The 127,762-nt window shown below is 35.5% G+C and overlaps 7 protein-coding genes and 7 pseudogenes across 12 annotated transcripts; 7 read left to right on the top strand and 7 right to left on the bottom strand.

The window, feature by feature from the left end:
* Positions 1 to 13,031: 13,031 nt before the first annotated feature.
* Positions 13,032 to 15,881, bottom strand: LOC120151323 (annotated as a pseudogene).
* Positions 15,882 to 17,756: 1,875 nt separating this feature from the next.
* Positions 17,757 to 19,460, bottom strand: LOC120151312 (protein trichome birefringence-like 36). Its single transcript, XM_039163823.1, has 5 exons — positions 19,106 to 19,460; positions 18,834 to 19,005; positions 18,572 to 18,753; positions 18,288 to 18,446; positions 17,757 to 18,209 (listed from the first exon to the last, which is right to left on the bottom strand). Exons 1-5 carry the CDS (start codon positions 19,420 to 19,422, stop codon positions 17,912 to 17,914), a joined length of 1,128 nt encoding a protein of 375 aa, XP_039019754.1. The 5' UTR covers positions 19,423 to 19,460; the 3' UTR covers positions 17,757 to 17,911.
* Positions 19,461 to 35,037: 15,577 nt separating this feature from the next.
* Positions 35,038 to 38,292, bottom strand: LOC120151390 (26S proteasome regulatory subunit 6B homolog). Its single transcript, XM_039163870.1, has 6 exons — positions 37,727 to 38,292; positions 36,431 to 36,661; positions 36,098 to 36,256; positions 35,778 to 35,930; positions 35,526 to 35,609; positions 35,038 to 35,406 (listed from the first exon to the last, which is right to left on the bottom strand). Exons 1-6 carry the CDS (start codon positions 38,222 to 38,224, stop codon positions 35,272 to 35,274), a joined length of 1,260 nt encoding a protein of 419 aa, XP_039019801.1. The 5' UTR covers positions 38,225 to 38,292; the 3' UTR covers positions 35,038 to 35,271.
* Positions 38,293 to 43,733: 5,441 nt separating this feature from the next.
* Positions 43,734 to 48,945, top strand: LOC120151322 (annotated as a pseudogene).
* A 2,415-nt stretch (positions 48,946 to 51,360) lies between these two features.
* LOC120151299 (peptide chain release factor PrfB3, chloroplastic-like) lies at positions 51,361 to 53,793 on the top strand. Of its 6 annotated transcripts, none has more exons than XM_039163806.1 (6): positions 51,361 to 51,539; positions 51,864 to 52,058; positions 52,239 to 52,439; positions 52,665 to 52,877; positions 52,995 to 53,172; positions 53,458 to 53,793. In XM_039163806.1, exons 4-6 carry the CDS (start codon positions 52,839 to 52,841, stop codon positions 53,745 to 53,747), a joined length of 507 nt encoding a protein of 168 aa, XP_039019737.1. In that variant the 5' UTR covers positions 51,361 to 51,539; positions 51,864 to 52,058; positions 52,239 to 52,439; positions 52,665 to 52,838; the 3' UTR covers positions 53,748 to 53,793. The 6 variants fall into 6 exon arrangements, with proteins under 6 accessions (XP_039019737.1, XP_039019738.1, XP_039019736.1 ...); XM_039163807.1 differs by having other exon boundaries at positions 51,861 to 52,058; XM_039163805.1 differs by having other exon boundaries at positions 51,841 to 52,058.
* A 4,560-nt stretch (positions 53,794 to 58,353) lies between these two features.
* Positions 58,354 to 64,415, bottom strand: LOC120151321 (E3 ubiquitin-protein ligase PUB23-like). The gene is made up of 3 exons (XM_039163828.1): positions 63,251 to 64,415; positions 58,561 to 58,649; positions 58,354 to 58,440 (listed from the first exon to the last, which is right to left on the bottom strand). The coding sequence occupies exons 1-3, from the start codon at positions 64,413 to 64,415 to the stop codon at positions 58,354 to 58,356; spliced, it is 1,341 nt and encodes a 446-aa protein (XP_039019759.1).
* Positions 64,416 to 67,065: 2,650 nt separating this feature from the next.
* LOC120151387 lies at positions 67,066 to 68,143 on the top strand (annotated as a pseudogene).
* A 282-nt stretch (positions 68,144 to 68,425) lies between these two features.
* Positions 68,426 to 71,555, top strand: LOC120151389 (annotated as a pseudogene).
* LOC120151320 lies at positions 71,500 to 75,442 on the top strand (annotated as a pseudogene).
* Positions 75,443 to 79,301: 3,859 nt separating this feature from the next.
* Positions 79,302 to 80,028, top strand: LOC120151319. Its single transcript, XM_039163827.1, has 2 exons — positions 79,302 to 79,667; positions 79,909 to 80,028. Exons 1-2 carry the CDS (start codon positions 79,302 to 79,304, stop codon positions 80,026 to 80,028), a joined length of 486 nt encoding a protein of 161 aa, XP_039019758.1.
* Positions 80,029 to 80,700: 672 nt separating this feature from the next.
* LOC120151318 lies at positions 80,701 to 85,277 on the bottom strand (annotated as a pseudogene).
* A 6,915-nt stretch (positions 85,278 to 92,192) lies between these two features.
* LOC120151384 (topless-related protein 3-like) lies at positions 92,193 to 99,761 on the top strand. The gene is made up of 25 exons (XM_039163867.1): positions 92,193 to 92,502; positions 92,905 to 93,084; positions 93,206 to 93,319; positions 93,406 to 93,564; positions 93,672 to 93,837; positions 93,951 to 94,083; positions 94,505 to 94,620; positions 94,747 to 94,879; positions 94,956 to 95,065; positions 95,227 to 95,296; positions 95,370 to 95,443; positions 95,520 to 95,615; positions 95,707 to 95,802; positions 96,289 to 96,416; positions 96,519 to 96,753; positions 96,833 to 96,994; positions 97,085 to 97,174; positions 97,485 to 97,637; positions 97,723 to 97,833; positions 97,939 to 98,115; positions 98,185 to 98,313; positions 98,430 to 98,525; positions 98,599 to 98,781; positions 98,875 to 99,050; positions 99,394 to 99,761. The coding sequence occupies exons 1-25, from the start codon at positions 92,423 to 92,425 to the stop codon at positions 99,611 to 99,613; spliced, it is 3,387 nt and encodes a 1,128-aa protein (XP_039019798.1). The 5' UTR covers positions 92,193 to 92,422; the 3' UTR covers positions 99,614 to 99,761.
* A 451-nt stretch (positions 99,762 to 100,212) lies between these two features.
* Positions 100,213 to 100,670, bottom strand: LOC120151317 (probable protein phosphatase 2C 33). Its single transcript, XM_039163826.1, has 2 exons — positions 100,436 to 100,670; positions 100,213 to 100,356 (listed from the first exon to the last, which is right to left on the bottom strand). Exons 1-2 carry the CDS (start codon positions 100,580 to 100,582, stop codon positions 100,213 to 100,215), a joined length of 291 nt encoding a protein of 96 aa, XP_039019757.1. The 5' UTR covers positions 100,583 to 100,670.
* A 4,933-nt stretch (positions 100,671 to 105,603) lies between these two features.
* On the bottom strand, positions 105,604 to 109,048 carry LOC120151316 (annotated as a pseudogene).
* Between the last annotated feature and the right edge of the window lie 18,714 nt (positions 109,049 to 127,762).

Genomic DNA, 127,762 nt, shown 5'->3' with positions numbered 1-127,762 from the left:
CTCACAACTGCCGCTGTCAATGATCATTTTGCAGACTTTATCTGCAACTATGCAGGTCGTGTGAAAAATATTGGTTCTCAACCAATCGTCCCCTGAATCGCCCTTGGGAGTAAGTAGACTCTTGAGAAGGACCAGAGTCTCATGACCATCTCCATACAACACATCATTAGTCTCATCATCGTCATACACGGGTTCACCAATCTCCTCAGTCTCGTCTTCCGCGTTTTCCTCGATCAACAAATATTTGCCCTTTTGACTAGTAGGCTTCCTGCAATCAGTCGCCCTATGCCCTTGTTCACCACAATGAAAACATCTAATAGTATAGTTAGAATTACCCTACGGTGGCTGTTGAGCAGGACGGGAATCCTGAGGACGAACTGGCCAACTGTTGTGATCGTTCCTGATCACTGGTCTCCTGTTTTGTTGTTTTTCAACAGCAAGTGCACGCTGGTAAGCTTCCGAAACACTCTACAGTGAATGAAGGCTGAGGACATCTTGTAAGGGCTGGCGTAAACCCCCCAAATATCGCGCCACCATTTGCTCATCCGTCTCAGATAAATCGTTCCGGGTGACCAATTGGTAAAACTCCCCCGTGTAATCATCGACTGATTGTACGCCTTGCCTCAACGCATGAAGTCGCTGAAATAAGGTTTGCGTGTAGCCGAAGGGAAGGAAGTGACCCTTCATCTTCTTCTTCATCTTCTCCTAATCAGTGATCTTGGCCTTGCCCTGTCTTTCTCGTGAACGTCGCAACTGTTCCCACCACGCAGATGCTCTGCCCTTGAGTTTGATGGTGATCAGTTTCACTTTCACACGATCAGAGACTTCCTTATATTCAAAAATACGATCCACTTCATTAATCCAATCCACGAATCCCTCGGCCTGTAACGTACCAGAAAACTTAGGGAGATCGACCCGAAAACTGAGGTCCCCATTACGCACCTCCCGACCACGGTGCTCCCGGAATAGAGCACGATTGTGATATGGGTTTTCGAAAGTGGAATTGGTATCGTGATCAGAGGCCTCACGATTCTCGAAGTCTTACGCCGCCAGGCGCTGGGTTAATTCTGCGACTTGCCTCTGCAAATCCGCAATCATCACATCTTGAACGCTGCGATCACGGCGTTGGGCTTCCTCATTCGAAACCTGTTCACGACGACCACGACCACGACCTCCAGCCATTGAAACTGGTGAAATTTCCCAGGAAGATGTTGAAGCTCTGATACCAACTGACGCCGGACAGAATAATGATTATACTGCAGGCGCTCCAACAGATGATTCACAAGAGAAAATTCGCCCAAAAAAACCAGAGAAAAAAGTCTCTAGTATTTAATAAAATATTATAAAATCAAACAATCTCCCAAAATCAGTCCACAAGCCGGAATGTTTAGCCAAAAATCGTCTTTATTCGAATTTTGCCAAAAATAGCAAAATCTCGAAAATCACTCTAAATTGAAATTCGAAATAAAATAAGCAATCTCCAAAAGATCCGGCCTAAATCGGATTTAAATTGACTTCCTAATTGACAATCGAAATATTACCATAAATAGTAAAAAAAAATATAAATCTAGTGATTCGCCCAAAAAAACCAGAGAAAAAAGTCTCTAGTGTTTAATAAAATATTATAAAATCAAACAATCCCCCAAAATCAGTCCACAAGCCGGACTGTTTAGCCAAAAATCGTCTTTATTCGAATTTTGCCAAAAATAACAAAATCCTAAAAATCACTCTAAATTGAAATTTGAAATAAAATTAGCAATCTCCAAAAAATTCGTCCTAAATCGGATTTAAATTGACTTCCTAATTGACAATCGAAATATTACTATAAATAGTAAAAAAATATATAAATCTAGTGATTCGGAGGGGAAAATGGCAGAATTTGAGGTTGAAAAAAAGGCCACATAGAGCATAGCTCATGTGGAGAGCGTGAGCGTCGAAAAGAGCTTTCCGGATTGGGGTCTTATGCGCGATTTTGACACCTGTAGCCAAAGTTATGGCCAAAAGACTGAAACATACTCAAAACGACCCCAATGAGAAACATGTCACAATAAATTCCCGCCTTTGCGCTGATATGCCAATTCATGGTATCTCAGCGCCATCAAGGTGCAATCTGACAGCTCAGCATCATCTGTTTCGGATCCCCCTGCATCAAGAGGTCAACATTCACTGGTGTAAAAGTTTATACAATTTCTCTATTATATTAGATCAAATTAAATTTACGACCGAAATTTAAACGTTTTTATTCTTCTTATTCAACTTTTATTTCTTGAGCAAACATATATTGAGCAATTTCTAATTATTCGTACAGCTTACCCCGCGGGAACCATCTTTGGAAATATTGAGCAACTCTTAATTGTTCCTTCACTTTGTCCTGAAGCCATGATACCAAACCTGGCCAACAGTGTAATAACAAGGATTACGTTGATTTAAATTCATTGAGAAAAGATTACAAATCTATATCATGAAAACGATGGGGATGTAACTCTAGCGCTCGCTTAGCATTCAAGAGGCACAGGGATCGGTACCCCGCTTTTCCATCTCATCTTTTATGCGGACTTTGTATAGCTCGAACTCTATGATCAACCCAACATTATTTTGTCTCCGTCTCTCTTATTTCCTCCCTGAACTTGACTGATCCTTTCTTCTACTTATTTTTTTTTTCATTTTCTGCAATTTTTTCTGTTGTTCTTGGCAATCTTTAGATTTGCTCTTCATCAGATATCACTTCAAAAAAAATAAAAAACTGATTTGCCAAAAAGTACTCAACTGCACTAGCGGTTTGGCGTCTGATAATCATGCCGATGTTTCTAAGATGGCAAAACTTGTTTAAGAATTTAACGTTATACGATGGACGAGAGAGGGTTAGCCAAAATCGAGCCTTTGGAGGTCCTGATCAAAATTCTTCGGTGTGTAGCAGTAATCAAGCTGGCAAAACAACCAAGAATGTCAGCAGAATATACAAATTGCTCAAATATACAACCCCAAACCAGAAATAGTAAACTAACAGAAATGTATTTAGATATCCTTGTTATTATTCTCTTTCTACCATATCTCCCTCTTTACGGAGCAGCTACGTTATTCAGATTTGGATGTGAATGTATATTTATTTTTCCCAACATTTTTTCTATGGATTTATTGAGTCTTTGAAGGACCGTACCTTGTACTCATGTATATCCGGATATGTGGCAGACACAAATATTGAACAGCTTCTAATTATTGGTCCACCTCGCCCTGCAGGAACCAAATTAGGAAATATTGAACAACTCTTATTTATTCATGATACCAAGCCAGGCCAAAAATGTTAAAACAAGGATCAAGTTGAAGTTGAAGTTGAAGTTGAAATTTATTTATAGGTAATATTAACACTCTTTAAATTGCCATCGATGGGGATGTAGCTCAGATGGTAGAGCGCTCGCTTAGCATGCGAGAGGTACGGGGATCGATACCCGCATCTCCATTTTATTTTTATGCAGACTTTATATTCTCACTATGTGATCAACCCAACAATATTTGTCTCTCTCTCTCTTATTTCTTCTCCCTGAACTTCACTAATCCTTCCTTCTACCTATTTTTTTTTTTCATTTTTCTGCAATTGTTTTTGTTGTTCTTGGCAAATCTTTAGATTTTCTCTTCATCAGATATCACAGTAAAAAGCTGATATGTCAAAAAATATTCAACTGCATGACTGGTTTGGCATCTGATAATCATGCCAATGTTTCTAAGATGGAAAAACTTGTCAAAGAATTTAGCATGATACGATGGAGGAGGGAGGGTCAGCCAGAATCCAGCCTTTGCATGGTCCTGATCAAACTTCTTCAGTATGCAGTAGCAGTAACCAAGATGGCAAAACAACCATGAATGTTAGCAGAATATACGACTTGAATCACAGAGATATCAGTAGAATATCAAGTTTTTTCTTGTTCAGAACTTTGTTAAACATATGTTTGCCACAATGCCATATTACTTTTTAGTAACTGAACAATCAATATCATTGAGAACCAATGGCTGATTTGTTACTGTAGAGTTTTGAAAAAAATTATTTGTTGAAATAAGGTCTAACTGAAATTATTTACTGAGATAAGGTGAAATCTACGGTTCGAATATATGTCGCCAGACGCTCCTGGCGACCAAGGAGGTCATCATGCCGTCCCTGCGAGCTGTGGTGAGCTGCTTCATTACCTATATCAGTAATTAGGTATCTCGCCAGTTTAGTCGTCGGGATCACATGGCGACCTATAAGGTCGCCCGGCATACATGGCGACCTCCATTTCAGTGTAGTTAAAAAGCTTAATTACCGATGTAGAAAATCGTTGTTACTTAGGGAAATTTAGGTAATCGCGTGAAAGCCTAATTACCAATGTAAGTAATATTTGTTACTTAGGAAAATTTAAGTAATCGTTGGTCGGAGCACATGGCGACCAACATAGGTCTTTTGGAAGACATGACGATATTCGCCCCAGATGGGCAAATAATCCTTCGAATGCATCACCTGAGCAAAAAAAAAATTTAACACGTTATTCCACATATTTTGCCGAGAACGGCTCCAAGTGTCGGTTGTTAGAAAATTTTAAGTTATTTTTCACACGATATAGTTTTAAAACTCAATCAAAATGAAAATCGCTGAATGCATAACGCATAAACTTGCTATACAATTAAATATTAAAATATGATAATAAACAAAATAAATAAATAATAAAGATAACATTTTGAATTGAGATTCAACGTAATATGTTTTACGCACGAATCAAATTACCTCAGTAGTTAAAAACGTATTGAATTGACCCATATTAAACCTCTTCATGGGCCGAATAACATGTCCATCCTACTGGCCCGAACTGATTCAATGATTTTTTTCACTTCCGGGTGGATTCGGCTCAAATTTAAATTTAATTACATAACTTCTTTAAGAAAATTAAAAAAAAAAGTGTTTTATATATTTTGAATTGTAAATTGGGTCATTTGAGTCAGTTTTGACTATGAAATCTTCCAAAATGAGATCACGGCCTGGCCTATGGACAAGTACAGCTCGTATGAACTAGGTGAGGTTTTCAAAATTTATCCAGTCTGATTCTATTTAGTCTTACCTAAAATTAGATATAAAAATTATTTTATATTTAATTATGAGAATAAAGAAATAATAATACCCATTAAAGTATTTTGGTATTATGGTTACGACTCTGGTTGTATTGACAAAAGCTGAGATTTTAGTACTTTTAAGTAGTTCTGTAAATAAGACGAGATAAATCGTGAGTTATTTGAGATCGATTAGATCAAGACTCGGTAAATACTCGAATCGAATGGACTCGACTCGAGTTCTTAACGAGCCGAAACGATCTGCTTGATATTTGACTCGAAAAGCTCGTGAGCAGCTCGAAATTATAATATATTAAGATTTTTAAAAAAATAAATAAATTATTAATAATATTAATATTTATGTATTGATTTTTTTTAAATACAGTAAGATTTTTATATATTTAAGGTTCAAGTTCGAGTTTGAGGCTTCAATCGAGTTAAGTTTAAGATTTTTTTTTTCATTTCGAGCCTTTTCGAGCTGCTCACGAGTTTCAGTTCAAGATTTCAAGTTCGAGTCAAATTTAAAAATTTTAAGCTCGTAAATTTTCGAGTCGAGTCGAGCTCAGTAATACTCAAACTCCACTCGACTCGTTTACACCCCTACTTTTAAGTGCTTGAGTTTGAATAGTCCTTTTTTTCAATCTTTTGGATAGTCTATTAACCAAATTTAAAAGCCCGGATTGTGACAGATTAATAGAAAAAAAATAATGTCTCTGTCAGAAAATTTGACTCAATCATTGAGAACAACTACCTGACAAAATCAAACTTCTAATCTCGTTTTAACAAGAAAGTAGGCACTTAAAAAAAAAGTTACAATCTCCACTCTCCATCTCCAAAAAGAAGAAAGAAAAAGCTTAAAGCGTAGATGAAAAACAATGAGTGAAAGGCAACATCATATCGAAAACGGTAGCACAAAATCTTTCATCGCCACTCATATTCTTTCGTTAACTTTGATGCCATTGTCCTCTTTTTGACTGGTCTTTTACCACATATAAAGCAGCAGCGTTTTGAAGGATCCGAGGCGGAGCAGCAGTGGTGCTGTTCAGGTTGGTCGGGTTCAATTATTCAGTGATTATTTGGTGGTGGGCTTTGACAGATCCCAGAACTAGTGCCCTCACTTCCATGCAAAACATTCAACAAAAGTAAACAAAACTGCTTTGTGTGTTCTTCTTATCTGTCCTGGAGACTGCAAAAGGGTTAAATGTGTGGAAATTTTGTCTCCATTTCCATTCCCAACCATCTCCCCTCTTTTATCTTTTCAATGTTTTGAGCTCTAGGGTGGAGCAACAAGACTAAAGCAGTGAGTTATCCCACCTTGATACAGTAAAAATTGCGTTTAACTTACGGATATAACAAATGTTATTGCGGTCATCACTTATCGGGGTCATAATTTTTATTTAAAGGAATTGATTCCCTGAAAAAAGAAGCTGATTTTTTTAATAAAATAGTGGAATAATAGCAGAATAGTGGTCCGCTATTGCCGCAATTATCTGCTACCAGTTGGTGTGATTCCGCTTCACACTTCTATTTTATGTGATAACGGTTTTAGATGCCGCTGCGACCGCCATATAAAAACAACTATTTTTGTGATGCGCCCACTATTTGAATCATTGTCTTGATGGTGTTGTTAAATATACACTGTTATTTTAACAAATTATTTTATATATGACTGTTAATGAATTGAGCCGAGTTCGAGAATTATTGAGTTCGTCTTAACTTGAAAAGTTCAAAACTGAGTCTGGTTCGACTCAAAAGTTTGTGAGCTTGAAATTGTCAAGTTCGACTTAAACTCAAAATCAAAAATTAAAGTTCGACTCGAACTCGAAAAAACTTAAATTCGAATTCGATTAATGCTCGAACTCAAACCTAAGCCTTAAATACATGAAAACGTTATATTATATTTAAAAAAATATAAATATAAACAACGTATACTACATGCGAAGAAAATAATTTTAAAAAACAATGATAAGTATTTATGTTTTCTTTTTATTTATTCTTTAAATAGACAGGATAGTCTTTAGTTCAAATGCAGATTCTTTTTATTTTTTTTATTCTTTCCCTTTTGCTTTTAGATTAGGATACTTTGCTTGTTATGTTTTACTTCATCAGGCTTCGTTGCTTTTTATTCCCTTTTATGTTTCACCATGAATATAACTAAGAGAATAATAATTATCATCAAATTATTTGCAAGATTTTAAAAGTAAATATTATTATATTTATCATCGTTTTAAAACATCTTAAAATGAGGATTAAATATATGTTATACATGTAAAGTCTGATGAAATTTTGGATATAAACTCCTGGATTGTTTTTGCATACAAATCTCATTAATTAAATGATTTTAAATATATTCATACAGCCTATTCTTTAAATCGTTAGGTCTCTTGTATGAAGCAAAAGTACAAGCAGTGGACTTTCGAGTTAAAAAGCAACAAATATTCCCCAAGTATGGTAATTGAAGTTGTAAAGTTGAAGTTCCTTTTGGTGATGCTAAAGTGGCAACATCCTTTTGGTCTGAAGATTTAGATGTTTCTTTTTTTATATATTTCTTCTGGATTTTGATCGTCCCGTCCATGCTGGGAGTGTTATGCTGTAAATACTTAACTGAAACCAAAGAAGAAAAAGAAAGAAAAGTTAAATCAACTATGCACTCATGAAAAGAAGTGATCTTTATTTATTTATCTATTAATTTATGGGAGAATATGCTGCTTTTATTTTAAAGTATGATCGCTGCTTTGCATAGCTCTCACGGCATCAATCTTTCACACCAGCGGGTTGGTTGAAGTGGATAAGTAGCTGCATCAAATAATGATCTTAACAACGAGGAAAATATGAGAGATCAGAATGCAACAATCTCTATCATTCATACATACGTATATTAACAACAGGATCAAAGATGCATATGTTGTGGAATTCGAGTTAATTTCCACCAATAATAATAAATTCACCTTGAAACTATTATCTAGGTGACTAGTGTGAAAACGATTGTACTAAAAATCACCCCAATGTAGATTCCCAAGAAACAGGAGGGGTCACAATGGTCCCTCTTAAAATCCATTTTCCTTAGACAGAACTACCAAGACAAGTAATTTTAATAGGACAATAATTAATAACAACTATACCCGACAATAGCTATTAAATAGACATAAAGAGAACACCAAAATTTAACGAGGTTAGACCAAAATTATGCATACCTCCTCGAACACTACTAAAATAATATTTCACTAATAGAGGAAATATTACAAAGAGAGAAAGAGTACAAATAACATTTAATAGTGAAGAATGCGTATATTTGTGGGATGTTAAACTAAGGAGGAGGAGGACTCTATTTATAACAAAAGAATTTTCCCTCCTCCTTATACACAACCAATGTGGGATTTTGCCAAAAAACCAACAAATCTCCACCTTGGCAAATTCTACACACATCTCTCAAAAATTCAATCTTCAGTATTGTTTGCAAATTCATCTTTCAATTTGTAACAATATTGACCAAGTCTAAACAATGTTTAAACTTGACCGCAGTTACCACTTTTGTCAACATATCAACAGGATTCTCAATGGTCCGAATCTTCTGGATTATGACTCCACCTTCTTCTAGAATCTCTCGTACAAAGTGACATCGAACATCGATGTGCTTCGTCCTTGCATGGTAAACCTGGTTCTTTGCTAAATGAATAGCACTCTGACTGTCACAATGCACTTTGATGTGCTTCTGTTCCATTCCCAATTCACCAAGAAACCCATGAAGCCAAATTGCCTCCTTCACAGCCTCTGTAACTGCCATATACTCAGCCTCTATAGTAGACAAAGCCACTGTTGACTGTAAGGTGGACTCCCAACTGACTGGTGCCTTTGTAAATGTAAACACATAACCAGTAGGTGATCGACGCTTGTCCAAATCACCTGCATAGTCTGAATCACAATACCCAACTACACACTGACCATCTTGTTTGTCCTGCTGAAAGACCAAACCAACATCTACGGTGTTCAGAATATACCGCAGAATCCATTTCACAGCTTGTCAATGCTCCTTTCCAGGATCATGCATATACCTGTTCACAACCCCAACTGCCTGCGAAATATCAGGTCTTGTAAACACCATTGCATACATCAAGCTACCAACAGCACTTGCATACGGAACCTTTGACATGTATTCCCGTTCTGCATCATCCTTAGGTGACATGGATGCACCAAGCTTGAAATGAGGAGCAAGAGGTGTACTAACTGGTTTTGACTTCTCATTCATGCCAAAATGTTTTAGTACCTTCCTTAGATATTCTTTCTGAGACAAACAAAGCCTCCCCAATTTCTTATCCCTTGATATCTTCATGCCTAGAATCTTCTTCGCTTCACCAAGATCCTTCATCTCAAACTCCCTGTTCAATTGAGTATTTAGTTTTGCAATTTCTGTCTAACTCCTGGAAGCTATCAGCATATCATCAACATAAAGAAGAAAATATATATAGGATCCGTCTTGTAGCTTGCGTAAATACACACAATGATCATATTTGCTTCTTGTGTACTTCTGCCCTATCATAAACTTGTCAAATCGCTTGTACCACTGCCTTGGAGATTGCTTCAATTCGTACAACGATTTTTCTAATTTGCACACCATCTCTTCTTTTTCAGCAACTTTGAATCCATCTGGCTGAGTCATGTAGATTTCCTCATCCAAGTCTCCATGTAAAAATGCAGTTTTTACATCCATCTGAACTAGTTCCAAATCCAACTGTGCTACCAAAGCCAACAAAATTCTGATGGAAGAATGTTTTACAACTGGAGAAAATACTTCATTATAATCAACCCCCTCCGTTTGAGCGTAGCCTTTAGCCACCAATCTTGCTTTGTAGCGGATGTTATTCTTGTTAGGAAATACATCTGTCTTTGCATATACCCACTTGCACCCAATTGCCTTTTTTCCCTTCGGAAGACTAGCTAGTTTCCACGTCTGATTCTTTTGAAGGGATTATATTTCTTCATTCATGGCGATCCTCCACTTTGTATGTTCTGAACTTTGGACTACTTCATTAAAATTGGCAGAAACGTCATCAATTGCAATTGGTGATGAAAAATATACCATATCAGCAAAACAAGCAGGTTGTCTAATGGTCCTCTTTCCCTTTTTGAGTGCAATTGATTCATGTTGCTGTGGAGGTTCTTGGGTCTGAACCTCTTCTTCATCTGACTCTTCTTCTACCATAGGAGAGTCAACATCAGTTTCTTTACTGGCTGGGTCAATTCTGCTTCCTTCAAACTCCACCTGTTTGGGAGTTCCATCTGTCTGCTCCAATTTTTCTGAAGTCACCTTTCTCAACATGGTAGATTCATCAAAGGTAACATCTCTGTTGAAGATTATTTTCTTTGTTTCTGGACACCAAAGACGATAGTCTTTCACACCAGAGGTGATCCCCATAAAGATCGCCTTCTTTGCTCTTGGATCCAGCTTTGACTCCTTAATATGGTAGTATGCAGTGGAACCAAACACATGTAAGGAATCATAATCTGTAGCAGATTCTCCAAACCATTTCTCTAATGGTGTTTTACCACCAATAGTAGTCGATGGTAAGCGGTTGACAAGGTGACAAGCATAGACCAAAGCCTCAGGCCAAAATTCTTTGCCTAACCTAGCATTAGACAACATACACCGAACCTTCTCCATTAATGTCCGATTCATACGCTCTGCCACCCCATTCTGTTGTGGTGTAGATCTGACAGTGAAATGCCTGACAATACCTTCTTCTTCACAGACTTTCAGAAATTGATCATTTTTGTACTCTCCATCATTGTCTGTACGAAGACGTTTGATTTTTCTGCCTGTTTGAGTCCCCACCATATTTTTCCATTTAAGGAAAAATCCTAGCACCTCATCCTTTGTCTTCATTGTATACACCCAAACTCTCCGGGAAAAATCATCAACAAATGTGACATAATAGTGTGTTCCTCCCAATGAAGTTGTCTTGGAAGGCCCCCATACATCTGAATGAACATAATCCAAAATACCTCTAGTATCATGGATTGATGTTCTAAATTTCACCCTCGTCTTCTTCCCTTTGATGCAATGCTCACAAAAAGCTAGTTTGCAAGCCCGAGCACCCTTCAATAATCCTTGATCTATCAGCAATTTCAAGGATTTTTCACCAACATGCCCCAAGCGCATATGCCATAACCTGGTTGCTTCTGACTCCTGTTCATCAGTAGAAGCTGCCACTGCTGATGTCCCAACAATTGTACTACCCAAAAAAGTATACACATGTTTCTTTTCCATATTCCCTTCATTATCACCAGTGCACCAGAGATAATCCTCATAATCCCATCTTTTGCCCTCACTTCTAAACCTTTTGACTCTAAGGTTCCCACAGAGATGAGATTTCTCATTAAATCTAGTACATAATGGACACATGTTAAGGTTCTGATTGATCCATCCTGATTTCTCAAGCGAATTGAACCAATCCCAAGTGTGTCAAGAGGGGAATTATTTGCTGTGTAGACAATTCCACCTTTTAGTTCTTTAAAATCAAAGAACCATTCTCTATTGGGGGTCATATGATGGCTACAAGCTGAATTTAATAGCCATAAACTGAAACAGCTGGTTGATGGCGTAGCAGCGAATGCGAAATCTGAATCTGTATCATCATACTCGACCACATTTGATTCTGAGACATTCTTTCCCTTTTCAGGTTTGCCTTTATTCTTTAGCTTGGGATATTCTTTCTTCCAGTGCCCTTTTTCTCGACAAAATGCACATTCATCAAAGAACCATTCTTTCTTGTATTTTCTTGTTTGTCTTTCTTTCTCAATTCATAACTATACAAGGCATCAGTTACTTCCCTGAGAGACACATCAACATTCCCATGAAGTAGAGTAGTTTCAAGATACTCAAACTCATCTGGAAGTGATCCCATTAACATCAGAGCCAGATCTTCGTCTTCAAAAGTCACGTCCATATTCATCAGATCAGTCACCAGCTGATTAAAGCTAGTAATGTGATCATTCATAGTGGTACCTGATACATAGTTGAAGCGAAACAATCTCTTTTTTATGTAGAGCTTGTTCTGACCGCTTTTCTTCAAAAATTTCTCCTCCAGTGCCTTCCACAATTTACTTGCAGAAGTTTCATCAGAAAATGCATACTTTTGCTCTCTAGAAAGCACGATCAAATAGTACCACATGTCAATCTATTGATCATATTTCATTCTTTCTCCTCAACATCATCTGGTTTCTCTCCTTCAATAGCAATGCCTAGACTCTGCTGAAATAGGGCACCTAGAACCTCATTTTTCCACATGCTGAAATGACCGGTGCCATAAAAAATCTTCACTGCAAATCTAACATTTGTTAAAGCATTTCTTACGGATTTTTTTTGTGTCGTCTGCCATTTTTGCTACAAATTCTATTTAATAGCTGTCAATGTGGAATGTCAATTACCCCAAGGATATTTTTTCTGATGTGGAAGATCAACCTAAGCCGCAACCACAGAGCATACTAAAATAAACCAAGAGCTCTGATACTAATTGTTGTGGAATTTAGGTTAATTTCCACCAATAATAACAAATTTACCTTGAAACTATTATCTAGGTGACTAGTGTGAAAACGATTGTACTAAAAATCACTCAAGGTAGATTCCCAAGAAAGAGGAGGAGTCACAATGGTTCCTCTTAAAATCCACTTCCCTTAGACAAAACTACCAACACAAGTAATTTTAATAGGACAATAATTAACAACTATAACCGATAATAGCTATTAATTAAACATAAAGAGAACAACAAAATTTAACGAGATTATGCCAAAATTATGCATACCTCCTCGAACACTACTAAAATAATATTTCACTAATAGAGAAAATATTACAAAGATAGAAAGAATACAAATAGCCTTTAATAGTGAAAAAACGCTTATATTTGTGGGATGCTAAATTAAGGAGGAGGAGGGTTCTATTTATAACAAAAGAATTTCCCCTCCTCCTTATACACAACTAATGTGGGATTTATACCGTGATAATATTATGAGTTGTACACTGCTAAATCTGTCATTCCTCAACCACAATTTCACTGTAAACCATGTTATTTTCGTTCTTTCTTTCTATCCCTCCAAACAGATATACCACACACAACGTTAGAGAAACAAAAATCAAAGTAAAAAAAAAGAAAGAAATAGTTGCCTCCTCCATCACCATCTTCTTCCACCGCTGTTACTCTTCTTTAAAAACGATTTGGTTATCAACACATTTCAGTATCCCAATTTCACTCTCACTTTCCTCACTGTTATCTCCAATGGCAATGTTTAAATCCAGAGAAACAGATTGGCTTTTGTCCTGCTCTGTTTCTGATTCTTTCATCACTTCTGTGTCGCTGCCTTTCGGCCTTCTCCTCGAAGAACAAGCCCTCGACATCGAACTGAAGCTTTCGCAGCTGAAAATGACAATGGCATCCATTGCAGGAACCGTAACACCATCAGGAACTGTCACATTTCCGGTTTCAATTGCATGCTTCATCCTTTTCAGACAACCGTAATTAACGGCTCCATGTCTTCACGAAGAAAACCTGTGAGGGTTCTCGTTCAACGCCTCGGCCAATCTACTAAGAACATGATCACCGTTGCCTGACTCATCTGATCTCTTCCTCTTGTTATGCTGGTTCGGATCGGCCCTTTTCGATCCGAAATCGCTCGGGCTTATGGAGACAAAGCTGGTTTGGGAACCGAACACGAGCCTTGCTAACTCCCTACTAATCCTCTGCTTGGCTTCGTTATCGGATCCTAAGAAGAACAGCCAAGTTTCTTCTTTGAGCTCTCTTTGGTTTAACCAGATTTTGCCTTCTCTCATCCCCGACCTGCATTCTAGGATGGTGTTAACGATTTCAGGAATCACATTCTTCTGCCATGGAACCTGTTTCTCCAAAGCATTTAATAAAATGTTCATGTTTTCAGCATTAAGAGCCTTGAACGCGTTATATCCGTCGATATCCCCCTCGATCGCCTCACTCGAAGAAGCCGAATTCGGGCTAGAGTTCGGATTCGAGAGGAGTTCCGGTTTGGGGTCATTTTTAGATATCCAAAACTGGAACTCTTTAGGCGACTTCTTGGATTCAAAAATGACTGGCCAGCTTAGATTAAGAGCTTCCTGTGAAATAAAAAAGTAAAAGAAAATGTGAATTTTAACTTGTTTCAACGCTTAATTCTGCAAACTTGAGTTCAAAGGAGAAGGATAAATACCTTATTATCATGGGAAGGATTTGTTCTGGTTTCTTCCTTGTAGCTTTGCAGCCATGAAGGCAAACTTGAACTGGAAGAGACAACATTGTCAAAGTTGAACAATCTATCAGTGAAGGAACTTTGATTCTTATTTACTTCAGCTTCATCCACTGACCAAGTAATCGAATCTATAGATTCCTTTGCTCTATACTGAGACCGAGAATCACAGCTGGAATAAAGCAAAAAATGGAAAAGAAAATGATTAGCATAATTAGCCATAAGTAAAACAAACAACCCTTTTTATTTCTCGAGAAAATAAATCAAATAATTTACCTTTCAAGATTAAGACTGAGGCTTAAGCTGTCAGCTGAAATTGTAAGAGGATAAAGCTCCCAAATTGATTCAAGAGAAGGATGGCCTAATTTGCACTTCATGTAAGTTTTAAAAGTTGCAATTCCCATGAGAAACAATTTCCCACTCACTAATCTTTGAGTTCCATGACTATATGCTCCACTGGGCAATAGTGGTTCCTTCCTTGATCACCATAGTTTGACCAAAACTCTGAAATCCATTTGAGATCACCTACGTACAAGACAACCCCTTTTCCCATATATCTTTTTACAAGGCAATTAAGCTCTAAAAGCTTCTGCTCCACTTCATCTTTACCAAGATTTTTGATTGAAAACAGTGGAAAACTGATTAACTGAAGGTATCTTAAATCCCCAGAGACTTGCATTTTCTCCAACTTATCCATCACTCCTCTAACGACACTCTCAGCAACGGCGACTGACTCCTATGATGGTGGTGTTTCCCTTCCTATTCATCATCGTGCTCAAAACATTGGTCACATCTCTGTCGTTCCTAACTCGGTCTAGCAGTTTGCTCGATGAAAATCCGAACTCGAAATGAGTCTGAGCGTTCGGGTTAGCACCGAGAGGTTGTGGGTTGGGGTTGTTTTCCTTTGGGGAGGGAGTTTGGGAAGAGATCTCCATGGAAACTGTTTGCTCTACTTTAACTTTAACTTGAGTGCTAGAGAAACCGGCTTCCCTCATAACCCTACTAACACTCGGATCATCCAAGATGGAGATTATGAGATGTTCTAACTCTATTTTGAGAGCTAAAATAGGTTGCTGTTGGTTCTCGATAGAGCCTCGGCGTTGGTGTGCCTGAGCGCGCTTAAACGCGGCCACCAAGGCATTGGAGAGGGAAGGATGATGGTGATGAGGGCCTAATAAAGGGCTAGAAGTCGATGCAGGCAGACGGTTGAGTGCGACATTGAAGCAAAGCTCTAAAGCTCTAAACTGAAGTGGATGGGAATGAGATTGAAGACAAGCTCTTCGAAGAAGACCGGTCGTCGTCGCGAGCATGGCGCTCGCGACATGAAGCGGAGTCACCTGCGCATGGCCTCGCCGTCGAGCGAGGCCGAGTGCTTGCTTCACCATGCTAGCAGCCTCAGCTGTTAAAGCTTGCTGCACGGTGCAAACTCCAGCTCTCATATTTTTTCTACTGTTTTAAACAACAAATCTAAACACAAACTACTCTGAAACACTGGGAATCAAGAAATGAAAATCAAACACTTAGAGCTTCAACCTCGGTGGGTTTCATCTACATAACAAGAAAAGCAAAGAATTTGATCGATTATCAGCTACCAAACGAAGGCAGCAGCCATCGAGCTTTATATATACAAGTGGAAGTTGGGGTTTATGCTTTTCTTGTTAGTGAGGCAAAATTTTGGTCTTTTGTATGGGAAAGTGGTTTGCATGTGATTTAACTTTGCCTTCTCTTTTATTTTTAGTATATAAAGTTTTGTCCATAAATTAAAAGTTGGTAGCTTTAATGGTAATTTTTATTTTTATTTTTGTATGATTTTAAAACACTTTATTTAGAACAAAGAACGGAATAAACACTCTATTTGTCTTCATAAAAAATAGTAAAATGGAATAATTAGAGAAGCTGGGAAAAAGGAAAAGAAGAGTGGACTGTCTGTCTGTTTGAAGTTTGGAGGGAATTGGGAAATGTGATGTTCTTTTTGCTTTCTTTTCCTCTATTATGTTATGATAATAATATTAATTTTCGCAGATGGATAAAGTTGAAATATTTGGTGAGATGACAGTGGCTGGCGTAACTTCAAATGAGCATACATACACAACCATCATGCATGGCTACGCTTTCATTGAGTGACACCGGAAAAGCCTTGCATTATTTTCCAAAATTGAGAAACGAGGGTCTTGAGCTAGGCGTTTATACATCTGAAGCTCGTCTGAAAGCATGCTGCAAATTGCTCTAGTTCTCTCAAAAGAGATGGCCTCTCAAAATATTCAGACAAACACCTTTGCCTATGTTGATGAACAAATTGATGTCGTGCTGTGAACAGATCACTCCTTTTAATATAAACAAAAAATCACGATCAGTGAGGAAACAGTCGTTGTCCGGTGATTTTGCTTAGGGTACAAATACCCGACTATAGGGTAGCTGATGCTTGACTTAAGATCATTATAACTGTCAATAGGTTGTCAATTTATTCTGTTTAAACTGTCAAATTGCTTTTTCTCAGTTGCCTAAGTATCAAATGTTCTTTACTTTTCGAATGAATCTATTCATTTTGAAAAATAAGGCCAATAAATAATGTTTCTTGTCAAACTTCTACTGGATTTGTGTGATTCCCTTGCTCTTAAATTTTAACTGCATATCTTGCAGGTGCTGGTGAATTGCCTGCGTTATTACCATAGAAGGCCGGAAACCGATATTGATAGCTATTAATACTTGAAAATGTACCCTATAAACCAAATTCGTTGGTTCTTGTACCAATTCCTATGGGAGCTCAGGATATCAAAACTATTTTTTTTTCCTCTCTAGATTTATAGGTTCATGTTGCACAACGCATTCTGGGATGTTTCTCGGGACTTCACACACACTTAGGCGACCTGCATCCCATATGAAACTAAAGGTTGGTTACACAAACTAAATGATGTGAAATGTTTCAAATTTTGGAGGTTTGGTCTGTGCTGTGATTATGTTGTATGTCCCTGCACGTTGAATCCACTTGACCTGCTGAAAATATGGTTGTTAACGAGTACGTCTGATGTATTAACATTAACTTTGGCTCTAACACTCAGCAAATGTTAACATTAACATTAACAATAGTACCATTTGTGAGATACTGTTGATGGTTGTTAACGACTACTCTACTTTTGACTAATAAAAATGTGTTACTTCTGACCGTTGCATATACATTTTGTCTGGTCAGTTAATTGTTTTATGTGAAATGGTTACAAGAAAGTAACCATTTGTCGCGCATGTCTAATACAAGTGTTGCACGAAAATTAAAAAAATCAAATCAAATAGATTACAACTATGGAACCTTCCTTGGCACTTCACATATAGTACTGGGCAGTTTTATGTTCCAGTAGAAACACGTACTACTGTAAGCAGGGTGAAAAAAAACGAAGTAAAAGACTGCAGAACATTTCCTCAAGTAACATGAACACTCGATCAACACACAAATAAACGGATGATTTACTGAATTGAGCGTGCCAAACATATACACAGACACTCTCTCTTAACATTTTCATACAAAAACCCTGAAGAGAGTGCAAAGACTACATTTTTGGAAGAAACAGTTAAAACAAATTCACCATTGGTGACTTTCTTAGAGCATTGCACTCAACATCTCATTCCAAATATCAGGCACCCCAGGGAGGCACCAATGGCTACAGTCGGACGAAAACTCCCTTGCGTGCTGCCTCTGTGCTTGGTTCAACGCCCTTCTATAAACAGAAGGATGCGCGTCTCTTCGAAAAGCTGACATCGTCGTAATGTCATGTAGATGTACTGGAAATCCCATTCTTCTTAATACCCCTTTAAGTACTACAACTTGATCAGGAACATGAGGGTGGCTGAAAATTTTAAGGGGGGTTTTCTGGTTATAGCATTTCCACCCATTTTCTCTGCAATGAACAAAAAATATAAGAAAAAAAATCAGCTTTGTTTAAGAAGGCATGGAGATATAAAGGAACATAAAGTACCTGTTATGCCTAGGCGACATTGTTCTGAAAATTACTCTGGATTTTCGAGGATCCAGATTCAATTCGACCCATTTTGCCCATGTTGTGAGTCCTTTCTGGTATGCAATATTTGGATTCATGGTTTTATAGAGAGATTTTCCCTCCATGTAATAGTCCCACCTGTATATGTGTTGTTGGAAGACAATTTTGTCATCAGTTACTGCTCCGAGTACTCGGTATTTATGTTACTCGAACTTAGATACGAGAGTTGAATACAGTTATGTGTTCGATATGAATATACTTACGAACTCCATTGATCAGAATGAGTCCACCAGTGTGCCGAGTCAAACACTAGAACATCAACACCTCTCCAATATCTTGCATTCTCCTCAATCAGATCCAAATGCAAGACCCTCTTGTTGTCAGCTCCTTTGCTCAGCTCCACAAGCAAAGGAGCCCAAGAAAACTCGATCGATGTCTCGAAATCCTGTAATAAATCAATCCATTTGCTTGAGTAGCATTCACAAAGAAAAGGGTTCTTTTTTTCCATTCATATATCCCTCTTACCAAGGCATGGAAGGCCATTGAAGGACCATTGTAGGTCACCTTCTTATGTCCTGTTGGTATAACTCCTTGCACCAGGCAGACCAGACTCTCCCATTGGTTCCTCATAATAGAATCACCCACCAGCATTATCCTTTTCCTTCTCATCTTCCCAAGAAATTTCAGTGCATCAAACCTGAAACCATAATATCAGCTCAAGAAATCAAAGATAGAATTTAGAGGATCGGGATTCGAATCCCGGCATCTGCAAACGATATTATATTGGAAGTAGGTACCTTGGAAGAGAACAACCATTCGGCTTCCATTTCCACTTCTCGTAGCCAGAATCTGGTCTTCCATTTCTTTGACAGGTGACTGCAGTACTAAGATATGGGCAGTTGGAGTCATACAAAGGGTACGATTGATCATAAATCCATTTACCAACTGAGAAATCACATCTCTTAGGCCAATCCTGACGCCTGCTTTGCACCATTACAACTTCATTGGCTTCGGTGTTGAGCCAAGACGATGACTTGCCCTGAAAGAAGCAATAAGCAAACAAGGTGAGGAAGAGGAAGGTGAAATGTGGGTTTGGCCTCCGATACTTAGCCATTGAAGGGCAAATGGAGGAGGGTTTCAGTCTTTTGGAAGTGTAGGATTTACAGCAGAAAACAAGCGCTCTTAAAGTTGTCAACCATTGCTTTCTTTTTTTCTTTCATTGAGGCATGAATGGCGGTAATTGTGTGTGGACCACGACATGTTCATGGAAAGTAGAAGTGTTGTCTTTTCACACATTGCCATTTCTTCTCCTTCCTACAGGCTATTTGGTAATTCAATTTAACATGGCTGTTAAATGAAACTGAGATATAATTGTAAAAGTCTGTGTTGAAACATTCCTTTTAACAATGTCATCTTCAAAGATCGAATGTAGATTTCCTCCTTAAATGCTAACCTACATATAACTTTCATGCTATTTGCTTATCTGTGATTTTTTCTTTGTTTTTTAGCCACTTACCCATAAGTTTTACTCCTTTATTTTCTTCCTATCATTTTCTTCCTATCATTTTCTAAAACAATAAAAAAAATCTTTTAGTTTTATCTGTCATAACCATTTTTTTTAAAACAATTAAATATTATTTTTAAAACGATTATGAATTTTATTTTGAAAAATTGAGTATTTTGGATTAATTTGGATTAAATTGAATAGAGTCGCCATCGACCTTTGGGTTAGGTAGGTCGAATACCTAAAAACGTCTTTTTAAAAGAAATTTAAGAAAAATCATTTTTTAGACAAAAATGGTCTACATTTACCAGAAATCAAATTTGACGGGTTCGGGAGTCGGTTACGTGTGGGGAAGGGTAAGCACCCCCACAGCGCCCAAAAATGGTACTGTGTCGCTTACACATTGTCGTAAATGATGGAAAGTATGAATCGAATATAAAATTAAATTATGATCCATTTATTGAATATTAATTTTCTTCAAATAATTATTAGGGAAAATTCTTTAACTTGAAAAGAAACATTGATATTAGCAATCCTCCGTCGGGAAAACTAACTCGAATATTTCTTATCAATTAAAGAATATTCCCTCCTCATTTATATTAAAAATGCAAATCGAATATAAATAAAAAAAATGACATTTACATAAATTGATTAACTAAAAATGAATCATATATAAATTAACAAAATTGGAATTTACATTAAAATAAAATAAAGTAAATTGTCACTTAAAATAACACGAATTGCATCATTTGAACAAATTAATTAGTAAAATATACTCGACTTATTTCAAGTTCCTATGTCGTTAAAATGTCGTACGGATCGCACCACTTCGTCCAAATGGTACTTTCCGCTCATTCTACGCATACATGTTCTTGAAATAAAATCAAATATTTCGTACATACATAAGAATATAATGAGAATAAATGTAATTGGAAATACAAATATTTACATTAAGTGGAATTAAACACATTATTACATAATACAAATAACCATGTAATATGTAAAATACATTAATATACAATGACTAAAATAAAATAATAAACATTACAAACCAAAATAAATACAAAGTAAGTAATTAAGGGACTAAACAAATTAAAACATAAATGCGTAAGGGCAAACAATAAATTTACCTAAAGTATTTATACTAAAACATTGACCATAATGTAAACAAAGTAAATTAAAAATACTAATTAAATAAAAAGGTAACATTCAGTGACGAAATGAAACACTTGTAAATATTAAAACCAGAATCGAACATAAACAAAAATATTATGATATAGCATGAGGGACCGAACATAATTAAACAAATACCCAACAGTGACTAAAATGTAAAATACATAAATATCCTGTCCAAATTCGAACATTCACAAAATACACAACGAAATTAGTGACTAAAATGAAACTATTACAAACATTGGGACCAAAGTCAAATATCCAAAAATGACATAACATACATTAAAGGACTAAAATAATATTTATAAATGTGATGGCCAGATTCGAATATCAAAGAAACATACATGAAATTAAATCAGTGGCTAAGATGTAACATTTATAAATACTGAAACCAGAACCAAATATAAACAAAATGTTATAATACCTAGGATAGTGACTAAATGTAAAAGTGAAAAGATAAAGGCTCAAATTGAAATAATGTAAACTTCATTCCATGGCTAAATCGTGCGGTTACAAAGTATCAGGGACCAAAAGCGTGGTTTACCCCTTTCATGCTAAAACACGCAACCCTGAACCTTTTACACGACGTCGTTTTGGGTCCATAACCGACCCCTAAAGACCCTCAATCCTCTTTCTTCCTCATTTCCTTTGAAAGCCCAACCCTTCACCCCAAAAAAAAAACCGAGACCCCTTTTAATCCAAACCTAGATTCAAGAAAAAAAAGAACGTTTACCTTCGATTCAGGGTTTTCAAGCTCTGGTGAGGTTGATAAGGGATAAATCTACAAGGGTAAGACTTTCTTTTTTTCTTTCTCTATATGTTATTTTTCTTTTTTCGAATGCTCTCTATCTTTTTTTTTGTTCTCACCGAATGCCCCATATCCCCCTCTTTGGTCTTTTATCTTTCCTTTTTGCTTGTTGGATTTTGTTGAGATGATGATGTCTAGAAAAGAATAGGATCGTCCAGACTTAGGAATGGGTTTCTGATTTAGGGTGATAGGATCCCGGTTTTCGGGATATAGGGATTTTTTTTTATTTGATTTGGGTTGATTTGGGACTGATGGGGTTGCTGTGGTTACTGTAGATGACTGTGGGGGCCTTCGGTCACTATGGATGCAGGCAGCCGGCGTCAGAGGCTGTCGGCGAGGGACGCTCGGCTTGAACGGCGGCTAGAGATGAGAAGTTGAAAGCGGCGGCTGAGCCTTTAGGGGATTAGGGTTGATGATGATTTAGGGTTTTGAAACCCTAATTTTGCATGATCTGGACCGTTGGATGGGTCCAGATCCAACGGCCAGAATGAGGCGGCTGGACCTTGAGATGAAACCCTAGCTGGGTTGTCAAGTGGGCCTGGGATTGGTATTGGGCCTGAACCGGGTCTGCTCCAGCTTGTTGGGTATGCTGTGGGCTTAAGGATTAGGCCTGCAAAATTTGTAAATGTAAATTAATAATAATAATAATAATATAATAATAATAATAATAAATAATAATATAACGATAATATATACAAAAAAAAGACCCGGACAAAAACGGGTGTCTACAGCTGCCCCTCTTTGCACATTCTTGTGTTAACAAGAATAGGGCAAAGACGACAATACAACACGTTTTTGTCTGGTTCCTTTCATTTTCCTATAAACGGATAATGTTGGTTGTTGGGGATGCCACTGCTCATACGTGATGAAGAGTTCGGGTCGTCTAAGGGTGACATGGTTCCTACGTGATGAGGAAATCTAGTCGAGGGTTGACACTGCTCATACGTGATGAAGAGATCTGGTCAGGGAATGACACGGCTCATACGTGATGAAGAGTTCTGGCCATCTAAAGGTGATAACACGGTTCCTACGTGATGAGGACGGCTGGTTATCTAGGGTGCACGGCTCATACGTGATGAAGAGATCTGGTCTGGGGATGACACGATTCCTACGTGATGAGGACGGTTGGCCATCTAAAGGTGATAACACGGTTCCTACGTGATGAGGACGGCTGGTTAATCTAGGGTGACACGGCTCATACGTGATGAAGAGATCTGGTCTGGGGATGACACGATTCCTACGTGATGAGGACGGTTGGCCATCTTAAGGAATTATGGTTTCAAGAGAAACCAAATTAAAGATTTGTTTCAAAAGAAACAAACCCAAAGATTCGTTTCAAGAAAAACAAACTCAAATATGTGTTTTCAAAAGCAACTGTCTCCAAAGAGACAAAATTTTGTTTCAAAGGAAACGACTCAAAGATTGTTTAAAGGAAAACTGTCTCAAATGAGACAAAATTCGTTTAAAGGGAAATGATCTCAAAGATGTTTGTTTTGTTTCAAAGGAAACAGACTCAAAGATGGTGAATTTTGTTCCCAAAGAAACAAACTCAAAGATTTTTCTCAAAAGAAACTGTTTTAAGGGATAAAACCTGGTTTCCAGAGAAACAAACTCAAAGATGATCTTGTTTTAAGAGAAAATGTTTCAAGAGACAAAATTCGTTTGAAGGGAAACGACACAAAGATGTCATTGAAAGGAAACTGTCTCATGCGAGACAAAATTTGTTTTAATAGAAACGATATCAAATGTGGGTATTTTCAAAAGAAGTTGTCTAAACGATCTCAAAGGTGGGTATTTTCAAAAGAAGTTGTCTCGAGAGACAAAATTTTGTTTCAAAGGAAACAAACTCAAAGATTTTTTTTTCAAAAGAAACATCTCAAGATTTTTTCACAAAAATTGTCTCAAGAGAGACAAAACTTTGTTTCAAAGTAAATAGACTCAAAGATTTTTTCAAAAGAAATTGTCTTTAAGAGATAAAATTTTGTTTCAAAAGAAACAGACTCAAATGATGGATCTCATCTTAAGTGAGACCAAATTGTTTCAAATGAAACACTCTCAAAAGTTAGTTTTTTCATTAGAAACCGTCTCAAGAGAGACAACATTTGTTTTTAAAGAAATTGACTCAAAGATGATTTTGTTAAGAGAAACAAACTCAAGATTTCAAAATGGACATATTCAAAGATTTACTTCAAAAGAAACGGTCTCAAGAGATACAAAATTCATTTTAAGAGAAACAGATTTAAAGATTTTTTTCAAAAGAAATTATCTTAAGAGAGACAAAATTTTGTTTCAAAGAAACAAACTCAAAGATTTTTGTTTCAAAAGAAACTATCTTAAGAGAGAAAAAATTTTGTTTCCAAAGAAACAAACTCAAAGATTTTTCAAAAGAAACGACTCAAAGATATTATTCAAAAGGAACAAACTCCAAGATTTTTATTCAAAAGGAACAAACTCAAAGATTTTTTTTTCAAGAGAAACTGTCTCAAGAGAGACAAAACTTTGTTTTAAAATAAATAGACTCAAAGATTTTTTCAAAAGAAACAACTCAAAGATATTTATTCAAAAGGAACAAACTCCAAGATTTTTATTCAAAAGGAACAAACTCAAAGATTTTTCAAGAGAAGCTGTCTCAAGAGACAAAAATCGTTTTAAAAAATATTGTCGATTTTGTTTATATGGAAATAATCTCAAGGGTGTTTTCAAAAGTGTTTATTTTGTTTCAAATGAAACAATTTCAGGATTTGTTAAAAGGGGAAACTGTCTCGTGCGAGACAAATCAGCTTTGAAAATCTCAAGTGATATTAATTTGCTTTAAGTACAACAACCTTGAAATTTGTATTATGAGAGAAAATGATGTCTCAAGCGAGATGAAATTTGCTTTAAGATATAGTCTCAAATGAGACAAAATTTGTTTTTAGAAAGCTGTTTCAAGCGAGACAAAATTTGCTTTGAAAGAAATTGTCTCAAACGAGACAAAAATTTGTTTTAAAATTCTCAAAATTTGTGGGAAAATATCTCAAGTGAGACAAAAATTTTGTTTCAAGAAAAACACCCTCAAAGGCGATAAAAAGTCTGTTTGTTCATGCATGTTGAGGGAATGTCTTGATTGTTGACTTCAGGAAGCCCAAATCATTGTTTCTGCAAGTTAGACATCTGGTCATTTCCGAGCTTTGATTTCCTGAGAGATCAAAATGAAGCATTTTTGACTGACTATATTGGATGTTATGATGGATGTCAAGATGAAATTTATTTGATTTTTTGTCCAATTTATCCCCACGTGAGGAGAAAAATGTCTTTAATATATATGATGATAAATGTTTGATGCAAATTTTATGTATTATGTATGTATGTGTACATATGTATGTATGTATGTATGTATGTATGTATGTATGTATGTATGTATGTATGTATGTATGTATGTATGTATGTATGTAGGTATGTATGTATGTATATGTATGTATGTATGTATGTATGTATGTATGTATGTATGTATGTATGTATGTATGTATGTATGTATGTATGTATGTATGTATGTATGTATGTATGTATGTATGTATGTATGTATGTATGTATGTATGTATGTATGTATGTATGTATGTATGTAGGTATGTATGTATGTATGTATGTATGTATGTATGTATGTCTGTATGTATATGTATGTATGTATGTATGTATGTATGTGTATGTATGTATGTATGTATGTATGTATGTATGTATGTATGTATGTATGTATGTATGTATGTATGGTATGTATGTATATGTATGTATGTATATGTATGTATGTATGTATGTATGTATGTATGTATGTATGTATGTATGTATGTATACTTTTCTCGATCTAGAAGGAGAATGATCGCGAGAGCAGTCTTCACTTTATCATTGATTCAGCTTGTCTGCATTTCCACTAGGGTGTACTCTTGCAAACTTAGACCTGAGACAATTTGTTTTCCTTGCCCCATCAAATTTTGCCCCAACAATTTGGCTTTCTCTTGCCCCAGTTTCGATCTTGAGCTTCAGATAGATATATATATATTTTTTTTTTTGAATTCCAAGATACGCCTCCAGAGAGATTATCTTGTTTGAAAATGTTTTTCTTCTTCTTTTATTTTCAAAAGTCTGAAAATATCAATAGTTTTGAAAAATGTTTAATCAAAAGTTTTGAAAATATTGCTCTTTTCAAGGTTTCACAATTGACAAATCATAAAACAAGAGTTCATTGGATATCAAAGAATTAATTACTCTTTTAATCCTTCAATAAATTATAGCTATTTGACAAGTGTCAAGATCAATGCTATCTTTGAGAGATGGTTAAGTAAGGGAGGATAAAAAAGTCTCAAGTGGTTATCTTTGGTCAAAAGTATAGTGTTCTCATTTATTTGATGTTCTCTGATCTGATGGAGTAGCTTCTGTACTCAGTTATTGGAAGTGTTCTCTGACTCCCAACTCTCATGTTCTCATTCATGTAGTGATGCCTTATCAAGGGATTTGAGCAATCGTCTCCTATGTAATAATCTTCATATTCGAGCCGCCCTTTCAGGTTTTCAACTCGAATCCTCCTTTGGTTTCAAGACGTTACTCAGAATTTTAGTCTTTAACCCCCCTTTATTATTTTTCTCTATCATGCATTAAAGATTTTAGAAAATCTTTATAAGTAAATATTAATCCTGATAGGCGGGATGAAATAAGGATAGTCTCTTCCGCTTAGAAATCCATGTATGATTAGAAGGGACTTGTAAGCACGTAATGTAGGTCATGGTTCAGGGTTATGAAAGAAAGGGATAAAAGGCCCAAACATGTGTTTTAAGGGTATTTGAACCAAGGATCAATTAACTCTGATGCCTTCGATCTGTTTTGCTCAATTTGAATCTACTCGCACGTCTTTCTCTTGATGTTTTATGATCTTCGAGTCAAATGATTCTAGAGTGATTCTGTTTGATTAATCTCACGATTTGAAGCGCAATGCGTCATTTGAGTCAAGGGACTCTTCGTCTGTGTTCTTTGTCCTCTTTTTGTTCTTTGTTTCTTCTTTGCTTTTTTCTTTTTTCATTGGATCTTCGCACTTGGCATTTGGTTCACCTTTCGGTATCTCATTTGGATCAATTTTCTTCACTCAGATTTCCTTCACATTGCCCCCCAGTGTGGAGGGTGATCTTTGGTTAGGGTTGAATCAAAAGGAAATATCATTCAGGCTCAAAGGGGACACAAGGGATATATTTTCTCCTTTTGTGAAGGGATAAAGAAAGAAAGCCGTTCATCTCATACACAGCAGTCCTTGCAGAAGAGGTATCCCCAAGGGATAGATTTTCAGGATTAATTTTTATTTAAATGAAAACAAATTAATGCATGATAGAATTATTTTGAATGAATTCTATTTTTTTCTTCGCTTCTTGCTCTCAACATGTCTCAATTGCTCATGCTCGTCTTCAGAAAATTGATGCGAGATGCCCCACACTGTGTTTTCTTTGTAGGAAGATTTATGTTCAAGTAAACATCTTGTACTCAATGTCTGTAGGTTTTATTGGTAGAAATGTTGGTTTTACGTCTAAGAAGACGATGGTGACTTTATTGGCTCAAAGAAAGGTATGGGTATGACTTTTGTGTCTCAAAAAATAAATACAGTGTTTCAAGGTGGAAAGAATGTTTCAAGGTCTCAAAGAGAGGGAATGTTTCAAGGTCGAAAAGAATATTTCAAGGTCTCAAAGAGATAGAATGTCAAAAATTGGTTATTTGGTAGTGACCAAGAATTATTTCGGGTAAAAATCGAGAGATTTTATTTTAGGGTTTTAGACAGGATAAAATAGGTCTAATCTTGCCATATGTCAAAAATATAATTCTTGAAGAATTAAAAGAATATGTAATTCATTCGATTCAAAGAACTAAAGATTAAAATTGTTCAATTATTTAACCTTAGAAGGTAGCATCATTTCAGTCATCAAAGATTAAAAATATTTAAGCAAATATTGAAGAAAGAACAAAAACGAGTTCAAACAAAACAATCTCTACGGATGCAAGTGGTTGATGCAATGACTTCTCTGGCTTAGTATTAGGATACCCCTGAATAAAACATATTATGGATTTTGTGCTTTAGTGTCTTGCAGTTGTCCGTGGTATGCCCCGAGCTCCCAACATGATAGCTGCATATGGCATTAATATCATGGCCTTCAGGATATGGGGTCTCTCTTGGTTTGGATTGAACTCGAGTCACAAGGTTCCTCTCAACTAGCATTGGGAGCAATTCCTCATATGTCATTGGGATTGGATTGATGCGAAGGAAGGTCTTGTGAGGTTTGGTCCCAGATTAGCTAGATAAGATCCTTCAATGTTAATCTCATCTCTTTCCTCTTTGTCGGAAAGACTAGTGCCTCCTATCTGGCCATTCTTGACTGCTCTTTCGATCATTTCTCCACACATGACAATGTCAAAGAAACTCTTAGTGGCAACCCCTATCATGTAGTCAATATATGGAGACTTCAATGTATCGATGAATAGAGTGATGAACTCTTTTTAGTCATTGGTGGATGCACTTGAGATGCAATATCCCTCCATCGTTGTGCGTACTGTCGAAAGCTCTCATAATTCTTCATCCCCATATTCTGAAGCATTGTTCGATCGGGGCCATATCAATCATGTGCTTGTATTGGCCCAAAGAAGAACTAGCCAAATCCCTCCAGGAGCGGACTTGAGAACGACTCAGTTGGTGGTACCACCTTGAAGCGGGTCCAATCAAACTGTCTTGAAAGCAGTGGATCAACATCTGATCATTGTTAGTGTATCCAGTCATCTTTCGAATAAACATCGTGAGGTGGGCATTGGGGCAACTAGTTCCCCTGTACTTTTCAAACTCGGGCATCTTGAATTTGGGCGGGAGCACCAAGTCGGGAACTAGTACTAGTTCTGTTGCATCCATCCCGTTGTGAGAGGTTTGTCCTCTCATTCCCTGAAATGTCTCTCTGCACCACTGTTTCAAATTCTCTGGGATCTCGTTCTTGGCTCTTCTCGTCGCTTGGTGACTAGGAATCCTTTTCTTGGTTGCTCAGCCATCTTTGCTACCATTTGGTCAACTAGGTCTTTTTGGTTTTGCAAGATACGATCCCCGGCGGTCTTTTGCATCCTCCTACTCAACTTGCATCTTTTGCGAACTCTCGTTCAGCTCTTTCTTAATTCCTCATATTTTTGCATCCATTTCTCAGTACTGTGTGAATGCAATTGCACAGTTAGAAGTGCTTCCTCAAAGTTTCCAGCAGGTATGATTAATGCATGTAAACATGCTTAAATGAATGTTATGCAAAATGCAACGATGCAAATGCAAATGCAGAAATGTTGATCCCAACAATGAATATTTTAGAACAATTTTCACCAGAAATAAAGTTTTCACATACAAGACAGTCCACTTTACAGACTTGACTTCTCTTAGATGTTGAATCTGAAATGGGTCGCTGCTTCATCTTGGATCTTCATCCTTGAAAATGATGCCCCTCAAGCGTTTTGTAAACAGACTCTTTTAATGCCCCGGCGATGCTGAAGTCAATGCATCACTCTTCGATGAATATCGGAACGATCGAAATAATACTGCTGGATTAATCCCAGATCTTCGAGATCACTGCTTTGTCTCGGATCTTTGTATTTGGAACTAATGCCCCTAAAACATTCTGTAACCTAACTCTGTTAATGCCCCAGTGGTGCGAAAGTCAGTGTGCCGCTCCTTGATAAATAGCGATGAAATGATCGTAGATAAAATCGCCTGCTGGATCACTCATCGGATCAGTGGCTCATCATTTTATTCTCGAACGTTGCACGATCATCTTGAGCAAGTCTCCTTCTCGTACTCTGTGCATTTCTTTTTAGCCTTCGGTGCATGTCGGTGTACGCGACTGCTTGGTTGAAAACTTTTATCTCTTCTTGTGAAAATTTTCTCTCGAATTCCCTTGCTGATCAACATTTTCGCATTATGTTATGATGATGCAATGTAAGAAGAAAAAAAACAAAAACAACAGAAAATAAATAAGTTAGTGCACACAAAAAATAGTTAGTACAGGTAAGACAATCGATGTAGATAAAGTGTTATTAAAGATGAATATAACACCTACCCATCATGATATCTACCCGAGCATGCTTTAAATAGATAATAGTCCTGCCCGTACATGTTATCTACCCAAAATGAATAATTTCAAAAAAATTGGTCCTAACCATGGTATCTAGTTCGCATGCTTTTATTCAAAAAGAAAACAAATTCTACGAAATTAAAACAAAAGATAAGGGTTTAGAAACACTCCTCCTTTGTGTACACCTAGTTTGGGTACCTACTGACGGACAGGTTCGATATAACTATACCTAGGGTGATCGTTCGACGGTTCACTATATGCTTGGTTTCGGTTCTAACGAAAAAAAGGGACTCGAATTGTCCTTGATGTCGGTGCCCCCTTGGGCTGCCAGACCCTCAATCCTTACCCATTACAGGTTTCAAACGGACCGAGTTCAATTCGAGGGGATTCACTGCCTTATACCCATACGAGGAATAAATTCCTACGAAGGTATAAGGTATGTATCCCATGGGTTATTTGCTAAAACTCATACGAAGAATAAATTCTTACGAGAGTAAAGCATTCACCCCAACTAATTTGGATCGAAGCTCGTGTCTAGAGCTTATGTTATGCTAATGCAAGTGATGTGTGTGAGGAGGAACATACCTACCTTCGACCCAAAAGGAAAACAAAACAAGGAAAAATGATAAAATCCTGACAAAGCTGAAAGCCAAAAATAAAATGTTAGTACGACAAAAAACGAAGCAATTAAAAATTTCAATAAACGGATCATAAATTAACTAAAACTAGAAATCATAATTTCCACCAAGATGACAATATGTAAACGACATACAGCCTGACTCTCTAAAAAGTCCCCAGCAGAGTCGCCAAGCTGTCATAACCATTTTTTTGTAAAACAATTAAATTATTTTTAAAACGATTATGAATTTTATTTTGAAAAATTGAGTATTTTGGATTAATTTGGATTAATTGAATAGAGTCGCCATCGACCTTTGGGTTAGTAGTCGAATACCTAAAAACTCTTTTTAAAAAATTTAAGAAAAATCATTTTTTAGACAAAATGGTCTACATTTACCAGAAATCAAATTTGACGGTTTCGGGAGTCGGTTACGTGTGGGGAAGGGTAGCACCCCCCACAGCGCCCAAAAATGGTACTGTGTCGCTTACACATTGTCGTAAATGATGGAAAGTAATCGAATATAAAATTAAATTATGATCCATTTATTGAATATTAATTTTCTTCAAATAATTATTAGGGAAATTCTTTAACTTGAAAAGAACATTGATATTAGCAATCCTCCGTCGGGAAAACTAACTCGAATATTTCTTATCAATTAAAGAATATTCCCTCCTCATTTATATTAAAAATGCAAATCGAATATAAATAAAAAATGACATTTCATAAATTGATTAACTAAAAATGAATCATATAAATTAACAAATTGGAATTTACATTAAAATAAATAAAGTAATTGTCACTTAAAATAACACGAATTGCATCATTTGAACAATTAATTAGTAAAATATACTCGACTTATTTCAAGTTCCTATGTCGTTAAATGTCGTACCGGGTCTCACCACTTCGTCCAAATGGTACTTTCCACGCTCATTCTACGCATACATGTTCTTGAAAATAAAATCAAATATTTCGTACATACATAAGAATATAATGAAATAATTAATTGGAAATACAAATATTTACATTAAGTGGAATTAACACATTATTTACATAATACAAATAACCATGTAATATGTAAAATACATTCATATACAAATGACTAAAATAAAAATAAATAAACATTACAAACCAAAATAAATACAAAAGTAAGTAATTAAGGACTAAAACAAATTAAAACATAAATGCGTAAGGGCAAACAATAATTTACCTAAGTATTTATACTAAAACATTGACCATAATGTAAACAAGTAAATTAAAATACTAATTAAAATAAAGAAAGGTAACATTCAGTGACTGAAATGAAACACTTGTAAATATTAAAACCAGAATCGAACATAACAAAATATTATGATATATAGCATGGGACCGAACAATAATTAAACCAAATACCCAACAGTGACTAAAATGTAAAATACATAAATATCCTGTCCAAATTCGAACATTCACAAAAATACACACACACAAAATTATGACTAAAATGAAACTATTACAAACATTGGGACCAAAGTCAAATATCCACAAAAATGACATAACATACATTAATAGGACTAAAATAAAATATTTATAAATGTGATGGCCAGATTCGAATATCAAAGAACATACATGAAATATTAAATCAGTGGCTAAGATGTAACATTTATAAATACTGAAACCAGAACCAAATATAACAAAATGTTATAATACCTAGGATAGTGACTAAAATGTAAAAGTGAAAAGATAAAGGCTCAATTGAAATAATGTAAACTTCATTCCATGGCTAAATCGTTGCGGTTACAAGTATCAGGGACCAAAAGCGTGGTTTACCCCTTTTCATGCTAAAACACGCAACCCTGAACCCTTTTACACGACGTCGTTTTGGGTCCATCATAACCCCAAAATAAGGGTTTCGAAACCCTTGTTTTTCTCATTCTCAGCCGCTCTCATCTCTCAAAACAGAGAGAAAACAAAGCTCTCAAGGTTCCCTCCCTCTCCCTCGCCGCAACCACAAAACAGAGGCTCCCCGGCCACCGATCGGTGGCCATGGGGAGCAAACCGACCCCTAAAGACCCTCAATCCTCTTTCTTCCTCATTTCCTTTGAAAGCCCAACCCTTCACCCCAAAAAAAAAACCGAGAACCCCTTTTAATCCAAACCTAGATTCAAGAAAAAAAAGAACGTTTTACCTTCGATTCAGGGTTTTCAAGCTCTGGTGAGGTTGATAAGGGATAAATCTACAAGGGTAAGACTTTCTTTTTTTCTTTCTCTATATGTTATTTTCTTTTTTCGAATGCTCTCTATCTTTTTTTTTGTTCTCACCGAATGCCCCATATATCCCCCTCTTTGGTCTTTTATCTTTCCTTTTTGCTTGTTGGATTTTTGTTGAGATGATGATGTCTAGAAAAGAATAGGATCCGTCCAGACTTAGAATGGGTTTTCTGATTTAGGGTGATAGGATCCCGGTTTTCGGGATTATAGGGATTTTTTATTTGATTTGGGTTGATTGGGACTGATGGGGTTGCTGTGGTTTACTGTAGATGACTGTGGGGGCCTTCGGTCACTGTGGATGCAGGCAGCCGGCGTCAGAGGCTGTCGGCGAGGGGACGCTCGGCTTGAACGGCGGCTAGAGATGAGAAGTTGAAGGCGGCGGCTGAGCCTTTAGGGGATTAGGGTTGATGATGATTTAGGGTTTTGAAACCCTAATTTTGCATGATCTGGACCGTTGGATGGGTCCAGATCCAACGGCCAGAAATGAGGCGGCTGGACCATTGAGATGAAACCCTAGCTGGGTTGTCAAGTGGGCCTGGGATTGGTATGGGCCTGAACCGGGTCTGCTCCAGCTTGTTGGGTATGCTGTTGGGCTTAAGGATTAGGCCTGCAAAATTTGTAAATGTAAATTAAATAATAATAATAATAATAATAATAATAATAATAATAACGATAATAATATACAAAAAAAAGACCCGGACAAAAACGGGTGTCTACATTATCTATTTGTTTTTTTTTTTATATTAACACATAATGTTTTTTCACAAAACCCCGACTCTGAGGCATGATTCTTTCAAATCCTTTGTTCTGATTAATGCCCGTGATGACCGGGATTAAAAAGACATACACATAATGTGATTTGAAGTGCTTTTTAACTCATCTCTTTGCTTTGCAATGTCAAAAGGAGAGAGACACAACATTCATCACGGTCAGACCTACCGCTATTATGGCCATTAACTTTTTCCCCGTCAAAAGTTAAACAAATATGCATCATTTAGGGGTCAGTATTTGATCGAGTCAAATCTATAAATTTCGAGTTATTCAAGCTGACGAGTCATATTTTACAACTCAAACTAAACTTAAATTTTTTTTAAGTCTAGTTGAATTATTCGAGTTTTTATACTAATTTTGTTATAATTATCTATAGTGTTATGGCAATGAGTCAAGGAATTGATAAAAGAAATAATTTGGAAACAATTGTAGCTAAAAGACCAAATTGAGTAAAATGCAAAGTTAAGGGACTAAATAAAAAGAGAATACATTTTTAGTAAAAAAAATTAAGAATTGAAGTTACATAAATATTCTATTATGGTACATGAGCATGCGGTTCAAATTTGATGAAAATGAACTTGAAATAAATGATGAATTGAAGAAATAAGGAAATAATGAAAAGTTGAGGGATTAAATTGAAAATTAGAAAATTTATTATCAAAAAAGGAATTGAAAGTACATATGTATTCTACAATGGTTTAAGAACATGTAGTTCAAATTTGGTAAAAATATACTTGAAATGAAGGATGAATTGATGAAATAAAAAAAATTATGAAAAATTAAGGAACTAAATTGAAAAATAGAAAATTTGTTATCGAAAAGGAATTAAAAATACATATGTATTTTACGATGGTTTAAGAGCATATGATTCAAATTAGGTAAAAATTGGACTTAAAATGAATAAGGAATTAAAGAAACAATGATATCATAGACTAAATTGTAAAATACTTATTCAAATTTTTTATTTTTCTAGTAACACAAAAATCAAATTTTTTATTTTTCTAATAACTCAAAATTTCAACTCTACTCGAACTTAAAAATCGAATTAATAATTCAAGTTAATTCGAATAACCCGACACGAATAATTCAAAATTAAAAAAAATCGATTTCTCGAGTTCAATTTTACTTCCCTTGTACCAATAGTTATGGGCTGGCGCAAGTTTCAATAGACGCCGTCACCGTTGAGTTTTCCGTCCAAGTTATTTTCATACTAATTCCTGCCTTGGAAGTAATTAATAAGGTTAAAAATCAAGTTCCATCGTTCACATCACTACTTATTTCAAGTCGGACCATTTAATACACGGCCTTACCTAGAATCATTGCTTTTTACCATTATTTTGATTTTTTATATACAATTTTCGTGTTTTTCTAAATAAAAATAACATATCGACCAACTGCATATTAGTGCTGCTATTTCCAGAAAAAGGAAAAGTCAAAACGACCCCTACTCCAAAAAAACACATATATTAAAGAAACTTTGGGATTTTATTCTACATCAAGTGCATTAAAGTAATCTAGAAAAAATTCCCACTGCAAATATCCAAGGGCAAGTAGTTTTGCTTAAAAGTTGTAATACCTCAACTAATAGAGCATTCTCTTTTTGCAATTGAAAAACGTCATCAGAATATAGCATAGCTCGATGTCTAACACACTCTTGATAGTACAGCATGCCAATACCCCGCATCGCAACAAATGTTTGCAAGTAGTAGTCCCACACATATCAGCATTCATAAACTTATCTCTTCATTTGTAGAACTCAAAGTCGGTGTCAGGCTTCTTCACATTTGTTCTGTAACCCTTCTCAAAGTCTTTGGGAAGTATGACGTATCGGTTCTTGCGCACTGCATGCATTCCAGCTTCTTGGCAGATGGCGGCAATCTGATTCAATCAAACCGGCATGCCAATTATTAAGTACAATTATTAAGTAAAAGTATATTTTTGACCAAAACTAGAGAGGAGAGATGTATAGGGAGCTTTGATAGCATGCCACAACTAACCTCTGCAGCACTAATTTTATCTGGCCGAGAAACATAATCCTCCAAGTCTACCTCATCACTTAGGTTCATTTTAGCAGTGCAAACCTGTGAGGGGAAACATTACCTTCAGAAAATAAATTGCCACATTTGCTATTCACAATATAAACCAGAAATGGAAAGAAACAAAAGAAAAATACACGACTGCAAAGAACCATGAATCACACAGATAAGAACTTGAAATACAATAATGACATAGGCGTTGATTTTGCTTGCCTGGAAAACAAGCCTCTTCTGCCTTCTATCGGGCAAAGGGAACTCAATCTTTCGGTCAAGCCTTCCAGGACGAAGAAGAGCAGGGTCTAAAGTGTCTGATCGATTGGTTGCCATAATGACCTTAACATTCACAGTCTGGTCAAATCCATCCATCTAGAAAAGTTGGGTGCAAAAGCATTAGTTCAGGAAAAAAAAGGTTAAGTCATTAGTTCAGGAAAAAAAGGTTAAGTAATTAGAACACCAAATTCCTTGTATATGTTGAAGGATATAACATTCTAAGCAGCATCTTTATTGATATAACGACAATTCCTCATATATACCTGATTCAAGAGCTCCATGAGGATACGCTGAACTTCTCTATCAGCTCCAGTCTGAGCATCAAACCTAGCAGTAGCAATGGCATCTACCTCATCAATAAAGATAATAGCTGGAGCATTCTCTTTAGCAAGACGGAAGACATCGCGAACCATCCTTGGACCCTGAGACAATGCAATGCTCAAGATACTATTATCCACCAACAAAAGATGATAGCATACAGTATTTGATAAAGTCGGTATTAAGGGAAGTCAATTCAATGCAGAGAACTAAGTATTGCATTAATTAAGGGGTGATGAATTTAGTAATAACAGTTAAAAGAAACTTGATCTCCTTACCTCACCCAAATACTTTTGAACAAATTCAGATCCAACTACTCTAATGAAGGCAGCTGTTGTATGGTTAGCCACAGCCTTTGCAAGCATGGTTTTTCCAGTGCCAGGGGGGCCATAGAGTAAAACGCCACGAGGAGGGTCTATCCCAATCTGCTTATAGAGCTCGTGATGAGTCAATGGTAACTCCACTGCCTCACGAATTTCTTGCTTTTGGATGTCACATCCTCCAATATCCTAAGATAAGAAAACAACGTCTAATAAGCCAGAAAGAATACCAAAAGCATAATTATTGTCATTTGGATTCGAAGCAAAAAGATATGTAAGCAAAGAGTCATTCAATGTACTACAGCAGAACTTATGTACATAAAAGAACTACAATAATAGAACATTCAAACACATCCATGATTCAACAGAAACAAGGCAACTAAACTACTAGCAAATAAATTGATTTTAATGTCAATCATAAATTAGGCAAAGATACTCTCCCAATAAGTTGGAGGACATTCTAGATTTTCAATATAATAGTAAATTTATAAGAATACAAAACACATGGACAACTATGAATTCTAAAAGACACTCAGATAATCATATTGTCCGTTATAATTCAATAACCACTAACACAACAAGCATGTTTAAAATGAAATAAACCACTATCATTCGAATTCATGCTATATGTGAATTATCATGTTAGATACAACAAATAAAAAATTGGAACGATTGGGTGCTGAACACATCAGTCCTACATAATGATTTCACATCTTCATGAATCCTAACCAATTAATCATTCAGGAACATTTAGCACAACTGAATTTGATGGCCAACTTAGGAAATATTGAAGATATTGGTTACAGGGGATAAGGCATATGTTGCAGACCGATAATTAAAAGCCATATATATACAAAGCTAAGAAGCCAATTTCCCCAAGTAACATTTGAAATTCACTCCATGTTATATTCCAGCTTAAGGCCTAGCCTATGTCTACTTGGCTAAAGAGCTTATAAATTTTTTTAAAAAAATCCATAGCCTCAAACTCAAACATCAAAATTCTGAATGTTCAACATAACTTCAAGCTGTGTATCACACAGTTCGTAAATTAACCAAAAAATACCTTATTTAGTAATCTCAATTTAAAATACCCTTTTCCGAACAATTAACCAAAAACCTCCTTAATTTAAATAGAAAGGAAGCAAAGCCCTAATTCCAAGCAACTCACCGTAAATTAAGAAACCCTAAATCCAAATGAATCAAAAGAATACCAAACTTCAAAACAGATTTAAAAGAAAAATGAAAGAAAATAACGTTGTATGTAACGTCGGGCTTCTCGGATTGGCTAAGCAAAGAGATACTGGAATCTGCCTCGGGAGGCAAAACGTCGACCAAAGCATTAGAGTGGCGGTGAAGAGCCACCGAAGCCGACGGCTTTAGCATCTCTCTGTTAATGGTACTCAATATCCTTACATAATAATTGGATCCCGTGGTGGAGCCCACGATTCCATTGTTTTGATCGACCATCTCCATGAACTGGCCAATGACCAGGGGCACCGACTGGATCCGCTTGACTTCCTCCTGTGCCCTCAAAAGCTCTCGCTTAAGATTCTTCTGTTCGTCTTTCACGTACTCTTCTTGTATGTCTATGAACTCCAACTGCCTTTGAAGGGATTTCAGGCGGCAGTACAGATCGTCCTCTTCGGCACCCGTTGGGTCCACTGACGGGTACAGACCAAGATCGGGTCTTGTGTTGGGAATCTGCAGCTCCGCCGCTGGTTTGGGTTCCGCCACAATCGCAGAGGCTGCCATATGTTTTCACCGGCTCAGAGCTTGGATTGAAGAGCAAAAAAAAGGAAATGGCTAAAGAGGAGAAAAGAAAGATATGAAAACCACCGGGTATTCCTTGATTATTATTTATATAGTTTTAAATGTAATAGGCGTTAAAACGGCATCGTTGCTCTTCATTATAATTTATTTAGGGTAAACTAGGTATTTAGTCACTCAAACTATCATTTTAGTTTTATTTGATCACTTAACTAATTTTTTTTGGTTTTTTTTAATTTAAACCATAATTCATTCATTAGAAAAAGCATCTGACAACACAATAGCAATCAAACAAGCAGGGTAGATGCAGTTAAAATACAAAGATTATCCAGTTAGACAAACAAAGTTTGCCAAAGAGTGTACAGCCCCATTGGCCTCACTATGAATGAAAACTACAAAAACATGAGGATTAGCGTCAAGGAGCTAGCGAGCTTCAGCGAAATAGAAACACAACCCTAAACGATCAAAAGAATGATTCAAAAGTCGATGCACCATGTTGAAAGCATCACTCTCAACTACTACAGAGGTAAACTCCAACTCTACCGCAATTCGAACTCTATGACATAAAGTGTAACGCCCCAAATTTCATGCTAGTAGTTTCGGGTTTACCCGAGAGGTAAGTGGACCTCGTATAATTTTTAATTATATTCGTTGGGCTTAATTGGGTTGGTCTTAGGCCCAATTAGCCATTAAGAGAGGATTTTGCGTAGTGGGAAAATGAGGAGGGACCAACAATGTAATTCTCCCATTTTAAAGATGAGAGCTTTTATAAATATCTCTTATTTCATTTTTTTCCTCCCATTTTTCGTTTCTTCCTTCCTTCTCCTCAAGCCCTTCAAGCCAAAGGTGAGTTATTTGAACCATTCTCTAGCTCTTCAAGTTTAAATTTCCTTCTTAACCCCTCAAGCATCATGGATTTAATCATTCAAACATGTTTGCAAGAGAAAGTTGGGGGTTTTGTCATCCAAGTCAAAGTGGGAGATGATTTCTAGCTAAAAGAGCTCAAATTCCGGGTTTAAATCAGCAAGGTAGTGTATTTCTAATCCTTTGGAGTAATTAGATTCCATAAATTACAAGTATTTTCTATGATTTAGTAGATTGAGCATTTAGGGTCCATCTTAGATTTCTCATTTAAATCACATTTTAGGTGTTAAAAATATGTTTTTAAGATACCTTAAGACCCTAAATAAAATACTAAAGCTTTCGAACAAGTTTAGTAGCCAACCCAAGATGTTTAGGGTGATTTTTAGGTGATTCCCGAGACTAAAATACCCATTTCAGAGTTTGAGTATTGATATTGGGATAAACAATATCGATACTGGTAAAAATGGGGGAAATTAGGGTTTTCAAGCAAAGAGTATCGATACTGCCAGGGGAGTATCGATACTGCCCCTTCAGTCTCGAGATTGAAAGTGTTGGTCTCGATACTGGGGCCCAATTTCAGCAACAAAATATATTTTTGGTATTGATACTCATAGGGGTATCGATACTTGACCCTAGGGAATCGATACTACAGCTAGAGTATCGATACAACCTACCTCAAATGATCAATTTTAACCCGATTAAGGTTTGTAAGAGCTTGGAATGGTCTGTAAGGATAAAGCTTAGTCCGTAAGGAACATAAATAGCCAAAGGGGCCCATAAACACTCGTGGGAATGGGTTACATTCAGAATAACCGTAGCAGACGTAACACGTCCAAGTATCTTCAGTGAGCACGTATGAATGGATAATCGGTGAATAGGGGGTAAAGACGATAGGTAGGACTAAGTAATCAGATTATGAAACAACAGTGTCGTATACCGTAAGAACGACCGAGAATGTTAGACGCACAATTATTCCTATAATTCGAGGGTAAATTGGGGGAATATTAGAATTAGCGAATAGAGTTTACATAGGAATGAACCCGAGTCAGATATCAAACTAACCAGAACTACAACCAGTAACCAACAAACTCAGTAATCGTTGTGAAGTCTCGAAACGCGTAGAGACTTCCCCAGAGTCAGAAAATGACTAAAAAACCCTTAAGTAGCGAATAGCCATATCAGTACAGGCTAACTGTAATAACAAACTAATAAACCCTCGCATAACGTTCTAGATGAGAGCATAGTAAACAATAAACGAGATCAGTAATAACAGATTATCAGTAATAAATCAATAACATCCAGAAACAGTAAAAGTAACAGTTGGAAACAATAATGGTTAGGATATCATGAAATTAGCCTTTGTGTGATACTCGGGAAATAACCAAGACACCCGAATTACTTTAGCAGTAGGGTGATTGTCTCGTTTGTCAGTCAGTGGATACCCTAGTCAATGCTACGAAACTTCTTTTGCTAGATGGGCGACAGATGCCCCGAGACTCAACAGAGTAAGTTGGCAGGTGTATGTTTCCGATATAGAATTTCGGATCTCACCCAGGTGTACGATGATGCCAACAAAAAATTATTGTTTGTTATTGTGTATCATATATTAGTATCTAGTATGATATAGGGGTGTGTGACCTATGAGATGCAGAATCCCTCAGCCACACCATGATGTCTACCCGAGCTAATGTATGAGTCACAACATATTCAATATTACAAGTAAGTAATGCACAACAGAGTTGGCATAACTTTCATATAATGTATAGAAGATTCAGACATTAGGGTTAGAAACCTCTACTTTAGAGATAGGACATCTAAGCCTTAACTAGATAGCACTTGATCTAGATTATGCATGTAACTACTGCTTAATATCATATCTTTAATATGCTTGGGTTTATGAATTCTTATGTTGCTCTAGATTAGCAATTATATTGCTAGGCTTTGCAAGCTCAGCATTCGGATGTTTTCCGTTGACAAGTTGTAGCATGAGTAGTTCGTGGAGCATCGTCGCAGCAGAACTTCCAGCATCTCTTTCAGAGTGTTGTATAGTAGCTTAGAGGGCATATGTATTCAAAAACCTTACTTATGTATTTCAGTTTATTAAACTCATAGTTTGTATTGTTGATTTTAACTTGTGTTACGGAGCTCCAGTTTTGTAAAATGATTTTTATAACAATATTTACGTTTTAATTATGATACCATTTGGCATGTTTAAAGAAAAACAAACAGTTTATTCTCCCTCAAAAAGTTATTAATCGGCTTGAACAACTTTGCTCTCGTTTCCTTTGGAAAGGAAATGATACAGCTGCTAAAGGTGCTAGGATTAGCTGGGATAGACTTTGTTGTCCCAAATCTGAAGGAGGTCTCGGGTTGAAGAATATACATTCCTAGAATAAAGCCTGCATGATTCAACTCACTAGGAAAATCTTGGCAGGAGAAGGTTCTTTATGGGTCGCTTGGATTCATTGTTATATCATTAATAATAACGATCTAAGTGATATTAATGTTAACTCTACCTACAGCTGGACCATCAGGAAACTCATGAAAATTAGCAAGGAAATCTTTCCTAATTTAACTGTTGGTGTCACTAAAACGAAAGATATTTGGGAAGATATTAGAGTTCATAGAGACAAGGTTTCTTGGCATAAAGTGATTTGGTTTCCTCTTCACATACCCAAGCTCAGCATTATCACTTGGATGGCCATTCTAGATCGTCTTCCTACTTGTGATAGACTTATTAGAATGAGAATTGCTTCCAATAGTCTTTGTATTTTGTGTAATGAGGATCATGAATCCAGAAATCACTTGTTTGTTGAATGTAATTATGCTACTTATCTCTGGAATTCTATTATGAATCTTTCTAGCATGCGAGATACTCACAGGTCTTGGGATTCAAGGATTGAATAGGCTGCTAAAACATGGAAAGGTAGATCTATCCTTTCCACTATATTGAGGATCGCCTGGACTGCTTTTATATACTTCATTTGGGAGGAAAGAAATAGAAGAATTTTCAACAGAGGATCACGAACAGCTGATCAACTCCTCACGTCTATAAAGGAGCTAGTTCGATTAAAAATCAGAGACAAGGAGTTCAATAGACTTGATTATGTAAACTCCAAACTTTGTAATTATTGGAATATTGACTAATCTTTTTGTTTGTACTTATGTTTTTCTCCCAATTGGGAGGATTGTTGTACATTAAACCTTTTTACTTGGGTAATAAAATCTACTTATCCAAAAAAAAATGTACATATTTTGAAAAATAGGGGTTATCTCGGTAGCTTAATGTGGCATTTTAGGCCTAATCGGGTCTAGGGTGTTACATAAAGCTTGAGCTTCCACAAAACTGGCGTTCCCCAATCCTTCACAAATGACAGCACGACCAGCAATGACCAAACCTTCAGAATCACGTTCCAGAACCCCCACCGCCGAGGATCCGAGATGTCTCGAACAAACACCATCAACATTGATTTTAATGGTTCCATTTGGTGGCTTTGACCCGCGATCAACTCGAGTCACCGAGGAAGATGCAAATGATTTAACCGTAACCAACGATGCTGCTGAATGAAAAGATGATTGAAGTGCAGCACCGGATGAAATGATGTGGCAACCAGGTAAGAGTCGGGATTCACGGTAAAACAGATTCCTACGATACCATATATTCCAAAGGAGAACAAGAAGCCTCGTGAATCGATGAACCGTTAAAGAGGCCATAAGATATTCCAACCAAGATCCACAGGAGTTGAATTGCATTGATTCATCATTTACAAGAAAACCATCTGATTCCAGAATCAGACGTACCTCGGAACAGTCTCTCCGGGGTGCCACACAAACAACAAAGTCCATCCGAAACGTCGGCTAAAGCTAATCGTCGTCCCGCTGGAAGCGCTTCGTGCGATATTCACCACCCAAACAAACGAATCTGTGGAAGCGTGGGAAGCCTTGACATGAATAGCCATAATTTCGAAGTATGTAAAACATCATATTGTATCCGCAACAACCACAAGTATCCCGAACGCACCGAGTAATTTCCGAAGAATGCACAGACCAAACAACCATAACGACTTCCACAGGAGAAATAAGGTATTGCAAAATTTGTCAAGCATCATCTGTAGAAAAACATCGTTGAACTGCCTCTTTATAATGAGAGATGAAAATAAAAATAAAATATAACATCAGTGATGATTATGAAAAAATAATAATTAAGTAACTAAAATAAAATCAAAGTTATAATTAAGTGGTTAAATATAAATTTACCCTTTATTTTATGAGTAAATCTTATAACACATTCGCATTATAAGGTTTTTATAAAATTGATTTTTAAATGCTTGAAACGCTTCATTTGAATTTTTAAATATTAAAATTATATGTTATGATCTAATAGTAGTTGTGTCAACTAAGCACACCATCAACCATTGTTAGATCAACATCAGACGACAAGGAAAAATACACGTGAGAGAAGGCATCCCCAAAGCCTTGTTAGTTACGATAGCTAACTGTTAAATACATCATAGAATACAAAGAATAATATGAATATTATTATAATCTGTAAACCCCTCTCCCCTTTCTAATTCTTTTCTTGTATCTCTCCTATGTAATTCTTTTGTTCTTCAATAAGAATACAGCTTGAACACTTTCAATTCATATCAATAAGTTATTGAGCTCATAACCTTATATTAATATATTTTTATTTAATCACATATAATACTTCTAGAATCTTATTATTTCAATTTTTGTAAATATCAGTTAATTTTAAAATAAAGAATAATAACTAATCAACTAAACATACAATCATTAAACTATTAATTGAGTTATGTTTCGTTTATTAGATTAAAGTTATTTTTTATTATTTCATATCTTTAGTTTCTAACGAAAATATATTATAATAATTAAATAACTAATATAATAACATATTTTATTTTTAAATTTATATATTTTGTTAATTTAACCATAATTATAAAAAATAACTCTTAATATTGAAGTCTTTTAAGTTACCATCGAATGAATTCTGTTGCTATGCTCATTCATGACCTTGTATTGTTTTTCATCTCTTTGTGAGTGTGAGCGTGTGTGCATGCTTGGTTTTGAGAAGATGGAATTTATTCATCTTCTTTAACTAAAACCTGGTGATGCTTATTTGTTATTTCTGATTATCCCATAATGTTGTCCGAACACTTAGAATTTCAGTTTCCCATTTTATTTCCTTTATTGAAAGTAATCACTTGTGTCAAAACTGCCAGCAAGATCATTCATGTGCCAGCTTCTGTACAAATTTAAAATTCCATATGCTAAGTGGTAAAATTTCAAGATATACAGTTGTAAAACGTATTGATACTTCATATATGTAGCAGTTAGTGAGTATTCGTATGATCACTTATTTCCAACATTGTATTTCCTTTTCCATCTTAAAAAGTGTAGTTAGGTTATTAATAGAAGATTTTTCAAACTTATTATAATCAAATTCTTCTCTTTCATGTCCAGAGATATTTGTTTTTGTTGGATCGATTGTCAATGCATCCTTCTCATTCACTGTCTACATTGTCTTTTTCCTTTCTTTCTTTTTTTTATTAAAATTATTTAGCACAGTGAACGCTGACGGATTCAAACCAAATCTAGAGACTCACCTTGTTCCACTACTTGCAACAAAACCAGAAGCAGCACCTGCAGAATTAAAAGTGCAAGGTACTTCGTCTTCCAAGCAAGGGTTCTCATCATCCACTGCTTATGCAGGTATATGCTTTTGAATTATTATTGTTTGGAGCAGTTCAAGCAATTTAAAATTGATTAAATGACATTGCACTTTCTATGGTTAAGATTCCACCCCTCCCCCCGGGGAATCCGTTAGAAAAAAGCTCTAACAAGAAATGCCCTTAGATTGTAATAATATTGTACTTGCTATGATTCCTATTAACTAAATGTGGTTAAGCTATCTAGTAAAGGTGGCTGAATTTGCTTGAATCAGATTTTCCAACATTAAATTTAAATAAATATAAACAGGAAAACAACAGTATAAGAAATATACATGGAATTTATGGCTCTAACAAATTTGAAATTAGATAAAGTACAAGGAGTCAAGAAACCAAACAGAATGATTTGTAGAAGTTCTTTCCCTCTACCCTTGCTAAAAGGGTCTAGTTTCTTCAAGCTTTAAAACCATCTGTTGAAGGCTAAGGCATAACCTTTACACCATTACCTCTCATTTCTAAGGTATGACTTCTACTACCTGCCTTCCAAAGCTAAGGTAGAAACAAAGAGGGTTTTCCAATTAAAATACACAATAATATCAAGGAAATTTAGTTTGGAAAATCACTTGACAGTAATGATAACAATGGCAATCCTTAAGAAATTTCCTTCTAGAATAAAGGAAGACAGAAGACTTCATGTGAAGTATCTGGAGACTGGAAAAGCCTTATATGTTTGTTCTATGGTAACCAAATTTGGATAATTGCTGTTTTTATGTATGGATGAACCTTTTTAAAGATGTCTTTTTCTTTTCTTTTCTTTTTGTCTTTTGTTATCTTTAAAAGGAAAAGAAAAGAGAATATTGCATGATTAGACTTCACAAATGGTTAGTCTGTCCTTTAGCAGTTTCTGCTTTGCAACATCCATTGCTACCCATTTTTAAATTTGTTTCATGACTTTTTATTCCCAACCTCTTATTGTTTTATTTTTTAATAATAGTTTTTTTTTATTTGTGCAAGATGTAATAATTGATTATGTTGTTTAAGAGAAGTATCCATCGACCATGCCTATGTAATTCATGGTGTTGATAGAACAATTTTGTTAAATATTTTTCGTACACTTGCTTGCAGATTTTGTCAGATTAGCTTGGCTGTGATGTTGATGATATTGTCAATATTGAGTTGAATATTTGTGATACCCAACCTAGCTGTATTGGAGGCACAAACAATGAACTTATATTCTCTGGGAGGTTATATAACCTTGCTTCGAGTTCTTGTGCTTTGAGAGCTCCGGTTGATTCTTGTGGATATCCTGATTTATCAAGTGAGCATGCCATTCGGATGGTTGCATTATTTGATAACGAGGAGGTAAACTTTTGCCAGAGATATATATCTCTGTATGCTTATCAAAGGAGCTTGAGCCTATTTGAATGACTAGATGTCTTTGTAGTAGTAAGTTTGAGCATGATGCAATAACATGGCTTGAGAACGTAGATTGTTGACATAAGCCTAATTTCATTGTATGAACCCATTATCATTACAAACATGGCTTGCAACCTGCTATCGGTTTTCTATTTGCATGTGCTTTCCTCAGGCAAAGTGTGCTACTTAACCTGAGATCATTTCTTGAGAAGCTTTAATTCAGCAAAAGAATTGGAACCTGATACATAATTTTAACAATTACTAAGACAGACAGGACTTCTGAACTGGGACGAGGATTCTGATTCGAATATAATGATCTGCCGGTAAAATAAAATAGGACTGCCAGCGACAAGGGTGCACCTGTAGTAGTCCCCATCGGTCGAGGATACCACCGTCGGCACTACCATGACCTTAAACGGCCGGCTGTGACATCGACGGAAGAGGGCAGCAACGGGCAGAAGCTTTCCACGGCCAAACAACGCCGTTCAGCCACGACCTAGGCCATTCCAGGGGTTGCCCTCAACCAAAAGAATTGAGCAACTGAGTCTAATGAATAAGAAAGGATTGACGCATAGGCATCTGAATACATAACACATGAATTCGAGCTCCAACCATATGAGATGTTCAAAAAGCAAGAAGCATAGGAAAAAAATTAGGCATAACAACTGAGCTCAAGTGAAACTAGAGCTTATCAAGTGGGATCAATCCCGTTAGCATGGCAATTATTGTTTTGTTCCAAAGACACCTGGCCAGTCTTATATATTAACAATGTTTTGGAAACTGGAACAGGCAGCTGATCAAAATGGTTGAGATGGGAATCAATGGAACTTGCATTCAACCAGTTAGACCAAAATGATGTAGTTTCAGGTCATTCAGTCTTGTTTTTGTCTTCCAACATTTCTTTTGCAAGAGGAGATCAGAACTTTTTTAGTTATTAATTAGTGGTCAAATCATTTATTCTTTTTGAACTTTCACCTATGTTCAATTTATAGCAACAAATTATATCAAAATGTGATATTTCTGCATCCAGTTTAAACCCCATTAATCCGGTTGAATAAAGTGGGATGTTTGCCTTACGATTTTGATTCTTACGGCTTTCTAATCCCACCCAGTATCCTAAGAAGAATACCAAAAGCCATGCTTGCGTTAAAAAACTTAGAAGACACGTGTAATCTGAGATTAAATAACATATGAAAATATGGAAAATATGTAATCTTAATACACATTCTTGGATTAATGTAAAACTTTTGATTGGCAGAACATGAACTGTCAAATTTCTGGTTGTGTTTGCATCTGGTGGTATGTTTCACATATTTGCATTTACCATCTGCTGTCTCAATGTACCCTTTAATACTTTTCTCTTATCTTGTCCCTCAAATAGTATCTGCTGATATGGCCCATGGAATTCATCCAAATTTCACGGATAAGCATGAAGAACACCATCGACCAGAAATGCATGAAGATCTTGTGATCAAGCACAATGCAAACCAGCGGTATGCTACCAGCGGCTTGACATCTTTTCTCTTCAAAGAAGTTGCAAAACTTCATAATCTTCCTACTCAGGTGACCCAATTTCCATATTATAGTCAAGAACTTACAATTGAATCAGTTCACTTGCTGCTTTATGTATGAGAATTTTTGTGTTATATATATATTCTTGAGGTGCCTTTTTCAATGCCATGGGGGTCAATTGCATTGGTTTTTCCTCATATATTCATTTTTAAATTCAAAATAGTATAATCACACTCAAAGTATTTCATGCATGCATAATTCATCAGTGTTGCTTGAATACATTTTTTTGTCCAATTTTGAAAATTATTCTTTTGTGTGTGTGTGTGTGTGAGAGAGAGAGAGAGAGAGAGAGAGATCAACATTTCTGAGTAATACCCTCGTTCACTTTATAAACAAATAACACCTCAGATTCATAATACTTCTTGGCATCTTATCAGAATATTGGTTTAGAAACACAGTATCGCGTGGCTCATAAACAAGCATGCATTAAGATGCCTCTCCTGCTTTTGCATTTCGGTTGCTTTTCGGAAGAAAAAAGGGGAGATTATTCAAGTAGAGGTCATATTTGGTGAAATGTTATGTCACCGATAAGTAAATGGATTTTAGAAGTTGGTCGTCACATGTTTTACGTGTAGACCTAAATTGTTTAGGTCATTAGAGATATGATAATTATAGTATAGCATCACTATTTGGGTGTCCCATTGCAGAAGGACTCCCTGGTCATTCTCTAACCATATGATTCATCCATTCAGTATTATTTTCGTGGTGGAAGTACTGACTGAACACAAACACACACAAACACACGTACGTACATTGAGACAGTTGTGAATACATTTTATGTTTTCCTTGTAGGAATTTGTTGTCAGAAATGATATGGGATGTGGATCTACCATTGGTCCCATACTAGCTTCTTGATTGCGGTACTGCTCAGCTTCTTATGCACAGGTAATATCGATTGCACTATGTTACCGAACCTATGTCAATGGAGCTAGTTCAGGGTAGTTCTAAAATGAATAACCTATTTTGTCAATGCTCCGTAACTCTTTTTACCTCCTTTCCCCGCAGATCTTGGCGATTCTTTTCTCCTCTTGATTTGGAGCTTTTGCAGTGTGAGAGAAGTATGCGGGAAGGAAGACATAGACATTGCTTACAAACATTTCAAGGCATTTTACCAAACTTTCTTCAGCATAGATAGGAAGCTTATTGTTGACTAACTGGTAAAGTTTCTATCATTTAAGTAATTTGCTACCTCTCTTCCATTTTTTTTAAAACCAAAAATTGCAATGTTCGACTGAAAATAAAGTACAATAGAAGTTCTTGTATTCAATTTGCTATTTTTACATATCATCTATGTGTAAAAGTTTAAACTTTAAACTAATTATTAAAAGTGTATTATGAAAATTCCCTTATATTAAATTAAAATATTTAATTTTAAAGTACTTTTTGTTCTTAATATATATTTAAAAGTTTACCGATTGACATTTTGAATCATATAAACTTTTGAAGTATTATTATTTTTGGCTTAATATAAAAATAAGTGTTTAAACTATACTTAAAATTAATTTTTTTGTGCCTAAAGAAATTTTTACTTAAAATAAGTGCCTAAAGTTTTTTTCGTTACATTTTTAAGTGTCCACCGTTAAAAAAATCATTTAAGTGACATGTGTCACATCCAAATTTTTAAAAAATATTTTTAAATAATATTTATTTTAAAAATATATAAACATGAAACGTGTCACTTAACGATTTTTTTAATGCTAAAAACCTAAAAATATAACGGAAAAAACTTTATACACCTATTTTTAATGAATTTTTTTTAAATATTAAAATGTTTTTCGAAACATTATTTAGGAGTTTATTTTATAATAAGCTTTATTTTTTAGTTACACATTCAAAAGGTTGCCTATCTAGTATCCACACGTACCTTTCCTCCAGGAATGAAAAACTAGAGGACGAAACTTTGTTCTTTTTAAATTATTGAATATAATTTCGTATCCACGTGCTATGCTCTCGTTATATATTAAAAATATTACCTTTATTTTTATTATATATTTCTTATAGTCGTATAAAACTTTTAATATAGTTTTATTGATAAATGACATGATAATAAATTATTGATAAATAGATAAAAAAAAAACGATTGTGAATATTACATACCATAATTCTTATAATACCAAAATGTAATTATAATTTATATTTTTATCATATGTTACGTTTTAGTTGTTGTTAAAAATTTAAAATTAAATCCTTTTATTATATTCGATTTATATGTTTTTTAATTTAATTTTTTTCAGTATAATAATTTTTTTTTGACACTAATAATATTTAATACACTCATATAATTTTACCAACTTTAGAAATAAATTATTATGAATTTAATAAGCAGGTGTTGGTTGTCAATACTGACAATGACACTGGCTAGGCCTGTAAACGAACCGAACGCACACGAACGGAGGTATGTTCATGTTCGTTCATTTAATAAATAGACGAACATAAACGGACACGAACATAAACGAACAAATTTTTTTTTGTTCATGTTCGTTTATTAAGGAATATAATATGTTCATGTTCGTTCATTTAATAAATAAACGAACATAAACGAACACGAACATAAACGAACACGAACATAAATGAACACGAACATAAACGAACATAAACGTTGGAGACCCTACCTTCCATTGTTCTTTCATGAAAAATAGTCGACAATGCAAATAACCAAATCTACAGTGATAAATAGCGTAAGAGTTTATTAGCAGTGATGAAATGTTTGAAGATATTAAATATTTTGATCGATCTTTTAAAGATATTAAATGATTCACACAACTTTAATTTAACGCTATAACATTTATCTTAGTGGTCCATGATTACATATGAACAATCATTTTTCGCTATTACACTCTTTTCAGAAATTGCATAGAAACCTTTGTTTTGTTTTTCTGGCAAATTCTATATATTTTTCTCTTTATTGATGTTCATATACTTCCGATTGTTACCTTTATCTTCCCATCTATTTCTAGAAAGAAGTATGATGTTTTATTGAGTTTTAGATGTGAAGATACCTGCAATAACTTTACATATCAACTATTAAGCCAAATAAAACAGAGAAAGAGATGAAAACATACTTGTAAAACTTCATATTGCACTATAATATAACTTGTTTTGAAGCTTTCAACGATCGTCTCCACTCTCTAGTGAACACTAGGGTTTGGGGAAAAAGGGAGAAATGAATATAGGTGCGATGTGCCTCACAGGTTAACATATTGGATTTAATCTCCAAATAAAATTGGGTTAATTATGGAGTTGGTCATCAGAATATCAGATTAATTAATATTTTTAAGATACTTACAAATTGGTCACCAAAATTGATTTAAGAAGATTGAGTTAAACATAAATGAATGAACATAAACGAACATAATCGAACGAACATAAACAAACATAACCGAACGAACATAATCGAACGTTCACGAACGTAAATGAACGAACGAGACCTATGTTCATGTTCGTTCATTTAATTAAACGAACAAAAAATATTGTTCATGTTCGTTCATTTAATAAATAAACGCACATAAACGAACTTCCCGCCGCACGGTTCACGAACGGTTCGCTGAACGTTCAGTTCATTTACAGGCCTAACACTGGCTGAAACTCTGTCTGCTTATCGAAAATGGCGGCACAAGCAGTGTTTCGAAGAAGCCCTGCGTCTACTCCTTGGAAATCTCCTTCCTCAACAAATAAAAGGTCGAAAACTATTCAGTTTTTACACTTCACCATTCGGGCTTCTCAGTCCATCGATGACAAGAACAAGGCCTACAAGCAACTCGGTCTGTCTCATTCTTTTGGCTTTTTTCTTTTATCGTTCTTTCACCTCTGGGGGAACATACCTTCTTAGTGACTAAATTGACGCCTTACCGTGCTTGCAACTTCCCAGAATGATTGCGTGTTGCTTTTTTTTTCTAATGTTTATGCAATGGCCTCTATGCTTTTTAACACTGAAAGGGATTTGTTTTTCCAACAATCATTTATGGGGTCTCCTTCAATTATAAGGAAATTGCAAGTCATTGGAAGAGATTTTGATAATGTTTTTTTTTTGTGTGTTCTGGGTTAACATCCTTTCACTATTAGGTCTATTTTCATTGAAAAAGAAGATTGAAGATGTCGTTCTCCTAGCTGAGATGTTGGCACCGACTGCTCTGGAACTTGAATAGGCAAGGAGAATAAAGCAAGAAGAGATGGTACGCGATTACGATCTATGGAATGACCCGGCTAAATCCAATGAAATCCTCGTCAAGTTGGCTGATAGTGTCAAAGTGGTTGATGCTCTCAAAGATCTAAAATACAAGGTGTTGTGCACCAGAGACTCGGAGTTCTACTCTGAAAACTCCACTTTACATAAACACCAGATAAGACTTCGTCTGATTCTGTTGGCGTCTAAAAAAATACTCTTCCGGTCATAGTTTGTTTCCGCTCGATAACAGAAGGTTTTCAGAAAGTTACACAACAGTCTCTACTTTTTTCTGCAGGCTGAAGAAGCCAAGCTGATTGCACAACTGGCAGAGATAGATGCAGTCAATTACAGTCTCTTTGAGCAGGCATATGATGCATCTTTGGCTATTAATGATTTGTTAGATAAATATGATGTATCTAAGCTCCTTAGGGGTCCATATGAGATGGAAGGGGCATGTGTCATTATTAAAGCTGGTTCCGAAGGCAACAAATCCGAGGTTCAACTCCGACACTTCCGTTTCTTCTCTCTTTGAGTTCAACTTTGAATGATTCACCTTTCTTCATGGAAATGTCATATGATTTCCAGATTTTGCTCCTGGTTATGTGCAAATGCTTTTAGTTGTCAAGTTGGGTAGATGAAGAGAAAATTTTGTGCATAAAAATATACTTGTTTGTTATTTCTTGGACTGCAATCTGTCTTAAAATATAGTATTCATATTCAGGAGTGGGCTGAACAACTTCTTAGCATTTATATCTAGTGGGCGAAAAAGCAAGGGTATAAGGGTAGAGTGGTTGAGAAGAACCTTTCTACGAATGGTGGTATCAAGTCAGCAACTATCGAGTTTGAATTCGAGTATGCTTATGGTTTTCTTTCTGGAGAGAGAGGCGTCCATTGCATGATAAGAAGTTCGCAAAACGGTTCCGTTCACAACGAGGTAAGTCTATTTGTGCCTCCCTGACCTGTGTGACATACGGTTCAGGTTACCTCCTCATCCTGCGGAAACAATTTACTCGGTCGTTTTTCTCTCCTCTTTTCTTGGGATATCTTACAGGTTAGTTCAGTAGGTGTTGATGTCGTCCCTCTATTCCTTGGAACATCTCCTGACCTCCCAATCAGTGATGATGATTTGATTCTTTTGTCCAATTTATCGGCTGGAGAAAAACATGGCCGAAGGGGACATACAGTCAGTGTTCAGCATGTCCCTACTGCTTTAACCTTTCAATCTTCAGGTGCTTACTTTCCTCTCAGAATTCTGAAGTGATTATCCATGCTTTGTTTCGGTTCAACTCGTGTCTCATTTGGAGCTCTGTCATTGATAGTTGCTTCTGACCATGAATTGAAAATATACATAAAACAGTGATCATTGAAAGAGGAATGGCGTTTTGCTCGATTTCAGTACAAAGTGTTTTGATTCTTACAATTCGAATGCTTCCGGATTTACTTAACTCTTTTTCAAGCTTTTGATAGTCCTTTTCGCTCCGGCATTGTTCCTCAAAATCCTCTTTTATGTGCAGGTGAGAGGAGCTACTTTGCTAATCAAATCAAAGCCCTCAATAGGTTAAAGGCAAAACTTCTTGTGGTAGCAAACGAGCAAGGAGTCCCCAGTGTAAGTAGCATCAAGGGGGACGCCATCATCGACGTCTGGCAAAAGGAGACCCGAAGGTACATGTTTCACCCCAGCAAGTTAGTGCGAGATGTAAAAACCGGCCTTGAATTGCCTGACCTAAATTCTGTTCTGGATGAAAATATTGAACCCTTTATTGCAGCTCACATCAACACTAGACAATCAAATATTACATTCTAAACTCACATCGCATGTTTGTACTCCCTACAACTCCAAACATTCTTCATACACACCAGTCGACGGCGGATAGCATAGCTGTCTTTTTGTATCAAATTCTGATGTCCGTTTGCCTGTTTAGACCAGATTTCACAATATTACTTTAAGATGACAGCCTCTCAGGTTCCCAGATAAGAATCCTTGCCTTGGTTGTTGGGTTTGGTTAGAAATCTAAAATAAAATCACTATAGAAGTCTACAACTTAGCAGCTTCCTAGGTTATACTTGCCCTAAGAAAGTGAATGGAGAAAGCACTGCATTGACAATAAAAACATTAGAAAATAAAATGCCTAAACCATGATTCAGGTGGAACAAACTTTCTTTTTAAATCTCAAACAGCCCCGTGTAACTAAGAAGCTCATTCAGTTTTGAATACATTTAAAGCCCTTTCAGAACCCGAAAACAGACCCCATTCTGGTCAGGATGAAAGCTAGAGAATGTCAATCAATAAGTTTGCATTAGCGAGCATGTCAGGCAAAATCACTCTCAAGAGACTAGAAATAATATTCAAAACCTCAAACAGACCTAAAGAAGCAAACTACAACTGCAACATAAACCGAACATAATAGGGGGCTCTGAGAAGCTGTTGTGGTCCTATTTTTGTACCATCCACTCCGAAACATAACAAATAAAATAATATGAAGTGGAGATAGGAACATGGGATGTTACTAGAAGGAAGAGAGAAGGTGCCGATCACTCGATCAGTACATGTCAAGGATCGAAACCTTCTCTCTTTCTTCTAGTAACATACCATGTTCTCCAATCTCCGCTTCTTCTATAATCCACATAGCTGGGCTCGTTATTGTCCCAACCATTATAGTTGTTCTCCCTCCGGTTCCATTCCCAGTAGTTATTCCAACAATTCTCATATCCGGTATCTTTTGTGTTGCCGTTATTGAATTTTTCGTAGTCTTTGGACTTCGAATTCGAAGACATGTTATTTTCCTTGACTGTGCCCTCTTCGGCATCCCCCAACCACCAAAGTCGAAGGATTGGTTCAAAAGAAGAGAATTACCAAGAATCACAACGTTCTCGCTTTTATCCTTCTCGTCAGGGACCTTGGGCTCTCTCTCCAGGTCCATAAGCAACTCCGGATCAATTTCAGAGTCCCAATCGATTTTATCAATGTAGCTATCTGGATCGGGGAGTCTTATGTCACAAGGAAGGCCATTAATCTCAGCCCAAAACCGGTTCTTAGCATTACGGAATGAATCCTCACCAGCCGATTCATTCCACCGGACTATGTTATTGTCACAAAGATACATAAATCTATTGGTTTCAAGAACCTTCCGCCACGGAACAGAGCCTACCAGAGTTCAAAACTTCTTCTCCCATGTAGCTGGGGTACATGATTAAGGAATGTCGAATTACTCGACAACTATCTAAGCAAATGAGATGATAATGATGAGCATTTAATATTCAACCAAACACAAACACAATGCAATAATTTCCAGAAAAGAACACATAAAAGAAAATAGATAGCAATAAGCTACCTAGAAAACGACAACCGAAAAACGAATGCAGAAGAAAAAACTGAGCAAATTCGGATTCAATGCATGTGCACAATGTTAGGAAATAATATTGTTGAAAGACAAAATCGTTAGCATTGACTAACAAATAATAATGAAATAAAAAAAACAAATAAAACGATTTACTATGTCGTGGTAGGAAAGTCACTGTCTTAGAAACAATTTTGTTCAGATTGGTGTAATCTTTAAATGGACGTTGGCCCCCAAAGTTAACACAGTCTTTCAAACCTCGTACACCTGATGTGAGGAAGTGAAACCCACTTGTACTGCTCTCTTCGATAGGAAATTTTCTAGAAAGGAAATACTGAAACCATTAAATTGTGCATTCAATTAGAGAGAGGAACTATCCCTTTTACGGGAGTGGTAGAGGGGTAAAATTGTCAATTTGCATTTACCACTCCAACCAATGCCTAAATAAAGAGTAACCAGCACCCTAAAACATAATGGAATAAGTAATTCTTCTCTTAACAAGTGAAAGAATATGGAACTTGTTAAAATAAGGGTAAACTCACAACACACAACTAATTTCTTCACCAAGTGAGTTAAGTGATAGATCAACAGATTTAGCCAAATATACCTTCTAAAGGTCTCCCAAAATCTTTCATAAAAGCTGGCTAATCCTTCATACTTACGTAGGTGATTTCATCAAGTCTATCTCAATATAGACCACTCAAATTAGAGATATAAAATCATTAACAACATTTGGAAAGCTCAACCTCTCACTTTTATGATTCGATGAATTCATTAAGTCCGTCTCACAAGGACCATTAAAACCTGGGAAAAGAGCTTATTAAGAACATATAATAGTTCATTCTATCAATTTGATAAATCCATCAAGTCTGTCTCAACAAGGACCACCCAAATCTTGGGTTATGAACACATTGATAGCATAAAATTCAACATCTCAAATTGGCGAATCAAGTCTGTCTCACTAGGACCATCCAACATTTTGGCCTATGAATTCATTGAGAGCGTAAAGCTCATTCTTTTACACCAATGGATTCATCAAGTTCTTCTCACTAGAACCATCCAAAACATGGGCTACAGATCTAATAATTCTTCAATCAAATGGGCTTAAGACCAATTCCCCTCGACTCTTAAGTTAAGAGATTAATATAATCCTCTTTTAACATCTTGTACTTCAGTTTGAGTCGGGAAAATTGTGATCTGAAAGTCGGGAATTTGATTGGTTAACGGCCGAAATTAACAGACTGTCACGGCTTGATCCAACTGAGTTAGGGAATGAAACATTAGGTACCAAACTAGAACGAAAAAACGTTAGACAACAAACTAGAACAAAAAAACGTTAGACAACAAACTAGAACAAAAGGCATACATTGGTCACTTTTTTATGTTTAACCCAATAAAAAAACTCTTCTAGTTATGATCACTATCCCCATATAATTTCCCGACTTTTCAACCAATCAAAATTCCCGACTTTCAGATCACAATTTTAACGCAATTTCTGCATAACCCATAATTTTCTTTTGCCGCTGTGTATTTCTTGTTCTTGAAGATTATTTTTAAAATAATTTTTTGGTATTCTTTAACTATTTTCCTGGGAGATTCTGGTTGTGATTATGAATAATAATTGGAGAAGACAAAAAGGTGAAGTTCATCATCAAGGAATGCAGGGAACAAGATCATACAGTCGAAAGCCGTCACTCGGTATTTTTTGTATTCTTTGTTTTAAGATGTTCTTTCTTGTTTCTTTAATTGTTATATTTCTTTTAGAAAGAAAACCGTATGTCTTCATGTGGTCGCCTCTTGTTGAGCTCTATATTCTGGAATTTATATTTCATGTGCTTCTAATTCGATAAAAAACAAAAAAAAAAGAACTTTTGGTCCTGAAGACTTCATGCAAATTAATTAAGTTTAAGAGCAGAGCTGTTAAAGCTTTTAAGATATTTCTGTTTGTTTTTCATGTGTTATTAAGTTGGATCATTGGATCTCTTATTAAACTGGGACAATGTTCCTTTCCCTTGAGTATTTAGGGATTTGCTTAAGTTTTAACCTTTTGTTGCATTTGACAACGGTTGAGTGCAAAATGCATGAATTGATACGGGAACCCAATCTGGCAATGGGAACCCAATCTGGCATTGATATTGTTATTTTGAGATCAAGACATGAGAATTTTTCAATATGAGCAATAAATTTCCTGAAAAAAAATATTTTGAATATTTTTCAACACTTGCTTAGGGTTTTGCTTTGTGCAGTAAGAGTTTAACCATAGCTCTCATCACATGTGGATCGGTTATCGACTTGAACAACTTGCTTAGGACCTTAACTTCTTACCATGGTGCATTCACTTTTATTTTTTTTTTGGATAAATAAATTTTATTACCCAAATAAGCAATGTCTGCTACAAACAATTACCAATCACATAGAAGATTACATATAATATACAAAAGAGCGATCGTTAATAAATACCCCAAGAAGTACAGAGGTTGGAGTTTACATAGTCAAGTCTATTAATGGTTTTTCCCCTAAGCTTGATTCCAACAAATTATTTGATGCTGTTGAGGAGATCATCGACAGTTTTAGAGCATCATTTGAAGATTCTTCGATTGCGTTCCTCCCATAAATATAAATGTTAGCACCAAGCAAGTTTAAGAATAGTAGAGATGAGAGATTTACCTTTCCATGAGTTACAAGCCCAAGTTACCATGTCCTCCCAAGAAGATATGTTCTTGTTTAGACCGATAAGAAGCATAAATTTTTCTCTCAAACAAGAAGCGATGGAGCATTCAAAAAACAAGTGATTCCGATTTTCCAGCATTTCGTTACACAGAACACAAATCCCATTGGTGGTAATTCCCATTCGTAAAAGACGATCGCAAATAGGAAGTTTGTCTAATAACGCCATCCAGGCTATCAGATTATGCTTAGGAATGTGTTGAGGGAACCAAATCAAGGTGTGCCAAGGGACTTTAGTTTCCTTGTATCTAATCTCTAGCCAAATTTCCCTAATGGTGGAAGCTCCATTCGAGAGGACAGGGAGTGCAACATTACGAAGTTTAAGAATTCTATTAAAGCTCCAACTTAGGCTAGGACCTCCTTCCATGTTCCAGAAGTCCTTATCCTTGATGACATAGGCATTGATCCAAGCAACCCAAAGGGAACCTTCGCCTGCAAGAATGTTTTTTATGAGTTTGATTATACAGGCTCTATTCCAAGATTTTAGGTCTTTCAGCCCAAGGCCTCCCTCTGATTTCAGATGATAGATTTTATTCCAGCAGACTCGTGCACCTGAAGTAGCATTATCTGAGCCTTTCTAGAAGAAGCGAGAGCAGAGTTGTTCAATCCTGCTGATGACAGATTGAGGAAGCAGTAATTACCTGCACCAGTAGTTAGCAATGCTGAACAGAACAGCTCTTACGAGCTCAAGTCTGCCAGCGTAACTCAAGCATTCACTTTTATTCTCACTGCAAGAATCCGTGGATTTGACTTGGAATATGAAAATTGACAAGAACATTACTCGTGCTGATAAAGCTTCGGATGCTTCTCCTTTTGTCCCCTTTTGGAAGGATGATTTACTTGTGAACATAGGGAAATCTATTATTTAATGCAATCTTCCTTTCCATTAAGATGTTTTTAGTTGAAGGGGCATTTTAATGTGGTCCTTCCTCTTTTTCAGCTGCGACTACAACCATGGGTGTAGTTTGACTGTAAATAGAGACAGCTTCATGATCTGTCAATATATTTGCATCTGTGATCTCCTTCTCCAATAATGTTTTTCTTTGAAAATAAGATTTTCCGGAATTGTGTTTGCTTAGATGTGCTGGTTGACATTTTGCAGGTGGGTAGCGTTCTCCTAAGAAGATCAAGTTTAATGAAGATTAAGTACTGGTAAGGTGTGTTTTATCGTGTTGTGTCCATGGTTTTTTATTTTAGTGAGTTGATTAAGTTTCTAATTGCTAAATTTCATGGAAACAACTTCGACACCAATGCTGAATTATGAAGTTAATGGCTTCCAGCCTTCCACGACAGTTCTACTTAGAAGCTCAATTTTTCAGTTTAGTGTTGTACTTCAGCCGTCAACAACCGGTATAACCTATAGGCCCTGCAACAAGTCGGAAACTTCACATTTATATTGTTGGATCCTGCCAGACTGTCATATGTAATTTTAATCAATTTTGTTATTTTTATACATATTTATCAGTCATGATCGTAAAAGGGTTATTTATCACTGAGTTATTGGAGTTTAATAATTGGGATTAAAAAATTTAAATTAAAGATATATGTATTTTTATTTTTCTGCAATTTTTATTGTTAGTTTTAAACATACATTTTAACTGTAATGCTTTATATATAATTAAGAGACCCTAAAGAGACGGCTGATACTTGTGCTTTGGGTAATGCTAAATAGAAGAATGCTTTACCATCCAAAGGCAAAGATATCAAATACTGTTCATATACCCTGTAGTCTAGTTTAGGACACGTTCACATAGTTATTGATGATTCTATAGGGTCGGAACTAAAAATTTAATATTGTGGGGGTTAAAATAATTTTTAATCTCTATAAATACAATTTTTTAGTTTAGAGGACTGATAATTTTTTTCTTTATTTATTTTTTTAAAAATATATATTATTTTAATATTAATTAATACTTAAAAAATAATAATTAGCGGGCCAAGGCTCCCATTGACCCCTGATGTTCCGCCAATGATTCCATGGAAAAGATATTTTCATTCCAACTTGGATTAAATGACAGCCACCAGGTTCTTTGGGTTTGCCCGTTGATTGGTGCTGCAATCACGCATTGGCCATTTTAAGGCTGCTTCATGTACAAAAGGCATATGAGAAAATGGTGGGTCAAATGACACATTGCAAGCAGTGCGACGTGCATGTCCCATCCATCAACGTGCAATGCTTTAGTATTTTTCAACATTTGATTTGCTGTAAAACTACGTATACTCTCTATAATTCCATTACACATTTACACACGGGAGAGATAGAGAAAGAAGCTCAAGTGATGAAGGTGCAGTAGACTCGGATTCTGTCTTCCAAGAGAAAGTACAAAACCCCTTTCATCTCTGACGAATATTTGACTCCTTCCATTCAGAACAGTAGTAATCTTATTTTCTCACTCTAAGAAAACCTAATGCAAATGAGTGATCTCTACCAACGAGAACCCATTTTCTGGCAACACTACCTCAACCCTCTGAACCATACTTGGCTTATATATATATAAACATGGCTCCATTAGCTGATCCATACAATGAATCCTTCATTTTGATCAACAATGGGATGGCAATGCCAAGCGGTTTGCTATGACCGTAATCATTTACCGAGTGCCTCAACTTCTGGTCCCTTGTGCAACAGTGTTTGGAGTTGAAATGGTGGAAACAGTGGATTTCCTAGCCCCTAGGCAACACACTCTCACTCTGCTTGAGATCAGAATCAGACTTGATTCCAAGTTCAAGGAAGCCAAGGACCATTGTGGTGTCGATGTATATCATTGGTTTAATCATCTGTTACTATAATAATTAATACATTGCATTAAACTCACTTGAGTTTACATCTTTTTTCTATTCTTTTACTCGGATTTCCATTTCATTCTTGATACGGTCGTCTTTCTTTTTAAAGCCAACTTTCGAGGCTGAAACTAGGGTAAGTTTTTTGTTTTAAGATTTGTCAAGTTGTGTTAGTTTTAGGGTTTACTTTTTTGTTACATACCTTTCAAGGGCTATTATATAATGCTGTTTTGTTCTTCCACGTTTCCTTCTTTATCCAGTTGACCATAGAGGTTTGATCCTTTGACTGTGTTTTTTTTTTCTGGTTATTAATGAACCACACAATAGCAGGAGAGGGAGGATGATCTCTGCTACAATACAAACACTGAAGAAGGCAAGCCCTAATTCTTTTTTCTTAGATCAGCAAGTTGACAATTTATCCATTTTGGCTGAGCAAACCAATGATAATCTCTTGTGGTTTTTGCTGAAAATATGACGTTGACTGTTGAGTATAATAACAAGATACTCGTAGCTAAACTACTCCTGCCATCGGTAATATGTTGTTGTCTGGTATAGGAAAAATAAAACCCATTTTGCTTTATTTGAATCATTAAAAAGACCACACTTGTTTCATCTAATAAGCTATAATTCTTTTAGGAAAATTTATATATAGCATTAAGATCTATTTAAAAACATATCTATGATGGAGAGTTAAGAGTAATTTCAATATTATAATATATAAACAAATATTTAGTGACAACAAAATAAGTATGTTAATTTTGACACGTTAATTGTAATTACAAAAATTTTATAAATAATTTCCCTCCTTGTGAGGCTAAAAAGTCAGTGTCAACTTAAAGCACAACTGACAACACTCCTTACCCCTTTTATTAATTTAGGGTAAATTAATCATTTGATCATTCATCTATTACTTACTTTTTGTTCTGATCATTCAACTATTAATTCTTTTTTTAAAATCTTACATAACATTGTATTTTGGTTCAAATTTGATCGCATACTATTTAAAAAATTAATAGTAATATTGATGTGTCACCATAAAGTAGTGTCACGTCAATATGGAAAAATAAAAATACTACATTGATATTATCATTAAATTTTTAACGGTTGGTGATTAAAGCGTAATGCTATATGTGATTTTGAAAAAAATAATAGTTAAATGATGAAAATAGAAATTAAGTAATAGCCAAATAAATAGTTTACTCTTAAATTTCCCCCCATAAAATTAAGGCTTAATTTGCTGAGTGGCACTGTGCAACGCTACACATTGAACTTGACGAACTCAGAAGATGACCAAACTCGGTGATTGGTTTACCCAAAATAAACAAATAGCGGTTGACCTTAACCCTTCACTATCACATTGCAGCCAAGTATGCTGCTGACCCTATTATATTTCCCTTTTTTTTTAAATGTGGATTATTAATTGACAACCCTCATCCGCCGATGCATCAATTCGCGTCATCTTTCATGAGCAATGTCGGCGTTTGGGGCGGTGGAGGGTGGCGGTGGCGGATCCACCTAATCATCTTCTCTCTTTCTTCTTTTGGTAAACGATCATGTAGTGCCACTGCCAATGTTGCTCTCCCTCCGTTATAGGACCTCTTCGCAGGATTTACGTTACCCTATTTTAAAGTATAATATTTATATTTTAAAATTTTGTTAAGCAAACTCATATTTCTCATATTTCATATCTTAGTTTTTAGGATTCACGAATTCGAATAAATAAATAAATTAATTTCATATCTTAGTTTTCAAATAAATAAATTAAACATGAATTAGCTCACCTCAATAATTAAAGGGATTATTATTATTTTTAGGATTCAATAATTCGAGTATCAACACTACATTAATATTAGGGTGATTGAGTATAATGAATCAGTCATTAAAATACAAGGATAATTTGTCAAAAATCTCATATTTCTTGTCTTTTCTCTTGATGGAAAAACTATGATATTTTTAACGAAAATGTGGAACATTTAAGGATAATTATCATCATATTATCACCGTTGATTTTTTAACAACATGTGATTAAAATAAAACCAAAAACGAAATCAAAGTGATAATTGAATGACTAAATACGTAGTTTAGCCCATTAAAAACCAGTATGTAGAACTGATAGTAGTAAGATGCAGAGAAATCAGAGAAGGAATTAACCGTGAAACTCGCCTTAGTCGTTGTGCGGCCTGGTTTTAAAAATCAAACAATGTTCGGCCTGCATCTCAAGATTAAGCAGGACAACTTGTTGTTTACAATATTGAAAGATCCAAAACTACATGATCGCTACTTAATCATTTGAAATCCTTTGAAAAAAAGTATGCAAATAGATCAAGAACAAAAAATACAGATAGATTCAGACACTGTTAATAAAAGTGTTCCATGAACAAATCCCAGATCGGGCGATTCAGTTAGCCCAAATAATCTTTCATATCACAAGGGAAACACGGATGACGCCTCCAGGCATTACCGTGCAATTTCAACATGTCCAGCACCCTTTTCTTGGTGGAACACAGTCCCTCCAAATGCAACAATGTCACCAGCTTCTTCACTGCCCCGTACGTCAGCATTTCCTCCAAAAACCTTTCCGTCGGCTGAAAACTGGACACCAAACACAGAATCTTCACCCCAAGTTTAGTTGCTGTATACGAAACTTGCACCAGAATCTTCGAAACAACGGCGATCCCTAAACCGTGATCCACTAACGCCGTCCTTCCCTCCGGACATTCACATAGTAGCTTCATCAAGAGCAACATTTTCTCGCATTTGGACCGGTTCGAGTCCGGTAAGAGCTCGATGAGGACGCAGACGGCACCGGCTTCGATGGCCTTTGATCGGCTTTTCTTCGATGATGCTAATATTTCGAACAGGAGCTCAAGGGCATATGAACTTGCCTTGCTGCATATCTCATCGCAGACCAGTTCTAATAGTGACTTAAACAGGTCTGTGCCTCGATCTTCAACTAATTGGTTCCAATCGAAACCTGTTTTAGCTATCTTTCTAAATATGATTATGGCATGGAACCTGGCTTCGGAACTCCCGCGTTGAAGCACGGTAGCTACCGATTTCATCGGTTCCGATTTCGATAACACTTGAAACGCTTTGTCTTCTTTTGATAACGGTAGTAGATGTAAGAGACCTAGAGCTTCCTCGAAAGACTGAAAACTATCGAGATCGCAGTTGTCGACGGCTGTCTGATTAACAAGCATTCGAACAACAGCCTCGAGTCCACCGGAGTTAACGAACTCAGACCTCGTATCATCTCCCAGTTGGATTATCGCCCGAATTTTCTTCAAACAAGTTACTTTGAAAGGAGAAGAATCGAGGGCGTTGAAGAGGGAGACCATCTCACCGTGCTTGACAGAAGGCTGAGCCGGAGACGACGACGACGACGGAGCGGCTGCAAGTGTTTCCCGCCATGCAAGGATGAGACGCTTGAGCGTGTGATTTGGGGTCATATCGAAATCGTCGAGGGGTTGCATGGTGGCCGGACAGGTTTTCTTTTTGTAGACGTTGAACCATTTGTCAATGTGCTTGCGTTCGTAGGAAACTCCGGTGACGATGGTGACCGGCTCCTTCATGATTTCCCTTGATATGGGGCACCTGAAATCTGGGGGATAATCTATGTTCTCCATTGATTAAAAGCAAAGCAATAGATCAAGCAAGAGCCATAATATATAAATATGGATGGTCGATGATAGTGTATCATAGAAGTAAATGGAGAAGATGTGGTGTAATCATGTTGTCCAATTCTTCTACTCTAACTAGGGAATCAATCAAAGTCAAAGGTACTGAATACGCAAATTGCAAGCTACATGGACATTAACCCAATAAGTCAGCTAATTGCTAATTCCCAGCTGCTTTTCGAGTTTGATTTTTTTGCAATCTGACGTGAAATAAAATTCTTATTTTTTAAAATTTTGAATTCAATTACAGTTTTCTTTGTTCACTCCTCATGATGAATATATATGGTAAACCATTAAATCTCCAACTTTAGATCCAAAATTATCAACTTATATGGTAAATTCTGGATTACATTGCATAAACGTCATATAAATGCCAACAATTTTATATAAACGTAGTGATTGTATCACATTATATTCAAATTTATTAGATTTGACGTTAATTATACGTTGTTTTTTATCATATAAAATATTTACTGTATTTGTCTCTCTATTATATGTATCTATACTTAGTCGTCGCTAATACACATTCTGTAAATATAATTATCGAAATTTGAAATCTTTAGAAAAATAACATTCATTTTTGTCTCTGAGATTGTTCACTAAACTCGAAATCAATTTATATATATAAAGAATTCAGTAAAAAAAATCAAGAAATTGTTCATATTTTACATCCTAGATCTTATGATAATATTTTATTGAATCTGGGTAAAGGGTCAGACATTTATGTCAAATATACTCCACCTATACATTTCGTGACGGTTTTCTTTTAAAAAAGAAACAAATAATTTTCTAAAAAAAGGTTTGTTTATTTGAGGACAAATAATTCAACACTCTCAGCCTTTCAAAGCTAATTAACTAAGCAAACTGGATGATGAATGTGACCTGAGTTGACAAAGGGAACAAGAAGACTTACTCTTCAATTTATTCCACTCTTCAATTCATCATTGCATTACTTATTTTAATTTTCACTAAATAATTTTAATGTAAAACTTATCTCTATGTGATAATATTTGTTCTATGTGAAAGAAAAGTTCATGCAAGTTTTTATGAGGCCAGTGATCAAAGATCAACCGCAAAATTGACGGTTCGATCGATTCAACAAACATAGAGAACAGGAACAGTTCTAGTTAATACCAGACCACGATTTAGCAATGCAGTCCATGCATCCAACCGCAAGGTCGAGAAAAACCCTTCCTCAAATCCTCTGGATAAGCTGAACAAAGAGGAAGAGATGGCAATCTAATTCTTCAGTCCCTTCAACGGAGATGGTAACCCCTTATCGTCAGGTGACTGGGAGTAGGATATCGAGATCAATTCAGACCTGTATTTCTCGGCTTCATCGGAACCTATGCTTTCAATCTGCTTTTCACCATTCAAATTACCCGATGACAGTTTGGAAGCAACAACCTTATCCGATGACGAGTAAGAGATTTCGATGAGTGACTCCCGTGTCACGTCTTCGGTTACCTCGTTTCCGGGTGTCCTATTATCCATAAAATGAAGATCTGCTAGCTCAAGATGAAGCAGAAAATACTTTTCTATTTCGTAAAACTTCAACGGAAAACGATAGGAAAGAAAGATAAATTAGATGGGAAAGACACCAACAAGGAATGAACATAACGTGTTTAAGATCTTTTCTTTTCCTGAAAATGGAGACAAATAACATGAACTTGGGGAAGAACAAGGGTTCCACTACTTGATCTTCAACATTAAATCTCGCAGAAAATGAGTTCCACTAGTTGATTTTCAACATTCCTAAAAACTTTTCAATCGCATAATTAAACTTTGAAAGACACTAATAAAAAAGAGGAATCAAAATGCAAAACAAAAACTTACGAAACAGCAGCAAAACTAAAATAATCCCAAAATCATATTTCGTTTGCCCTGCATGCATCAGCTAGCTTAAGAGAAAAACAAAAGCTTCAAATCCAAAATCATAGATCTGTTAATCGAATTCCATAGATGCCTAAAAGCCAAGTTTGTATAGCAATCAAACGAAACAGAAAAAAAAAACCTAAACAAAAAAATCTGTTGGAAAAAGGGAATTGAGGAGCAAAGAAAGTGACAAACAAAGCGGCAAGTAACTTAACAGCAGAGGGAAGCAAGGATTAATAGAAAGTACCAAATGAAAGGGGAATATATCAGATGGTATGCCCTTTAAATTTTGACATACGCTTGTCAAGTATAGAACAGTGTGTGTTAAATACCGAGTAAGTTGATAACTAGTAACTACAAATTCAAGTGCGGATGAATATCCTTGCATTTTAGAATTTGTGTTGTGCATTGTTTAGAATCTTAGATGAGGGGCATTCAACTGAAGAAAGTGGGAAACAAAGAGGATGGAAATAATTTTGCTTTTGAACTTTTTTAAAATGGATAGGATTGCTAATGTAGTAGTTTGATTGTAGATACAGTCTTCGTTTTTTTTTTAAATTTGTACGCAAGGTAGAGCATATTGTTAGTGCTTTGATACTTCGTTTCCTTTTTCGTTCCTTGAACTTCTCAAGATGCATAGATTATTTAACATGTTTTAGGCCCGAGATACTCAAACGTGTGGCATCATGCCCATTTCATCATTTTGATTCAACTGTTGCAGGGCATGGACATGGGCACCATTTCAAAACTGAATACTGGTGGGTGGATTCACATCTTTCCTGAAGGTAGTCGTTCTCGAGATGGTGGGAAAACAGTTAGATCTTCTAAAAGAGGTGTTGGGAGGTTATCGTTTGGAGATAACTTCTATTTATACAAATATACATATTGCATCATTCATCGGTGTTAAAGAGATAATTGTTCCATAAATTGAACTTTTTTCCTATTTGTTGCCTTCCTTGTTAGTTAAAAATTTCTTTAAAATTATAATTACGATGATACAGGTTGGTTCTAGATGCTGACAGTATTCCAATTGTTCTGCCATTTGTGCATACTGGAATGCAAGATGTTATGCCTATAGGAGCCAATTTCCCGAGGATTGGCAAGACGGTATTGTACTTATTATCTTTTTGCCTTTCCTGTCAACTAGTGTTATGCGGAGTTCTTTTAATACATAAAACTTTGCAGGTAACAGTTCTAATTGGATACCCTATACTTTTTGATGATCTGCTCAATGTAGAAGATACCTCCGATGCATCACGAGGAAAATTATACGATGCTGTGGCATCTAGAATTGGGATTTAACTGCAGAGTTTAAAAGTGAAAGTCGACAAATTAGCGCTCGAGCAATCTATCCAATCAGAAAACCTTAACAAAGATGGGGCAGAACGTAAAGCCAGTATCTTGCACCAGGTTGATTGGGATCCATTTGGCTTAGGAAGCCATGGATATATGGCAGATGAATCCTCAGTAGAAAAAACCCGAGTTGAAACGAAGCTGAATGATATCAGTCCTGAAGAAGCCACTCCTGATAGACATTTGAGAATGGGATTTTCTCGTGGCGGGATCGGTTCAAGGTTTCGCGGTTATATGGATCCAACTGAATTAATGGGATTCGCGGCTAGAGGCTTGCTAATGAACCGGAGATCCAAGGAAAACTGTTCAGACGTTGGTGACATACGCCCATTGAAGACTTGGAAACGGTTTTTCGAATCTAATTTGTTACTACAATGGAATACTTAAAAGTTTTCTGTTCGAATATGTAAATAAGAAATTTGATCATTTAATAACTTTGTTAAACGGAAGCTTTGATCTATGCTAATACAAATTCCCAGCTTTTTCTTCTTCTCATTTTAGCAATATTTTGTATTTGATATTTACATCCGGATTCGAATATATTTGCCTGGAACGTGATGCTACCCAACTGCATATGAATCCAGATCCAAATAAGCGATAAATAAACCGAAATATTGGGCTATTTTGAGACTAAAAAAGCCCAATAATTACCAGTGAGGCCTAAAAGAACAATTCACCGGCTGCGGGTTCTTCCTTTTCTTCGGGAACAAGAGAATTAACTATAAACACCTTCATTTGTCTTTGTTCCTTTTGCCAAGTTGCTTTCTACGGTTGCTCCGACTCATCTCTCGGTTGAAATCAGTGTTGTTCTTTGAAAACCGTCACCGATGGCGACCGCTATGGTAGAAGATTCGAGCTTTGAAGAAGACCAGCTGGCTTCCATGACCACCGATGATATCGTCCGAGCTTCCCGTCTTCTCGATAATGAGATTCGAATTCTCAAGGTCCTTCTCGAACCTTGATCTCTCTCTCTCTCTCGGTTATTATTTGTTTCGTTTTTCTCTAGGGTTTTTGTTCTGGTTTTAGGGTTTTTTACTCCACCGCCATCAATGTTAATAAATTTCGTTTTTCAATTACTCGATGTTAGCTGGATTTGAGTTTTGGATATCGATTAAACCTAATCAATTTTTACAAATAAGGGAATGTTTTGTTTAATGATAAATTTTGTGGTTTTATTAGATTGGGGAATCTTGATGCTTGAAGCTGAACGGTTTTCTTTTGCACCGAAGTTCTTTTTGTTCTTTCGGAAGAATGATAGCATTTAGCGTGATTTTTCTTTTGTTTTAATTGGTTTCTGTTATTAAAGGATGAGATGCAAAGGACAAATCTCGAGTTGGATTCATACAAGGAAAAGATTAAGGAGAATCAAGAGAAGATTAAGCTCAACAAGCAGTTGCCTTACTTAGTCGGTAACATTGTTGAGGTAATTTTTGCTTCATTTTCTTTCTTTTTTCCCCTGTAACCTTGTTGGACTTCTGTGTTCTATTTGTGTTCCAGAAATCTTCTATTTATTCTCTACTGGTGTATATGATTCTGAATTTAAACTTCCTCAGAAGAGTATTCAAAGGGATAGCAGAAGAATAGTGGGCCGTTACTGATGTGATTATATCATAGATATGCAATCATGTTCGTGTTGGATACGAGAACGTGTCCGACGTGTGATTGTTTACTTTACTTTTCGTAGAAGTTTATGGAGGTTTATATTCCATACTTATATCTGAAAATGGAGAGTAGGGGTCGCCTGGTGTCTGCTTGGGTGGAGCAACATAGTCTGCTTGAGTGCTTTAATTTTAATTACTCTTTCTTTCAGATATTGGAGATGAATCCTGAGATGAGGCAGAGGAGGATGGTGCCAACATCGATCTAGACTCGCAAAGGAGGGTAAATGTGTTGTGCTGAAAACATCTACCGTCAGGTAATTGCAAAGCATAATTTCTTAACTGCTACTTGTAGGGTAATTCGATTTCTTTCATGTTTTTACGTAGGTAATTAGTTATCAAATATCAATTCAACATTTTTCAATATTGTTGAAACATAATTGTTTTCATCCCGATATTTTTAATTTACTACAGATCTTTCTACCTGTAGTGGACTTGTTGACCCTGATAAATGAAACTGGTGATTTGGTTGGGGTCAACAAAGACAGCTACTTGATATTGGATACTTTACCATCTGAGTACGACCAGAGTAAAGGCTATGGAGGTTGATGAGAAGCCAACCGAGGACTACAATGATATAGGTGGCTTGGAGAAGCAGGCAAGTTTCTTTTAATTCCGTCTGGCCTTTCTAAGAATATCATTTCATAACGTTAATCTAATGTTAATGTTGTTTTCTGATTCTTGTTCCTGATCAGATCCAAGAACTAGTGAGGCCATTGTGTTGCCCATGACTCATAAAGAACAGTTTCAAAGCTAGGCGTTCGTTCCCCCTAAGGGAGTGCTCTTATATGGACCGCCTGGAACTGGAAAAAACATTGATGGCTCGTGCTTGTGCAGCTCAGACAAATGCCACGTTTCTGAAGCTAGCAGGTCCCCAACTGGTTCAGGTATGATGGCTTGTATTCTTTTTTGAGCCTAACTTCTTTATATTTGGACCCTGTTTACTCCCTTCAATTCTCATTGCAAACGACTTTTGCCGTACTCTCACTTCTGGTAGTAAAACATAATAGAAAATTTGTAACAAAATAGTTAAAATATTTAACAGCATTATGTTCTGCTTTTATACCAGTTTGCTTCTGCTCTATATTAATCAAATTGTAATGCATGTAGATGTTCATTGGAGATGGAGCAAAACTTGTCCGAGATGCTTTTCAGCTTGCAAAAGAAAATCCCATGTATCATTTTTATAGATGAAATGATGCAATTGGCACAAAGCGTTTGATAGGTAATGCCATATCTTAATTTCTTCTGAAGCTAATTTGTTGAGGCTGGTAGTGGCATTTATTGTGGATAGAAACCACTGATTCTTGATCTGTCTGTAATCATTTGCAGTGAGGTGAGTGGAGATAGGGAGGTTCAGCGAACAATGTTGGAACTGCTCAACCAGCTGATGGCTTTAGCAGTGATGAACGCATTAAGGTTGTTTTTTGTGTGTGTTTGGGGGGGGGGGTTGGTGGTAATTTATTTGCTAAGACTTAAGTGGTATTTTAATTTAATGAATGTATTGTAGGTCATAGCAGCAACTAACCGAGCTGATATCCTTGATCCTGCTCTCATGCGTTCTGGTCGATTGGATCGTAAAATTGAGTTCCCACATCCCACTGAAGAAGCAAGAGACTGAATTTACTGAATACTTCATTGGTTTTTTTAGATCCACTCAAGGAAGATGAACGTTCATCCAGATGTCAATTTCGAAGAACTTGCTCGATCTACAGATGATTTCAATGGAGCACAACTGAAAGCTGTTTGTGTGGAGGCTGGCATGCTAGCTCTTCGCCGTGATGCAACTGAGGTGCAGTTCTAATCTTCCTAGGAGTTTATTTACTTAAATTTCATTTTGGGAAGGAGGCATATAGAAACCTATTAGGTATTTACTTGTTTATGCATGCATATTTGCATTTGCTTGTATTAGATTTACATGTGAACAAGTGAGGCATGGGAGCTGGGTGTGAATAAAATGGGTTTGGGTGTGTTCTATAGGTGAATCATGAAGATTTCAATGAAGGCATCATTCAGGTGCAAGCAAAGAAGAAGGCAAGCCTTAATTACTACGCTTAATCAGAGAGCATCACTGTGAAGGTCGAGGAGGTTTTGCCGCGAGAGAAGGGTATAGTGCCACTGCCAATGTTAAGGAAGGACATGTGATAATGCTGTTGGGAAATATGTTGGTATACGTACCTGACTGCCCAATTGTATCGTGTTTTACTATTTAGAGATGAACGTTCATCCAGATGTCAATTTCGAAGAACTTGCGCATCTACAGATGATTTCAATGGAGCACAACTGAAAGCTGTTTGTGGAGAGGCTGGCATGCTAGCTCTTCGCCGTGATGCACTGAGGTGCAGTTCTAATCTTCCTAGGAGTTTATTTACTTAAATTTCATTTTGGGAAGGAGGCATATAGAAACCTATTAGGTATTTACTTGTTTATGCATGCATATTTGCATTTGCTTGTATTAGATTACATGTGAACAAGTGAGGCATGGGAGCTGGGTGTGAATAAATGGGTTTGGGTGGTCTATAGGTGAATCATGAAGATTTCAATGAAGGCATCATTCAGGTGCAAGCAAAGAAGAAGGCAAGCCTTAATTACTACGCTTAATCAGAGAGCATCACTGTGAAGGTCGAGGAGTTTTGCCGCGAGAGAAGGGTATAGTGCCACTGCCAATGTTAAGGAAGGACAATGTGATAATGCTGTTGGGAAATATGTTGTATACGTACCTGACTGCCCAATTGTATCGTGTTTTTACTATTTAAAAACTGCTATCCTTTTGTTTGGATCTTTCATACTCGACTTTGTTTTAGCCAAAAAAAAAATGAAATTTAGTTGGGACATCCAGTTCTTTTACCCTTGGAAGGCATTTGGTTTGCGGAAAAGATCATTATCTAGGAGAATGATCTTTTACGGATTTGTATTCCTATGTTGGTTTACGAAAAGATCATTATCAGGTAATAACTTATTATCAATAGTAGTATTTTTGGGTTAAAATTGTGGGAATGTCATTACTTCTAATTTCTTAGGTAATGAATAATTTCACATTTTGGATAAAAATACCTTGAAATAATATTTTTTTTATATAGATTTTTCTCAATTTTTATTTTCGTGTTATACTCTAAATTATAAACTTAATAATAATAATACGTAAAGATTTTAATTTTAAAGTATTAATAATTGAGTAGTTAAAATTATTTTATATTTTTAATGTAATATAATTATTTTTAATTTTATGAGATGAAAATATTATTATCGTAAAAATATAAATATCTAAATAATATTTAATTTTATTTATTAAAAATAGATATATATATTAAAAATCAATATATTTGTATTCGGAGATCATAATATTATTTTTCCTGTTATATTATTTCTATAAGCAATATGATCTTTTGAAAATTATTTAAAATTATAAGTTGATATATTAATTATTTAGTTATGTTAAATGTATTTTAACTTATATAGTGCAAAATTAAAACACTTTCATAAATTTTTATTCAAATATTTATAATTAATATTAAAGTTTTATTTGTTAAAAATATATATCATAAAGATAATTTAGTAAAATATGTATCCAATAATCTTATATTCTAATAAAATATTATAATCTTACATTTTTTAAATCATACTTGATGTTTAGTTTTTGTTTCATTTAGTACCTACTGTTAAAAACTTAACGCGTTTAGTAACTAAATTATCAGTTTTGATCCGTTTTAGTACTAAAATTTCATTTTTTTCAAATCTTAACGTTAAATTTTGAACGTGTACTAAAATGAAATAAAAATAAGTTTTAGGTCTGATTTATAAAAATGATAATTTAATTATTAAAACAGATTAAAACTGATAGTTTATGTATTAAATGCGTAATTTACTTTTAATCAACTACGCAATACCAGCACCGCGATTTACCCACCCGAAGGTCTATTTTACTGGATTGCTTTGAGCAAAAAATTCCTACACTGCCGCTGCCGTTTCCTCCTCCAATCCTATTAACGATAACTGAGGTATGAGAGTCAACCGGGCGTGAAGAAACGGAGCGACCCGCCTTCCTCTTCGCGCTTCTCTCTACTTCTTAGTCGACCGCGTCACTGCTGCCGTCAACGCGTTTCCTGCGATCAAAAAATCTACGCTCAACGAACCTCTCTTCCAGTTTCGGACGAAAGCACGCCTAGATTTTCAAACTCTGGTTCTCCGTCGGGACTGGTTTCGGCCTAACGGCACTCATTGGAGTCACTTCGATCCTTATCTGGCAACTATTCATAGCTCCGACACCCGTCTTAGCAACCTTTCGGTTCCCTCTTGTTCGGGTTTCTCCTTCTTAAGAATCTCATTGTCCGATGCCGGGTATCTATTCATCTCCACTCTGGTCTCCGTTTCCGTCCATGAATTTGGCCACGCTATCGCCCTCGCAAGGTCAATTTCTATTTAATTGATTGCATTGAAACATAATTGATTATTAAAGTTGAAATTTTGAGTTTCAAGGTTAGGTTTTTCTCATGTTTGTTACTATAGATGAAAAAGCAGTGAGGGAATACAGTTGGAGTACATTGCAGTTTTTCTTGCGGTCTATTCCCTGGTGCACTTGTTGCTTTTGATTACGATTTGCTGCTGGCGTTGCCTCAATTAACTGCTCTTCGCATATATTGTGCTGGTATTTGGCATAATGCAGTGGTAATTTACGAATTTTTAACGAGTCTTTCGTGCTTAGATGATTTCTCGATTGTTAGGCTTAGTTTAGCATTGTAGTTGGATTGCAAACACTTTGGTTCGTGAAACCAGGCTGCAAAGCTGGAATTTTAAATTGTTTACCTATAGCATAATGCAGTGGTAATATCAGAAATCTATGATCAGTCTTTAATGTTATATGATTTCTTGATCTGCTTAGGCTTATTTTACAATTGTAGTTGGGCTGCAAAGCTGAAATTTTCAACCTGCGTAACATAATGCAGACTTATCATGTTTAGATGATTTCTTGATCGACTTAAACTTAGTTTAGCATTGTATTTGGGTTGCAAAACACTGGTTTTTTCCAACCATGATGCAAAACTGAAATTTTGAATCAATTTACATATACCTTTGTCATTGTGGTCGAATTTAGAGTTTGAAAACCTTACTGTAATGGTGAAACTGTGCTTAATCTAATGCATCTCTACTTTTACTTTTCTCCCTTGTGGTTCTGTGCCCTTTGTGGATGGTTGTTGTTCGTGCAGCCGGTGATCCTGTTTCCATTTTACATACATGCCGAGAGCCCTTTGGTATTGCACTGCAAGTATTTACTTGTTTCATTTCGTTTTACTCATTTTATTCTTAGATTTGAAGCACGTATGATGATGGGCTGCCTTGATTTATCTTTCTACTGTCTTGAATAGGTTTTGGACGTAGCATCACCATTATCTGAGTTTTTGTCTCCTGGGGATGCCATAGTATCATTGGATGGTGCAGGCATCCATGGTGTACAAGATTGGATTGATATGACTGCTCTACTAGATAAAAAGATACTTCAGAATTCAAGTGATTTCCATTATTTTAAAGGTTTTGGTGCTAGATAGCTGAAAAGGATATTGTGTTCCCAATGCCTTGTTGGAAGACTGGAAGAATGTTCAATTGGCCAAAAACCAATCCGTATGTCCTTATGATTTCATGGCATTTGTGAAAATTCACTGTTTGATCCGATTAATCCAGTCATGTGATTGATGAAGATGGTGATCTTGGAAGATGAGAAAATGAGCTCTGTTTGAATGCAAAGGATATTGTCAATCTCGAAAAATGTGATGGAAGGGGAAAAGTAATGAAAAACGGAAGCAGATGCATGTGTTCTGAGGTAGACTTTTATCTTCAGAAGCAAAAATTAGCCTTTTGCCTTATTCCTCAAACATGCTTCAAAATGATGCTAGTAATAATATACTATTGATGACTGCCTTGTTTCTCAATGTCTGTAGGATGAGTCTTGCTTAAGTTCGGTTCAGTTTCCAGGTTTGATGTGGGTCGAGATTACATATTCAAGGCCCTATTCAACAGAATGCTTACAATTTATAAGTTCCCTTTTAGATTCCAACACTTCCTCTGATGCTGTAGAACAAACCTGTGGTGGAACTTTTGTTTTGTTGGTGATGTGATATCAATGGTCCCATTCAGTTCAGTTGACTGAATATCAACCTCTGTGGGGATTTTTTCTCGGAAAATATATTCCAAATAAGCTAGAAAAGAGCTTAACATGCACACTCCATGTTTCTTTAGCATTAGTTCTTCTCAATAGCTTGCCAGTAAGTACCACATTTTACTTCATAGAAAATTTATCTTCCGTTGTAGCATATGCTTTCCACCTTCATTTCATTACCGTTCATCATTATTGAACAAAGAATAAATTGAACAAAGAAATAAATTGATAATGAAGGTTAATGTTAAATTGTCAGATTAAGAAACAAATTTATTTTTGTGGTCTATAAGTGATTAGGGATTTATCACTGAAGTAGAAGAGTTGCTTACAAATAATCATGTTTATTTTACTTCATGTCAACATCTATGTTACCCGAACTTGAGAGTTGAGAGTAAGTGTCCGATATAAATATGATCTTAAAGCAGGTATAATCAATCCTTTTTACAAGTTTTCTATTTATTTATAGGATCATATGGTTCACACTCCGTATCCATAACCGAGTATCGATCAGAGGACGTGTGTATGGATTTTTTGTACTAATCTAACTTTTTTTTTTATAGGAATTGAAGGTCTCGTTAAAAACCTCCTTCATGATTAAAGGAGCTTATAGAGAAGCTCCTTAATCAGCGGGAGGAGGAAAAGAGTTCCTTAAGATTTCATTAACCATAGAAAATACACGATACAACCAGGGAGCCACCCCCAATATAAAAAACACCAAAAACAACCTCAAACAATCCTACCAGAACCAGCTAATCCAACAAAGCAACAACAACAGCCTAAAAAACAGACTGGTCAAACTCAAAGCCTAAACGTGGCCTGCCAAACAAAACAAAACAACCATAATAAAAGCCAAGGGTAACAGCTGACTAAAACCATAATAAAAGCCAAGGTAACAGCTGACTAAAACCATAGAAGCCAACTTCTAACTCAAAAGCCACTTAGCTTTCTCAATATAAGAATACAAAAAAAAACACGCACATAGTCGCCTTTCCACCACATTAACTCGTCTTGTCGGCTAAAACCATCCGAACTTCCAGCTCCAAACAATAAGCATGATGCAGATCACCTAAAACTTCTACTCCTTCCCCCGCCATAGTCTTTTGAAATCAGATACACTATTGAGCCATTAGACTCACAACCCAATTCTTTCCCAAAATGCAAGGAATCGAACGCATCCTTCTGTTGAGATTGTCCCAATGCTGGAAAGTCAGAATCATATATAATCTGCCATAAAAAACATACACCTCGCCTCCCACTGCACCTACTTTGATGTCTCTTGCTTCGATAACCCCTTTACTTTCTTTTGGGAGCTGTAAAATTCTCTTGAAAAAATTGGTCAGATCTATTTGTTGCCAAAACCCTCCTTATGTCTACACCTCTCGGTCGACTGCTCCGAAGAGTGCACGGATCTTCCTGCTTCTTCAGCACCCCCTCCAGCTCGGAAACTAACTGGAGAGACATCAACGAGCTCCCCACCTTGGATAACGGATGCGACTTCCTCTTCCAACGAAGACGACTCTACCCACTTAATAAAAATTCTGCACCATTCTACCAAGCTGTTTTTGAGAGTTGAGAGCTTACTCTCGTCACAGAACCAACAAAGGGAGCCTCCGTATGACTACATCCTTCACTACACTCTTGCCCTCGATTGGATATGGACCAGAACTTCTTCCTCCAAAACATCACGGATTATCTCGCCATGAACACTCTAAACTTTGTTACCTGAATCCAGAACTATCAACACAGTTGATAGCCTTCCTCGTCCTCCAGTCTGGTGAAACAAAAAAACCAAACCTACTTCCTCCCTTGCTTCTTTTATTAGGGATGAAGAATCAACCACCTCGCCATATTTATAAAAAAAACCAAAGACCTTGGTAATGAAAACTTTCAGGAATGTTGAAAATGATCACTGTGACACAATTTTTCCTAACAGGAACTCTCACCTTACTCGCCATCAAGAGAAATGAAAAGGAAAATAGAAAAACTTATCTAAAACACCTGATTTTTAGAGAGAAGGAGGAGCTTCTCTCACTAACACCTATTGTGTTTGTACTCACTAATCTAACTCTTTGTTTCCTTGATTAGGTATATTTTCTAGGTGAATCGATTTTGGAAGTTGCTTTGTCCCACTTCACATCATTGACCCAAGAAAGAGAAGAAAAGTTCATCAAATATGTGTGTGGGAGGAACTTTCATTTCAGTTGGCCTTCTTGAAGATCTTGTTTATCAATGTCTTCTAATATTATTATGTTATACGAACTTAGAACTTAAATCAGTCAGCTCATTCAATTATTTGTAACTTCTGTTCGTATTTTGAGGTAGTAGCATCACTTTGTGCCAAAAGAAATTTAGTATACACTCGTTCTATATTCCTTCACAAACTTGAACATTTAAAAAGGAAATCAGAAGATTTTGCTCTCTTCCTTTTCAGATTTGATTTAAACTGCTGTGATTTAGGCCGCCAAGGAGTTCAAGATGAAATTGGGTCATTGAGACTACGTGATTTGTTCCCATGGATTGGTTGAGTTTATATGATGGTCAGTACTCTATGTCAATCTTTCATACCCCATCAATCCCATTTTTCAAATGTCACAATCTAGGTCAAGCCTGCATTTGATGCACCTGGATTTAAACTGCAGCGTGCATTCGAGTATTCGATCTCGTTCGTCACGGTTTGGTAATACTCGGATTAAATCTGATTGATTCATATATTTAAATTATGAGAATTAGATCTAAACAGGATCTGGTTTTGATCATAATGATGAGAAAGACTAGTATATACATGCATACTACATGATTCCAGGGAAAAGAAGGGCATACTTTAATACTAACTTTACACGATAAGTACATGGAAATGGATTACGAGAAAGAGGTTTCCATGAGAGAAAAGGACCTTTCTTTCTACCAGTGTCCCCCATGCAATGCAATTAAACTCCAGTTTTTACAGTGAGTAATAGACAAGACTTGTTTTTTTAAACATAGATTTGCAGACCCATGTTTAGGCTAACAAGTTAACTGATGATGAGATCAAGAATTTTTAAGTCCCAACACAGATTTGTGATGACATGATGAGCAAATTTTTGGGACCAAAAGAACTGGGGTTTCCTTGTATTTGGCTGCAGAAACAAATTAAAAAAACCAGTAAGAAGAAGATTCTGGGAGTTTGTCAAATTCAAGGCCATATCTGTTGAACAAAATGAAGGAAACAATCAACCTTCTTCACCATTTTCATCGCACTGTAAATTCCAACAAAGAAAGTGTAGGACCCCACAGCTTTGATGATGATAATGTCGAGTGCTAGCTGCTTATCTTTGTTCATTCTGAACAAGGTAGAACTCAGTCGTCATTTTATATGGCATTGTTAAAAATTTGTATATAAATGCATAACACTTTATTTGTTTTTTCCACTCAACTCATAAGCTCAAAATCTTTTCTTCCTATGGCTTTCAGGCAATTACGGATCCATAAATTTAATAATGAGATCTAAAATTTTAATTTTTTTCCCTTAAAATTAATGGGTGTGCAAACATTTTTATTTTCTTTTATTTTCCCTTAACACATTACATTAAATCTTTGAGTTTCTGGGAGGTTGAGTGCAAATCTCACTTTAGCTGGATCTTAACTAAACTGCTGAAGTTGAGGGGTGAGGCTAGGGGGTTGTTCTTCCCCTATGCTAATTGGAGTTTAATCAATGGTAAGTGGATTTAGGATAACATCCGTGGCAGTAGAGATAAAGTTAGCTAGCACAGGTTAATCTGGTTTCCTGGCTATATTCCCAAATTCTCTTTAATCTCTTGGATGGTCATTCTCGATAGGCTGCCTACCAAGGATAGGCTTGCTCGGTTCGGCTTGCTTGTTGATAATGTCTGTGGCTTGTGTGGTGCTGGAATGGAGTCCCGTGACCACCTTTTTGATGACTGTTCTTTTGCTAGGGGCGTTTGGGGAGCTGTGTTAAACGCTCATGGTCCCTCATTTATGGCTCGCGCCTGGGACGAGCGGCTTCACTGGTTACTGTCAAACCTCAGGGGAAAAACCCTTCGAGTTCGTGCCCTTAAGCTGTTGTGGACTGGCTTTCCCTATCTTATCTGGGAGGAGCGTAACCATCGATATCATAGGAATTTGATTCGTTCGATTGATGTCATTGTAAATAGGCTTTTGGAGGAGGTAAATATCAAGCTGTATAGGCATGGTTATATTGATTTGAGGTTGTAATTTGTTGCTTGTTCATAATTATTTGTAACGTTTTGTAGCAGCTTTGGCTGTTTCTTTTTGGATGGAAATATAACTTACTTATCTAAAAAAAAATTTAATTAATTATTTTTCTAAAATAACGCGATGCACTTGGTCCCTAGGAGGCTTAATGCATCAGCCTCTGCTTTCATTAAGCCTCCTCCTCTGCTTTCAGGTGAGTACGGAGAAGCAGGGCACCTGCAAATTTCCATGTTCAGCAATCTTCCCAGGTTCTTTATCAATGATTTATTCATTTTATGATTTGGCAATAAATGCTTGTTTAGATGGACAATAGAGCATCATCGTCTTCACCTTTAATAATGAAAATTTCACAATAATTCCTTAATCTTTCTTAACTACTTCGTCTTCATTGTGTAGCACACGATTGAGTTAACTCCATGGAAGAACACACACATTGAGTGGTGGAATCTGATAATTATACATAATTTAACAAGGACTAAGAAATATAATAATTATACAGAATTTAATAAGGATTAATAAATGATAATTATTAAAAGAAATAAAATTAAACATTTTAAATTAAAATCACACTTAGTCTTGACCGAAAATTTAATTTTAATTAAACATTTAAATTATTATTAATAATGATGTAAAATATTTATTAATTATTAAACTTTAATGGTGACTACTATTATTCTATATAAACATAATATTTAGTATTATTTTTAGTAAACTATTTAAAATATCATTTATTAATAAGAATTTAATATTTCAAATATTATATTTAGTATTTATATTAATTTTAATTCTTAAATAAAAATGATATTTTTCAAGAATAACTAAATAATCTAAAATATCTTACATTAATATCCAAATACCACAAAATCTACTTTCCTATTTTCTCAAAAAACAAAAAAAATTCAGAAACCATTTTCATACAAGGAATGAATGGGAAGGGAAGGGAAGGTTAAAGAAGTGGAAGAATACATTCAAATATAATATTAATTCTCTAGACTTGAATCTGTTCATCCATTTTGCTTGAAGATGAAACAAGGCGTTCTCTTATTTTCCATTCATCCGATGATGTTACCGATGACTTACTCTTCCTGCTATAAATGCGTACAACAGTAGCTGTGCTATTCCAAGAAGTGACCCTATCCCATTTGGTACCTGCAGTGAATAAAATTAGAAACAGATACGTATTCGAATACGATTATCGAATATGATTACCGGAGGTGATTGTATTTTTCGTATCGCATTTAAATATAGTTTCGAATTGGAACTTACCGAGGAAGATGTCTTTGACGAGCACAGCATACAGAGTCCAAATGGCCCCGTTTAAGAAACGAAAGAACGAGAGAAGGCAAGGCATATACTCCACGCTTTTAGTCGTCACCACCGTTTTCTGCAACATATTTCGTACTCGAACTATTTAATCTATGTTACTCCCACCCTTCGTTTATGTTCGGTTATTTATCGAACTTATAAAACAGATAGTTTAAGCTAATCTTACCATCGCTGCTAAAGGCGAGGCATACATGAATATTGAGGCCTGCACACAGAAACCCTATCACATCAATCCTCATCTGATCTCCATGCACAACCACTTGGGTGACCAAAACTGTTGCTGCCACAAATCCCACGTCGAGAAGTCCAAAGAGTATACCAGTTTTAGCCTAAAAGTACCCAACAAACATATCATCATAAATTTATATTCTTCGAAAATATGGAGCTGAGGTTCATAACGGATTTAAATAGCGGTTCGTCATATAAAGGTGTCGTCCGAAATTATTATACTATGATAGCCGCCGTCAAACGTAACCAAAACATCACCGCAACTACAATTTAAATCTATGTGTTGATGATAGTTGATACCCTGATTCTCGGAGGCGCAAAAACAAGGAACAAAGCTACGTAAATCAACTCCACCACTACTCCAAATCCATTTATAGTGACAACCAGGAAACTTCCAGGATTTGTAGCACCATAGTAAGTCCACAAGGTTGAGTTCAAGAGAGTCGAAATGTAGGGAAAGCTCTCGAATTCTTCCGTCGATCGGTTCCTCACTATTCTGCGGAATGTGCTCCTGCAATAACACAAAAACATTAGATCCCGGGTTTGATCTTGAGCGGCCTCGGTGGGACTCAAATTCGAACAGCTGCGTTTGCAGGATTTGTAAGACTAAGAAAAACAGGGACTTACAGGGGAGAAAGAAAGAAGAAGACTGAGATGATGTTGCCTGATGCATTAACAGGAGAAAATACAAGCAAATTAGAGGTTGAAAACACACAGAAATCCGCAGTAACATACTCTGAATGTTTTCTTCACCTATTATTCCGACAACAAAACTCGGGCTTATCATGATGGGATTTGAGGCGATTTTCTTTTGGTGAGGCTTTGGTTGTGAAAAACCTTCAGCTATAAACAAAATTATCCCACTATTACTTACAAAACAGATTGCTTGTTTTCCAAATCCTTCAAATTATTTTAACGCAAGACATGGATCATGTGTGATTATATTATTCTTAATTAATATTTCTAGCGTGGTCCATAATCAGAATGAATTGCAAGCAATCTTCGAGACTTTGTCCTTTACATAATCTTCATATATGAAGTTGACTATTGGTGGTTAACTTGTATTGAAATCATTACTTTTTAGGGTAAACTGTGCTTTTAGTCATCCAATTATTCATGCAATTCTATTTTAGTCACGTTTTTTTAATTGTATTTAAAGTTATGTTTTGGTTCCGTTTTGGTCATCCATCATTAATAAAAACATAATTGCTACTATGATAATTTTTTTCGATGATGACATGACATCACTTTATGTGATGCGTTTCCATCATCAACAATTTTAAACGACATATTACCAAATAGAATCAAATATAACTTTAAGTATGATTTTGAACAAAATAATTAGGTGACCAAATACATAATTACCCTTTTATTTTAATTTTGGTTTAAGTTGTTTTTCATAATTATTTTTTTGTCTTAATACCAAATAAGTGCCCAAACTATACTTCTTTTCTCGAATAGGTGCCTAAACTATTTTTTAATTCAGGTGCCTAGTATTACAAATATTGCCCTCAATTATTTTAACGCAAGATCATGTGTGATGTATTATATTATTCTTAATTAAATATTTCTAGCGTGGTCCATAATCAGAATGAATTGCAAGCAATCTTCGAGACTTTTGTCCTTTACATAATCTTCATATATGAAGTTGACTATTGGTGGTTAACTTGTATTGAAATCATTACTTTTTAGGGTAAACTGTGCTTTTGAGTCATCCAATTATTCATGCAATTCTATTTTAGTCACGTTTTTTTAATTGTATTTAAGTTATGTTTGGTTCCGTTTTGGTCATCCATCGTTAATAAAAACATAATTGCTACTATGATAATTTTTTTCGATGATGACATGACATCACTTTATGTGATGCGTTACCATCATCAACAATTTTTAAACGACATATTACCAAAATAGAATCAAAATATAACTTTAAGTATGATTTTGAACAAAATAATTAGGTGACCAAATACATAATTACCCCTTTTTATTTTAATTTTTGGTTTAAGTTGTTTTTCATAATTATTTTTTTGTCTTAATACCAAAATAAGTGCCCAAACTATACTTATTTTTTCGAATAGGTGCTTAAACTATTTTTTAAATCATTCAGGTGTCTAGTATTACAAATGTTGCCCATTTAAGTGTGCGGGCTGTCAATTATATTAATTTCTCTGTTAAGTGACATTGTCACAATTTGGTGCTTTAAAATTTTTTTAAAAAAAAATAATATTTTTTTCAAAGAAAAACATAAACATTTTTGAAATAACCTCAAAACTTTGAAAACCTTCATATCAACCCCTAAATCCACACCGATCGTCACCCTTTACCGTCGACAAAGCTCCACCTGATCTTATCTCCCCCCGACAACCAAAACCCCCATGAAATCGTGATCGATCGACAGCGAATCGATGTTTTATAACCCATGAACCCTAGGATGAAAATTGCATCCCACGCGATCTCGATGGGTTAAGGATAAGATTTTGAGATTTTAGGTATTTTGGAGCTTTTTTATAATTTAAAAGAAAATAAGGTTTTGTATAAATATAATAATATTTTTTTAAAAAAATAAATTTTAAAAGCACCAGATTTTGACACGTTTTACTTAACTAGAGATATTAATATTGTTGATGGCCCAGTCACTTAAATGGGTAACGTTTATAACGTTAAACACCTGGATGAGTAAAAAAATAGTTTAGACACCTATTTAGGAAAAATAATATAGTTTGAGCGATTATTTTAGTATTAAACCTTTTTTTTTGGTACAATAAAGGATTCAAAGCAGCTTTCATAAACAGATGGTTTTAAGGTGCGTTTGGTTCACGAATGTAAGATTACCATGTGAATAAAATTATCAGGAATAGGATTATGGGAATGTTGTATTTTTGTTTGGTTGGTTTAGCAAGAATGTAAAATTCCGTGTTTGGTTAAAGGAATAAAAGATTATAGAATGTATATTTGACCAAATTGTCCTTATTATATATTTGTATAATATACAAATTGTAAAATATTTATATATTTTCTTTAAAAAATTAATTCATAATATTTATATAATTTTTTTTACAAAATTAAAATATTAAAAAAAGTTTAATGAAAGGATAATTTTTTTAAACCCCTGAACTTTATATAAAATTTTAATTATAGATTTTTTTTTGTAAATCTAAAATAATTAAGGATAAATTGTAATTTAACCTTCGTAGAATTTTTATTATTCAATGACAGAGAAGGATATTTTTGAAAAAAAATTAAGGGCATTTTAGTCCAAAACGTCGGTAATGTTACAATACCTAAGGGAATGGATGTAATGACATTCCCGGTAATATACCCCAAAAAATCTACTATTGGTAATAAAACATTAAACCAAACACCCCCTGTGTTTGGTTGGGGAATGGAGATTCTCCATGGGAATGGAATCCACATTCCCCCGTTTGGTTGGCCGGGAATGTCATTCTCGGTAATCTTATATTACTAATAGTGGATTTTTTGGGATATTACTGGGAATGACATTACCTCCCTTTCCTTATTATTGGATTACCGGCGTTTTGGACTAAAATGCCCTTATTTTTTTTCTTTCAAAAATATCATTAATCTGTCATTGAATAATAAAAATTCTACGAAGGTTAAATTATAAATTTATCCTTAAATTATTTTAGATTTACAAAAAAAATCTATAATTAAAATTTTATATGAAGTTCAGAGGTTAAAATAAAATTTTACTCTTTTATTAAACCTTTTTACATTTTCAATTTTGTAAAAAAAAATTATATGAATTTTATTAATTTAAATTTTTTAAAGAAAATATATAAATATTTTTTAACTTGTTAAAAAAATAAATATATAATAAAGATAATTTAGTAAAATATACATTTTAATAATCTTTTATTCCTTTAACTAAATACGATAGTCTTACATTTACGTTCCTGCTAAACCAAACGCACCCTTAATATCTTCACGAAGTAGTGGAATTAAAGCTTCAGGGGGTTCCTTTAGGAAGCACGTGTCAGTTTCCAACTCCATTTCTTGCGCCCGTTATGCTAGGCAATCGGTGCATTTATTTCCTCCCATGTCTCACCTCTACCACCTAATCTTCTTTACTCAGTTTATCACATTCTTCCCACAGTGAGTTTTCTTTCATATACTTTTTTTTTCATAATTAGATCGTTATAAAGAGGGCACACAATGAAAAAGAAAACTAAAAAATAATTACTTATAGATTTCAGATAAGATCTTGTTTAAAAGTACGCAAGGGTTCAACTTTATATATACTCGAGATATTATAAATAAATGAACTATAAATAAGATATTATTTTTTGCGTGAAAAACATTGCTTAAAAGTGTTCATCATCGTGTTATTATTAAATTATATAAAAATCATTTTTTATAATAATGTTTGATATTACTGCTAATCAACTTGCACCGATACTGTTACTGTTAGGTACTGCTAGCTCTATATTTAACAATATGCGTTTGGTTCGCGGAAAAAAATATTATTAGGAGTAATATTTTTTTTTGAGATTATATTTTTACGTTTAGTTCACGAAAAAGATTATTATTAGGGATAATTTTTTCTCAATAGTAACATTTTTTTGTTAAAATAGTGGGAATGTCATTACCTCCAAATTCTTATGTATTAAACAATTCTCAATTCTCACCCCTTTAGACAATAATATCCCTAGACTAATGAATTCTTTTTCAATTATTTTTTGTACTTTACTTGAAATTATAAATATAATAATAACATAAAAAGAGTTTAATTTAGTAAAATATTAATAAATTTGAATGTTTAAAATTATTTTATATTTTTAATATTCAATATATCAATTATTTATAATTTTATGAGGTGAAAAATAATATGATTGTAACAATGTAACTATTTAAAACAATATTTAAATTTAAGTTATTAAAAAATAGATCTTATACGTTGAAAATAATATCTTTATCTACTAGAGATCATAATATTTTTTTTATATATTTTTTTATATAAATAATATGATTCTTATGAAATTATTTAAAATATAAATTTAATATTAATATATATTGAATGTATTTTTCTAAAAAATTAGATAATATAACGATTAACATATATATATATATGAATTTTCATTCAAATATTTATAATTTAATATTAAAGTTTAACTTTTTTAAAAAAAAATATACATCGGATAATTTGGTTGTATGAACCTAGATATTGAACTAAAGGGAAAATAACATGATTTTGATTATCATCTTCGAAGTAAAAAGAGATTTCGAGAGTGAAATCAATCAAAATATATGAATTTAATGATAAAAAAATATATAATATTTTAGATTTTTTTGGAAATAAAATCTGAAGAGATTATTTTAATCGATTTTTTTTTAAATAAAATTGAGAAATATTTTGTTGAAATTAGTAAAATTAAAATGACATCACTTTTAACTTCTTCGATGTTTATAAAGTCTAAGGATCAAGAAATGTGAGATAATACATTATGAACATCTTTCATATTGCTTCAAAACTTAAGTTATTTAAGATCGAGTTTTATGAAAAATTGTTTGTTCTAATGATTTTGGTATCTTTTCTTTAACAATTTAACCAATTCAAAATTAGTTACAACTATAGGAAAAAAATGACCCTAAATGAGCTTATTTTTCATTACGTGTAAGAGAAAAACATATTAGTGCATGATAAAATTGAAAGTGCTTATTTAACCAATGTCTCTAAAAACAAGGATAAGATAATAAAACATAAAAAATAAAGCTACTAAGAGTCTAGCTCAAAAGAAATAAGTTAATTAAAATTATTTCTCTTTTAATAAACTTGGAGATATGAAGAAATAATGTACCAAATATAATGTCATGAATAAAAAATTATTATTAGCTTTGGTCTATTTTTTCTTTCTGATTTGAAAATTAGAAAAAATATTTTTAACTAGTTTTATGTTATAAATATTTTGAGTTATTTTTGACAGATTTTAAGATTCTAAGGTTGATTTTAACTCTAGTAATTGTTTTTCTTTGTGTTTAGATAAACACTTTTTGAAAACCTTAAAAGTTTTTAGGGGTAATAATTGTAAAAATTACTTGTAAATCTGAGATCAATGTGATTTTCTAAATTTGACTGTAACATTTAGATCGAGTCTAGAGGGTTACAAATACTTGGAGGATAGAATTTGGTGCTATCATTCATATAAGTGTTTCTATGTATAATTATTTAAGCTATCAAAAGCCAAGTGATAGTGAAAGACGTAGCTTTATGAGTGCTGAAAAACCAAGATCTACATCTTGTAAATACACTTTGCAGATGTAACTACTCGAATACAGGACTTCTACAGAAAATAATACTTCAATTAACCATTGAGGCTACTTAATGCCATTTTAGTTTATCTTTAAATTCAAATGTTATTGGAACTCATTATTTAAATGTTTATAACAACCTTTATTTATTAGATATAATCATATCCTATAATGAAACCTTGTATGTAGAATCGTGTGTTAAAATGCAAATTAGATAAATAAAATTTATGTCATTACGACATAAACACTTAGATCATATCTTAAAAGGTAAAATTGAACGTCTGGTGTCTAATGATATTTTAGAGTCTCTTGATTTCATGAATTTTAATGTATATGCCGATTGCATCAAGGAAAAATATATTAAAATTTAGAGATTAAGTGTTAAGGGATCTACATAAATCTTAGAATTAATTAGCGTTGATATTTGAAAGTCATTCCCTTTGATGTCTTGAAATGATTAACAATGTTTAATAATATTTATAGGCAGCTACTCACATTATAGGTACTTATAGATCTTATTCACGAAGAATCTTAATCTCTAGATATATTTCTCACTCACGCCAGTATGCCGTACGAGAATTTTCTGACTTGTTCTTGAAATATTTGCCAGGGTTATGCCTGACCGCGAGGTCGAGTTTAGCATAGAGGTTCTACTAGGTTCAGCTTCGGTGTCCATCACACCCTATCGCATAACGTTGACAGAGTTAAAAGAGTTAAAGAACCAGATCTAAGAATTACTTGAAAGGGGTTTCATCCGATCGAGTGTTTCACCTTAGGGAACGTCGATCCTCTTTGTCAAGAAAAATGATGAGTCGATGAGGTTGTGCATTGACTATCGACAATTGAACAAGTTAACCATCAAGAACCGCTATTCTCTCCCTTGGATTGAAGATTTGTTTGACCAGCTTAAGAGTGCATTTGTATTCTCCAAGATTGACCTGAGGTCAGGGTATTACCAGTTAAAAGTTAAGGATGTCGACATTGCTAAGATTGTGTTATGGACAAGATACGATCATTATGAGTTCTTCGTGATGCCATTCGGACTTACCAATGCCCCAACGACATTTATGGATTTGATGAACTGGGTTTTCATCCCTACCTAGATCAGTTTGCGGTGGTCTTCATCGACGATATCCTTGTGTACTCTCAGTCCGAGGAAGAGCATGATCAACACCTCAGTATCATTCTTCAGACGCTTAGAGAGCGTTAACTGTGTGCCAAGTTTGGGAAGTTCGAATTTTGGTTGACCGAAGTGGCATTTTTAGGTCACGTTGTAACGACCAATGGCATCCGAGTAGATCCCTAGAAAATCAAGGCAATGTTAGAGTGGAAATCGCCTAAGAACATCACCGAGGTGCACAGGCTTCTTAGTCCTTGTAGGGTACTATCGTCATTTTGTAAAGGGTTTCTCCATGATTGTGACACCGATGACCAAGTTACTTCAAAAAGAAATTCCGTTTGTGTGGAACGAAAAACGTCAAGAGAGTTTTGATCGGTTAAAGGAAATCCTTACGCAAACCCCCATTTTGACCCAACCGAAATCGGATAAAAGCTTCACTGTTTTCAGTGATGCATCTCTAAATGGGTTGGGATGTGTTTTGATGCAAGAAGGCAAGGTTGTGTCCTATGAGTCTCATCAGCTCAAGCCTCATGAACAAAACTATCCTACCAAGGATTTGGAGCTTGTCGCAATGGTCTTTGCTTTGAAGATTTGGAGACACTGCTTGTTTAGAGAGAAGTGTCACATCTTCACGGATCATAAGAGCCTGAAGTATCTGCTCACTCAGAAGGAGTTGAACTTGAGGCAGAGAAGATGGGTAGAGCTTTTGAAAGATTACACAACTGCATGATAGATTACCATCTAGGTAAAGCGAACGTTGTAGTCGATGCTTTGAGTAGGAAGACCATAGTAGAGTTGAGAGCTTTACTAACGCGTTTAAGTTTGTCTGATTTAGGATGTTTCCTAGCCGAGTTAAGAGTGGAGCTCGTGTTAGTGGGCGAAGTTAAGAGGTTGCAAAGTTCAGACGACCGATTGAAGATCCGAGTAGAGTGAGTCTTCCGAGGTGAGGCCCCAGGTTTTGAGCTACGTGATGGACGCATACTGTACTTCCGAGGACGCTTATGTGTGTCGTCCGACAGACAATTTAGTGAAAATATCCTTCATGAGGCGCATTATAGTCCCCTCTCCGTTCACCAAAGTAACAACAAGATGTGCCAGGAGCTTTGAGTATTGTATTGGTGGTCGGGCATGAAGATAGAAGAATCTAAATTTGTTGCCAAGTGCTTAGTGTGCCAATAAGTCAAGGCAAAACACCAAGTTCCCTCAGGATTGTTGTAACCAATTCAGATTTCGTAGTGGAAATAGGAGAGAGTGACTATGAACTTTGTGACAGGTCTACTGACGACGAGATTTCAACACAATGCTATGTGGGTCATAGTGGATCGCTTGACCAAATATGTTCATTTTCTTCCCGTACATATGGACTGCACGTTAGATAGATTGGCTTAGCTATATATCTGCGAAATTGTGAGGCTGGATGGAATTCCCATTTCGATCATATCTAACAGAGATCTGTTTTTCACCTCCCGATTCTATAAAGCCTTTCATGGAGCTTTGGGTACTAAATTGCATTATAGCACTGCCTTTTATCCTCAGACAGACGGACAGTCTGAGCGGGTTATTTAAATTTTAGAATATATGCTTTGGTGTACCATTTTAGACCTCGAGAGTAGTTGGGAGGATCACTTTCCTTTGGTAGAGTTCGTTTACAACGACAGTTGTCAAACAAGTATTCAGATGGCTCCGTACGAATCCTTGTATGGGCGCAAGTGCAGAACCCCTTTTTGTTGGACTGAGCTCAATGAGGGTAAGATAGTAGGCCCCAACTTGATTCAAGAAACCGAAGAAAAAGTTAAGCTGATTTAGACTCACTTGAAAGAGGCTTCTAACAGACAGAGGTTGTATGCCGATCTAAAGCGCAAAGATATTGAGTTCGATGTAGGAGAATACTGATCAAAATCACAAGTTCACTAAACAAAACTCTAATATTGTTGTCATAAAATTAAGATACCGCACATAAAAAGAATTCAACACAATAGAATAACAATATATGCAAGAAAGAATGGACCATATCACACAAATTATTCAATATCATCCATGTGTTCATTTCATGTTTTAGCCTTTCCCCCCTCTACTAGTGTTTCCTAGGAAAATATTTACACTTCCTAAAGACGAGGAAAACCTTGGGATATAAAGATTCAGAACTCTAGTTTTTATCAGTTGGTCTGAGTTTCCTCTTTTGGGTGGACACTGGGCAGCAAAACACATCATGAATTTCAACATTATCCATCCTTCAGTTGCTAATACCATGCAACGGAGATCACCATTTTTGCTCACATCATACCGCTCATTCATGATCTCCATTCGACAAAATACCACACCATTATCACCACTTGCCAGAACACCAAGCCACCTTACTTTAAATATTCATGTCAACCTCCTATGGCTTCAACATCATACTTGACAACCTTCGCCCCCCCAACCCCAATAATCATTATTACTTCCGACGGTAAAAGCATCAGTATACATCGATTTTACTACCATCGATCTACCCTCCCTTTCCTGCATCTCATCTAACATAACCAGAACAAATTTTAACGTCATATCACCGAAAGAGACATGCCTTACTCATTTGTAGGGCAAATCAGCAAAATACATGCCACCTACACTGCTAATACGACCAAACTACCACTATCACCATTCTTATAGCTCCAAAATTATCTTCATTTGATATAGCATGCCTTGTTTCTTCTTGAATTGTTGGGGAAATCAGCAAAAATCATGCCAACTACACCGCTCTGCTACCACAACCAAACCGCCTCTGTCACTATTTATACCTCCAAAAGCACCTCCAGCTCACTATAACATGATTCAAGAAGCCTATTACTATTACTGTTCATCTAGGACATCATGTTAAGCATTAAGTCAATAATAATAACCATGAAACAAGGTCAGATGAAGGGCTATTAGTATGATTTTTCCAACTATGAGAAAATTCCAACCGCTAATAAAATTAGAGAACATGCATTGAAAAGAAGGGTGAAAAGTGCTTACTTTCCGGTTATTCTTAGTGAAGCTTTTTCCTTTGAAATTTCACAACACCATTGAAGCTCTCTGGTAAAGTGTCAATGCCTCTGTTTAGCTTCACAATACGCCATTAATTTACCGGCCAATCTATCAAAATGAACTTGAATCCTTCCTCTGTTCGGAATTTTAAAAATAAATCCAATGACGGATTGATCTAATAATTACTGAATTTGTGGAGGAGAATTGAAAAATGCCGCGCGTTTTCCCCTTTACAGCAAAACTATCTGGGTGTATTTTTTATTACAAAACGAAGTTTAGATTTTTAAAATGAAAATAAATTAAAGTTCGAATTGAACTTTGATCTCGTACTCGATCTTTACCAGTTGATCTTCGCTCCGTTACGAATGGCAAGGACGTGAAGCAGTGGATTTACTAGGATTGAATTTGTGCTTTTGAATCCGTTTCCATCATCTTATTCAATGATAAGACGATAACTGCTCAATCAGTAGGTGCGCTTATCATGATAGGTGAGATGGCCATTCACTGTTGGTAAGGAGAAAAAGAGGAGTGAATATAGCGAGACCAAGTCTCTCTCTCTCTCTCTCCTTATCTTGTCTTCTTCTTTGCAGTCTTTGAAACCCTAGAAATCCTCGACATTCGTTCTGACATAAACCTTAGAGAGGGAAGCTTTTGGGTTATTATTCAGATTCGAAGTTAGAGCGGAGTTAACTCGAGCTCGTGCTGTTCCTTGACCCGGCTAGTATTGGGAGATCGAGTTCCTTTTGCTCTTGAAAAGCTGAAAATGTCGTCCTTGAGCAGAGAATTGGTGTTTCTCATACTTCAGTTTCTGGAGGAAGAGAAATTCAAGGACTCCGTTCATAGGTAAACCTTTTATTTTTGTTATTTATTTAATTAATTTCTCTGTATACGTACACACCGTATATTTGTATTTGGTTTTGTATGTACATGATGTGTGCATGGGGGTTTCCGCATCAGTACAACTAGAATACATGAAGGAAAATGTTGTCACCGAATTTAGTTCAGTTAACATCGTTTTAAATAGCTGTCGATCGAGTTTAGTTCGGTTAACATCATTTTCGATACGTTATACAAGACTACGTAAAATAAAATATGTTTTAGTGCTCATTATCCATCGAAACAATGTGCATTAGTAGGCCAATTGTTATGTGCATTAAGAGTACCTAAAATCGGATATGTTTTAGTGCTCATTACATGGTTTTGTGAATTTGATGTATGAGTATGAAACAATGTCATCCTCTGTAGGCTTGAGAAAGAATCTGGGTTTTACTTCAACATGAAGTTCTTTGAAGAGAAAGTTCAGGCAGGAGAATGGGATGAAGTAGAGAAGTATTTATCGGGTTTCACAAAAGTCGATGATAATCGATATTCCATGAAGATATTCTTCGAGATAAGGAAGCAGAAGTATCTGGAAGCTCTTGATCGGTATTGCTGATGCTTCAGTTGTTTAATCAACAGGAACCCTTGTGTTGTTTCTTAACGAATGCTTTAACTGTTCTTGATTCCTGCTGAAATAATTTGATTTTATTTTTTACACATGTCACAGGCAGGACAAGGCAAAGGCTGTTGAAATTTTGGCTGGTGATTTGAAGGTGTTCTCCACATTTAATGAGGAACTGTACAAAGAAATCACTCAACTCTTGACCCTCAACAATTTCAGGTAATTTCATTGCACAGATCAACTACACTGGTAAATGCTTGAATTTTTCATATTTTTGTAGTTGTGTATTGCTCATCTGAGTGCAGAGAAAATGAGCAGCTGTCCAAATATGGGGATACAAAAACAGCTCGCAGAGTAATGTTGGTAGAACTAAAGAAACTCATAGAAGCGAATCCTTTTTTCCGTGATAAGCTTGCTTTCCCTACTTTGAAGTCCTCAAGACTGAGAACTTTGATCAACCAAAGGTGAAGATGATATCATAATTGCTATTAGAAAATTAGGGAAGCACATATATTTTGTTATACCAGTTTATATTAATGTGTGTGTGACTTGAAAGTATTGTTTCATACAGCTTAAATTGGCAGCATCAGCTATGCAAGAATCCAAGGTCTAACCCAGACATCAAAACTTTATTCACAGATCACACATGTACACCTACAAGCAGTCCGCTCACACCTACACCTGTCAATCTTCCAGGTGCTTCAATTGCGAAACCTCTGGCTTATACGTCACTTGGTGTAAGTTTCCTTGCATCTTTACCATTTTTTTATTTCCTTGAATGGATACTAATTTTCTACATGTAATCTTTAGGATATTGACTGACTCATGCTTTCTCCTACTTGGCATATAGCCCTTCCCCCCAACTGCTGCAGCAGCTACTAATGCTGGTGCTTTAACAGGCTGGATGGCCAATGCGTCTGCCTCTTCATCTGTTCAAGCTGCTGTTGTCACTGCATCATACATGCCTGTTCCACAAAATCAAGGTCAGCACTTCAATTCTGACTCATTAAAAACGGTTTTGTTAAAGACGTGCATTAAGAGGCATAATTCGGGCGATTGGCCTCTTAATGCACATCCACCGACATTGATCAGAAGATGGTAAACCATCAATTTAATGTATTTTTCCTGAGATCTTGGGTGTAGTTTCAGTTGCTGGTCTAATATTATAATGTCATTCTCGTCATTTATTATTTCTGGATGTGTTAACTCTCAATAAGCAAATTTTTGTTAGCCTTAAAGTTTTATTTACTTAAACAATTGATGCTAAAGGTGGTATGAGACATTTCTTTTTTCTGTTGTACCCTGTCTTTAGCATACATAGAAGGATTGCATAAAGGAACTCTTGATTATGAAAATATGTCTTCTTGGATGTATGCCATTTAATCTGCATTCACATTTTAACAGTTTCAGTCTTGAAGTGTCCTAGAACACTTCCATCGGTTCCTGGCATGGTTGATTATCAGAACCCTGACCATGAACAGTTAATGAAAAGATTACGGCCTGCTTCATCAGTTGATGAGGTAATTTTTTATTTTGTTTTAGTTATTCAATTTTTGATCCCTCATTACTTGTTCTTTTATCATAGAACTACATTAATCTTAGATCCCCTACCAATTTAATATTTCCTTTTCTTTTTCCGTATTAAGGTTACATATCCTACACCCCGGAAGCAAGCCTGGTCATTGGAGGACCTGCCAAGAACAGTGGCTTTGACCATGCATCAAGGATCCATGGTCACAAGCATGGATTTTCATCCTTCACACAACACATTGCTACTCGGTATGGAAATTTACTTCTATCCTTGCACAATTGAGCTTGAAACTTTTCTATTTTCATGACGATGTAATTGGAGCAGTTGGTTCCGCCAATGGTGAAATTACAATTTGGGAACTCGGAATGCGGAAGAAATTGGTCTCAAAACCATTCAAGATATGGGAGATGTCGGCATGTTCAATGCCATTACAGGTTTGTGTGCCATTAATTACTGAGAGCTCGCTCTATCTTATACCGTATTCTTTTCTTTTTCCAATGTCAATCAAATTACCGTTTTCATGTCACTCGTCTGCTTTAGCAATTTCTATGGGTTTAGGCATTGCAATTGATTTTGTTGGAAGAGTTACCTGCAGGCTTTGATGGTCAGTGATACCACAATATCTGTCAGCCGCGTCACATGGAGTCCTGATGGAAGTTTTGTAGGTGAGTTCCTTTTTTATATATTATTGATATTTTATTTTGCATATATTTGTACTTATTGCCTTACTTGCTGTAGGGGTTGCATTTTCCAAACACTTAATTCACTTGTATGCTTATGGTGGATCAAATGATCTAATCCAGCGGTTAGAGGTTAGTTAATATTTCTTCTACTGTCCAGATAAAAGGACCGATAACTAGTGTTCGACCTTTTCTCCTTTGTTAACAGATTGATGCCCATGCTGGTGGTGTTAATGACTTAGCTTTTGCTCATCCAAACAAACAATTTTGCATTGTTACCTGTGGAGATGACAAGATCATAAAGGTGAGAAATAGTAAATTTTCACTAATATGATAGTTTGATTAAACTGGAATACTGGGTATCTGTCATTGTATTACTGAAAGAAGTGGAGCAGGTGTGGGATTCAGCGACAGGAAAAAAACTGTTCAATTTCGAAGGTCATGATGCACCGATTTATTCCATCTGCCCGCATCATAAAGAGAACATTCAGGTACAGTTCAGTGATTGGTTTTTGATTATATATACCTCTTAGTATTAAGAATAGGAAACAAGGACAAAGACTTGATTATAAATCTGCTAGCAGCTTTGTCCTCTGCTGCTGTCTGGACTGTGATTATAACCAATCTCTTCTACTAAAGACGCTATCACGACCTGCTTGTTAAATGCATGGAACTTGGTATAGCAAAGTGCTCTCATAGTGTAATTTATGATTTCCTTTCCAGTCAGATATCCAACAAAGAGGTGTCTGCTTTCTCAAAACCATTTCCATACTCCCAGTTAGAACTTACCCCCAATGATCTTCCCTTTGGTTCTAAGTGATCTGTTATATTTGATTGGACCTGTACAAAATTTTAGGCCAGTGTCTTTCTGGAGTTCAGGTTTTTATTTTAGTTGAATGCTTATGGTCTTCTTTTTGTGCTGATAATTGATGTTTCAATGGGAATTTATACTTTGGTAATTATCTACATCACTGCAGTTCATATTTTCAACTGATGCCAATGGGAAAATTAAGGCCTGGCTGTATGATAATTTGGGTTCCAGAGTTGACTATGATGCCCCAGGTCACTCGTGTACTAGGATGCTTTACAGTGCCGATGGAAGTAGGTATGATCATGACAACTTCAGCAATTTCCTGTTAAAAACTTCTAATTACCTTCATGTAATTCGTTAATCTTGAACTTCTACTAAGTTCTGCTTCCGTTTCAGATTGTTCTTTTGTGGAACAAGTATAGATGGAGAATCGTTTTTGGTTGAGTGGAATGAAAGTGAAGGAGCGATAAAGAGGACATATGTTGGGTTTAGAAAGAAAACAGCCGGCGTTGTGTCTTTCGACACAGCACAAAATCATTTACTGGCTGCAGGAGAAGATAGCCAGATAAAGTTTTGGGATATGGATAATATCAATCTTCTCACTTTCACAGATGCCGAGGGTGGACTCCCTGTTAGTTAAATGTTCAAATCTTGTAGCTCTTTTATGAAACATATATGCTATTAAGTTCATCTTGTTACTTGCTTCAGAGTCTTCCCCATGTGAATTCAGTAAGGAAGGAAATCTCCTTGCTGTGACAACAGCAGACAATGGAATCAAAATACTCGCAAATGCTGTCGGTCTCAGATCTTTAAGAACTGTTGAAACATCTTTTGATCCATTGAGAACACCCATTGCTTCTGCTGCAATTAAGGTCTTTATAGTTTTGGTTTGCTTCATGTTTCCTTCGGAATATTCATGTATTCAGACCTTCAGATTTTTGCTTTTTTCTCTGTTGGTTTAGGCTTCAGGATCATCTTCTGCAGTAGCAAATGTTGGTCCTTCCAATTTTAAAGTGGAAAGGAGCTCTCCTATCAGGCCCTCTTCCGTACATGTATGTTAGCTTCGATGTTCCTTGCTTCGTTTTTAACTTTCTTCCTGAATATTATAAGGTAGTTGGAGGTTGCTACTTGCTGTTACTATATGGTTCATTATGCTACAAGCATTTTAGGAGATAAAATTTAATGGCCAACTCTTTCGTAACTTATAGGTTCTTTTCATGCAATAAGATGTAGTGCTTTCAATGGAATCAAGTGGACCGTATATCATTGAAATTGACCCCTATGTTTTCAAGTTTTTCTTTTCATGGTTATGATGTTCTTATTGCAATTGATTTTATTGTTTTGGATTGTTTTCTCCCCAAGAATGGAGTTGATCCCTTAGGTAGAAGTATTGAAAAGCCAAGAGTTCTGGATGATGCAATAGACAATACTAAACCCTGGCAGTTAGCTGAAATTGTGGATCCTGGTCAATGTCAGCTAGTTACTTTACCCGACAGCACGGATAGCTCCAGCAAGGTCTGTTAGTTTTCTTCAAACAATGAGGTTTTTATCATGTTTTTACCATTTATCACTGCCACTGAATCATTGAATCTTTTTGAAGGTGGTTCGGCTTTTGTATACAAATAATGCCAATGGTATTTTGGCACTTGGATTGAATGGTGTTCAGAAGCTATGGAAGTGGCTTCGTAACGAACAGAATCCATCCGGAAAGGTAAAACACTTCCTCTTGAATCAGAATGTTTCTTTTGCTTTTGACATTTACTCTATAAAATTCATTTTTATAGCTAAGAACTCTGAACTCCTTTAAACTTTAAAGGCCACTGCCAATGTTGTTCCACACCATTGGCAACCAACTAGTGGTCTTATGACTAATGATGTCATAGGTGTCAACTTGGAAGAAGCTGTGCCCTGCATAGCAGTCTCAAAGAACGATTCATATGTACTCTCGGCCACTGGGGGAAAAGTTTCTTTGTTTAACTTGATGACTTTCAGGGTATGCCTTCACGTTCTTGTGTTTCGAATGCACATAATGTTCGGTTCTCTAATAACACATGATTTGCAGGTAATGACAACATTCATGTCTCCTCCTCCGGCTTCAACATTCTTAGCATTCCATCCTCAGGATAATAACATCATTGCAATTGGAATGGAGGATTCAACTATCCATATTTACAATGTCCGGGTAGCTGAGGTGACACTTCTGAACTCCGACGACATTAATGCTTACTTATTCTTCTTCACCTTGTGCTATTCTGCTCCCCTAATTGATTCCTATCCAGTATGTTTCAACTTTTTTTCTTTTTTCAGGTGAAATCAAAGTTGAAAGGTCATCAAAAGCGAATAACTGGTTTGGCCTTTTCAACCAGCCTCAATATCTTGGTTTCTTCAGGTGCTGATGCTCATGTAAGTGGTATCCAGGCTTGTCATATTTATTTTATTCTTAACTTATGGATATAAATCTTGCTGTTCTCTGCAGCTGTGTGTGTGGAGCATTGATACGTGGGAGAAAAGGAAATCAGTTGCAATCCAAATCCCAGCTGGAAAAGCACCTACAGGTGAAACGCGAGTACAGTTTCACTCTGATCAAATTCGCATGCTTGTAGTTCATGAAACACAATTAGCAATATATGATGCCTCAAAGATGGAGCGTATTCGACAGGTAGGAAAGTACAAAAAGATGGCATAGGTTTTGATGATATAAAGTTTGCTTTTGACGATGGGAACACTTACTAATGCCATTTATTTGCTGCAGTGGATTCCTCAAGATGTACTGTCTGCACCCATAACTTACGCAGCATACTCCTGTAATAGCCAATATGTGTATGCTACCTTTCGGGATGGTAATATCGGGGTATTTGACGCTGATAACATGAGGCTTCGATGTCGTATTGCTTCATCAGTTTACTTGTCTCCGGTGATCCTAAAAGGGTAAGTTGTCAGTTGTATTCCATTTAACTGCATGGAACCTGTAGCGGTATACTAATTGATGTTATTTTTATCTGGACTATTGTCTACTATGATCAGACAGTTAAATCTGTCATGTTTCTCCCTTCTAGCACCATTTTGTTTTTCTCCAAACCGATAGTTCTAAATTAATGTTAGTATCTGCTGGGCTATCGTCTACTATGATCAGACTATCAAATCTTCTTGATTCGCTTTTCCTGTACCACATTTCGACGTATTCCGGACTGGAAGTTCTGTTAATTCCTCGTTCATAAGTGCTGCATGAACTTGGATTAAACTTTCATTATTTCTGCTGTTTGTTTTACAGAAACCAAGCAGTATATCCGCTGGTGGTAGCTGCACATCCAATGGAGGCAAACCAATTTGCAATCGGGCTGAGCGATGGAATAGTGAAAGTGATGGAGCCATCAGAATCTGAAAGGAAATGGGGAGTTAATCCACCACCGATGGATAATAGTGCGGTGAATGGTCGGACAACATCGTCGTCTACCACAAGCAATCACACAGCTGATCAGTTACAAAGATAAGTATGCGATGAGATTAAGATATATGTCCATAGTCGTTAAAATCTGTAATTCCATATATATGTAAAAAAAAAATGTATAAAACTAGGTGTTCTTAGTATGTCTAAATGATTAACAAGTGACTGAATGACCAAATTCTTGTATAATATTTACGTCCATGCTACTTGATTGATGGTCAAAGTGGCTGTAGTTTTAATTAATTCAATCACGCAATATTGTTGATTGTTAAGTTTCACGCAGTAATTATTTTTTTTTTCTTTTGAAGACTTCCAAGTTTCATGTATTATCCGATTCCGAATTAATCGATTAATTGATCAACTACCAATAGTAATACAAAAGTAATGTTATCAAATTCTAATTTAAGTATCCAACAGATAATTTTATTTAATCTGGATTCAAAGTACTTAATTTAGTACAAGTTTTTACATTTTAAGACAATAATGTAGATACATATATTATTTATGCAATCTTAAGTTCTACTCATAAGTTCAAGTCGTTAGCAATCAAACTATTATCGTAAATATCTATCGGATCCGAGTTAGATTTGTATGAACATCCGACCACTAATCGTAAACAATGGAAACAGAACACCTACTTCCCTCTTACAAACCATCTACCACAGTCACATAAGTAATGGTATTCTGCTTCTTCCTTGTTGTAGGAGGTAGGACAGGCTGGTCCGAAGGAATAATATCGACAACCAAGCAGGTTGTGTCATCCTTCAACCCCCTTGACCTCAAAGCTTCCTGAATAAGTGAAAAACTACAATCAATATCAAGGCAAATTGAATGGATAATACAAGGAGAAAACACGTCTGAATATCACCTTATCAACCAGCTTTGCTGCAAGGTCCGCTGGTAAGCCCCGACAAGACTTGGCAGCCGTGTCGGAAGATACAGCGTCCCGAATACCATATGAAGCAATAATAAGTAGCCCTCCAGCATTTGAGAAAAATAGAATAGAAGGGTTCATTCATGGTTTGAATGCTAGGAAAGAAAATTGAAAACCACATCACCATTAAGGCATGAAGATGTAACCTTGACTTGTTTGACAAGCGGTATTGGGATTTTTGGACATAAAAACCTTTGATAATGACATTTATTTCCTAATCCCTGGAATAAGTAAATACTTATATGGAAGCTGCTCTCAACTTAGTGTTGGGGGCAGCCTACTATTTATCTCCCCTTACCTAGGGCCGACTCTGACTTTTTCTTGGCCCGGGGTAAAATTTAAAAAATGGGCCCTAATTTAAAAGAATATTAAAAAATATGTAATGTAGAATTTTAATTAATTTTTATTAAATTAAATAAACATTAATTCATTACAATATCAAAAATGTCAAAAACATATTTAAGCATATAAATACTTATAAAAAACATTGCCTTCGAGCATTTCTTGATGCAAAATCATTGATAATAGTGTCAACATCAATGCTTTTCAACATATTTTTCTCAATATATAACATAGCGAGTCCATTCAATCTTTCTTGTGACATTGTTGACCTCAAGTAATTCTTCAATATTTTCAGCTTTGAAAAACTTCTTTCCGCGGATACTACCATTACCGGCAGTGTTAATAAGATTCGATAAGCAATTGAAACATTAGATAACAATCTCTAGCTTTAACAAACTCAAGAACTTCAAGCGCTGACATGAATACATTTGGCAAAGTCAATTGCATCACTTTCATTTCAGAAAAAAAAAATCATCTGCATCAACATCCGACAAATTATTATGAGAAAAAATAATCTTAAAATTATTGCAACATTCTTTTAATTTATTGTCATCCAATGACTTCAACCTTGTAGAATCAATTAAAAATTCAAAATAATTTTCTAAAATATTTAATTGTTTAAATCTATCTTTCAAAGAAGCGAGCGCCATATCAACAACAACAACAAAATAATTAACTTTAAAATACTCCTATGTTGATTGCATTTCTTCATCATGGTCATTCTCATCAAATTGTCTTTTTCTAAAAATACGACGCTTAGTCGGAAAAATTAGCTCTATGTTCATATCTAATGCAAGACTTTTAGCAATATCTATACTAACTTCGAACCCCTAATTTCTATAGTTTTCAAAATATGACATTACACCTTCCAACTCTTTATGGTAGTATCAATGCACATTGATTTAGATTGTAATTTCTTACTTACCGTGTTGATAGCAAATAAAATATCATACCAAATAACCATTCCAAGTAAGAATTCAAATCTTTGAAGGGCACTAGCTAAACTTTCTGCTTCACTTTTTGCTTTTGCATCATTACCACAATATTCATATAATTGTAACAAAGCTAACCTTATTTTAGGAGTATGACATTTAATAGCTTTGACACTTTTAATTCGACTTTCCCATCGAGTATCAGATAAAGATTTCACAGTTTCCGGAACATTATCACATAAAATTTTCCACTTTTTGGTAGAACTTGCGAACAATGAATATATACGTTGCACAATCCCAAAAAAAGAAATAGCTTTAACACAAGAATGTGCCATATCAAAAGAGAAAGATTAAGATTATGACAAGCGCATGGCATATAAAGCTCTAGGATTTTTTTCAAGTAATCTCTTTTGAACACCTTGGTGTTTTCCTTTCATATTAGAACCATTGTCATATCCTTGGCCCCTCACATCATCAACGTTCAACTCTAGAGATTGCAATGTATTTACTAATTCATTGAAAAGCCCCAATCCAGATGTATCATCCACTTTCAAGAACTCTAAAAAGTACTCTTCTATTTTTACTTTGTTGTTTGACATATTTAAACATCGCACTATTAGAGTCATTTGTTCTTAATGACTTACATCAGGGGTGCAGTCAAGAATAACAGAGAAATACTTTGCCTTCTGGATGATCTTTAGAATAGAAGTTCTAATACTATGAGCCAAGAGAGAGATTAGTTCATTTTGAATGATATGACCAAGATAATGATAATGAATATTTTCACTTTGAATACGCCTAATATGGTCTTGCATAGGCAAATCAAATTCAGCAATCATTTCAATTAATCCTAAAAAACTTCCATTATTCTCATCATAAATTTTCTCACTGGATCCTCGAAAAGCTAAATTATTTTTAGCAAGACATTTTACAACACAAACTATTCTTATTAAAACTTGCCTCCAACGTTCTTTCTCTTTTGAAATTCCTTGTTGTAAATCTTTATCAAGTGTTTGATTAGTTTTTAATCTCACTCTTAATTCACTCCAAATATTCATGTTAGTCATATGCTCAATATTATTTTCATGTTGTTCGAGTCTCTCACTAAGATGCTTCCAATCATTTAATCCATCATTTCCTAAATAACTCTTATTGTTTTGTTTTGTAAACAATTTACAACAAAAACAATAAACTTTGTCCACATGTTTAGAATAGACCAACCATTTTCTATCGCTAATCTCTCCATTACTCAACTTTTTAGAAAAATAAGCATACGAAAAATGCCTAGAATTATTGGCTAAGGGAAATTTCAAATTCAATTCTCTTATAGACCCCTTTTCAACTAAAATATCTCTAGATTTATTATCAAGATTACCCCAATTTCTAGGATCATAAATGTCTACAGTAGGGACTAAGTGTTGATCAATCCCAACATCTTCAATATTAGACTCGTTTTGTGCATGATTATGGACATTTAAATTAGCTCATTTGAAGAACTATCAAGATTATTTAAATTCTCAGCAATATCATTTAAATTTTCATTAGAAGACTCTTTCTACTCTATTTTTAAAGAATTTATCAAGAGCTCCCTTTTGTGATTCTATTAAATCATCTATTTGTTTTCTTTTTTTTTTCTTTTTTCACTACCAGACAAATGTTTTTTAGAAAACATTATATAACAATGCAACTAATGTAGAAAAGAACAATAACACCTGTAAATGGGAAGATCCTCGATTGAAGTATTTATACGCCAAATTCACAACACCGTAATGATTGAACTTAGAAGGAATATGAAGTATCTGCATATACACGTTTGACATTTCATATCCAAAATTTATGAAACAAAAAAAAGAGAATAAGTTTATCTATAATTTAGAAATATATAAAAATAAAAATAAAAAGAATTTGGAAACACGAACTTACTTAGGATTTTAAAAATATCTTCAATGACCACAATTGATGATAAGTAATTGTGTTTGTGAATTGTGAGAAATATGAGAAATTGAAAATTGAGAACAATAAGAAATAAATTGATTTTACTTCAATGTTCTCATATCATTTATAGGAAATAAAAAAAGTAACCGTTAGCCCTCTTGGCTCTTGTATTAACGTTGAACATCCAAAAAAATTAAATTCAACTTGCATTAATTTACTCTAATATTTATGAGTCATCTGACATTAATGTAGAAATAATATATTAATATTTATGTAACCGTTATGGGCCCTTGGCTCTTGCATTAACGTTTATAAGATGAGAACATCCAAAAAAATTTAAATTCAACTTGCATTAATTTATACTAATATTTATGAGTCATCTTGCATTAGAAATAATATATTAATATTTATGGTAATCGGCCCTCGTGATTATGATAAGAAATCATTTAAAATTGAACATTAATATTTATGGGGGCCTTTGCATTAATATAAAAAACAATATATTAATATATATGGGCCATACTTTTAATTTAATTTATTAAAATATAATAAATTAATATAAATCAAAATTATGGGCCCTGAACAGGTGTTCCTTTTGCCCCTGCCATTACCCTATTACATATGGGAACAAACAATATTTTTTATATGTTCGACTTTAAACTATGAAACAAAAGAATGAAGATTCATTCGAATTTCGAAAGACGTGCTGATGCTGCAAATTGTTTCCCGCTAATTTGCTAGAGATTTTATACATATATATATATATATATACATATATATATTTTTTTGTGGGTGGTGTTTTATCTGTCACTTTAATGGACTTTAATGAGTATTATCAAGGGATATTTGCTGACTTGGCATTGTGTCCGTGGACCTAAATTAGAGGGGCGAGCCATTAGTGTGAAAGGGAAAGTTTGACATGTAGCAATCAGTTCTCTGTATGCGACTTGCAGGTGATGATTGTTGTGTTTCTTTGGTTTAGATGTGCCATCAGGCTTGGACCACTACTAACTTAAGGAATACCAGATGAAAATGAGTCCGCTACAGAACAATCACCGGTTACCATTTCGCAATTGAAGTCATCGTTATAGCTTACTTCCGTTGCAGATCATAGTCTTGGTTCCCGTTTGTGTTCGTAGTTTATCTGTTTGAAGTTTTGTTCAGGGTGTATCTATGTAGGATCAGTGGTATGACTCTGACGGAAATTCTGAGACTTTTTTGCCAATGCTTACTCTATTTGGCCTTGCTGATGGATTTCTGTATTATTTACGGTGTCATGCGCATTTCAGTTAGACTATAAGGCGAAAGCGCTTTTATTGACTCGGATGTCATGTACTCTAACCGTCATATAAGGCGAAAGTGCTTTTATTGACTCGGATTTCATGTACTCTAACCGCCATATAAGGCGAAAGCGCTTTTATTGACTCGGATGTCATGTACAGAAGACTATCGACTAGCGCCTTAGCAAAAGATGTGAAAAGTATCCTGTATACAAGATCCCCACAGTGGTTAAGTTTAGCTCATTAGATCTTTGATGTAGTAATGTACTTTTTTTCCTGGTTAGCGGTGTAACCAATTTTTAAGTCGATTTATACTGATCATTCATCGAAATTTGAGTGCAAAAAATGCTCTAATTTCATTTGATCACCATTCTTGGGTTGAAATCATTTTTCCTTTTATGAAATTTATCTATCATGACCTGAAATTAATATATGAAGAGGTAATCTGATCAAGTCTGGCAACTAAAACTCCACATCCCACATAAATTACACTCATTCATTCCAACGCCTTAAACATTTTGCTTCTAAATACATCAATGTTTTCACTACGAACAGCATAACAAACCATAGATTGCAGGGGCTCTGTGCCATCCGCAAGGGTTTTCGGGTCTGCAATCGGAGCAAACAATACGAAGGCAGTCATAAAATATCATCAAGAATTGTGGACAACAGCATCACTTGAATGAACTTGCGTCTTTCTGCCTTCTCTTCCTGATCCTTGACCAAAAGAGGAGTCGGTTGAACAATTATGTCATTTCAAAACCATACGAGGAAAGCAGATAAAAATGGATCACATTATATATTTCAAAGATATCATAATGGAAATACAACACTAAAAGGACAAACTAGGAGCAAGCATGAAACCCCATGTAATTATTACAGGTCTCCCTTGAATGAGGTTTCAATAATGATGCACGGTGAGAAACTCTCTCAATAAACAAACAAAAATTGAGACATCCTATGAAGTGTCTCAGCCTCTTTCTCAAAGAATAGCTTAATGTCACTACTTTACTGTCACGGAGAATGGTTTAAAAGATAGCATCTCATTGAGAAACTTGCCCTTTTCACTTAGGACTGAACCGAACCTAACCCATTCCGAACAAGAAGGATACGACAAGATTCATGTTATCTAGGATTTCAAGTATAACCCGATAAAAGACTATGTGCACACAGAACACCAGCCCTCAGCAACCAGGTGACAAAAGGAAAATTTGAACAATTTTTTTAACTTACCTTTCTGACTTATTTGCGTCTGAACTATCCTGTCATATTTGTTTCCCAAGAAAAGTGAGGCTGGACGCTGACAAAATCATCAACCATGGGCAAAATAAATGAAGACAAAAACGGATCATGTACGAAATTGGATGAAGACACTATAAAAGAACCCCCAAGGAGAGACTGTAGGTTTCTTTCCCGCAATTCTTTCCTCAGGAGCGACAGTGTTGAATGAGATTCACCTTTATACGATTTCCTTTTCCGCTGCATGTAACCACTTGTTAAGGAAATGAAAATACCAAATCAGGTCCTTAGAATGAAACAACTTACAAGGAAGCCCCACACACAAAGCTAGCGATTCTACAAGTTTGCAAGTAAAAAGGGAGGGGGACAAGTGAATCATCTAGCATACCGACTTAAATGCTTTAAAATCACCCCGAAGTTAAAGAGAAAAAAACAACAATAATAAAGTTTGCAGGTAAGATAATGAGCAATCACACTCCAAAAAGTAGCAGACTCCAATAACAATTTTCAAGGTACACCAAAAAGTAATTGATATGGTTTAAAAAGAAATTTGATTCTTCAAAAATAACAACTCAGAAAAGGATATCTTGAATATATTTCCATGGTGTAGTGTTATATGTGCAACCATATCGACTCCCACTTTCATTGCACAGGGCATACCTGTAAATAAAAATCACAACAGCAGAGTTTAATAATACTACTAATAATAATGAAGTCCAGAACGTTGTAGCATTCTCAAAGATCTCTTGGCAAATGTTGTGTTAAAAGCCACTTGACGGCTTTTCAGCTCAGAAGTGCCTACATTATCGAGATCTAAGACATTCATATACACACTTCATCATGAATTCATTTTCCAAAATGTTTGTCATGTATTATTTGATCTTTTCTCTCTTATGAATAAAGACAATCTTTCCTCTAAATCAATTCCGCTTGAGCATCTTGAATTGGATTTAAACTTAATGATTTATTTACTTATGCAAAAGATAATCACATATTACTGTACAAAGATTCATTGAAAAGTACAGGTACCCGAAGCCGATTAAGGCTCATGCACATACTTGAGATGGTCGAGAAGGCTTTCCCAAATCAAGAAGCAAATAGAATGTGCACATCAGATTGAAACATTTAAAGAATTCAAGATCAAGGATCAGAACTTCAAGATTTCAAAACCAAGAGTCAACAACAACAGGCAACCGAAGATCGAGATTTCTCTCCAGAGCCCCAAGATAACATATGTTGCATATGCATTTTAGGCACACCTAAGAGCATTGCATTCATAGCATCACATAAATGCATAACTTTTTCAGGTTGTAGCTAGAGTCAATTTCAACTTCACAGCGGAGGATTTTGGACTCAAAGTGACACAATTTGCTCGAGAGTAGATTTCAACTTCACGACGAAGGATATCTAGCTCGAAGTCAAACTTCACAATAAAGGGGTCATCCACGGTTTCAACTTCACAGCGAAGGGGCGTCTGACTGTCAACAAACAACTTCCTAATTCCAGAGCCAATTTTAACTTCATAGCGAAGGATATTGGACCCAAGACAGCACAAGCTCAACTTCACAGCGAAAGGGCGGCTGACTGTCAACTTCCAGTTTCAGAGCCAATTTCAACTTCACAATGAAGGATATTGGACTCAAGACAGCACAAGCTCAACTTCACAACGAAGGGGCGACTGACTGTCAACAAACAACTTCCCAATTTCAGAGCCAATTTCAACTTCACAGCAAAGGATATTGGACCCAAGACAACACAAGCTCAACTTCACGACAAAGGGGAGACTGATTGTCAAATTTATTCAGAGTCAATTTCAACTTCACGACGAATGATATTAGACTCAAGACAGCACAAGCTGAACTTCACAGCGAAGGGGCGGTTGACTTTCAACAAACAATTCCTCAGTTCCATAACCAATTTCAATTTCACGGCGAAGGATATTGGACTCGGAGCAATACAACTTACTTGGATTCCAACTTCACGGCCAAGGATATCCAACTCAAAGAATGAGTGTCTGTAAATAAACTTTCCAGTTTCAGAGTCAATTTCAACTTCACAGCGAAGGATATTGGCCTCGAAACAACGCAACCTATATTGGATTTCAACTTCACAAAGAAGAATATCCAATTCCCAGTCTCAACTTCACGTCGAATGGGCCATATACAATCCCAACTCCACCAACAGATTGACCTAACTTCACGACGAAGGAGTCATCTATGACACAGTAATATCGAAAGTCTTCAGGACAAGGTTCACCTTCACGACGAAGTATCTTGAGCTAGAAGACGATCCAGGAGCTACCTCCTAATACTCTGAGTTCGATTTCAACTTCACGACGAATGATATCATGCTCAAAACCTTGCAGTTCAACTCGACCTCACGACGAGAGAGTCATTTCACATTTCAGTTTAAACCAGTCCTGTATCGAGTTTCAATCCCATGACAGAGGATGTTCGATATAGACAAAATTTGTGTCTTGTAATCTTTGCTCCATTGTCGTTACACGATAATGAGCAAAGAGGGGCAGCTGAAGACACCAAAATTTGTCCTATAGTATTATATAATTATAATTTATATTATTTTTATTACATATGTTACACACATTTACATTGGTTCACATTTTCACAGGATCCAAGATCAAGGAACCCAGCAGAAACATGTGAAGCCCAATGGACCAAGCCAACATGCGGGCTAGGGTTTCCAGAACCTAGCGTACTCTTCTCTCCTTCCATCGCCCCTCCACCAGCGTCGCAACCCTCATGTGTGAGGACTCTTAACAGCCTCCACATGCACGCAACCATCTCCGGGGATCTCGGCATTAGCATCAACACATCATAATAAGCAAAGCAACGTGTTAGTTTAGGACTTCAACAACCAACCAAATCGAGTTTTACTCTGATTAAAACTCTAAAATAGGGCATTCTTTGTATTATAAATAGGGGATTACACATAGATTACAGGGGATACCGGAGAGATTACACGTAATACGCACAAGAAATTCACAATAGCAACCAAAAAGAAGGTCCAGGCACTTGTAGAACATTTCAAAAATGAAATAAAAAAGGGAGTTTTTTTACCTTGTTCTTTTCTTATACTCCCTTGCATGTCGTATTTCCTTTGTTATTTGGTGCGAATCGAACCCAAAAGCCACTTTTTGGCCGATGAACGGGGAGGACCAACGAGTTCTTCCTATTTAGATCTAGCCCTCCCGAGGCTTTTTTAAAAAAAACCATTCGGATATCCAAAGTGGGGGAGGGAAAAGCTTTTTAAAAAAATGAATTTTTTTTGGGATTTGCCGCCAATAAACGGCGACCGTTGTCGTTCAACGGCGGCAGCAAGACGGCACGAGGCGGAGCAACCGCCGGTTTCTGGGAATTTTGGTTCGTGTTCTTCACCGGTGAAGAACAAACGAGAGCATTTTTAAAGATGGGGAGGGCTCGGCTTAAAGAAGAAGAGAAAATGAAGCTTTTAGAAATGTTTTTGGCTTAAATACCAAGCCCGTTTGACCGACCGACCCGACTCATAATTGCATCAGATCCGCGTGTTTTCACTTAAAATTGGGGAAATACCACTTTTGGTCCCTCTGAGTTCAAAGGCTTGTAATTTAGTTCCCAAATCAATTTAATTCCCCCCGATTTTCTTTTGATTTTGGCCCCAATCTTTGTTTTTATTTTATATTAGTCCTTTTATTTATTGTATAAACATTTTATTTGTTCATTATTTATATTATTATCATTATAAGTATATATATGTATATTTTTTATGATTTTCAGCTGATTATATTATATATATATATATATATATATATATATTTCACTTATAAATCTATTATTATTATGTATATAGAAATTATCTTTATTTTGTTATACTTTTTATATTTTATTATGATATACGTATATTTTTTTTATGTTTTATTGTTACGTCTACTATTATGTGTATGCTTTATTTTTTTTTCTTTTTTTATATTATATTACATATACGTGAATGTTCCTTTTTTACCTTTTAATTTTATTAATTTTCTTTTTTTGTGTCCATTTTATTTCTTTTATACTTTTTCCTGATTATATATAGATTATAACTTGTTTTCTTTATTGTATTTTTTTCCTCATTTTTTTGTTTGTATTCATTTCTTATTTTCTTTATATTTTTATCTTCATGTTATTTTATTTGTTTCCTATGTTCTTCTCTATTTTACTTATTTTCATTTTCTCTCTAACACATTTCTTGACCTGTTAAGGGTTTTCATTCAAATTTATCAAAGGTAAGTAATTCAGGATCAAATTTTACATTTTAGTTTAAAATTGTAATTTTCTTAATTAAAGACAACTGGAAATTATACAGTATCGAAAGGGAAGTTCAAGGGTGCTAACCTTTCCTTGACTGTAACCGACTCCCGAATTCGACACATCTTTGGTAAGTCGCAGATCAGGTAAGAAATAAGGTATCCGATCAACCCATTTAATTAAAATAAATGATCGGTGGCGACTCCAATTCTATTTTCCTGAGTCGAAGCCCAATTCCGGGTCCAACCGAAAGACGGTCGCGACAATTATATATTAAGAGTGTCGCACTGTATAACTTCCGGTCAGAGTGATCTTGTTTGCAAGCAGACATTTATTACATTGAAATATAAATATTAAAACAAAACAAACAAAATTTCAAAATAGAGTTCATTACTTATCAATTTTAGTTTAAAATTTCTGTCAATATAATTTTGAATTATATCAAATCTTTAATCACTTTAAATATAAGATAGAATTTAAAAATAATCACACATTTCCTAAAATTAACATTTAAATATTTATTAAAATTATTCAAAAAAACATTTGACTAGATAATTCAAACACATCGTCTCTGTAGATAAAATTTTATTTGTAACGAAATTCTTTTACTTTCTTATTTTGTAAAAGATATTTGTTCCTGACAAATTGATTCGGGTCTGTCCAAATTATTTAAGGCGAAACTCTAAAATCATAAGGGCAACCAAGAAAAATTAATAACTTTTAACGTCTTAATAACTCAAATATTATAAATTAATAATGTAAATAATTAAAATATTAATTTTCTAGTACGAATTAACTTAGTTTAATAGTTAAAAGAATTGTTATTATTCCTAGAGATTATATTTTCAAGCATCAGCGAGTGTAATAAGATGATTGAACGTTCGTTGTAAAATAATTAAGAGTACATAGAATATATGTAACAACCCGAAAATTTTAAAATAATATTTAATTGGGAATTGAGGTTTTAATTGAGTAATTGGTGAAAATTTGGGGACTAAATTGGAAGTTTTTAAAACTTGAAGCTTGTTTAAGAGTTAAAGAAAATTCAGGGACCAAGCCCTGAATTTACCCTAAAATGTTAGGTAAGGGCTATTATATACGTGAATTGGTTTCTGATTTCAGAAACCAATTCTTCCCAAATTCCCTCTCCCAACCTCAACTGCCGACGACAATCCCGACGCCGTCCGAATTCCGATCGTCATTTTAAAACCACCATCGTGTTCATCATCAAGCGAGGAACAAACCCTTCAATTTAATTGAAGCGAAACGCTGGCAAACGTCGTGAATTTCAAGTTAAAGCATCGACGTTTTTTTTAAGCTCAATCGCCTAGAAAATCCTAAATTCATCGCCGATCGTTGCTCCTTTTACGACACCTCCCGCACCATCGTGTTCCTTGTGCCGTTCCGAGTCCGCCGGTGTCATCCTCGATCTCCGTTGACGGCGGCGCGTGGGGAGGTGGATCAGTCAAAGATTCGGCCGAGTCGAAATCGAGCTCTCCGCCGTTCAAAAATTTGAACCGATCTTTGTAAGTATCTCGAAATCGCTCAAAATAATTTTTAGAAATTTTTCCGTGATTTTTAGAGCCCCGGAGGACGTCGCACGCGCCCACACGCGCCGCCGCAGGCGAGTGAACGCTGGAAACCGGTTTTGACCGGTTTAACCGGTTTTGAACCGGTTTTGACCGGTTTGACCGGTCACGACCCGTTTACCCGTTTACCCGTTTACCCGACCCGTTGACCCGACCCGACCCGACCCTTTGACCGTTGACGGTGCTATTCTGGGAATTAATTCAGTTTTGGTGCTATTATGGGAATTAATTCGAAATGGGTGCTATTTTGGTAATTTTTTTTAAAAGGGTGCTATTTGTGTAAAATGTTTGACAGTTTGTTGACCTCCTTTGACCAGAACTTTGACCGGCTTTGACCAGCTATTAGACTACCTTTTTTTTTGACCAAGAATACCTATCCTGATAGTTTTCGACGTTCCGAATCCGTTTTTGGGGTCCGTTTTGCTAAATTCAAACCCGAAAGTCTCCAAATCGTCAGTCAACCCCGTTGACTTGAATTTTGACCAAGAATTCGAAATTTCGGAAGGTCATACTTTATATTTTTCGACGTCCTGAATTTGATTCCGAAGTCCGTTTTGCCAAATTCTGACCCGAAATTCCCGAATCGAGCTTGTAAACCCAAAAGGCTTAATATTTTAATATTTTGATTATTTAAATGAGATTTGGTCAAGGATTTATTCAATAAAATATTTTATGAAGGTACTCGTGTTTCACCTGAACAAGGATCAATTAGGTCTGGTATTATCCGTTCGTTAGATCAGCCTGAACCGCGTACTACGAGAATTACCCGTAGGTTTCTGTATATTATTTAAATAATATTTAGATTATTTATATTAGGATTCCAATATGGATTTTTCCAATTCGTAGGATCTAGCGCTGCAGCAGAACGTGATCGACAGACCCAGCAATAGGCTTCCCTATCTGATTTCTCAGACTGTTACAGGTGTGTTTCCCGACAGTGTTAATTATTTCTATTTTAAAATATACATCTGAACATTATGTATATGACATCTGATTTGCCACATATTTCTGAAATGAATTCTGGTTACGGTATTTTATACCGATCTTCTGAATATTGAATATTCGATATCTGAAATTCTGTATACTACTGACTTGTCTTCTGATTTCCGTATTTCTGTATATTATTGTTAAGCATGAACACTTTTATGTTTTAAAGATTTAATCATTGTTTTCATTCAAATACATTCATGAACATCTCCATCATTGGGGGGGTATCGTTGAAGGAAGTATATCCGTAGGTTCCTCGGCTTTGTGCTCAGGGCCTTATTTGTTGTGTGGGCTGGGTGTATGGTTCTGGGGAACCTACACATTCTGTTGTGATGGGCTGGGGGTAGTGTTCATATTTTTTTTACGACATGATTGCATAAACCGACTTTACTGGAATATTTTTATCAGTATGTCTTTATATACACTGTATGGAACACACTGGGCTTTTTAGCTCATTCTGTAGTTTTTACCATTTTTCAGATAACAGCAGACCATAAGCTAGCAGATTTGGCATCAGGAGAAATCAACTACTTTATTTTGTACGAACATATATTTCTATATGTTTTTTTTCGGTTATGTTTGGTGACATGTATTTTATTATCGTTTTGGACATATAATGTATTGTAAGATATTAAAAAAAAAACCTCTGAATGGGATATGTGACCACTTAGGTTTGGGTCTAACTCACAGACCGGGTCTAGGGGGTTACATTTGGTGGTATCAGAGCTTTCGGTTTTAAACACTCGGACTGTATATGGGTCCTAAACTTTGAATTTTTAAGAAATAAAAAAAAATGTCACTTTATGTTATGATTTAAAGTTTTATCGAGATCCCTGATGCTAATCTGACATATGTTTCAAATTCTTCTGTAGAGCCTTATAGATCCAACGATGAATACTGCTAGAGGTCGTAGGACAGGACGTGGACGTGGTAGAGGGCGAGTCACTCGACCTTCTGTTACGATAGATGATCCGATGTCACCACGTGATCCTCCTGTTCAGCAAGTAGATACGACTCTTTCTCATGATGATCAGTTTACTCCTGTGAGAGACCCTCCCGTCACTGAAGATGAGGATTCTGAGATGAATGAAGACGCCATTAATAGAGCTATCTTCCGCATGTTTCAGAGAGCTGCTAGAGCCCCTAGTAACATTACTGCAGTGGAGATTTCAAATTCTCTGGTTGCTGCTGGTGTAGTACCATTCGAGGGTATTACTGGTGGACCTCCGACAGACGCTGAGTATTGGCTGGAGGACACAGAAAGGATTATGGATGAGATGGACCTCAGACCTGAGCAAAAGTTAAAGGAGGCCCTAACTATGTTGAAGAAAGAAAGCTTCAGATGGTGGCAATCCATTTCTGGTAGTATTCCGAGGAACCAATTAACATGGGATCTTTTCAAGACGCGCTTCCGAAGTCGCTACATCGGAGAGAGATATCTGCAGGAGCGACGCCAGGAGTTTCAGAATCTGGAGCAGGGTAATATGTCTGTTATGGATTATGAGGTTGAATTCATCCGATTGAGCCGATATGCTCCTGGACTTGTGGATACTGAGACAGATCGATGCTTGAGGTTCGAGAATGGACTCAGGTATGAAATCAGGAGTCGAGTCGCTACTCACCGAGAGAGGAATTTTGATGCTTTGGTTGAGATAGCCAAGACTGCTGAGGAAATAGAGCGACTGGGTATGGAGCATCGGAGAGATAGTGATCGAGCTCAAACCCGATTCAGGAGGCCTTCTGGTTCTGTTAATTCTTCTGCACATCCTAGCAAGAGGGGCAGGGGTGAATCTTTTCAGAGAGGTAGTGCAAGTGCCAGGCCTGTAGCATCCAGTTCTTCAGCTATTCAATCTTCTAGACATGTTGATTCTGGTTCGCAACCATGTAATTATTGTGGAAAACCTCATCCTGGGGAATGCAGGAGAAAATTTGGTACCTGTTTTAAATGTGGTTCTGGTGACCATTTTATAAGGGATTGTCCATTATCAGTTACTACAGTTCAGACGCCAGCTCGTACTCCCGCTCGTACTCAGAGTACTGTTCAGACTCCTGTAGGTGGTCGTACTCAGGAGAGAGCACCTGGATCGGCTAATAGAGGCCGAGCATCTCAGAGTAGGGGTCCAATCAGATCTGAAGCCAGACAACCTGCATTGGTTTACACTGCTAGACTTCGACAAGATCGAGATGGGCCTGATGTGACTGCAGGTACTGTTACTATTCATTCAGTTCCATACTTTGCATTGTTTGATAGTGGCTCTACAAATTCCTATGTATCACATTCCGTTTCTGAGGGTCTAAATATTCCTGTTGAGAATACTGAGCGTTCAGTGATAGTTCAAAGTCCCTTAGGTCAATCTATTGTGTTGGATCGTATTTTTAGAGAGTGCCCTATAGAGATCAATGGGGAGATTTTTCTGGCTGACCTGATGGAGTTACCCTTTGAAGAGTTCGATTTGATTCTTGGCGTAGATTGGTTGGACAAACATCGAGTAAATATTGATTTTGAGACTAAGAGAGCTGTTCTGAAGACCCCAGATAATCGAAAGATTGTAATGATTGGGGAACGACGGGGATTTCTGACGAATGTTGTATCTGCCTTGGTAGCGGAGAAGATGATCAGGAAGGGTTCCGAGGCGTTTCTTGCTTATATTTTGGACACTAGGAGATTGCAATCCGATATTGAAAGCATCCGAATTGTCAAGGAATTTTCTGATGTTTTTCCCGAGGAGTTGCCTGGATTACCTCCTGATAGAGAAGTCGAGTTTGTGATTGAAGTCTATTCTGGTTCCACCCCGGTTTCAATGGCTCCTTATCGTATGGCCCCAAAGGAGCTTAAAGAACTGAAAATCCAACTCCAGGAGTTGTTGGACAGGGGATTTATCCGACCCAGTGTATCACCGTGGGGAGCTCCAATTCTCTTTGTCAAGAAGAAAGATGGGACATTGAGACTCTGTATTGATTATAGAAAACTAAACAAACTCACTGTTAAAAATAAATATCCTCTACCCAGAATCGACGATCTATTTGACCAATTTCGAGGGGCTTCTATCTTTTCAAAGATAGACTTAAGATCTGGTTATTATCAACTTAAAGTGAAAGATTCGGATATTCCGAAGACTGCTTTCCGTACTCGATATGGGCATTATGAGTTTTTAGTGATGTCATTCGGGTTAACTAATGCCCCTGCTGCTTTTATGGATCTGATGCATAGATTGTTTCGACCTTATTTGGACCAGTTTGTAGTGGTATTCATTGATGATATACTGGTGTATTCTAGAAGTGAAGTAGAACATGAGGAGCATTTAAGAATTGTTCTTCAGACTCTAAGGGAGAATAAGCTATACGCTAAGTTGAGCAAGTGTGAGTTCTGGCTCAGCGAAGTGACTTTTCTTGGACATATCGTCTCCGCTGATGGCATTCAGGTGGATCCAAGCAAAGTGGAGGCTATTCTGAACTGGAAGCAACCTAGAAACGTCTCTGAGATCCGTAGTTTCTTGGGCTTAGCTGGTTACTATCGTCGTTTCGTTGAGGGGTTCTCCCTTATTGCAGCTCCTCTGACGAAACTATTAAGGAAAGATGTTCCATTTGTCTGGTCTGAGGACAAACAAGCTAGCTTTGAGAAATTGAAGACTGTTCTAACTCAAGCCCCAGTGTTGATTCAGCCTGAATCTGGGAAGGATTTTTCTGTCTACAGTGATGCTTCTCATTCTGGATTAGGATGTGTTTTGATGCAAGATAGGAAAGTTGTCGCTTATGCGTCACGTCAGTTAAGGCCGCATGAGCGTAACTATCCTACTCACGATCTGGAATTAGCTGCTGTGGTTTTTGCTTTAAAGATCTGGAGACACTACCTCTACGGAGAAAAGTGTTATATCTATACTGATCATAAGAGTCTGAAGTATCTGCTTACTCAGAAAGAATTAAATTTGAGACAGCGTCGCTGGTTGGAGCTTTTAAAGGACTATGATTTTGAGATAGAATATCATCCAGGGAAGGCTAATGTAGTGGCAGACGCCTTGAGCCGTAAGGCGATATCAGACCTCAGAGCCTTATTTGCCAACTTGAGCTTATTTGATGATAATAGTTTGTTAGCAGAGTTACAAGTTAAACCTACTTTGGCCGAGGAGATTAAGGCTAAACAACTCCTTGATAACTCGTTGCTTCCCATTATTGAACAAGTTAAGCAAGGATCGAGTTCGGAGTATACTGTGGATCAGGATGGTATTTTGTGTTTTCACGGTCGTTACTGCGTCCCTAAAGATGATGAGTTGAGATGGGTTATTCTTCAGGAAGCTCATAGTAGTCCTTATGCTATGCATCCTGGCGGGGACAAAATGTACAATAATCTCAAAGAGCGCTAATTTTGGACTGGTATGAAGAAAAATATTTCAGATTTTGTGGCGAGGTGTTTGACTTGTCAGCAGGTTAAGGCAGAGCACCAACATCCATCTGGATTATTACAGTCAATTAAGATTCCTGAGTGGAAATGGGAGCGTATTACGATGGACTTCGTTACTGGTCTTCCTCTAACTCCTTCCAAAAAGGATTCTATCTGGGTGATTGTTGATCGACTCACCAAGTCAGCGCACTTTATCCCTATTCGAGTTAATTATTCTCTGGATAAACTGGCTAAATTGTACATTTATGAGATCGTTAGACTTCATGGTGTTCCGTTGTCTATCATATCTGATCGAGATCCGAGATTCACTTCCAGGTTCTGGAAAGCTTTGCATGAGGCTATGGGTACTCGTTTGAATTTCAGTACAGCTTTTCATCCTCAAACTGATGGACAGTCTGAGCGAGTGATTCAGGTGTTGGAGGATATGTTACGGGGCTGTGTGATTGATTTCCGTGGTAGTTGGGAAGATTTCTTGCCATTAGCTGAGTTTGCTTACAATAATGGTTATCAGGCAAGTATTCGCATGGCACCGTACGAGGCTCTGTATGGACGTAGATGTCGTACTCCTATATGTTGGACAGAGTTACATGATAGAAAAACTTTGGGTCCAGATTTGGTTCGAGAAACTGAAGATACTGTCAGACTGATCCGTGATCGCTTAAGAGAGGCATTTGATAGGCAGAAGTCATACGCAGATAAGCGACGTAAGGATATCGAGTTTGAGGTTGAAGATCAGGTTTTTCTCAAGGTATCTCCATGGAAGAAGGTATTGAGATTTGGACGTAAAGGTAAACTGAGTCCGCGATTTATTGGGCCGTATCGTATTCTGAAGAAAGTTGGACCTGTTGCTTATCAGCTTGAGTTGCCTTCCCAGCTCAGTCGTATTCATAATGTTTTTCATGTTTCTATGTTGAGGCGATACCGTCCAGATCCAGATCACATCATTCAGGTTGATGAGGTAGAGCTGAGACCTGATTTGTCATATGAGGAGGAGCCTGTTCAGGTTTTAGAGAGGGATGAGCGAGTTCTTCGGAATAGGCGTATTCCAATGGTCAAAGTTCAGTGGAGTAATCGTAGCCCCTCAGAAGCTACTTGGGAGACATTGGAGTCAATGAAGATCCAATTTCCTCATCTGTTTTCATAAGGTAAATTTCGAGGACGAAATTTCTTGTAGAGGGGGAGAATTGTAACAACCCGAAAATTTTAAAATAATATTTAATTGGGAATTGAGGTTTTAATTGAGTAATTGGTGAAAATTTGGGGACTAAATTGGAAGTTTTTAAAACTTGAAGCTTGTTTAAGAGTTAAAGAAAATTCAGGGACCAAGCCCTGAATTTACCCTAAAATGTTAGGTAAGGGCTATTATATACGTGAATTGGTTTCTGATTTCAGAAACCAAATCTTCCCAAATTCCCTCTCCCAACCTCAACTGCCGACGACAATCCCGACGCCGTCCGAATTCCGATCGTCATTTTAAAACCACCATCGTGTTCATCATCAAGCGAGGAACAAACCCTTCAATTTAATTGAAGCGAAACGCTGCCAAACGTCGTGAATTTCAAGTTAAAGCATCGACGTTTTTTTTTTAAGCTCAATCGCCTAGAAAATCCTAAATTTATCGCCGATCGTTGCTCCTTTTACGACACCTCCCGCACCATCGTGTTCCTTGTGCCGTTCCGAGTCCGCCGGTGTCATCCTCGATCTCCGTTGACGGCGGCGCGTGGGGAGGTGGATCAGTCAAAGATTCGGCCGAGTCGAAATCGAGCTCTCCGCCGTTCAAAAATTTGAACCGATCTTTGTAAGTATCTCGAAATCGCTCAAAATAATTTTTAGAAATTTTTCCGTGATTTTTAGAGCCCCGGAGGACGTCGCACGCGCCCACACGCGCCGCCGCAGGCGAGTGAACGCTGGAAACCGGTTTTGACCGGTTTAACCGGTTTTGAACCGGTTTTGACCGGTTTGACCGGTCACGACCCGTTTACCCGTTTACCCGACCCATTGACCCGACCCGACCCTTTGACCGTTGACGGTGCTATTCTGGGAATTAATTCGGTTTTGGTGCTATTCTGGGAATTAATTCGAAATGGGTGCTATTTTGGTAATTTTTTTAAAAAGGGTGCTATTTGTGTAAAATGTTTGACAGTTTGTTGACCTCCTTTGACCAGAACTTTGACCGGCTTTGACCAGCTATTAGACGACCTTTTTTTTTGACCAAGAATACCTATCCTGATAGTTTTCGACGTTCCGAATCCGTTTTTGGGGTCCGTTTTGCTAAATTCAAACCCGAATGTCTCCAAATCGTCAGTCAACCCCGTTGACTTTAATTTTGACCAAGAATTCGAAATTTCGGAAGGTCATACTTTATATTTTTCGACGTCCTGAATTTGATTCCGAAGTCCGTTTTGCCAAATTCTGACCCGAAATTCCCGAATCGAGCTTGTAAACCCAAAAGGCTTAATATTTTAATATTTTGATTATTTAAATGAGATTTGATCAAGGATTTATTCAATAAAATATTTTATGAAGGTACTCGTGTTTCACCTGAACAAGGATCAATTAGGTCCGGTATTATCCGTTCGTTAGATCAGCCTGAACCGCGTACTACGAGAATTACCCGTAGGTTTCTGTATATTATTTAAATAATATTTAGATTATTTATATTAGGATTCCAATATGGATTTTTCCAATTCGTAGGATCTAGCGCTGCAGCAGAACGTGATCGACAGACTCAGCAATAGGCTTCCCTATCTAATTTCTCAGACTGTTACAGGTGTGTTTCCCGACAGTGTTAATTATTTCTGTTTTAAAATATACATCTGAACATTATGTATATGACATCTGATTTGCCACATATTTCTGAAATGAATTCTGGTTACGGTATTTTATACCGATCTTCTGAATATTGAATATTCGATATCTGAAATTCTGTATACTACTGACTTGTCTTCTGATTTCCGTATTTCTGTATATTATTGTTAAGCATGAACACTTTTATGTTTTAAAGATTTAATCATTGTTTTCATTCAAATACATTCATGAACATCTCCATCATTGGGGGGGTATCGTTGAAGGAAGTATATCCGTAGGTTCCTCGGCTTTGTGCTCAGGGCCTTATTTGTTGTGTGGGCTGGGTGTATGGTTCTGGGGAACCTACACATTCTGTTGTGATGGGCTGGGGGTAGTGTTCATATTTTTTTTACGACATGATTGCATAAACCGACTTTACTGGAATATTTTTATCAGTATGTTTTTATATACACTGTATGGAACACACTGGGCTTTTTAGCTCATTCTGTAGTTTTTACCATTTTTCAGATAACAGCAGACCATAAGCTAGCAGATTTGGCATCAGGAGAAATCAACTACTTTATTTTGTACGAACATATATTTCTATATGTTTTTTTTCGGTTATGTTTGGTGACATGTATTTTATTATCGTTTTGGACATATAATGTATTGCAAGATATTAAAAAAAAAAACCTCTGAATGGGATATGTGACCACTTAGGTTTGGGTTTAACTCGGGTCTAGGGGTTACAATATATACTATTATATAATCACCTAGTTTAATAAAAAATAATTTTCTAATTTAATAATTAGAAGGGAATAGATACGAAATAAAATGGACCATTTCTGTAGGTAACCCTACTTTAAAATATGCCGTCATAAATGAGGGTAGAAGATATACCAACGGCCCAGTAGATTTGTGTCAGCAACAGCTATTGAGTCAGGCCTTGTGAGTGGACTACTCCGGGTCGGTTTCTTCTTGCAACTACAGAGTTTAGATTTCCAGGAAAAGCACTCGAAAGTCGTCAAATCTCAATGCGGAGTCTGAACTCTGAAGTGGATCCGGCCGTCGATCACTTCATCTATCTTTTTTTTTCTTTATCTTTGGATACTGCTTTTTCTTAAAATTTTTAGGGTAAAATATTTTATTAAATTCATCAACTATTAAAAGTTATTAAGTCCATCAAATCTCAATGTACGATGATATTTTATTAAGTTTCTCAGTTATTAAAAATTATAAAATGATCATCGACTATAAAAAGTTAATTTGTTAATTTCATCAACTATTAAAAATTATAAAATAGTCATATGATTATTTATTATGTTTCAAACTCATCATTTTTTGTTAAATAATTAGCATTTATCTAAGTTGAACGTTAACATGATGTATGAGACATGATAATCATTTGAGATTTTAGAATAATATTTTATCATATTACAGTCAGCAAGTTAACGTTTAGCTAAGAATAATGTCAAATTTTTAATGAAAATTGACGAGTTTGGAACATAATGAATAATCGAGTGATCATTTTGTAACTTTTAATAGTCGAATGACTTAACAAAGCAAGACTCTATGGTCAGATGACCATAACTTTTAATAATCGAATAGCTTAATAAAATAATACTCTATAATCGATCGACTCATTTGTGTACTTTACTCAATTTGTAGGGTAAACTACACAAATGATCACTGAAGTTTGAGTAAGTTTTTGTTTTACAACTAAAGTTTCAAAAGTTACAAAATGGACACTAACATTATTGTATTATAACAAATCGGTCACTCGATTGTTAATCACCATTACACCAGTCACAGACGACTGATGTGGCATGTTTACTTGGTTTAGCTGGCGTCGTTTTGCCACGTTAGACCTGGATTGACTAATTATTTAACCGAAACAATAAAAAATCAATTTTAAAGGGGATTTTAATTTATAAACCCTAATTTCAGATTATGGCAATTTCTTAAAAAAACATGAATCCATGCATGTAAAAATGTGTTACATTAGCTCAGAAAGTCATACCCTCAGATCTTGCAAATTCGAATATCAAATTTGAAACATGGTTAGCCCACGATTCCTCATCGGTGTCCTTCACATTCCCATGGGCATGGAAAATTGTAACACCCTTAACCCATATATGTACTCGTATATGATTTAAAGATGTCACATCAGTCATACGAAATATTTACTATTTTAAAACCAGTAGAAGTTTATTATTTTAAAATCTCAAAATGCATTTCTTTATTTTAAAACTAATAATCACATAAAATCATAATTTAATATTTAAATGTCAAAATCTAAATTCAATTCAGATAACATTTTAGGCAGTTCTGTACTATAAGATATCTTAAATCAAAACTGTCAGAAAATTGCTTGATTTGGAATCGTTTCTATCATAAATAGTTACAATTTAATAAACTAATATTCATAATTAATAATGTCCTTTGTAAAACCAAACCTTCATAGCTTAAACAGAAATATCTTAAACATACTCGAATTAGAGCAGCTAGAAACTTCTTTAATATACATGTCATTACCAAATAAAATAACATACATGATATCCTTACTTACTGATTCTGGTGGCAGAACTGATTTATCGAAAATGATGTTGATGCGCTCCCTATTTTCCTTTTTGCATCTCCCAAGTATCTCAGGCGAGGCACGGGTCACATAGCATCAACACCTCCCTATACCTTAGGCTAGGTCCGGGTCACACAACATCGACACCTTTCCCAGCTAGCCTACTCCTCTTGAGTACTCGGAACGTGTCTGGGTCACATAGCACTAGTACCACGTTCAACTAGCAACTAAAGTGCATGTTGCATTGACTTGGATATATCCGATATTCTATGCACACAAGACGACCGTCCTACTGCTAAAGTAACTCGGACATCCTCACAGTTTCTCGAGCTGCACACAAGGGCGTAAGTCTTATGGAATCTTACCTCATAAGGCTCTTATGGTTATCACACAATTATTATTATCTCGTTATTATTATAAGTCGTTCTCTAAAGCTAACATCTTAACACACATTAGCGGATGTCCCTCTAAGGAAATCAAAGTAGCTCAGTTACTCGTTATTGATCTTGCTGAAGTCAGGTGAGGCTATTTCCTCTCACCTGAACTATCTCGCACGTCCTCTCACCTAGGACGTTAAGGAAAGGTTAATTAGAACTTAAAGTGTATTTTAGTCATCTCTAACTTCAAAGAGATCTCAAAGCGTTTCCCGATTTTCTGTCGATTATGTTTGTTGTTCACTAACTAAAACACTAGTTAGCCTGATACCTAACCCAGGTTCATTACTAGGGTAACAAGACTCCTAAAGCTCTTATCGTACTTCTCCCAAAACCCTTGAAGTAATAGAATGACTTATCCATTCCCAGTTCAATGACGTTCTCAAAGCCCCATACTTTTTTTGTCAGTACTGAATCTGACATATTCACCGTACCACTTATCGAATATCTCTTGTAACGATTTTCAATCCCAATTATCCGTATATGTCGTTGATTGAAGATACTTTAGTGTATTACTCTTAATATGGTTACAACTGATATAACCTACTCCTACGAGTGTTTTTAGGTATGCTTGGTCATTTATGTCCCTCACGGACTAAGTTTTACTGTTATGGATCGTCCTTAGATCTCACAGAACTTAAACGGATCAAAAGAACATTCAACAACACTTAGGACCTTTAATGAATGCAAATCCATCATTTTGAATCGAGCAAAACAGAGAAGAGATCGATTCTTTTCTCCAATGGATTGATCCTTTTGAAAAGGGATCAATCATTTGCTGGACATAAACTTTGGGATCGATCCCTTTGGTTGAGAGATCGATCCTTTTTCTAGGAATGACTTGCTTAAGCTCGGGAATCACTCAAGAATCACCCAAATGACATGGGTTGGTTTCTAAACATATTCAAAAGCTTTAGTAAGTTATTTAGGGTGTTAAGGCATCATTTACACATATTATTAACACCTAAAACGTGATTTGGTTGAGAAATCAAATATGAACCCTAAAATACTCAAATCTTAGCAAAAACATATATTTATGAAACCTTAATACTCCAAATGATTAGAAATACACTACCTTGGATTTAGAAACCCAAAATGAAGCTCATTTTTCTATCAAGCACCCTCCTTTTTGAACTTGGTTGATTTTCTCACCATTTTCCTCATACCAAAAATAAAGACAAGAGTCTTAGCAATATATGTAAATCATGAAGATTAGGAATGGATTGAAGCTTAAGAAGGTAAGCAAGAAAATAAAGACAATGTGTAAAACTAAAAAAGTTGTACACTCGTTCAATAACATAATGTGAACAGATAATTAATTCTCAAAATACAACTCAAATAGTTATGAAATCGGATTAATAAAATAATAAACTTTCAACGAATAATAGGTCATCAACAATGGGACTATAGAAGATGAACAAAATGTATACTGTTGATTTAAATTAAAGTAATGAATTTAATATATTTTATAATAAAAAGATACACGAATTAAGTGAAAATTTATTAGAATTATAATTAAATTTTTATAAGAGAGTATCGAACGATGGGTCCTTAAAATCTTTTATCTTTAATAAAAACAATTTTTAAGGATTTATATTGGTATGTTACGTTTATGGTACATATCGATATACGTCATTCAATATAAACTTATCCCTGATATCAAAGAACAATTGGAATAATTACGTTCTCTTATTTTTTGAATTTGAATTGGGCAAATATTTTTTTATTAATAGGACAGATAATTTTTAAGGGTATGTTTGTTTCACAGAAAATCAATGTTTTTAAAATTGGACTGGACATTGAATCGGTGAAGGTATTGGTTCACTGGTTCAACCTGGTTCACTGGTTCAACCGGGTTCAACCGCAGTTGAACCGAATTTTATATAAAATAATATTTTTTTTAATTTTACATAATATTCAAAGCAATATTAATATATATGTAACATTTTTTTTAAGTTTACAATATTAAAAGGTATAAAAATATCACAAGTTATAATATATATAAATTAAAAATCATAAAATCAAGTGAAACAAAATAATTCAAATCAACTACAACATAATATTTAAGGTAAAACATATTAAATAATAAATATAATTATATAACTATAATCAAAAAAATAAAATTAGAGCTTAAAAAATCATAACAAATGATGTCATTTGGTTTAATTTTTAAAAAAAATAATCTCACATGGCTAAGAAACATAAAAGAGTATCACAAAAGTTTAAAGAGTAATAATATGATAACAAAACAATCTCACATGGCTAAGAAACATAGAAGAGCATCCCAACTTACTTCTATAAATAATAGAGGTAATTTGACATTCAAAATCATGGAGCCTTTTGGTGAGCACAGACCGAACTATTCTTTCACTTCAATTGAGCTCAAATTTTAGGCTTCAATCGAACTTCTAAATTTTTTTGAGTTCGAGTCTTTTTGAGTTCAAGTTTTAATATTATATTTCGAGTTCGAGTTGAACTTGATAATTTTTAGCTCGTGAGTTTTTGAGTCGAGTTGAGCTTACTTTTAAAGTTTTTGAGTTCGAGTCGAGCTCAACAATACTCGAATTTGACTTGGCTCATTGAACAAACGATGTCGTTTGGTTTAATTTTTTTTTAAAGAAAAAAAGTGAACTGGTGGTTCAAACTGGTTTTACCGGTTTTCAGCCGGTTCATTGCCAACCCGGTTTTGTGAGGTAACCGGACCGGATAGGTTATCGATTCTCGATTCAACCGGTTGAAACAGATGGTCCGATTTTGATAACCATGCAAAAAATAGATTTAGTAAAATTAATTACATTTCTTAGAAAATATTTTTCTATAAATCATTTTACAAAGTTTGAATGATGTTGTGTAATTCATTTTCCACTAGGTTATAAATTTATTTAAAAAATTATTTATTATAAACATAAAATACAATAAATAATATAAAATATTAGAATAATTTATTTAATATTATTTATGTCAATACTATTATTAAAATATTATCTATAATTTTATAAATAAAAATATTAAGATTATTATAATTTATTAAAATAAAATTATTATAAATTATATTAATTATGTATTAAAACAAGAATAATATTTTATTAATTATGTTAATTACTTATTAAAATAATAATATTATTAAAATATTAAAATTTATAGTATGAAAATAAAAAATATTATATTATATTTTAAACAGTATATTTTAAATATTCAATAATTATATAATATTATTTTAATGAAATTATTAAATACAGTTAAATTTATTAATAATTTATTATGTATTATTAAAATAAAAGTATTACATTGTATACTATAATAATATAATTATAACAATAAAAATATTATATTATATTATTAAAAGTATAGATAAATAAAATTTAATAATTAATAATTTTATTAAAATGACACTAAAATAATATATTAATATTAAATATATGAAATAATAACATTTTGAGTGTTTATGCTTTGAAGTGAAAAGTTCGTAAAATGACTTACGAAAAATCAGATTGTAAGTCATTTTAAAAAAAGTACAAAATAAATTCAGTTGACCAGGAAAATGAATTACATTGATCATTTGTTTTCTGCCAACTAAATATAAAAAAATGAAAAAAAATATTTTTCGAAAAACCAATTACGGGAAAGCAAACACACTATAAGTTGGATTTTGTTCGACTCAAATCTAAATATGAGAAATTCAAACATCTCTATCACCATAGTGATCAAGGAAAATAACAGCGTCCATTAGCGGTGTTCGCGGTCGGTTTGGATTGGTTTTTAGTTAAAAATTCATTCGATCCGAAAGTATAAATGTTTGCGGTTTGGATGTTTTTTAAAAAAATTCAATCCGATTCGATCCAATTAAGTGCGGCTTGATTCGGTTTGGATTTGAGCGATTTTTTTATTCTAATTTTTCAAAATAATTCTTGAATTTTTTTATAAAAAAGCAACATATATATTACAAAAGCAAATAGAATATATATTTTAACAAATGCAAGCTTGTGAAGCGTACAAAGAGAATATATATTTTAATAAATGCAAGCCTATAAATTTTACTCACATTAATATTTCTACAGTAGTTTTTATATGGAACCAATATTTTTCATCTTACATTCACTGTAAGAGACTATCGGTTCGGTTTGATTTGAATCAATTCCGAATTTTCAAACCGAAACTGAATCGATCAATTTTAAAAAAAAAATCAAACACACTAAATCGATTTCGATTTTTTTTCAATTATCTATTTTTTAATTAATTATCATCTATTTTTTAATTAATTATCAGTTATTTTTTTAGATCAAATTAAATCTGAACACCCTAGCGTCCCTGCAATGCAAGTGGCAAAGATTAGCAACTTTTATAGTCCACTCATCATATGCGTACCTAGCAAGAAGTTAATAAATAAAGCAAAAAGAGACGAAAACACACCACCAAAAATATATTATTTCATCTTTTAACATCCTAAGAACCTAGAACCTTCTCTCAACTCACCAC

The sequence above is a fragment of the Hibiscus syriacus genome, unplaced genomic scaffold, assembly GCF_006381635.1.
Source record: "Hibiscus syriacus cultivar Baekdansim isolate YM2019G1 unplaced genomic scaffold, ASM638163v2 tig00111053_pilon, whole genome shotgun sequence".
Lineage (NCBI taxonomy): Eukaryota > Viridiplantae > Streptophyta > Magnoliopsida > Malvales > Malvaceae > Hibiscus > Hibiscus syriacus.
The sequence above is the reverse complement of the archived record's forward strand: the minus strand, read 5'-3'. Positions and strand labels throughout refer to the sequence as shown.

Bases quoted from the DNA above. Each gene is read 5' to 3' on its own strand.
- LOC120151321 (XM_039163828.1), bottom strand. From the start codon at position 64,415: ATGGAGAACATAGATTATCCCCCAGATTTCAGGTGCCCCATATCAAGG. The intron at 58,650-63,250 runs GTAATGCCTGGA...CTACTGGTGCAG, and splicing joins GGACATGTTGAAATTGCACG to GTAATTACTGCTTCCTCAAT. The intron at 58,441-58,560 runs GTGCACGAGTCT...ACATTCTTGCAG, and splicing joins CTCAGATAATGCTACTTCAG to GCGAAGGTTCCCTTTGGGTT.
- LOC120151299 (XM_039163806.1), top strand. From the start codon at position 52,839: ATGATAAGAAGTTCGCAAAACGGTTCCGTTCACAACGAG. The intron at 52,878-52,994 runs GTAAGTCTATTT...GATATCTTACAG, and splicing joins ACGGTTCCGTTCACAACGAG to GTTAGTTCAGTAGGTGTTGA. The intron at 53,173-53,457 runs GTGCTTACTTTC...TTTTATGTGCAG, and splicing joins TTTAACCTTTCAATCTTCAG to GTGAGAGGAGCTACTTTGCT.
- LOC120151390 (XM_039163870.1), bottom strand. From the start codon at position 38,224: ATGGCAGCCTCTGCGATTGTGGCGGAACCCAAACCAGCGGCGGAGCTG. The intron at 36,662-37,726 runs GTTATTTTCTTT...TTCTTATCTTAG, and splicing joins AGCCCGACGTTACATACAAC to GATATTGGAGGATGTGACAT. The intron at 35,407-35,525 runs GTTAGTTGTGGC...TGATTGAATCAG, and splicing joins ATAAAATTAGTGCTGCAGAG to ATTGCCGCCATCTGCCAAGA.
- LOC120151317 (XM_039163826.1), bottom strand. From the start codon at position 100,582: ATGAACCCTTCTATTCTATTTTTCTCAAATGCTGGAGGGCTACTTATT. The intron at 100,357-100,435 runs GTGATATTCAGA...TCACTTATTCAG, and splicing joins CAGCAAAGCTGGTTGATAAG to GAAGCTTTGAGGTCAAGGGG.
- LOC120151312 (XM_039163823.1), bottom strand. From the start codon at position 19,422: ATGGCTAAGTATCGGAGGCCAAACCCACATTTCACCTTCCTCTTCCTC. The intron at 18,447-18,571 runs GTAAGTATATTC...ACACATATACAG, and splicing joins CATTCTGATCAATGGAGTTC to GTGGGACTATTACATGGAGG. The intron at 18,210-18,287 runs GTACTTTATGTT...TGTTCATTGCAG, and splicing joins ATGTCGCCTAGGCATAACAG to AGAAAATGGGTGGAAATGCT.
- LOC120151319 (XM_039163827.1), top strand. From the start codon at position 79,302: ATGGTCATTCTCGATAGGCTGCCTACCAAGGATAGGCTTGCTCGGTTC. The intron at 79,668-79,908 runs GTAAATATCAAG...CTCTGCTTTCAG, and splicing joins TAAATAGGCTTTTGGAGGAG to GTGAGTACGGAGAAGCAGGG.
- LOC120151384 (XM_039163867.1), top strand. From the start codon at position 92,423: ATGTCGTCCTTGAGCAGAGAATTGGTGTTTCTCATACTTCAGTTTCTG. The intron at 95,066-95,226 runs GTTTGTGTGCCA...AGTTACCTGCAG, and splicing joins CATGTTCAATGCCATTACAG to GCTTTGATGGTCAGTGATAC. The intron at 97,834-97,938 runs GTAAAACACTTC...TAAACTTTAAAG, and splicing joins AACAGAATCCATCCGGAAAG to GCCACTGCCAATGTTGTTCC.